Here is a 102,446-nt window from a genome sequence, read left to right as displayed (position 1 = left end):
CCCTGGGTTTAGCACACCTCGGATTCATCAAGGTAGATTAACACAGGTATGGACAAGTTGAAAATTTCCCATGAGCCTCAGTACGTGTCACGTGACCTCGTAACGTAGGTTAAGGGGCCTGTTCGACCACCCTAATCTCAACTTCATGAATGTATTGCTCCATTTAAACATCAAAACACTATAACACATTAACAATGGTAGGTAATAAGATCCTCGGGTACAATTGAATTATCTCCAAAACTTAAATAACGAATTATTACCAAACTGGAGCAACATAACCAATAAATCACCAACCAATCACAATAATGAAAGCATAAAAATGGCGGTCGTTAAGGGGCCACTAGAGAGCCAATCAGAGGCCGGATTTTCAACTTGTCCATGCCTGTGTAAATCTACCTTGGGATTCATGAGGACTTTTCTGTGAGCGTTCTGTATACCCAAATGAACAACTTAAAACAATAGAATCGTGTATCCCAATTTACCCCGCTATTCGCATGATTTTGATCCCCCGCAACTGGACTAGTGTGGAATGATCGATGTGATGAAGAGGGTCTTTATAGACATGCCAAAATCGTAATTCATTTGTTGCACAAGGCTAAGAGGCCTGCAATCGGAGAAACGAAAAGTAGTCGCAGAAAACGAACAACACAAACGCTGTGTGGTTTGGACGTAAAAAGAAGAGAGAAACAAAATAACAAAGAGCACAAAGAGGAGCCTGTCATACCAATACCAAAGCCACGGCAAAAGCTGGGACGACATGATCAGGCACAATCCTTCGCCAGAGTGGTGGGGAAATCGGAGAGAGAGGAATTCCCCCTGCTCGGAAATCGTGACAGGACAGGAAGTACCACTAAGAAATAAACAGAGTGGAGGAACCAAAAGAGGCTCAAACTCCTAAACGCCCAACGGTGGTAGTCTCTATGGGAGGACGCTCTCATGGCGATATTGTGAAAGCGGTGTGAGGTTGCGTCGGTACTCAGAGTGCGAAGATTGTCGATGCCAAAATACTGAAAGGCACAAAAGAGCTACAATATACCAGCTAATAGTCAGCAGTATGGAAGACGCCACCAAGATACGGGACAAACTAACGGAGTCTATGTTCACAGCAACCAGTCGGCAACCGTTAGTGCGTCTGGTGATAGCAGAGATCGATGAAACCCTCGCCGAGCAGGAGATGAAATAGGAGCTTTCGTTGAGCGGACTTGAGATGCGCAATATTCAGTTGTTCCAACCTAATCGATGGGGGAAAAAATTAGTATTCTGTGATGATGCAGATGGAAAGAAGGCAAGAGAGATTTTGAAGAAAGGGCGAGTCAGTATTGGATACATAAGCTGCACGGTCAGATTGTATGTTGGAACAAACACGTACTACCGATGCCATGAGAAAGGACACTACCAGAGAGACTGTAACAGTTCCTACGATTCCAGTAAGTGCTGCAGACGGTGCAAGCAAGAGGGCCACATCGTGGCGAATTGCATGCAGGAAAATAGCCAAGGAAACCTAAACAGCGAAGAGAGGATACAAACGATAGAGATCAATGGATGAACACCGTCTACAGTCTAGCTGCCCCCCCCCCCCCCCCCGGGCAGGCAAACTCGTCAGTTCTTCGGACGGAAGGAACGAAGACCAGGGGACACACATCCGACACCCTGGGTCGGTGCTCCTGCCCGACGAGAAACTACCTACTGGGAGGAGGCCGACAGTCTCTGAGGAGGCTGAGAGAGCCGTGCGCGGAGGGGGGGGGGGGGGGGCACTTACAAGGGCCGTAACCCCTGTGTTATTGAAATGTGAACATCAGGTTGTAATTAATAGATGTGACATCTGTTACACCGTAGAGTATAACTCTGACAAAACGACGGTGTAAGTCGGCAATCGCATGATTCGGAAAACGCGATTTTTCAGGAGAGGGAAAAAACTCTCTACATTCCTCATCTTTGAAGGTAGAGAGGAAACAATTCTTGGAGACGAGACAGTAAGTATAAGATGCTCTAAAAGACTCTATCATCATTTTGAATAATATATGCTCGTCTTTCTGGAGAAATGACCGAAAAACCGAGTTATGTGTTTGTGGAACTAACGTCCAACACTGAATTTCGAGTTACGTGGTTGGCGAATTACTGATTCAAACCTATTCTTTGCCGATGTTGACTGAATATGAAGACTGAATAAGATTCCTCTCACTTTAAAAGTAGCCTAAAGCTCCTTTCAACAAACTTTATTTGGTAGCGAATCTTTCGTATGACACCGGAAAATAATTCGACGGCGTAAGTTGGCAATCTTATTACTCGGTTTACGACGTCGCAGACTTCCTGTCATACTTCATTTTTTAAACGGAAAACTACTCAATGGCAATTCTTTAAAACTGCGGTGAGTTTTCTTCTCTATGAGAAGAAAATTCTGTATAAACTGCAAGAAATGATATCAAATGTGTCGAGGTTCTCCTTTAAAAAAAATAACGTAGAGGCGGAGGTTTTCAGATACCGTGAACGAGATAATTATGATCACATAATTACTAATAATTATTGCTGACTTACGCCGTCGAATTACGAATTAAAATGAAATGAAGATAAAAATAAGCGGACGATTACTCAGTTATCCGTCGGATTAGATGTTAGATGTTAACACAATAACAATGTTTTTTGTTGTTTGACGATTCCGTGACGTACTAACTTTTAATTTTTCCTCCTAAACTGTTCACGAACCTTCCCAAGAGAGCGCGCGTTGTGTAAAAATGCGGCGCGACGGCACGAGTTAGGTATGTGTTATTGGAATTAACACCGAGATATGTGTTTTGAGTTCTACGTTTTTAGGTGATTTCCAGTTTTTTTTCGACTGAAATATTTTGATAGCAGGTAAAGGGCATCTACTACACTTCATTTCTGCAGCTAACTCAAAACCGCCAAAAATCGAGTTATGTGATTGCCGACACACTTACACCGTCGAAACGTCGATTAATTGTTTTGTTCACATTATGAAAAGTTCTATAACAAGGAATGAGTCAAACCCCGGTTCTAGAAACCGGAAAGACAATTCAGCGATTGATTCAATGATTGATGGGCAGAGAGATAACACGACTACTACATCTGACAGAGACTCGGTGGTAAATAAACCATTAACGGGCTCTCTATCGGATAATAGTGACGTTGCCCTCACCGCCGCAAAACGACAGGAATTAGAGTGTTTGCATTTCAAGAAAATTTCGAAATGTAAAAAGTGTTTCTCCCGGCCCAGTCAGCACCGCAATATTTTTAAAACATTTTTAAAACATTTTTGACATTATTTTGTATTTATTTTTAAAACATTGTCAAAATATTTTCAAAATTGCTACATGTTAACTCCATGTACATATTTTAAAAATATTTCCAAGGAAAATTTTAAAAATATTTTCAAGGAAAATTTTAAAAATATTTTCAAGGAAAATTTTAAAAATATTTTCAAAATATTTTATCGAAAATATTTTACCGGAATGTTTACCTATTTGTATACCATGCGCGCTCTATCAATGGTTATTGACACTATTCCCTTCTGTATACTCAGCGCGCTCTGTCAAGTAGATGTGTAACTACAGGCAAATTTCGTCATTTTCGTAGTACTGCAATTTTATTACATTTGAAACATGAAATACACAAGTGCTGAACATTTTAAACCACTTACCTGAATTCCTGCGACGTTTAGGAGCGTAAAACACCCGGACGCCCTCGTGCGGACTGGAACCTGGGCCGCGGGTTTGGTAGCCGAGCACTCTAGCCACTGAGCCACAGAGAGCTCATGGTGGGCCGGGTTAAAATCACGCCTGTTATAGCTAGAGTCCCTTTATACTGAGATTCAAGACAACACCTCTCATGGAGTCACAAACGGGAATAAAGATTACAGAAATTGAACGTTTTTCGTAATCTTTGATCGGCTCATTCTTAAATTCTTTTCTCCGTCCCTTCTTTCATTCCGTTTGTTCCTTGTCGAACCCGAAATTCCTCGGTCCATTCCAGATTATAATCTTTGCAATTGTTGAAAATGTAATCTTTATTCCCGTTTGTGACACTGTGAAGGCCTAAAATCCGGGTAACCAATCAGAAATGGATTCGCATTGTCTTGACTCTCAGTAGGTATAAAGGGACTCTAGTTATAGCATGCGTTGCGTCAGTGCGCGGCTCGTTCCTGTTATTTGTTTTTTTCGATCTCACGTAATAGGTACTTACATTAAATTTACACTAATGTAAATAACACCTCATAATAACTGAAAATAAGGACTTGAAAATATTTTTAAAAAATATTTTTAAAATAATTCAAAAATATATGTTTGTAAATATTTTTAAAAAATACTTTAAAAATATTTTCAAAACTTTTTTATTAATATTTTAAAAATGTTTACAGACAATATTTTTGAATTATTTTCAAAATATTTTTGAGAAAATATTTTCAAAATATTACTCTAAAAAGTTTTGAAATATTTTTGAAAATAGTTGGAAAATATTTTTTAAAAATTATTTACGTGACAATATTATAAAAATATTTTTATGCTTTCATTTTATAAATAATTACATTAAATATTTTTACAATTTTGCTATGTAAATTATTTTTTAAAAGTATTTTCCAATTATTTTCAAAATCTTTTAGCAATGTTATTTAAAACTTTTTCAAAAATATTCTTTAAAACTATTTTAAAAAAGTTGTATCAATATTTTTCAGAGGATATTTTAATAGCAATAATGAAAATATTTTTAAAATGTTTTTAAAATATTGCGGACTGACTGGGGGGAGTCTTATTCAGACATTACAACAATCAGATGCAAACACGAAAGTGACAAGGGCCTACAGAACTGTGTCAGAAGAGGCGCTAGACGTGCGTGCCAGCCAAAATCCCTCCACTGGATTTACTTCTACTCGAACACAAGACCAGATTGACGCAAGACCTGAGGATGGCTGAAGAAATGATGTACGACGCTTGGAAAGATAGATGATATTCGTACACGCGGAGAGCTGAATGGACTCGAAAACTGATTCCTGATCTTGATTTGTGGATGAGGAGCAAGTTTGTAGAAGTAAACTTCACGACACCTCAGTTGCTGACTGGTCATGGTTCTTTTGCGGCTTTTCTTCATCGCTTTAAGATCAAAAACTCTGATCAATGCACCCAATGCAACCAACGTGATTCGGCGGAACACGTGATGTACAACTGTGGCAGATGGGTTTGCAGAAAGGCAAGAATTTGAGGGAGTCATTGGTACTACCCCACCTCCAGAAGAGCTGATGGATGTGTTACTAGAAAACAAAGAAAATTGGCTTGCGTTTGAGCGGTTCGCGTCGCGTCACTAATTACTCATAGTAGCAAAATTTGGCTCGCTAAGGGAGCCAACATTTACTTACTCGCGGAGCGAGTGACTGGGGTTTCAGGGGGCGAGGCCACCGGCTAGCGGCGCAAGCGAGCGTAACAAGCTGAAGCAGCTAGTTATTTTATTACTCTATACAGGGTGTCCCAAAAGTCCCTTCCACCCCCTCTAAAATTTTACCTAATTAATATTTTGAAACGAAACTTTGGGGATGTTCATCGATCAATGTAAGCTACTTTTGGGGCCCCCCAAAATTTTCGGGGCCCCCCGTGGGGAGGGGCTGCGGACCCCAACTTTTTTTTTTCAAATGGCAACCCCTATCTTGTGATACCTCATTCGAAAGAGCATTAAAAACTAAGAATTCTGGCGCAAACCGCAGATCAATATCTTAATTTTTGACCGAGTTATGATAGGTCAAAGGTCAAATTTGACCTATTTTCAAAAAATCATAACTCCGGTTCAAATTATCGTAATGAAAAAAATAAAACGGGAAAATTTATCACATTGTAAGCACTTTTAAGGAAAAATCACAGAAATTACTTCAAACTAATTTTAAGGGGGGTTTCGGACCCCCAAATACGCCAATTCAAGGGTCATTCAATTTTCCCGCGAAATAAGCCAATTTCCCCCAGATTTGCCTCCACATTAGTTCAGTAAGGTCAAAATCAGTTCAACATTACGTTGGCAAGTCCCCAAATTTCGGGAAAAGTTAAAAAAAAAATTTAAACGGTCAAATTTAATCACCTTTAATTTCGTTTTTTTTAACTTTTCCCAAAATTTGGGGACTTGCCAACGTAATGTTGAACTGATTTTGACCTTACTGAACTAATGTGGAGGCAAATCTGGGGGAAATTGGCTTATTTCGCGGGAAAATTGAATGACCCTTGAATTGGCGTATTTGGGGGTCCGAAACCCCCCTTAAAATTAGTTTGAAGTAATTTCTGTGATTTTTCCTTAAAAGTGCTTACAATGTGGTAAATTTTCCCGTTTTATTTTTTTCATTACGATAATTTGAACCGGTGTTATGATTTTTTGAAAATAGGTCAAATTTGACCTTTGACCTATCATAACTCGGTCAAAAATTAAGATATTGATCTGCGGTTTGCGCCAGAATTCTTAGTTTTTAATGCTCTTTCGAATGAGGTATCACAAGATAGGGGTTGCCATTTGAAAAAAAAAAGTTGGGGTCCGCAGCCCCTCCCCACGGGGGGCCCCGAAAATTTTGGGGGGCCCCAAAAGTAGCTTACATCGATCGATGAACATCCCCAAAGTTTCGTTTCAAAATATTAATTAGGTAAAATTTTAGAGGGGGTGGAAGGGACTTTTGGGACACCCTGTATAAAGCTGCCTCACCGGTTCACTCTGCCCCCCCCCCCCCCCCCCCTAGAAAAAAGATTGGCCGAAGCGATTTCCTTTAATCTTCGTACATGCTTAGCAATTGTCGTGAGGAGTTGATCAAAACTATTCCGATTCCAATCCGCTGCCTAGGACGCCCGCAAGAGCGAAAAGTTGTTTCTCCCTATAGTATTGCATTGGAGATACGCGGTTGTTTACGCGCACCGCGCCGAACAGGTTCAATCCTGTCGCGTGACGTCACAGCCTCATACACGAAATTTGAGGTTTTAGGAGGTATTTTTTGAAGGATTTTTGTGAAAATTGGAACCATGGTAGGTATTTTTCAACGGGAAACTCGAATGTTTGGTCAGATTTTCAAAATTCAAGATGACGGCCGTGGCCTAAAAAGCTATCTCGGCTCATGATCCATCGATTTTAGTGAAATTCGGTATTAGAGGTTACATTTCGACGGGAAACTCGAATGTTTGGTCAGATTTTCAAAATTCGAAAATCCAAGATGGCGGCTGTGATCTAAAATGCTATATCGTTTCCTGATATCCATCGATTTTTGTGAAATTCGGTAATAGGGGGTATATTTTGACGGGAAATTACAATTTTAGGTCCGATTTTCAAAATTCAAAAATCCAAGATGGCAAACGTGGTCTATATTGCCATCTCGGCTTCCGATTCCATCGATTTTTGTGAAATTCGGTATTGAGAGGTGTATTTCGACGGGAAACTCGAATTTTTTTGTCAGATTTTCAACATTTCAAAATCAAAGATGCTGGCCCCGCACATAAATGTGGTCCCGGCTCCTGGAACATCAATTTCTGTAAAACTTGGTGGAAAAGAAGATTAAAACAAAGATGTTGTCTTCTCATCAATGTTAAAAACTATGCGGGGCGGTGGCGGCTCGCGGCGCGAGTCGTGTCAGCTCGCAAAGCGAGCTAATCACGACCATAGAGAAAAAAAGGAGGTCTTTGCATCTTGAGGTTTGTTTACCCTATGACGTTGGTCGGTACAACCTGGCCAGCGAAATTCGGAATTCAAAGTATGAAAAACGGACCAAAATGTCCCATTTTTTTGCTTAAATCAACTCATGATATTTTTTTCAAGCACTTTTTATGGAATGACTTTTTTCCATAAATTATATCATTTCCAAGGAAATAGATGATAAACGTCGCTGTACCGACCTAAGTCATCAAAAAAATTCCAAGATGCCCGAAATGCAAACACCTCTTTTTTTTCTCTATGAATCACGACCAAATCACGACTAGTTACTCTATATTAAGTTTTCTTACCGGCTCACTCTGTTAGAGTCCCTTTATACCCAGAGTTAAGACAACTCGATTATCAGCTGACTGGCAGCCGGCCTTGGCTGGCCATGGAGGCCGAAACGAGTGCACCTAAACGAACGATATTGAGGGATAAGGATCAGGAATCCTGCGATGTCTGTCACACAAAAACAACAACATCAACAAATTGATCAATTAAAACGAAAATTAGATTGGTTTGTGAATAATTTCTTAATCTATTTTCATTTTAGACCTATGGAAATAACAATTCACTCTTGATAAACCACAATTAGGTAATATTTTCATTATTCTTGTTCACATTCGAGGTACCGCCATCTTGGTGCACTCGTTTCGGCCTCCATGAGCGAGAATCAATCAGAATTGGATTTTTTTTTAGGCCACTTTCAGCTCAACCAAAAGTGAGTTGTCTTAACTCTGGGTATAAAGGGACTCTACCGATATATAAAATATATTCGATAAAATTTTATTTTTCTGCTGTAGTGATATGCTACAAACGAAAATGTAAAATTGATACTGAAATGTATATAAATATTTCTAAATATTAACCGCTCCAAAATAAAACACCCGTAATAAACTCCCGCTTCACGTGTAACCAGCGGTTATCAATTCAAAATACGAAGGTAAACAACTGTTGAGGTTCCAGGTTTCCGACCTTGAAAGTTTCTGTTATAAGCATGTTATAAGTGAAACATTTTTGAGACACTTCCTTCCTTCAACAGTTGCGCCAACTTCCCTCAACAGTTGCGCCGTGGAGACAAGGCCATAGAGTACCTTTCCTTCTCACTCAAGAGTTAGAGAGAACCCGATCGTCAGTTTAGTTCACTAGACACTCTGTGTCATGAATCGCTAGTGTCGCCGCTACTGGAGTTGGGGGTCTTTATTTATTCTCTTGATGTCTTGTAGCTGCGGCCTGCGGCTGCGGCAAGTTATCAGGTTCAGAGGTTCAGAGTCATACCATACGGTTTTTGGTCACAAAGTCAGCCAGTCAGCAGTCAGTCTCAGTCTCTCAGTCCGACACCAGTGTTGGTGGAAGAAGGGTGCTTATAGTGGAACAGGTAATCCCAGACCGGCTTGCCTACAAATTGCCTTTGAATAGTTCCTCAGTTGACACAGAATAGGTGAGTCTTTTTCGCAAGCTTTTATCTCCGTCAATTACGGTACCCATTATAATACTCAAATCTCCTATTTTTGTGTGAATTACTCTCGTTGTCTCTACTTCTTTGTGCTCTCAAATTATTACCTTCGCAATAGAACTCTCTCCTTTTCTCATAGGACTTTCCTTTCAGTCTTTAAATCAAAATATAATTTTCTGCGATTTCTTCTACGTTCTTTTCAAAGTCCTGACCAATTGAGTGAGAACGTATTTTGTGGCTAAGTAGGTTGATCTTACTACCCATTAGATATCTTGGATCATCTGAGATTTTGATCCAGGTGTCCATGTTTGCCTTATTTTTATCATTCATCTTTTTCACTCTTATTCACATGGTACCCTTGTACTTAGCCGAGAATGGTTCAACCCATTCAAACGCATTGACAATGATTTTAAAGCTTCTTCAGTATTCTTAACTTTTCATGCTTCTTTAATTCTAGTGATAGCAGCATTGCATTTGTTTCCCCTGCATACTCAAGGGCTGCTTTTTTAATGGCCTCTTAATTTACTTCTTGTATCTAAAATTACTCTTATGTATGAAGAGGTTCCTTTTTGAGGAATCAATAAGTTCTCAGGTCTATTACCTTTATCAATTGGTCAGTGACATAAAATTACTGCAGAGTACTTAAGTGGCAGGTGTTCCCAGTGAACCACTTCATGAAAAAATCTGAAAGCATGCTGAAAGTTCGGATAAGCTCTCAAGTTACCAGGCTTACATTGAATACCTTTTCCCCATCTAAACTTATCACAAAATGCCATCAATGCCAATCACTCGCTGGAGCTGAAAGTAAAGTTTCAACAAGACTGCATGAAACATCATTATAATTATGGAGAGCTTTCTTTTTAATGATGGCATGAAGGCAATATATCCCAACTTTTGTTAATTTTGTCATGCTTACCGGGATGAGGTTGAAACACATTTTTAAGATGAGAAGCATGCTTCTCGTCAGGCAGATGTTCCTCTTTATTACCTATTCTTTCCGCCCTAGCGGCGGTAAGGAGGCCGAGAGCGCGAAATAAATTAGTGGCTGACCTCCGCGAGCGCATGCTGCACACCTATAAAAAAACCGCACAGAGATTTATGCAGCGGTTGCGGTGATTACCCGTTACAAAGGAGCGGGAAATAGGATTTTATTTTATAGTGGATGGATTGGTTGCCCAGGTGTTATCGCCTCTTCTCATTGGGAAACTAACTTGCTCTGGTCTTTTGAATGACTGTAGCTTTGCACAGAGTATAGGCATCTCTCTCTAAAGGGCTCAAACTTGAAAAGAACCTCTCAAATTTCTTATTTTGAAAGGTGTCAAGTTAAGCAATTTTGTACAATTTTATTCAGTTTATGATACTCCGTTTTATCCTCAGTGAATTTAATACCTAGCATTTTCCTCTTGGCTTTGCGTTTTTGTGTGATCAAGTAAACCGTCAGAGGAATGAATTTCTACGGAATAGCTTTTATACCTAGAAGTAATAAATACTGCAGGGGTACTAGATCTGGTAGCATTTTGAACTTGCAGGGATAGTCTCTCCAACTCTTTATCTAGAAGTAACTTGTTTTTATTTTTATGGGGTTCTCTAGGTACCTCTATTTCACCATTTAATTTTTCTTGGAACTTGAGCCATTCAGTCCGTACTGAGACGTAACATGGGGCCTTCCAGTCAAAATTAGATGAAAGTAAATATAAGAAGTAATAGGATCGTGCTTTGTTTTCCTTTCAAGTTCACGGCATACAGTTTTATTTAAAAGGGTTTATTGTTATATGCAAAAAATCACTAATGGCTGGTGATTTCGTTTGATAGTGAGGGTAGGAAGTGGGCTTCCCAGGTGCGAATTAAATTAACAGTCTCTTTCGAAGCAGAGCCTTTTTTATATGGACGGTGTAAGTCGGCAATCACATACCTAACTTGATTTTTGGCAGTTTTGAGTTAGCTGCTGAAATGCAATGTAGTAGATGCCCTTTATTTGCTATCAAAATCTTTTAATCGAAAAAAATCTGGAAGTCACCTAAAAACGTAGAACTCAAATCAGCTATTTCGGCGTTAATTGCAATAACACATAACTTGTGTCTCTGCTCAGCATTTCGTACAATGCACGCTCTTCCGGGAAGAGTCGTGAACAGTTTAGGAGGGTGATTTTTCCTGAATTTCTTTTATGGAAAATAATAAAGAATCATGAAAAAAATCTAGTCAAGCTTGAATGTAATATATGCATTCACTTCCCTTGCAACGAATGAATTATTAGCAAAGATACTAAACCACCATAACCTAGAGGTTCTCTTCTCGCACTCAGTGCTTCATTTATTATAAAAGCTCAACAGTTTGCATAGTGAGAACCGTTAAATTTAAGTAAGTTTTTTTTTTCTTTTTTAATAGTGGGCCTAGGTACTTATCACTTTTTGTACGTAATTTTTCTTTTATCTCATGTCATTGAATTATGGAGAAGCATATTTTAATGACATGTATAGAAATTGTCCATACTTTTCCCCAAAAAGTTATCATTGGGAAGGAAAGTCATCAAATTATGCAATGGCAGCAAACAGTCTCCTTGGTTGAGAATAATGAAGTAAGAAAGCACACAAATCGATCCAAACACCGCTAGGTAAACCTATAGTTCCTCCTCTCACAAAGTACCAGGTACCTATCTAAAATGGCAGAATATTAATATTGGCCTCATTCTTAAGATTCGCTAATATTAAAGTTTGTTAAAAGGAACGTTAGGCTACTTTTAAAGTGAGAGGATACTTAATTGGCTGTCAAAACTCAGACAACCAGTCATGCCACCTCTACTAAAGAAGATGGATTGGAGTCCCATTATTTTTCATGGCCGATGGTAAATGACAATCGCTGACAAATGAGAGGGGAGTAACCTTTTGGTACCTAACAGTGTTGCATACGTGCGTGTTTGAAGGCGCTTGCTCACAAAGGAACGCCACTGGAGAAGATTTAATCAAGATTCTATGTATATAACTAGCCGTGATTAGCTCGCTGACATGCCTAGACCCCAGTTATTCGCTTCGCGATGAACTTGCGACTCGCTCCGCGAGCCGCCACCGCCCCTCTTTTTAACATTGATTAGAAGACAACATCTTCGTCTTCATCTTCTTTTTCACAAAGTTTTAAGGAAATTGATGTTCCAGAAGCCGGGACCGCATTATATAGCGCGGCCGCCTTCTTGGATTTTGAAATGATGAACATCTGACCAAAAATTGATCCGTTGAAAAATTCCCCTTGATACCGAATTTCACGAAAATCCGTCGAACTGGAGCCGACTTAGCATTTTAGGCCACGGCCGCCATCTTAGATTTTGAAATTTTGAAAATCCGACCTAAAATTCGAGTTTCCCGTCGAAAAATACCCTCTGCCACCAATTTTCACATAAATCCGTCGATCGGATAAAACCTGAAATTTCGTCTCCAATACCGTGACGTTACGCGACACCATTGAGCCTGTTTGGTGCGGTGCGTGTAAATAACCGCGTAACAACTTTTCGCTCTTGCGGACGTCCTGAGCAGCGTTTTCTAATCTATCAATACCTCATGACACTAGTTAAGCGTGTACCATGTTTAAAAGACATTGCTTCGGCCAATTTTTCTCTAAGGGGGGGGGGGGGGCAGAGTGAGTAGTAACAGCAGCCTTATACACAGGGTTATCCAGAAGTCTTCTACCACCCCTGTAACTGTTTCCTAACTGAGATAGAAAATTGAAACTTTGGCGATGTTCCTCCGTCTAAAGTAGCAACTTTTTGGTCCCCCCTCCCCAAATTTTTGGGGAGCTGCCGGTGCCTCCCTAAGGGGGGCAACCACCTTTTTTTCCAAGTAGCAACCCCCCTGTTGTGACACCTCATTCGAAAAATAATGAAAAAAGAAAATTTTTGGCCTAAACCGCAGGCCAGGATGTTAATTTTTGACAAAATAGCGGCCGATAAAAGTTCAAAATGGCGGAAATTTGGCATCTCCGTTTTTTATTGGTGGATCGGTCTGAAACTCAGAATCCTGAGCTTAGAGCGAGAAGTGGATTTTTAGGGTGCTTATCGTCGTATTTGTATGAGACTTGGTATCCGGGGCACGAAAAGAACGAATCTTTCATTGGATTTTTGAAATTTCGAAAAACTCAAAAATGGCGAAGAAAAAAGGACGGGGAATCCATATCACTGGCCCTACCACCGATTTTTCCTCCGCCATTTTTCAATTATTTAGTATTTAAAAAATCAAATGAATGATTCATTTTTTCGAGCCAAAAATCAGCAGAGTATCGACTTTCGTGCAAATCCATCGGTAAACAGCCGTGATATGGATTTCCCGTCATTTTTTCGCCGCTATTTTAAAGTTTTTCGAAATTTCAAAAATCCAATGAAAGATTCGTTCTTCTCAAGCTGAAATACCCCTGGATACCAAGTCTCATACAAATCCAACGATAAGCAGCCTGAATATCCACTTTCCGCTCTAAGCCGCCATTTTCAAGAGGACTGACTTTTCTGGAAAAATAATGCCAGAGTCGTTTTTCTCGTCCCGAAAAACCCCAGAATTCTGAGTTTCAGACCCATCCGCCAATACAAAACGGAAATGCCAAATTTCCGCCTTTTTGAACTGTTACCGGCCGCCATTTTGTCAAAAATCAACATTCTGACCTGCGGTTTGCGCCAAAAATTGTCTTTTTTATTATCTTTTCAATGAGGTATCACAAAAAGGGGGTTGCTATTTGAAAAAGAAAAGTTAGCCCCCGCCCCCTATAGAGGGGGGGGGGGCCAGCCCCCCAAAATTTTGGGGTGACCAAAAAGTTACTACTTTAGACCGAGGCACATTGCCAAAGTTTCAAACTTCTATCTCAATCAGGAAAAAAGTTACAGAGGTGGTAGGTGACTTTTGGATAGCCCTGTAGAGTAATATCCGAAGGTTTTTTTTGGTCCTCCTCTAGTTTGGACAGTTCGTGCTAATTCGATCTCAGAAACTAAGTACTGGACCGATTTTCCTCGGATTTGTTTCAAATGAAAACTCTTAGCTCTAAATGTGCCAGCACCCCTTGGTTTTTCGATTTGCGCGACCGACGCTGCAAAAGAGGGTTATTCATATAGGCGAAAAATGTACCCAGCCCGGAATGTACGAAACTTTGTAGGCTGATAGTACTAGTTGAGAGAGGCTTATTGCTCAGCTAACCTAAACTGACCATTTGCGACATTTGGTTCACAACATTGCCTAATTTCCGTCGGAATTCGCGTAGAGGCGGGGTTGCCAGTTTTCATGGAAACCGCCACCGCAATCACAAAAAAAAATGTATTACTTATTTAATCACGTTCAGCGTTATTCTGTAGTTGGAATTGTTTATTTATCGAATCGATGGTTTCTGCTATCTCTCTGCAACGGCGGTGGTGCCCGACAGCAACGAGATATCGATATTGTATAGAGATCAAGAGCAATGGATCTCTAGTTGCGGTGTCAACTGCAGGGAACTGTAGCGGCAGTACTGTAGCGGCCAATCACTGCTCACCTCTGGCGACGCTGACCATGCTCGCTCCTGATTGGCCGACTCAGCCTCAACTACGGCTATATACGTCGTGACCACACGGACTCCGATCACTCCGCTCCCGTCAACCACACGGATCACATCTCACGCTCAGCGGACATCTCGCAGCCGGCCGGCTTGCCCCATTCCAACGGCCCTGTTTAGGGCCACCACATTAGAGCACCTCATCTGGTCTTTGGCCATACCATCTTTCCAAATTTATAGCCCAAGTTTCAGTGTGTCTTTCAATGGCAAATGGTTTTCTTGCAGAATGTAAGATTTGAAAAATCCAGAAACAAAAAAAGGGAAAGCGATCCATGTACTGTGAGCTAGAGTGTTGTCTACGTATTGAACTTAAATGATTATTCACACTTTTCACAGACGTTTAGAGCAAACCGTATGTCATAAGCTTTATTTGTTCTCGAGTTGTCATTTTTTTAAGGTGGCATCTTGATGATGCTCCCAAATTTGAAATACTTTTTGGGGACTAGGAAAAAAGTCGGGTTCTTTAAGGAATGTATCACAACATCATTCTAAGTACGGGATTGCTACGCTCAAAACGGGTCATTTCACACTCGTAGCGGACACTCTAGTATACACTGTTAAAAATCGTTGATTCCGTCCGACGGAAAATCCGGAGTGAGAATGAACACGGGAGTGCGGTTCAGCGCGTAGGTGCTGAGACGGGCTGCATGTGAAGTCAAAGCACTCCGCACCGGAGCTGCAGTACGGCCCGGAGTCACGCGCACCTTCTCTCCCTCGCACTAGCGCTATATACTGTCTCTCCTCCCCTTTAAGCCTACCACTCTCAGAATGAAAAGGAAAAATTTAAAGAGAAAAAAATAGAAAAAATAATAGAATAGTGGAAATAATAGAATAGTCGAAATTATGGTATAACAGAGACAAAAGAAAAGAAATAAAATAAAGTAAATCAAATATATGATAAAATGAAGTCAAAGACTAAATTGAAGTAAATAATTAGAGGGAGCAAGGAGATGAAGAAAAAAATAAAATAAGGGAAACAACTAAATGATGTTAAAGAATAGAATGAATTTTAAGAGTAAAGTGAAGTCCAAAAATTATGATGAAGTATTAAAAGAAATCACAGTAAATATAAAACAAAGTAAAGGAATGAGAAGTAAATAATTAAAGAGAAAAAAATGAAGTGCTTGAAAAAATAAAATAGAGTGAAGAAAAAATAGAGACAACAAGGAAATAAAACAAAGTAAAACAATAAAGTATAGTTAAAAAATATAGTAAAGTAAACTAAATACACGACAAATCCAGGTAGATTGAAAATATTTTAGCGGCCCGTTCAAATCGACGTTAAATACCGTTTTTGTGTCACTTTCATGCATCGTTCGCTATAGCTCAATCGGTAGGGTCGTCGGTTAGTGTTAGGTAGGTCCCGGGTTCAATTCCCAATGTAGGTAGAAAATTTCTAACTTTCAATATCGGTTAAATCACGTACCAATGGTTTCATTATTTTTATTTTTCATGGTTTCAAAAATTATTTCCACAATTAACCCCTTTCCACCATCCCCTAGCTGCGAACCCCTAAATTTGCGGCTCCCGCGAATCCGTCCGGCGTCGGAGTGATTTCTATGCGTACGGCACCCAAAATCCGTCCAGCCGATTCTCCGTCGGAGTGACTCCTCGGTCCGGCGAAGTGAGGGCCCGTTCTTACTCGCGCTTGTGCTGAGTCTCACTTCGTTTTTTTTAACAGTGTAGTCCAGGCAAAGAAGGAAAAGAGCCTGCAAAAATCCCGGGTAGCCATGTTTTCATCGATTCCTATGTAATTTTTGACGCTGAACCCGAATTTCAACTTCGCGCCGTTAAATTCGGACCGAAAAGTTGCCAAAGGACCCCGCACACCTCTTATGGGAAGCTGCACCATGATGAATTGCCTTCTGACTTATGTTTATCGATTCTCCTCAAGATGCTAATCAAAAGTTATAATTGCGCCAACTTCCTACGATGCACCGTTTTCGCAAAAACCTAAGAGAAGATTCAATTATTCGGCGATAAAAAGCCAGAAAGATTCCTCATCTCAGTACTCGAGTGAACAAATCAGGGGAACTCCCGCACTGAGCGGCAGTCTTATCTCGGATTCCGCTCGCCGTTTTGCTCGACCATCCGAATCAGATTCTTGAGGAGCATAAGAACAGGAAAGTCTGAACGTCTACCGGGCGAGTGCGGGAGAGAGATAGCCTCTGAGTCGGCAGGTACAGATAAGAAGACGGACACGCGCTACGTTTTTTCCTTATTTACATCGAGCCTGTCCTCAAATGCTTTGTTCTTTTTTATTCATAGTCGCCAAATAATTGATTCTTGTCTTAGGTTTTTTGCGAAAACGGTGCATCGTAGAAAGTTGGCGCAATCATAACTTTTGATCAGCATCTTGAGGAGAATCGAAAAACATAAGTCAGAAGGCAATCGATCGTGGTGCAGCTTCCCATAAGAGGTGTGCGGGGTCCTTTTGGCAAAAATGGCCTAAAATCGGCATTTTTTGCGGATCATGGCCTGTAACTCGCCAAAAATTGATCTGACGACAAATTAGTTATTTTCGGAAATAAAGCTCGTCAAATTTCCTATAATAAGGTTTCTATACATTTTTTGCCTAAGGGCAAAATTCAGCACGCTGGCGGGCGCCAAACTTTGAAAAATGAGCGAAAATTGCGGGGTTTTTTGCGGTTTTTGCTTCACGTCTCCCTTTTTACCCGTCTGCAGAGTGATTTCTGGACAAATTAAGTGAAAATAATGAAACTCACACTGAGTTCCATAAATCGATGTAAAACATAAGGAGCCCAACACATTGCAGTGTTGCCACAATTACCTAAAATTGTTTGTTGGCGGTTTTGAACCATTAATGGGCCTGTTGCAAACTTTTGCTAGAGCAAAAATAAGAGTTGTTTCTTGTAGATAATGCCTCAAAAATCACGATGAGCGCATCGGCAAAGTCTGAAATGCACTCATAACTTCACAATCTGCGTAAGAAATTTGCGTTTTTTTAAGCTTCCCGCTTCAAAAACGATACTACGGCGTAGGTGAACATTTTGTTAGAGGAGTCGCTCCATCGTCGGCGATATTCATCATGGCCGACGCTTGCACGCAGTTCCGCGCGTAATTCAAGGAGAGTTCAAGGTCAATCCATTCGGGCGTGGAAAATATGAACGTTAACACACCGATTGTTATCTGGTCTAATCCAGTTCAGGTGTTATCTCGTCCCATCAAACGTGTTTTGGCGGATTGGCGTCGGCTATGATGATTATTGCCGACGATGGAACGACTCCTCTTACAAAATGTTCACCTGTGCCGTAGTATCGTTTTTGAAGCGGGAAGCTCAAAAAACCGCAAATTTCTTACGCAGATTGTGAAGTTATGAGTGCATTTCAGAGTTTGCCGATGCGCTCATCGTGATTTTTGAGGCATTATCTATAAGAAACAACTCTTAGTTTTGCTCTAGCAAAAGTTTGCAACAGGCCCATTGCCTCATTATCCGTCAATTCGTTTAGTCTCCATTTTTTAAAGCGGGAATAATGAATCGAAATCAGCGGAAAGGAGGATGAAATAATTCTTTGTCACATTTGTTTTTCATCCGAATGAGGTGGAAACACTTCAGAGGGTCGTGCGTCCACTAAAGCTCTATCGTGACACTTGTAGTGCAGTTGCGCCTGGACATCGAGCTCCTTGAAAATTGCATAGATCGAAAAATGCAAAGTATGAAATTAGTTTGGAAATTTATATAAAATAGATTAACTTCATTTTATATAAAAGTAACTTAAATATTAAGGCAGAATACACAAGTATAATTATTAGTACTTGCTTCCACGCCACCCAAGAGGTCCAGTACATGGCGCGTTTTATTTTTGCGTGGTGTCCCCACAACCTGAGACCAAGTTTTTAAAGAAAGATTCGCGAGATAGTAACCCGAAAACGCCGAACGAACGCAAGAGTAGGAGAGACAATATATGCAATGAAATCACGGATTGATCACTCGAGGATGTAGAGAAGCCATAGTTGGTGTCATCAAAACCAAATCATGAAATTACGCAGAGAGATGTACTGGATAAGATTTCAGCGCAATTTGCAGGAATGATAACACAACAGACGACTGAAATACGCCGTGCCAGGATTAAAGATGCAAACAAGCAGCGCAAATAGTATCGGGACATGCATTACCGCTGAACCTGGCTTTCTAAATAGCTTTCATGGGAGCCACGAAAGAGTAATCACTTCCCAGATAACATCGAACGTTTCAGCAACGTGGAAATCAACGTAGACCTTGAAAAATTCGGGGAACGTATACAATTTCTACGTTGTAATCAACATGGAAGAACAGGGGTGCTCCGAAGACTTCTCACTGGCGATGTAACAGGAACGTTGCTCTGAAAACCTAACCTAAAAAGTTAAAATCGCATTTTTGCCGTTTCGCTGTCTACGTTTCCGGTACGTAGAATTCAACGTAGTCCAGAACACGTTGTACTAGAAAAGGCGGCACAGGCAGTACACAGGCCAGGAGCGCCCATTAGGTGACGCTGCATTTCGCGGCGCAGATTACTCAAAAAGTCTACAGCGCATGCGCAGCCCATGTCGGCACCAACCAAGTTCCTGGAATCAGTCTGATCAGGAAAGGTTGCAACTGTTCGAGAGTGTCCACCATTGTTATCTTGATATAGGCGTGCCAAGTGATTTTCGCAGTTTAATGCTATGTGCTTGAAGTGATGCTTACCTACCTCAGTGTTTTACATCCATGAAAGTTCGTTAATGGGCCTGTTGCATGCAAGAGATACAGCCGCGCGAATAGACTTTTTAGAGGTTAAATGACACGAAAAGTACGATGGTCACATTAAAAAAGCCTGAAATACACTCCATACTGCGCAATTTGCGTTGTTAGGAACGCGCTTTTTCAAATTTCCCGCGTCTGGGGGCAGTTTTCTAATCACCGGAAACGAGCAAACGGCGGGCTCGGTGATTTCCGGAAGATGCCGAGTCGTTATTGTTGTTGTTATTTTTTCCTTCAGTTTGTTTACAAACCCAACGTGATCTCTTATAGTGGTCCATGTACGCTTTATGCGGTAACCAAATCGATCAACTTTTAAATATCCAACGCAATCCTTCTACATTTCATTTCACGATATCACGAGCTCCGATTTTTAGGTTATGTTGTCAGTTTTAGTTGACCGGAAATAGCCGCGAGTTGCCGTTAATTGTTTCCGTTAGAAAACTGCCCTCAGACGCGGGAAATTTGAAAAAACGCGTCCCTAACAACGCAAATTGCGCAGTAAGGAGTGTATTTCAGACTTTTTTAATGTGACCATCGTAATTTTCGTGTCATTTAACCTCTAAAAAGTCTATTCGCACAGCTGTATCTCTTGCATGCAACAGGCCCATTATCTGGTTTGCACATACTTGTCTGTTTCTAATTCTGTATTCTCAAGTCAATGTCCGCAATTTTAACCCGTAGACCTCATGTTCTACTCTAAAACTGAAAGTGCTTATTCCTCCTCCAGTACGTACACCTATGTAAATGAAAGTCGTGCCTAAGAAGTGAATGATTGTATTTTAATTAATCGTCATTTATCGCAAATAAGTAGATAATTAACGAAATTTTCTAATCGTAAACACGGTAGGAGGGAAAGAGACGCACAAACTGTGAAAAGCCCAAAAATGAATGCCGCACTATGTTTTGCCAATAAAATGAATTCTAATGTTAACGTAGTCACTGCCAAGTCCCTGCAATGTAGACATTGCAACGTTCCTGCGACGTGGACACTGAAACGTTCCTGTAAACGTTGTCGCTGACAACGTTTACACGGGAACGTTCCGGAAAAGGTACTTAATACATGGACATCCATGCAGGATTACACGTTCCGGTACACGTTGCTTTCCACGTGAAACCGAACAGACTCTATGGACCAATTCTAGAGGTCAATTTGAGCCGTTTTCCCGAATGCGCAATAGGAAGGGCGTAAAAAATTCCCAAAAGTTGCGTTTTCGGCGTGTGATTTGGTCGTGCGGCGCGTGGCAACACTGAAGCAGCCTCTAGTACCGCTTTATCGGCCTGGAGGTTTCAGCGGAATCCGGAGCCCTACTGCACACATACTGGTTCCATGATAGTGATGTCCCGGGTTCGATCCTCGACTTTTTATTTTCCGCATGATCACGTAACATTTTATTCTTAATTCTTCATCCGCATTTATAAATCAAGCAGTTCCGATCACAATCCCCCCCCCCCCCTCATTTTACGTACATTTTCCCCCGATATTTATTCACATTGGCCACATATAATCGTATGAAACTTCATTGATATAAATTAATGAATTAAAAAGCAAAAGAAAACCTTATTTGTTACTACATTATCTTCCAATGTTTTCCTGGAAAAATATGTAATGTGTAAATCAATCGAAGAGCAACCCCAAACCCATGTGCATGCAAGGGTCACCAAGAAACACATTATTTTAGCCCTTTGCTTTTTAATTCATTAATTTATATCAATGAAGTTTCATACGATTATATGTGGCCAATGTGAATAAATATCGGGGGAAAATGTACGTAAAATGAGGGGGGGGGGGGGGATAGTGATCGGAACTGCTTGATTTATAAATGCGGATGAAAAATTAAGAATAAAATGTTACGTGATCATGCGGAAAATAAAAAGTCAGGGATCGAACCCGGGACATCACTATCATGGAACCAGTATGTGTGCAGTAGGGCTCCGGACTCCGCTGAAACCTTCAGGCCGATAAAGCGGTACTAGAGGCTGCTTCAGTGTTGCCACGCGCCGCACGACCAAATCACACGCCGAAAACGCAACTTTTGGGAATTTTTTACGCCCTTCCTATTGCGCATTCGGGAAAACGGCTCAAATTGACCTCTAGAATTGGTCCATAGAGTCTGTAAAAAAAAATTCAGCCCAATCGGAGGCGGCAGGTCCGTAAGTTCCCCTTGTGAGCGGAGCGTCTGATACAGGGTGAGCTAGGAGAGTGGCGTCTCCGAGGCTCCTCTTGCAGGCTTCAAAATCTGCCAACAAGGACGGTGTCGAGTCGATTGGCTTGTTTCCTTTGAGGCCAGAAAGAGAGGCGTTTAGGGAGGCTTGGTAAGCGGCAGCTTTGGGCAGGAAACGTCGGTAGAAATTGACCATGCCTAGAAACCTTCCGAGTCCCTTGGCGTCTTTCGGAGGCGGAAACTCCATCAGGGCAGTGATTCTGTCTGGAAGCGGGCGGATGCCATCAGCGGAAACTTCGATACCGAGGAAAGAGAGAGAGGGTACGCTGAATACACTTTTCTTGGCGTTGTTGAGAGTGCCATACTCAGAGGCGTTGGAATAGGATCCTCAAGTGTACGTCATGTTCAGTTTGTGTGCGGCTATAGATCAGGACATCGTTGAGGTACGCAAATCAAAAGTCGAGACCTTGCAGTACTTCATCGATGAATCCTTGGAATGTTTGGCCTGCGCTCCGTAAGCCGAAGCTCATGTATGGGAACTCGAATAGACCCAACGGTGTTGTGATGGCTGTCTTCGGGATGTCGTCACGGTCGACTGGCATCTGGGTGTAGGCCTTCACTAGATCGATCTTGGAGAACACTTTGCATCCTCCCAGGTTTTGACTGAAGTCGTGGATGTGTCGGACTGGGTATTTGTCGGGGATTGTGCGAGCGTTCAGCGCGCGGTAATCTCTGCACGGATGCCACCCGTCGGGTTTCTTAGGTACCATGTGCAAGGGAGAGGCCCAAAGGCTCTCGGAGCGTCTTGCAGTACCGTCCTTGACCATCGCCTCAAATTCGGCTTTGGCGATGTGAAGTCGATCAGCCAGTAGTCTTTGTGGGCAACAGGATTCTGGAGGGCCGGGGGTCGTCCGAATGTGACGGCAAGTGGAATGCTTGGGTGGGCGGCACCCGATTCCCTCCCGAGATTCTCTCCCGGATCCGATTCCCTCCCGCTAATGACCGCTGCCCAAGTCCGTTTCCGATTCCCTCCCGCTAATGACCTTTAATAAAATGAAGCGGCAACGTCGCATAAATCATTCAACTTACCATTTCCAGAGAGATGCGCTGTTTCCCGTGAGTGTTTCAGGAAAATTAGGGTATATTCACAAAATTATGATGATTTGATGAAAAAAGTGGGCTAGGTCGATAGAAAGTTCCCAAAGTCTATTTCATATGCATGCATAAAACAAAATTTGAGAACCCTCTCTCCCTTCTATGACCCTCTTCATGGCTGCCGGATGTTCACAGAAAAACTAAAAGGTGTGTAGAGAGCCCGATGCGTCACACAAAAAATAAAATCACAGTAGTAAGTCATGTTCATGGGGTTGCCTGGAAACTCCGGATGGACGGGTGAGCTCAGGGAACTCGGCCAGGATTGCGCAGTCTTCGGAGGCGGTGACAGCCGTGACGCTTTCTTGAAAAACTTTTGCAGGTTGGCAGTGTGTTTGAAGGCCTGTGACGTTGTCCACCAGAGTCTTGTTGTGACAGTCAGGAAGCAACTGGAACTTAGAGTCCCTTTATACTGAGAGTCAAGACAATTCGGCTCATGGATGTCACAAACGGGAATAAAGATTACAGAAATTGAACGTTTTTCGTAATCTTTGATTGGCCCATTCTCAAATGCCTTTCTCCGTTCCTCCTCTCATTCCGTTTGTTCCTTGCCGAACCCGTAATTCCCTGGTCCATTCCAGATTATAATCTTTGCAATTGGTGAAAATGTAATCTTTATTCCCGTTTGTGACACTGTGGAGGTCTAAAATACGGGAACCAATCAGAAATGGATTCAAATTGTCTTGACTCTCAGTATAAAGGGACTCTACTGGAACTCAGCAAGGAAGTCAGAACCAATGATCGGAGTCGCCACGTCGGCGATGACTTTCCAATCAAAATCACGGCGTAGACCGAGTTGAAGATTTAGAGGGATGTGACCGTAAGTTCGGATTGTGGATTCGTTTGCTGCAGTAAGTTCATAGCCAGTGTCTTGCAAATTTTGCTGGACGAACCGCCGGGGGTAACAGGAGACGTCTAAGCCGGTATCGACCAGTAATCGCTTCTTGCTGCGAGCGTCAGTGACAAAGAGGCGGTTGGATTCTGGGGAGCAACCAGCGGCCGCCACTCCTGGTTGCCGGTGGAGTTTGTCGGCGTGGACTTGGGTTTGTAACTGCAAGGTTGACGGCATGCACGTGCTTCATCGCCGAACTTGTGATGGAAATAGCATATGCCATCACGACGATCGTTTTCCGAGCGAGAGCGTGACCGTGAGCGGGACAGGTCGCGGTGCAACTTCTTTTGTGTCTCTTCAAGCTGGTCGAGTCTCTCTTTTAGGGCTAGAAGCATCTTCTCGAGTTTGGAAGCTTGACGCCCGGGCGGTACAGTAGCGGCTCAGACAGTTGGAGCCGGGACTATTTCCAGCATTTGGTCGGCAATTTTGGCTAGCTCATCAATGGGCGTGTCTTGCGAGTGGGTCTGCAAGATGGCTTGCGCTTGGCGGGGTCGACGTTGCAGCCAAAGAGTTTTCATCAGCTGTTCGTCTACTTTCGTAGTGCCGGCCAAGGCTTTTAATCTACGCAAAAACTGCGAAGGTGTGCTGTCGCCCAGGTCCGCTTCGCTGAGCAATTGCCGTATTCGATGCGTCTCGGACTTGGACAAGCGCAGTATGAGCTCGGATTTTAATTTGGTATGGTAATTTGGTTTGGCTCGTATGGTGTGTCAGTGGGAGGCGATATAAGTGTATCCTCCACTTCATTGGCGACACGGGTTTCCAATTGAGATGATACGAGAGAGTACAGCATCATCTCGCTTGTGATATTCCATACTGTAAAAATAGACTCGACCCGGGAAAACCAAAGTTGCGGTTTCTTTTGGTTGAAAGGAGGTGGCTCGATGTTTTTCTTTTCACCAGTGTTGGCGGTGGCGGGATGCCTTTTGCCAAGCTCTGCTTGGTACAAACTCATCTCCTCGCGCATAATTTTCATCTGATCGAGAAGGGCAAAATTTTTGTCGTTCACTGCCTTGAGAGCGGGATCAATACTATCGAGATTCTCTCCTCCGGTAGCCATGCTGAGGAGTTTCCAGTTGGTGGAAACTGTAACTTTTAGTGGCAACGAAATGATGATGTGTCCGTGGGTGATATCAGAAGGAAGGTGCGTGTACTGAGTCGGAGGTCACCACTGAGGGTGCTCGAGAACTTGGTGGCCCGAAGAAGGGCCGCTTTAGAGAGAGAAGAGCTGGAGCAGGTCTGAGCGGTGCTGGAACGAGCTGGAGCGCTTGTAGGGTGTCTGCAGGTCTGGAAAACCGGGAAAAATCAGGGAATTTGATCACTGTCTGGAAAACCGGGAAAAGTCAGGGAATTCGATCGAAAACCGGTGAAAGTCAGGGAATTTTCGCAATTCGAACATTTCGCGGCTATTTTTGCTCTTACTGCCGAATTGGCCGAGTAGCGCGCTCGCGTGACTGATAATGTAAACTGCTCTGTTCAACCAGTTTGCAACACGGCCGCTAGGTTCACTAATGTAAGTTCGCTAAGGATTTGAAGGAGCGCATATTGCATCTATGAAACTTGATTCGGAGAGAGTAAGGTACTCCAAGTAGATGCATAAATTACATGTTTTATTTACCCAAATGCATTTCAGCCCATAGGGCCATCTTCAGTGGTATACATAAGGATCACAGACTACAAGCAAGTACAAGTACATGCATAATCTAAGGACATGCTGATGAGAATTAAAAATTACGGGTACTAACTACATTATAGCATACAGGTGGCATTGCCACTCTCTCCGAATTAAGTTCGCTAACTTTAAAGATCGAATCGATCTGCCCTATTTAATTTATTTACTTAATTCATGCCAAATGGCAATATAGACTAAATAGACTTGAATGAAGTTAACTTGCTAACAGCAGAAAATTACAGTTAATAATGATAGGAAACTAAGTGCCCCAGTTTTGAGCAGATGGTTAATCAATGTTTTCAATAAGTTAGGAAATTTAATGAAAGTGCTAGAATTTTAGTTTTTCTTTAACTGAGTAAAGAAATATTTAATGTCAACTGCATTTTGCATGAAATTTTTCTGGTTCTTAAATCAAAATGTTCACAACTGGTGCATCCACCTTGTAGAAATATTATTGGTGGATTATATTCTAACAAGCCAACGCTTGTTGAGTATAAGACAAATTCAATACCGACAATAGGTTCTGGAATCCATTGAATTAATTGACCTTATAAAAAAACAAACAAAAAATGCCGTCATTTCTAATTTACCGCGTATGCGGGCAGTTTTTCTTGGTGGCCGGCTGTATAGTGCATACAGTGTGTTCCAAAAGTTCGCCCCCCCTCCCCTCCCCTCTAACTTTTGAACGGTTCGAGGTTGAAAAATGAAACTTTGGGCATATTCCTATCTCTAAAGGGATCATGGGGGGGGGGTGTCAACATTTTGGTTCCCCCCCAGGGGGGGGGGCGGGGGGCCCTCAACTATTTTTTTTTAAATGACAACCCCTATCTAGTGACACCTCATTCGAAAGAGCACAAAAAACTAAGACTTTCGGCGCAAGCCGCAGATCAATATTTTAATTTTTGACCGAGTTATGATAGGTCAAAGGTCAAATTTGACCTATTTTCAAAAAATCATAACTCCGGTCCAAATTATCGTAAAGAAAAAAAATAACACGTGAAAATTTACCAAATTGTGTTCGCTTTTAAGTAAAAATTGCAGAAATCAACTAAATGCAGAATTCAAACTAATTTTAAGGGGGGAGGGGGGCTCGGACCCCCAAATACGTCAATTCAAAGGTCATTAAATTTTCCCGCGAAATAAGCCAAGTTCCCCTAGATTTGCCGCCACATTACCTCAGTAAGGTCAAAATCAGTTCAACATTACGTTGGCAAGTCCCCAAATTTTGGGAAAAGTTTAAAAAAAACGAATTTTAATGGGTCAAATTTAATCACCTTAAATTTTGTGTTTTTGAACTTTTCCCGAAATTTGGGGACTTGCCAACGTAATGTTGAACTGATTTTGACCCTACTGAGGTAATGTGGAGGGATCTAAGGGAAAATCTAAGGGAATTAGGCTTATTTCACGGGAAAATTGAATGACCTTTGAAATGACGTATTTCCGAACCGCCCCCCCCCCCCTAAAATTAGTTCGAAGTGATTTCTGCAATTTCTACTTAAAAGCAAACACAATTTGGTAAATTTTCATGTTTTATTGTTTTCTTTACGATAATTTGAACCTGGGTTATGATTTTTTGAAACTGTCAAAAATTAAGATGTTCATCTGCGGTTTGCGCCAAAATTCTTAGTTTTTTATGCTCTTTCGAATGAGGTGTCACAAGATATGGGGTGCCATTTGAAAAAACAATAGTTGAGCCCCCCCCCCCCCCCCCCCCCCCGAGGGAGAACCAAAATGTTGACACCCCACCCCCCCACCCCCCCCCCCCCAAAAAAAAATAATTAAAAGATGGTCTCCTTTGAGATAGGAACATAACGAAAGTTTCATTTTTCTATCTCGAACCGTTCAAAAGTTAGGGGTGGGGGCGGCTGGACTTCAGGAACACCCTGTAGAGTCGTAATATAATGAAAGTGAGCTGGACCCATGTTCTGGTCGACGAGTTCCGAGCCCAGTGTGCGTCGAGATTCGGTCACCCTCTCGATACACTTCCGATTATTATAAGACTTTTGGTCCAACTTTTTATTTCCTTAAACTTCTTCGTCAAATTTATGCCGACTGCGGCCGAATGCGAGGTTTTTTTCCAAACTCTATTCTGCTTTCATTCCTCCGAATTTCGCAAATTTTTGGGTTCAGAATGATTCTTTAGGCTCATGCGCAGGGGCTTTTGTCCTTTTTTTTTGCTAAGAAGTCAAAATCTGCTGAGATTTTTGATCTAATCAATGCGATATATCGCATGCCACTTCGACCACGTCACTTCAGCTCGACGAATCACCTTAAGGCGGGGAAAACAAGCTCGGAGGTACCTCATTACTGAGCTTGTCTTCTTGTAATGTTTGTAATTTCTGACAATGTTATCAATCATGCCTGTTTTGGAATGTACATACGTAATGTGCCATCACTCAGAATCTCCGTCTCTTGATGAATGGATCGTTGGCTGTATTTAAGTGAACATCTGACCTCACTGGTCAAAAAGAATGTGACCTTAACCTTAAAACACTGGACGAATGACAGCGTGTGACTATCTCTGTCATAGGACAAGTTTTACTTGGACGAGATTTCGAGGACGAAAAACCATGGACACATTACATGGGACGAACAAATCAATGGATATGAAAATTTGAGCCTCAAGTCCTATAACTGAGTCCTGGTGTGAGAATCTGTAACTTTTGAAGGATTGGTTTGAATGAACTTTCCTCTCCGGCGTTAAACTTGTTCTTTTAAGAGTCTTTGAGTGAGGTGCTACTCGATGGGGGTGGGGGGATGATGATGTCATTTGAAATTTGAAAGTTGCCGTCCTGGGGGCCCCAACTAAGTAAGTCCAAAATCCATAAATCTTCCTCAATAGCTAGCCTCTCGGTGTTATGAGGAACAGTCAACTTTTATCAACTTTAGCAACTTTTTATCTTCGGACAGCAAAGAGATTTACATTTTCCAGTTAGGTACTCTTGACACAACCGGTAATTCCGGCATGAAGACGTATTAAGATCTAGATTTTGAAGCGTTTGAAATTATAATTTAGATACATATTTTAAATCGGAAATTTTGTATGCTATAGTTGCGAAATTCAGTCTCTATGTGTTTTTGACATTTCTCTAATTTCATAATTTTACTGGATTTTACAAGAAAGTCAATCTCATAAGATTCCCAGGTGCCTCTGGGTCATTCCATACATATTGAACCTACCAGCCATGCAACCGCCGGACTCGGATTTAGCTGATTACTGTTTTTCTTGCTCAGACCACCAAATAGGGACCTTCCGCAAAATATTAGGTCCCAAATCGAAAAACTCACTGAGATATGAATGTTTGAAGTTTTAAGATTTTTCAACCAACCGACGCGACGTTTCGAACTTCCAGAAAAGAGCGTGTCATTTTCCCCAAAAAATTCACCCCGAGCCCATTCTCCGTTGGATTGAAGTGAAAATTTGACAAGATACCTATCAATGAAAGTTTGTAAATTTGAGAAGAAAATGCAGAAATGTTCGACTTTACTCATTGATGTGCTGTGGTTGACTGTTCGTTATGATTTTGTCTGATTTTAGCTCTAAAACCTTCCCCTCCTCAAATGTCCATAACTTTTAAGCTACAAGTTATTTTTTGTTCCAATTTTTTTTTAGATGCTCCTAAGAGTATCAAGGAGACGGCCAAAGAACAATTTTGATGGCGTTTTGGATTCTAGTACCTTTTTTTTTTTTTTTTTACTTTTGTCCGAAAAAGGTCTGATAACAGGAAAATAACACCAAAATTATTCCGATATTCGACCATTACCCTGAAAGGTCTACTCAAACATCGCTCAATTTTTGCCTGAGTGGTCCTTGCTGTATGTACAACATGTTCGAAAAATAAAATTTATATTATTTGGGTTTCAACATCTTTTACTTCAAGTTTTGCCCAAAAAAGGTCAGGAAAACTAAATGGGTCTGTTGTGAACTTTTGCTAGAGCAAAGATAAGAGTTGTTACTCTTAGAAAATGTCTCAAAAATCACGATGAGCAGTTCGGCAAAGTCTGTAATGCACTCCTTACTTCACAATTTGCATAAGAAATTTGCATTTTTTCGAGCTGTCCGCTTTAAGAACTATACCGCGGCACAGGGGAACATTTCCTTGGAGGAGTTATTCCATCCAACCCCTGCTCACAGGCGCACTACGCAGTATTCAACATCGCCGATGCCAATCCGCCAAAACACATGTGATGGGACGATTATTCTAACCACCTGATAACAATCGGCGTGTTAGCATTCGCACTTTTCTCGCGTTTATAGATATCCGCCTTGATTGACCTTGTGCTCTCCTCAACTTGCGCGCGGAAGCGTCGGCCATGTTGAGCAGGGATTGAATGGAACGACTTCTCCAAGGAAATGTTCACCTGTGACGGTGTATCCTTTTTGAAGCAGGAGGCTGAAAAAAATGCAAATTTCTTTCGCGGATTTTAAAGTTAGGAGTGAATTTTAGAGTTTGCCGATGCGCTCAGCGTGATTTTTGATACATTATCTATGATGAACAACTATTTTTTTTTTTTTGCTCTAGCAAAAGTTTGCAACAGGCCCATTACGCCAATTATCGACCCTACCTAAGTAGCAACTACCGCAACCAAAAATACACTGCATTCATTCCTCAAGTTAGTGTGCTTCCAATACAATAAGAGTCGTTTGATGCAAAATCTGGGACCCTAATCAACTTCTACCATCACATCTGCGTAAGAATGATGAGTTTTTCCCAGCTTTCCACTTCAAAAAATATACTACGACACAGGTGAACATTTCACAGAGGAATCGTTCGATCCAACCCTTGCGCACTAGAATGCCACGCAGTATTCAACATGGGCAACGCCAACCTGCCAAAACGCACGTGACGAGACAAGACGAAATGGGATTTTGATTTTATCAACTGGCGTGCTCATTTTTACATTTTCGCTGGGTTCATAAGGACCATGATGCCTCCTCACGATTTAAGCGCGGAAGCGTCAGCCCATGTTGAATATTGTGTATCATCCCTTCCGCAAAGGTTGGAAGAAACGATTCCTATTAGGTACGAAATGTTCACGTGTGCCTTAGTGTTGATTTTGTGGCGAGAAGCCTAAAAAAACTCTTAATTCTTACGCAGGTTGTGAGGTAGGAGTGCATTCCTGACTTTCCTGATGCGCTCATTGTGATTTTCACAAGAAACAATTTATACTTTAGCTCTAGCTGAAGTTTGCAGCAGGCTTATTCTATTAATACTAATATTAATTCAATATTCATTTTGTATACTTAAAACAAAGGACGCGCTCCCCCCCCCCCACTCAAACCCTCATGTAACCCACCTCTCACCCCCCTCTTTTAGAATCACGGAAGCGTAAGCCAGGCTTGATCTTGCTCCCCCCCCCCTTCAGTAGGTTACGTAACACGTGAATGTCCCCTAAGATCATTCGGGTGGTTAGTGTCGGTAGCCAAAGGGTAAAAAGTTCCATTTCTCGCGATTCGACAGTTCGCACACGGCTAAATCGCCGAAATAAGCTGGGGAAAAAGCAAGGGGGAAAATTGGTCACCATTTTAGACAATCCCTTCTCAAACTAACAAAATTTCTCACGAAATTGGCAGGGTCTCCGGCGGTCTGTAAAACCTGGACAGTCAGGGAATTTCGCGAGTAGCGTTCAACAGATGTCAGCACAGTTGGAAGAAGAAACTAATCTAAGAGGCCTTGTTTGTTTGAAGGTCAGGGGAGCCTCAAGGAACCCGATAATTTTAAAGCCAGGAAAAAGTAAAGCAGGTCAGGGAAAATTCAGGGAATCGGGAAATGTAACAATCGTGGTAACATTGAATGGGGAATTTTTTGGACCTCCGAACTGTTACCGATGTGCAACAATGAGCGTGGAATGGAAACTCAGATTTGCCTCCTTTCTGACAATGGGAAAGAAGTTAAGGAAAAGAGGATTCCATGCTTGGTGCTCCATACTTCTTGCCAGCATCTGCAATGTTGAATTATTGGTGACTACCAGGAAACCCCCATAATCAGTAATCACAGTGATTAGTGATCAGTTACACGATTTCGTCTGGATTCTTATTTACTTTTTCATAATTGGCGAGTCGCACGCTTTGAAACAAATGCAGAAATTAGTGGTATTAATTAAAGGATTTTTCTTGTAATAGATATTTGCAAAGTATTACATCATTATTTAACGGTCACTGTTTGTTAAAAACCAATAAATATCGGTAAAGTTCATGTGCGCCGGTACTTGCCAAGTGATTATAGCCGCTCACTAGTCTGTGAAGCATACTATTGATAAGTTTATATCATCCTCTCTCATTAAACTTTATTAGTATATATGATTTTCCATAGAGCAGAAAAATCATCGCAAAAATATCTTCAAAGAGCGTTTTCTTAGGAAAAGCGACTTTTCCGGAAAAATGATGGCTGATCGGAAAAATCTGAGATCATATTTGAATTCAACAGATCAAAATACAAAGGAATCGATGTATCACATGGATTGCATTTTGCAAAAAGGAACCACTAGCATTGCAATGTTGCTAAGATTGTGCAACTTCTTTTGTCTTGGAGAAAAAACCCGATTATCCCTTAATAGTTTCTATTTTACTCGCTAAAAACTGTAAATTCAAGACAAAAATTACCATCTAATTACATAGTTTTTCACGATTTCCGCAATTATATTGCAAAAGATGAAGTTGCACAATCTTAGCATCATTGCAATGCTAGTGGTTCCTTTTTGCAAAATGCAATCCACATATCGGAGACATTCATACAATGAATTTTGGATACACTTCGATCTGGCAAAGCTGTTACAAATTTTAAGCTCGGAAAACTCAGCTTTACCGGAATCTGAAGTGTGATAGAAAGAAACCGAGGTCATATTCGGATTTAGCAGCTCAAAATACATAAGTAACACACTACCACGGGTCCAAGAAAATTTATAAAAATAAATTGCATTCACGACTAATATACGTCGGATTTGCTCATTTTCCCGGGAAAAAGTTGCTTTCCCGGAAAACTGAGAGGTAAGCGGGAAAAATTAAGGTAATTTCCGGACTCATCAGTTAAAAAGACATCGGCCTAATTGAATCTCGTAGCTACGACAAATTTTACCTATATTCTGCAGGGGATAACAGTCGGGAAATACCTGAAAATTCCCAAAAATGGTCATTTTTCCGAGTAAAATCGGCTTTTCCGGAAAATTGGAGGGTGTGAAAATTGGAGGGGAAAAACGGAGGTCATATTCGGATTCAGCGCCTCAAAATACGGAAGGTCACTCTAATTTTGCCCGAGAGGCTTATTGAAAAATATGCGTTTTCGATGTTTTAGAACAGTTTACGCACAAATCATGCGAAAACCGCTAATGTCCAGTTTATTGCTGGGAGTTTCGTGATGAAACTTATTTTAAGTACCGCAATTATCCGGAATTTTATTTTTTTAACTTTACGTGAATGATAATCTACCGCTTCAACATCTTTTGAATGAATTTTGAAAATATCAAACGGCTCCAAAACTCGGCGATTTTTACGTATCATGCGAAAACCGCTAATGTTCAGAGTCCTCTCTTTTTAATTACTCCGTCCCAGATAGAAGAGGAGCTGGAAACTGTTAGGGATCCTTTTCTACAATCCTTTCTTGTAATAATCAACTTTTGAACATTTTTTTCCCGCATTCAAAAGGCTTCTAAAGTTTTTTGTAGTTTTCTCAAAATAAGAGAAAATGGACATCAGCGGTTTTCGCGTCAGCCGATTCATTTCTAATGGCCATTCCAAAAAGAGGGTAAAAAACGACGCAAGTGGAGGGCTACGATATTTTTCTCCGAGATATTTTGCGATCAATTTTTAGAATAGGTCTGTTTTCAGAAAGTGTAAGCCGATCGAAAAATCCTAGGGAGCCATATTGTGATTTTGATACCGGAGGGGGGAGGTTGCATGCAAAGTAGCCGAAGGGGCCGGTCTGCGACCTTCAATGATGAGATTTGCTATTTTTCTTGAAAGTTCTGCGATGTTGAATTAAATTCTCAGGATTTTGTAATCAGCGCACATGATTTTTTGAAAACAGGGCTATTTTAAATTTTGGTCGGGAATATCTCGAATGTTTGTTTTGGGTCCGCCAAGCAGTCTGGGGGCGCCGCCTCCGAAATTTTAGTTATGCCCTAAAGCAGTTCCTTTCGTCCGAAGAACGGTGTGAAAATTTCATTTGGCTGAAAGCAACCGATCAAAAGTTAAAGGGCGGGGGGGGGGGGAGCTGAACTTCTACAAGGCCCTGTATGGATCGTATTCGATAGTGGTTCGATGTATTGTTCGGTTGGAACAATAGAACATGCCTTAAACGCCAAAGGATCTAAGTGAGAAAAGCTAAAAATGAGTATACCCCTGTCAATTTCGTTTTTAATTGCCATTGTATGCTTGTAAGAATCAATAACCCGTTCCCACAGGTTACTCAATTGACTTTTGAGGCTATGTATACATGTTAAACCAATCGATATCGATACAATCTCTACTGTTCGATGTATCGAAAACGATTAGCTTGCAGCTGCGTTTTCGTGGCAATGTATTTAACCCCCCCCCCCCCCCCTCAAAAAAAAGGCTCCGTCCGTCCGAAGCAGAGACGCTCTAGATTTTCTCGTGTCTCACAAGAGGGTTGCCCGGCAACGGATGCACGAGTCGGCATTCGCAAAAATCTTACCTAAAATTAATCAGCCATCTTCCAGCGCGAAACGCGGAACTTGTTCCATCTCACTCGCACTCTCTCTCGCACCCGTTGTCCTTAAGAAAAAATTGACACACGCGGACCGCGATATCCTGCGAACCGGCGGGTGGATCGCGAAATCCTCCCATGATATCTATCTACCTATACTGATAATAACTGCCTGTTATAAGTGACGAATTGCGAGAATCTAATCTCAATTTCACGAGAACTACAGGATTTAACCATCGGTTTCCTTTTATAAAATTTAATTTTTTGAAGTTAAAAAAAAAAAAAAAAAAAAAAAAAGCATTAGCGATGATCCAAAATTTTGCAAGTATGACTCATGTGTTTCGGTAAACCATGATAGGAACAGAAAGTCAAAGCGATGTTCTAGTTTTGCTCCGCTGTCAGCACCGCGTCTGCAAGCGCAGTGTGATATAGAGTACCTATATAGCGAGAGTATGGACAGATCGCTTCATGGAGGGCTTAGGGCCCAAAAGTGCAGCCACCCTTCTAACCAACTTCAAACGCACAAAATTTCACTGCCAGTCTGCACATTCCAATTCTAACCAAGATGGCTAAGAATGTACATAAATGAGCGTTCTTCCGCAAAAATGAGTAAATTTATGCAACAAGTAAGTCAAATACGTGCTTTATAGACGATGGTTCGTAACAATTGTATTAGTAAAGCGCTCTGGATAATTGAGATTCATAGGTTGGCTGCATTTCTGGGCCCTAACTTTATTCGCGAAGACATCGGTGAAGGCCTGATGGATTTTCGGAGTTTCACATCTGTCTATACTCTCGCTATACAGGTACTCTAGTGTGATAGGGTGTCTCACGAAGAAAGAGCCACCTTGAATATCTGCCGAACACGTCGGAATTTCGAAAAACGGTAAAAGATGCGTTCGGGGGACACCATTTGGCGTATTTGGCATTTTCCCAAACCGCGAGAGGGGCAGGGGGTGCCCCACCCGTAAGTCGAACTTTTCAAATGGCACCCCTACTTTTTTATCTCAGAAATCAATTTTACGCCAAAAAACAAGCCACCCTGTCCTAACCGAATGTGAATCGGACAATTTTTCAGTGATTGGCAGAGGTTGAAACATTTTTTTCATGCTCTTTTCAGAAATTTCCCACACCCAGTGGAATTGCCGCATCAAACCAAACTCTCCGCCAAAAAAATTCTTAAACATTGCACTTTCGTCAAAAGAAAAGAAACAGCTAAGTAGAAAAACAAATGGATTAGCTTTTTTTCGGGAGGGGGGGGGTGTCAATGAAGTATCAAGGTCCGGTTCAAGTCACTGACATCCCCTCCCTCCCCCCCCCCCCGAGAAATAGCTAATCCATTTGTTTTTCTACTTACCTGTTGCTTCATGGACACGGTTTCTTATGCTCCAGATAAAAGAATAATAATACTTGTCTATAACCTACTACTCCCTCCCGATGAGCGCCCCCCGGAAATGTTCGGTAAAACGAATTTTAATGTCGCAAAGAAGGGCTCCACGTGCTCCAGATTTCGAGTGCAGCAGATTTTTTTTTTCTTTTAAGGAAAGTGCAATGTTTAAGAATTTTTTTGGCGGAGAGTTTGGTTTGATGCGGCAATGGGCCTGTTGCAAACTTTTGCTAGAGCAAAACTAAGAGTTGTTTCTTATAGATAATGCCTCAAAAATCACGATGAGCGCATCGGCAAACTCTGAAATGCACTCATAACTTCACAAACTGCGTAAGAAATTTGCGGTTTTTTGAGCTTCCCGCTTCAAAAACGACACTACGGCACAGGTGAACATTTTGTAAGAGGAGTCGTTCCATTGTCGGCAATAATCATCATAGCCGACGCCAATCCGCCAAAACACGTTTGATGGGACGAGATAACACCTGAACTGGATTAGACCAGATAACAATCGGTGTGTTAACGTTCATATTTTCCACGCCCGAATTGATTGACCTTGAACTCTCCTTGAATTACGCGCGGAACTGCGTGCAAGCGTCGGCCATGATGAATATCGCCGACGATGGAGCGACTCCTCTAACAAAATGTTCACCTATGCCGTAGTATCGTTTTTGAAGCGGGAAGCTTAAAAAAACGCAAATTTCTTACGCAGATTGTGAAGTTATGAGTGCATTTCAGACTTTGCCGATGCGCTCATCGTGATTTTTGAGGCATTATCTATAAGAAACAACTCTTATTTTTGCTCTAGCAAAAGTTTGCAACAGGCCCATTCCATTGGGCGTGAGAAATTTTTGAAAGGAGCATGAAAAAAATGTTTCAACCTCTGCCAAACACTGAAAAATTGTCTGATTTACATTCGTTTGGACAGGGTGGCTTGTTTTTTTTGCGAGAAATTGATTTCTGAAATAAAAAAGTAGGGGTGCTATTTGAAAATTTCTACTTACGGGTGGGGCACCCCCCGCCCCGCGCCCCTCTCGCGGTTTGGGAAAATGTCAAATATGCCAAATGGTGTCCCCCGAACACGTCTTTTACCGTTTTTTGAAATTCCGACGCGTTCGGCAGATATTCAAGGTGGCTCCTTTTTCGTGAGACACCCTGTAGAACGCCTTTAATCTAGCAAGTGCCAATATAGACATTCCCTGTGGTGAAATAGTTGTATCGAGAGCGCCTTCCACGATCGGAGTCAAATATTGATGAAATGCGCGCGAAAACCCCGCTTCTCCTCCGATTGCAACGTTGCACACCGTCTTTATGTTCCATTTTGGTTTATTTATTTTATTTTTGAAGCCAAATAACAGCTTCTCTCAAAATTTTCCGAGAATTTGCATGAACTATTTCAAAACAGAAGATAAAAGTAACAAAAAGTAACCCCAGCCGACGTGAAGACTAAAAGACAACAACTTTTCACTTTCGGACTTAAGCAGTTAATTTTAGCAAAAAAAAAAAAAATTGGCCTCAGGCCAATTTATGCGCGGCGCTTCGCGCCGCGTACCGGCGCTACGCGCCGGCATTTGGGGGGCTTCGCCCCCCCGTCCGCTTAGCGGATTGGTGCGGGGACCGCACGGAACTTTCTCGCTCGAGCCGGCGCTTCGCGCCGGCATAGACACTTTTACTGGAATATTTAGAAAAATACTGCCAATTTTACAAAATCATAAAGTTTGATTGGAATTTTGATCACAGGATAATAGTTATGAAATTTTTATTCAAACCACTGAACTTCATTGTAAATGTCTTCGCGATATGTGATGAATTCATATATTCGGACTCGACTTGTTGATTTTATGAGGCATCTTCAATTAAATATGTAATTGATTAACAAAGTCTCCTGTCAAAGATGGCGATCCGTAAAAATCTTAGCTTTTCTACGATTCATTAGGATCCATTAGATTCATTGACATCATACTTCAGATACGATTTTATATTATAATAATCTCTCCTTAATCACGGTCAAAAGCCATCAAATATCTACTTGAATGGGTAGAATGACTATTCGATGTTCAAATAGTCTTAAAACTAAACGGTTTTCGCTTAGCATCTCCCAAATTTTAAATTTGGCGGGCGAATCTACCTGCTGGAAGGTTCACGACACGCCCGCCAGGAGCGCCATCTCCTTACCGCGTATCCCGTAACTCAAAGCGAAAACAATAGAGAGCGCCATCGACAAACGTCAACCAGAGACAAGTCAACAAACGTCACGTTATAACAATTATAACCTCCTTCATTAACAAGCATTAAATCAGTCATATTTGTGCCAATTATTACATTATATTTGTGCTTAGTACCTCGTAAAAAGGAACCGCAAAAGATGGAATCTGCCGGGATTCTAAATTCATTAACAACAAACATATTAGTTTTTAATAAAGATCTAAGTGTCAGTTCTTGGCGTTAGCTTGATGATTCATAGTACCTTTGTAATGTGAGTATGTATCTAATTAGTTGTCTAATTTTGCTTTGTGATTACCTACGGAGTAATTTTGGAAATAGTATATGATGCATTATATAATGCATTTGAATTCCTAGGTTTCACCTGACTCAAAGCGTTTGCTGCTATTATCTAGAAGCGTTCCGACTCATTTATCAGAGAATTGAGCGTTTCCTATCGGCCCTCTGCAATTATGAGATTAGTCCATGAATCCTTTAGGAACTTAAATTAATGACTCAGATGGTGCTTTTGAGCTAACTTTCAAAGAATTAAAGGCATTTTTTCAAAATCTACAGTCCATGAGCTCTCCGTGTGACCAAAGTGCTCTCCTCGCTATATGACGCGTAACCCTTCAATTTTTAGTTTAGTCCAAAGACCTCATAGGAACTTACATTATTGAACCAGGTGGTGCTCTTATGCCAACTTTCGAAGAAATGAAAGGCATTTTTTTCAAATTTACAGTCTTTGAAAATGAGTTGTTTGTGTGATGTCGCGGAGCAAAGTGCCCTACTTTTGGGCCTCGTAATCCCTTGAATTTGAGTTAGTCCAAAGATCTTTTAGGAACTTAAATTAATGACCCAGGTGATGTGCTTGATGCCCACTTTTAAAGAATTAAAGGCATTTTTCAAAATTTACGGTCCCTCAAAATGAGCTTTCCGTGTGATTTTGCTGAAAATGGACCTTTAACCCAATTTGACCCTAGCCCCCCCAAATTTTAGCATACCCCAAAATCGTTGGACGTGCATAAGGAGACCATAAATATGGTGTTCTGTGAGAATTTTGAATGAAATCGAACAGATAGATTCTGAGATATCGCTGTAGACAGATTTGGGGGACGTCGGACGGACGGACACATTTTTTTCAAGTATGGTTATTTTGACTCCTGGGACCTTAAAACGTCTAGAAATGATGAAATTTCAACTTTTTTTTTTTTTTTTTCTTGGAGGATGACAATACTTCCTCTCTACCCTAGGGGAGCGAGAAAGTAAAAACCAACGAAAACAAAAGGATCCGCGGAGCAAATATCACATGCTTTCGCAGAGGAGACTAACGCACAGACCGATTTTTACATCCCTGAGAGAGTAGCCCGGCAACGGATGCACGAGTCGGAGCTTGAAAAAATCATGGCTCGGCGTTTCCAACATCGCGACGCCGAACTCTTTCCATCTCCCTCGCACTGGGGAAGGTCGTATGACGCTGAGATTCCGCACTGGGATCCATCTCTACCCTGAGGCGCCGGATAAGGGAGGATTTCTTGATCCGCCCGTCGGTTTGCGGGATATCGCGGTCCGCGTGTGTCGATTTTCCCATAAGGACAACGGGTGCGAGAGAGAGTGCGAGTGAGATGGAGCAAGTTCCGCATCTCGTGTTGGAAGACAGCTGATTAATTTTACGTGGGTTCTTCTAGTACGGGCAACGGGTGCGAGAAAGATGGAACGCTTTCAGCGTCCAACGAGTGCGAGGGAGATGGAAGGAGTTCGGCCTCGCGCTTTTGGAAACGTCGTGATTTTGCGAGCTCCGACTCGTGCATCAGTGGCCGGGCTACCCTCTCAGGGCTGTGAAAATCTGTGTATTGGTCTCTTGCGAAAGTACGAGACATTAGCTCCACGGATCATTTTGTTTTCTTTAGTTTTTTTTTTTTTTTTCTTGCAAAAGTTTAGTGAAAAATGTCCTCTGCAGGACGTTAGGAAATGTTCCCGATCTCCAAAATTCCCGACGGCTGGCTTACATTATTGTCAAATTTTAAGGTTGAAGATTTTCAGAGTGCAGAAGAAAGGGGGCATTCATAAAATATCTAACGCTCTGGGGGAGGGGGACCGAAGAGTGCAATACGCCCTTTAGTTCTTACGTATTTACGGATAGAAAGCTACGCCTCAGAAGCTTTACGAGAGGACGGGGGTCGAAAAATCCCTACCATAGCATTAAGTTCCAAAACGCTAACCGTTTGCTGTAGTTTGGCGTTTTTCCCCTCACGGCTCAGTTCCCAATGATGTGCCTCTCAATTTTTTTGAAGTAGGTAATTTGAAAGGGGATTTTCGTATTTGATCTGCGCAAGTTTGCACACAAGGATTTTGTTACGATACTTCTACTTGTAAGCAGTCGTGTCAGTAGCGATGTTTGCAGACGAATAACTCGTCCAATTTTGGGAAGAAAATGAGAAATAAATTGGGGGGGGGGGGTATTTTTTTTTTTCATGGGCAGTTAGCGTGAATCCGCCGAAGTGTTACTTGTTTTCCCTACGTGATATTCTCCTCCGCCTCCCTTTTTTCTTCTTTTCTCCCCAGTCCTTCATTCTCCATACATATCTCCCCCCCCCCCCCCCGGTCAGTTTTTATTCACACGTAAAGACTAAGCCTTTAGTGCGGAAAATGCGACCGAACTGCGATTTTTAGCTCCAAATTGGCTCTACAGAGCATCTATTTATCAAATGTTTGCGGTGGATTTCCTCCGACACCCCCCCCCCCACCTCACACCTCCTGGAAGGAGTCTTCGCACACTCTTGGAAATCCGCGGTTGTTTTGATGGGGGGGGGGGGTGCAAAGTAATAAAATAGGGGAAGGAGCTTGTCAAGTATCTAGGAGAGGAATGACACCACTGCTTCAAGACTCTCATTGTCATTTGAATCATCTTCTATGTTTATTTCTTGTTTCAGATATTGATCGCTCGAAATGTATCTCCAGAAGTGTGTCGATTTACCGCCTCAAAAGAATAAGCCCCTTTCTGCGAAATACATCAGGTGTGTCAAAAGTTTGTTCTCAGCTGTATTCATAGTATTGTCCTGTTACCGTTTATTTTTTTTCACTTCTATTTGCACAGGGTACATTTCTTTTAAACGTAAGATGAATCTTCAGCTGTATTTCCAAAAAAATCCACCACGTCGCGCTGCTAAAATCTTTTCCGAAATTAGTAATTCTTTAAGTATCACAAGAGATCTACTAAATTCCAAGACTCGTGAGTTCTAGCAGCATACGTCTAGAATGTTTTTTAATGATAATTGATATATAAAATATAGCTGTAACATCAAGGCTAAAAATGTACCTGAAATTCGCCTCAGTGTAGAAACGAGCATCACACGTACGTTACATCACTTTAAAATTTTTTTCAGTTGTAGTATTGGTATTTTATTTTCGACTATTATCTACTCTAAGAAAATGCCAAGAAACTTCATGTTCCTTCACTTTCATTTTTGGGCCTATTTCCGCGACCTTAACCATTGGCTCGACCCACAGTGGGACGGCTCGTCGAGCTGTCGCAGAGTAAGTTAACGCAGCGCGCTTGGCGCTAAGTTATGGGGCGCTCATAACGAATCGCAATTTCACGTCCACCATTAAGTACCATAATAGATCAAAAGAGCAAATAGCTTTCATTCTTTTAAAAGGAGCCACAAATGTCATTTGAAAAGTAAGGCACCCCTACCAACTTTGATTTTAAAATGAGGCCTGTTTTGCAGTCGGCCTGCAGTGAGCACTTGCCATTTGCGTGTTTGAATTTTGCGAAATTAAGAATGCCTACATAATTTAAAAATTCTTCGTTACTTATTTAAACAATGTTGCATCAGTGAGAACTTGATTTTTAACCAAGACCGTTAAGTTCCAGCCCACCTCATAAGTTCAAGAGGATAAGTAAAATGAGAAAAGGTGAAAATAGAGCGTTAATCGCAGGAAGTACAGTTACCAGGAAGTTCTTTACCAGTGCAGATAGGATGCCCATGTTTTACCTAATTATTTAAGAAGTTACTTTGGTTGCTACACAGTTTTATTGTACCTCTATTCAACAACATGATTGCTAATGACCAATCTCCTAAAAACTAAATTATTGTTGCAGTTGTTTCGATTTAAAGGTCATGTAAAACTTATGTAGGTGCTGGACCCTTAAACCTTCAAAGACAGGGAAAAAAATTCTTAAAATGAATTTTCAAAAATTCATAATTAAATTTTTTTACAAAGAGATAAGAATATTTTAATTTACAACTTTTACAACAAAAATGCATTAATGCATTAAGTAAGTCAGGGACTTCGCGTAGTCCCTCACCTCTTCCCAGCTAACAACCCCGCCCTGACGGGTGGAACGCCCCTGAGCATTAGGAGAGTTAGTTTCGAGTAGTTAGCGAGCAGTGCGCCTCTTTAGCTCTGCTCGCAGCCACCATTATACATGAGACAGGAACCAAGGGTAGACTATCAGGTCTAAGTGTGCTCATGAAGGTAAACTGCCCAAACTACCCAGATTTTAATATTTTTGTACGAGGGGTATTCAATAAAAACTGTCAGATATTTTAAAAACATTGTACCAACAAAAAAATGTATCAAGCGTTTCACAGTACACAGTAACTTTTGTTGTAAATGCAGTAAAGTCTTTAGAACACTTTCGCTACCACCCTTTTCTAGATTTTTAAGGCTCACTTTTTACACTTTTACCGCTGCAGTCATGGAGTCAAAATGTTGAGTTTTAAAGCAATTTTTGGATAGAGGGTCCAGCGCGATTTCAAGGAACTTAGAGCAAATCTGTTTCAGGAAGTTGCTACAACTTTACCTACAACTTGTTCCTGGAACTAATTCGTCTCAACTGTGCTTGAGTGGATAAAGTCTTATTGCTCTTTGGGCAAGAAGATGAATGAAGTCCCATTTCGGAATTTTTCTTGGAGAGACTCCGTGACTCTTGGTGCAACATATAAGGCTGGCTTTGGGGGGTACCACCGAACCCACCAAGTGCTAGCATTCGTAAGGTTCAGATGATCACGAAATTGTTTAGAATCCCTCTCAACCAATATGTCATGTCGTTTGGCAACATTCCTCACTGTCTTAAACGCATCGATTCACATTAAAACACCATCAGTTTGAATAATATTCTCAATTAAAACTGTAACAGCAGTGCCTTAGGACCATCCTAAAGTTTAGGGCTGTCTTGAAGCCTTTTAATTAACCACCTTTCACGGAACTGTTTGGGTATTACGCCACTCTCATACGTTTGTTTTAACTTTACATTGGTATCATTATTAGTTTTATTAGGTTTTAAAAAAAACTTAAAGCGTAATACTGCTTTAAAAATCTAGCAACAGTGAGGAGTTCCAGAGGGCAAAAGACACACCACTATAAAGTGGGGAGGCGAAACATAAGAGCGTTACCGTCAGTTGGTCTAACATGAGCCGGTTTTTGACTTTGAGGCTTTGCATTTTTGCAGTAAATTTTTTTTTCATGCAATCAATTTTTGTTGTAGATCAGTCCCATATAAAAGAGTAAGAATAGCCCATTGAAAAAATTTTCCAGCAAACTGGGTATTTTTTTTTAAAAAAAATTGAGGTGGCTCATGTTACCTGCAAGGTGGGGTAACATGAGCCACCCTATTGTTTTTAATTTAAAGGCACATGTAAGCCTACTATAGGCTTACATGAGCCTCCCAAAAGTTTTTTTAAAAAAAAAAATTGAGTCACAAAACATTAAAAACCAGGCTAAAAACGTACAAAACTTTAATTTTCCTACAATTTACGTCAAATTTCAGGCAAACAAATACATTTAACATCTAAAACCTTGTATCTAACAGGAAATCATTTAACAATCAATAGCACTAAGTTACTTTAAAGGCACACCGACAAGACAAATGGGACCTAAAGTCAAGAGAGATCAGTCAAAGTTTCTTAAAAAGAATATATATAGTAGTATTTTGGGCTACGTTAGATTCACTTTTATTTATAGTAGTATATATATAAGTATAAAATTAATATTGACTTTAATTTTAATTTTTGGAACTTTTTGGCTTTGTTTTCCCCGCAAAATGGTGTGGACTGAGCACCATTTCTCCACCTTGTTACATACAGTTCGGGCCACTTCTTAGTGTTTTTTTCTTTTTTTTCCTTATATAAGTATATATAGTATACAAGTCTTAAAAAGACGAACAGTAAATATGAAAGATACGTGAAGGAGTTGATTTATTCTCTAAAGGAATGCCAATTTTACTAAGAATGTATCATGAAAACCATTACTGTATAGATTTTTCCTGGAGGACTTGCAAAAATTGGGTGGCTCAAGTTACCTCCAACATTCCAAAATTTTGGTTTTTCCAAAAAAAATCGGTCAAAAACTAAAATGTTCAAAATCCAATGCATGGGCATGAAAGTTGGAGGTATTTGTGAGGTTCGGCGACCGGCGAAATTATTCTGTGATTATCGATAGTCACTTTTCAAGGAGGTTAGTTTCAGAGGTAGAAAAAGGGGCACAAAATTCTAAAAACTAAATAATTTATAAAAATTTCTTATCGATGGAAAAATGTGTCTCTATACCATTGAAATTCCGCCAAGACACGCCACTATCACATCATGTTATTGTTTTCGTTGTTTACTTTCGCGACAGGGCTGCCACAGGCAAGAGAAAAAAAAATCCCCAGACGGCTCATGTTACCCCCGAGCCTCATGTTAGACCAACTGACGGTATTGAGTGTCAAAATTTTGCACTCTTTTTAGCAGTAATGACTTTTTTCATGACCTGTTCATGAAGTTGCGACACTGCAATCTTTGCTTCTATGGAGACCTCCGACAGTCTCTGTTGAGCACCATTCATGTCCAACCCAAGTGTCCTCCCATTGTCTTTCATAGAATAAAATGAAATCACTTAGTGCCATCTCAAGTTTCATGATACGAATTTGTGTGCGTTTTCAGGAGCTTTGCCTTTCCATCGATGAAGGACAGAACACCAATCATCTTAACCAAAGTAATAGATCAGTTATCAAGAGATAAAGAAGCCCTCATTGATAAACATGGAAAGGTGACAATTAAGATGTTACTTTGATTTTTTCACAGTTTTTATCTCTTCTCCCTTGATGTACAGACTAACCGTTTAAAAAATCAATTTCCTTCTTATAATTACTAGCAACACACACTGAAAGAGCAGAAGTGCAGAAAATGTTCGAGCAAGTGCATAAAGATGTGAAGTTGGTAACCTTGAAAAGGACTACGTGCAAAACGGGCCATTTGGGGCTCGGGGCTGATACCTTTGAGACTTGCCCTATTCATTCACCTAACAAAGCCCCATCTTTCCTCAAAGTTTCAAGCTCCCCAAAAATTTTGGGGAGACGCGGCGGGGGGTCAAAGTTAAAAACCGGCAACATTTTCGCGAATTTATTACTCGAAAACCAAGAAGTTTTGGAAAACGCGATTTAAACGAGCGTATTCAGCGTGACGAGAGCTTTCAGAAAATGTATAACATCATAGGGTTTTGTCTACTTCAGCTCGAGTTATCGCCTCCGAAGCGCCGGAACACTCAAGAAAGACCCCTTATTTCTTCACGTGTGGGCCGATTTAAAAAAAAGCCATTTTTTTATTTTGATGAAAAACTGATATGTTGCTCCTAACCCTCTGTAGCCCCTCTAGCTCTTTACCGCATGCTGGGGAAATGTTTTGGTCGCGAGTTATAAGAGCGGAATGGAGCGAAGGTCGGGAAAATCGGCTATTTTAAACTGCGCGCGGCGACGGATCAGGAGACATGTGGCAACAATGCGAGGTCGGCAGAGGAGTGTGATTCGCCGAACTGAGTGGGAGGGGACGTTTTCCCTCCGATCAACGTCGCGCGCGCAGTTTAAAATAGCCGATTTTCCCGACCTTCGCTCCATTCCGCTCTTACAACTCGCGACCAAAACATTTCCGCAGCATGCTGTAAAGAGCTAGAGGGGCTACAGAGAGTCAGGAACAACATATCAGTTTTTCATCAAAATAAAAAAATGGCTCTTTTTTTAAATCGGCCCAAACGTGAAAAAATAAGGGGTCTTTTTTGAGTGTTCCGGCCTTTCGGAGGCGATAACTCGAGCTGAAGTAGACAAAACCCTATGATGTTATACATTTTCTGAAAGCTCTCGTCACGCTGAATACGCTCGTTTAAACCGCGTTTTCCAAAACTTCTTGGTTTTCGAGTAATAAATTCGCGAAAATTTTGCCGGTTTTAAACTTTGACCCCCCGCCGCGTCTCCCCAAAATTTTTGGGGGGCTTGAAACTTTGAGGAAAGATGGGGCTTTGTTAGGTGAATGAATAGGGCAAGTCTCAAAGGTATCGGCCCCGAGCCCCAAATGGCCCGTTTTGCACGTAGTCCTTTGGAAAAGAGAAAACATTTTCAAGTGTCAAAAGTTTTTAAGATTTCAGTTCTCATTCGTAATAAATTAATCGTCTAAAATTTGAGAAAAAGCTGCAATAATTACCCTACAATCTGTTCAAATGTATGGGAGGTTGTTTCACAATTTTCGGACCTGTCCTCATTTTCTTCCATGGAGTGAAAGACGGTGATCAGTTGTGGGGAAGACGCTGCCAACGAGGCAAAGACAATGACAGTTGAAACTTTGCAATTTTTACCACTCCTCAACAATTAACTCTTTTTTCACGTCTTTTCCAAGTATATACTGATTTTAAACTGAAATAGGAAAGTGCCTCCTTTTTAGGACCTTTTTACATTTTAGGTACACTGTATTAAAAAAAAAATTAAATTGTGGGAAGCTAATGCAAATGTAGAATGTTTTTTTATGTGTTTTTAATTTGGATGTATGCCCAGCTGTATGGGGTGACGCTGCAGCCAAAGTTTTACCTAAAGTAGAAACAATGTATTCTTTCTCACTCTTTTCTTATTTATTCTTATGCACGTCTAAAATAGGAAGCCAAGGAAGATATCAAGACTGTTATCAACAAATTATCAAAACTGAAGAATGAAATGACAACCAACAAGTCCTTTACAGACATTACCTCCGACAGACCTGATGCTAAAATCTGGAATGCTGAACTAATCAAGAGAAGTTTTCCTGATGGCACTCCCCCTAATTGGTTTGAAAGTGACTGGTTGTATGCCGAGTGTTACTTTTATAGAAGACTGAAAGAGGCCCTAGAGCAGAGGTAATTTTAAAAGCTGATGGATATTTACCTTAATTGTCAATGAATATATTTAATTCTAATCCCCCCCCCCCCCCGTCTTGATTTTCCTTAAGTTGCAAACGTGTGAGATCAAGGTTGCCACAGTCAGGGAAAATGACGATAACGTCAGGGAAAAACTGATGAATAACCATTCTTTGCTGCTAAGAACGAGTCCGAAATTTCGACCAACTAATGTTGCGTGTTCTGGTTTGGAAGGGGCGATTTTGCGGACGAATTTACGTGTCACCCTGACCACCCCCCCCCACCCCTCCTTGGGCCGAGGAAAAGAAGGAAACAATGGGGAAGGGGGGCGAGAAGAAAAAAAAGTTCTCCATAACATTTACTGACTGGCTACTTTTAGGTTCGATCCCCCCCCCCCCCTTAAACCCCCTCTCAAAATGCGTTTTCTCTTTTTTGGAGGTCAAAAATGAAAAAAGCGCTATAAATTACTCCCATTTACCAATTTTCATTAACATTATTTGATGAACATTACCACAGTGTTAGAAAGACAGTGTTTTTTCTCCAACCACGGGGGGCCGTGGCCCCCAGGGAAAGCGCTTTTGGAAAAAAAAGTTGCACCACGAAAACGTCTTTTTTCACCCTAAGAATCGACTCCTTCAATATTCATACTTAAACCTGGGACACCCTGTATAACCTAAGTTTACCAAACCAAAGGCTGCTCAATACCGCAGTAATAAATACTTGCGTAGTCCATATACTAAAATAAAATTATGCTGGTAGAGGTATTACTCGTCAATTTTTAACTTTCAAATAATGCACTAATTGTAAGCTAAAACTGCTTTAAAATCGATCTGATAGGGCCTATTTTCTTAAAAAATTTCGGGGGGAGGCTCCTTGGACCCCCCTTCCTCTGGAAGATGTCTCCCAGGCCCCCCCCCACTCCGCACCAGCAAATAGGTCCCCCCTCCTCTGACTCACTCTGGATCTGCCACTTCTTCCCTTCAGTCCCTCCCCTTCCTACCGTCTCCTCTGATTCGTGTGTACCCCCTTCACCCTTTTTACACTTAGCAATAATGAAAGGAAATACCTCTCTCTTCCTACCTTCAATAACTCATGCATTTTTATTCAATATTGTCTCCCAACCAAACGCTGTCTGTGAATCATTTTCCCTCTAACTTTCATGAGGATGAAACTGTGTTAAAGCAATTCTAAAAGAGCGACGCCAAGAATGGCACAATTTGGGCCAGCGGGGATTTTTCTGAAACTGGGCCCAAACGATACCTTATGATACCCTAAAACTCTGGTTAAAATTTTAGCTTGAGTATACGCACGGTTTTTGAGAAATGAGGGGGCAAAGTTGCCAAATCGCCATCATTCTCGACAGCATTTCCACAGCAAAAAGACGGGAAAAAGGGACGAAAAAGTTACACCTTCGATGGGTTTCGGCTGTAAATGTTCTTATTGGGCCCCCAAGCATTTAACTGTGTTCAGTTTCAAAAACTTCGGTCGCACAGTGGTCCAAAATGGGGAGAAATCGTCGACAAATCAGGATTCTTTGTCGAATTTTTAAAAATGGAAATAAAATTGTCGGTCTGCTGCAGTTTTCATAGCTAACAATGTTCTTATCGGTCCTCAATGCAAGAAATTGTGTTCAGCTTCACAAATTTACATCGCACAGTGGTCAAAAATGGGGGCATTAGTGGACAAATTAAGATCCTCTGTGAAACTTTTTAAACATGAAGTGAAACTGTTGGTCCCTGTAGAGTTTAGATCCCGGAAAAATTCATGTATCTAATTTTTTTTAATTATTACTGCATGTCAGACCGTATTGTGTATAGAACATTTTTATAGAATAGACTTGGTAGCATTATCTCAATAAAATATGCAAACTTTCAAAAATTTAAAAAAAAGAAGGAAAAATGGAGAGAAAGAATTAAAAAAAAAACATTTAAACAGTCCAAAAAAGAATTTAAATAATTTTTCCGGGCTTTAAACTCTACTGGGGACCAACAGTTTCACTTCATTATTAAAAGTTTCACAGAGGATTTTAATTTGTCCACTAATTCCCTCATTTTTGACCACTGTGCGATGTAAATTTGTGAAGCTGAACACAATTTCTTGCATTGAGGACCGATAAGAACATTGTTAGCCATGAAAACTGCAGCAGACCGACAATTTTATTTCCATTTTTAAAAATTCGACAAAGAATCCTGATTTGTCGACGATTTCTCCCCATTTTGGACCACTGTGCTACCAAAATTTTTGAAACTGAACACAGTTAAATGCTTGGGGGCTCGATGAGAACATTTACAGCAGAAACCCATCGAAAGTGTAACTTTTTCGTCCATTTTTCCCATCTTTTTGCTGTGGAAATGCTGTCCAGAATGATGGTGATTTGGCAACTTTGCCCCCTCATTTCTCAAAAACCGTGCGTATACTCAAGCTAAAATTTTAACCAGAGTTTTAGGGTATCATAAGGTATCGTTTGGGTTCAGTTTCAGAAAAATCCCCGCTGGCCCAAATTGTGCCATAAAACAGTCGTTTTTGGCGTCGCTCTTTGAACTGGGGAAGTGGATTGGTTCATTTTCGCTTTAATTTATGTGTTTGTGCCTTTGTCTCCATGAGGTTTTATATGTGCAAGAGGGCATTGTTTTGGTGTAAAATACAAAGCTTTCCTGGTTTTTAATATTTTGAAAGTGATGAATGATTAGCTCAAACTTCCTTTCTTTTCATTAATTTTGTTCAAAAGACTCAGTTTTACCTACTTTAAGTCTTAAGTGGAAGTGGTAGGACACCCAGCAAATACTTCACAAATTTGCCAGGCATTGCAGAATTTCTACTCTTAGTCTCAGGCAAGCAGAGCCTGATGTCAATGTGAACATTGAGGAAGTAAACCATAAGTAATAAACCAAAACTTCTTTAATAATGGGTCTTTCAAAGATGCAACTTCTTCTAGTTGCTGTTGGTGTAAAGTTGTAAACAAAAAGTTGGGTGGATGCTTATAAGTTATTCACCATAAAACTCATATGTTTTCAAGAAAAGTATTTCAAATTATTTCTTTTTAACCATCCCGCATACCCTCAAATGTCAGGGAAATATTTCAAAATTTGTCAGGGAAATCAGGGAATTTCATTTTCTAAATCCTGTGGCAGCCCTGCAGATGTAAAGATGTATCAATTTTTTGAAGAACATTGGGAAGCAAACATGACGGACTTAACTAATTATTGCAGTGAAATCAAATTTTTCGGCCAGTCAGGTCTGTGACTCATTGGTTAATGAAAAGACAGAGGAGCTGAGAAACCATCAATATGCACCGATCTGGCAAGAAGTAAATATTTAGACTTGAAAAGATGTGAAAAACTGTGTTAAATGAAGGTCAAGTCATAAAGTACCATGAAAACACATGTACAAGCGGGATCGTTATTCCTCGAAAAATAGTTTTCCGTAACCCGCCGTACATGGCTCAATTGACCACAGGAGATTACCCGGGCTCGAAGTCATGTTAGTGAAGAAAGCCTTTCCCCTCATTGATATCGCACCTTCTCGACCGTATCTCTCACATCTTCGTTTCCCCTCATTGCAGCATGCATCAAATTGCGATTATCCGGAATATACGATCACACGTCATAATTAGCTGATCGAATCCGTCGCCCACTTTTACTGATACGGAAGACAAGACTTGTCTCACTGGGTCAACAGTCGGTTAGTTTAATTTCATTTCGAAGAGGACAGAAGATCCATCGCGCTTGGCGCCCTGGCCCTGCTGATATCTAGGCGCCATGCAAGCAGGGGGGGGGGGGGGGGGGGGGCAACCAGCCTTTGTGTTTGAGCTAATTGAAAATTACTTCGATTTTTTGTTTCTTTTTAATATTACTTTCTTTTTAAAAAGTCGAAATATTCAAAACTTGTGTAACACAAGTCGTTTGTTATGGATCACTTCCTTTTATCGAGATTGTCTTGATTATGATACGAAATTAAAAAAATATTAATCATGTTTCAATCGTGTTTAATCTTCATAGTATTTTCTTTTCTTTTATTTAATACTCGCCCCCCCCCCCCCCCCCCCCCCCCGAAAAGAAGGAATATTTGATATAAGGGCATAACTTGATAAGAAAAAGAAACTGTAAATAATGCTTCAGTCGTTTGTGGATGAAATATTTTGCTCTTATGAAAGCTTTCGTGAATAGTACTAAATAATGCTATTGAAGATTTTTATTAAATTTAAATTAAATGTATTTTCTGTCTCAAGCAATGAGTTCCTTCCAATAATGTGATCAATTTATAGAATAAATCAATCAGGAAGAAGAAAACTGCTAAATAAAGATGTAAGTTTTGTATCTTTGAAATTAAAATAATTTATATCATCAGTAGAGGAGTGGAAATGAAACAGCATTTTAAAAAAATCATAGGTCAACAGAAATGTAGAAACAAAGTTTAACAAAAATACATCAATACCAACAAAATAAAAAAGTTGAAGCCCAAGGCCTTTCAAAGCTATAGTCTGGCTCCATATGAGATTTCTATATTTCATTTGACCTAATTGTAAAACAATTTAATAAAAATAAATACAATCTTCTACGCTGTATTTGACACGCCTGTCCTTGAAGACGTATTGAAGAAATCTAAATCCTCAATATTAGTTAACTTTGGTAGAAAGCACCTCGCCAATTGTTAGGAACCAGGAGGAAATAATGAGAGAGCTAGAAAAAATTATTTTTTTCAGGGTCAACGATGGGCCAAACGCCAAATATTCAACAATAAAATCGAGATGTTGTAAAACCAAGTAATACTGAGAATGTTGAGAGGAGGGTGGCATATCTCTTGCCGAAAGAGCTAGGATGACCTTGATTAGCATTTGAAGCACCCAAAAGGAAGGAACTTCATAGGGGTTGGTACCCTATAGCTTATTCGACTTAAATATCTGACACGATTAACTGACTGTTTAAAAAAATAATGAAGATTTGGCGATTAAAAACAATACAACTATTCTTGCAAGATGGATTGCACATGAAAAATGTAAGACGCAATGGCGTGAGTCGTGAACTCGCAATGCCCCGCTCTAGTTTAAGCAACATTACAAATAAGACAAACGGAAACAAACACAACATGGAAATAGAGGGAGGGAAAGGATGCGCGTTAACGACGGCGCAGAGATACAACTATTCGTGCTTGAAGGACGTCCGTGCTGCGTCTGAAAAATTGAAGGCGCGATGACGCGAAGCGTGAGTTCTCAATGCTGTGCTACATGCTGCCAATGAGATGTCGCTCAGATTCGGGAGAAAAGTTAAAAAAGAGGCCCGAACACATCTCTCCTACCTTCGGCTGTGTTCTTCACGTAGTGCTTGCAGCACCATTACGAATGAGACAAACGGAAACAAACACAATACGGAAGTGGAGGGAGGGAAAGGGTGCGCGTTTACGACGGCGCAGAGATACAACTATTCGTGCTTGAAGGACGTCCGTGCTGCGTCTGAAAAATTGAAGGCGCGATGACGCGAAGCGTGAGTTCTCAATGCTGTGCTATGTGCTGCCAATGAGGTGCCAATGAGGTGCCAATGAGGTGCCAATGAGGTGAGGTGCTCAGATTCGGAAGGGAAGTTTAAAAAGTGGCCCGAACACATCTCTCCTACCTGCGGCTGTGTTATATTCACGTAGTGCCTGAAGCACTATTACGAACAGAGACAAGAGACCCTCCACTGGCCTCCTAGCGACAGGTGGAAGCTTTTACTTTCGGGGTTTCAAAAATTCCTTATGGACAATTACTAGGGAGCAACAGTCATCACCCTAGTTTCGGCTGTTGACTTACCTACATGGTCGATGATGAGCTTCGGAGGACGTCATGAGCCAAACAAGTTTCTGAAACGTCGGCCATTTTCGGCTTGTTTGCAAAACGTAACTGCCAACACGTTGTTGAACATCAACCATGTAGGTAAGTCAACAGTTGAGTGCTGAAGTCCCAAAAGTAAAAGCTTCCACAATGGACAAGATACTAGTGGAGGGTCTTTTGTCTCTGATTACGAATGAGAAAAACGGAAACAAACACAATATTGATGTGGAGGGAGGGAGAAGGTGCGCGTTCACGACGGCGCAGAGATACAACTATTCGTACTTGATGGACGTCCGTGCTGCATCTGAAAAATTGAAGGCGCGATGACGTGAAGCGTGAGTGCCCAATGCTCTGCTGTATGCTGCCAATGAGGTGTCGCTCCGATTCGGGAGAAAAGTTAAAAAAGAGGCCCGATTACGTCTTCCTTGTCGTCGGCTGTGTTGATACTCGTTATTTCTTATTTTTTCAGGTTCTTGTCTGATAATTTTTAGGATGGATTTTTAGACCCACGTCTTAAGCTCGTGTAAACCGCAGCACTGACGCGGTTCTCATGGAAATAATGGTGCTTGGATGCTTCGAAAGGCTTTAATTTTTTATGTTTTCTTGAATTTTAGAAGTCTGTCGGTCACTTCAATACGTTCAATTTTACAATTTTTACTCAGTACGATTAATAAACTTTGAACCTGAAAATAGCGTAAACTTGTGCTGCTTTGCCAAACTTTTCTGAACTCCTCTCCAAGAAGGGAATGCTCGTAGGAAACTCAAATCGTGGTAATTGTTACACAAGTTTTGTCAGTCAAGCAGGAGTGAATTTCAGGCTTTGGCAGTAAGCTCAGTGCTAGTTTTGATCAAAATAAGCAACGAATTCATGTAGTAGAAGACCCTATCCAAATTTTTCAGGTTTTTCAATAAAAGTTCAGCATAGAATACTAGGGTATGAAGTTAGTCACATTGAAATTATGAGCATAGAGGCATGAGCTATTACTGTTTCTACTTAAGAGGTCTAATTTCACAATTCCAATTTTTCTCCCAAGTTTTCGGTAATTTAAGAAGACCAATACAATTTCTCTTTCATTGCTTGTTTTCAAAAATACTCATAAAAAATACTTAAATGATAATGATCTGCTTGAGAATTTCACCAAAAGTTTAGTATCACCAAAAATTTCACCAAAAGTATTATCCAAAATAAATATTCCACGCTATCCTGAGAGTCCACCTCTACGTGAAGACAAACTCTCCATGCAAAGATAGGGAGCAAATACATTGACAGGGCTGCCACTTTACTTGGGGACTCTAAAAGCACGAGCAGCAACGAAGGCACGGCAACGCTTAGGGTTGCCGTGCTTTCAGTTACCCTGCTAATATATTTGCTCCCTATCTTTGCATGGAGAGTTTGTCTTTACGTAGACGTGGACTCTCAGGATCATTACAGCCTCAACTTTGAGACCGTTTTTGGAGCTTGGGAGTTGATTTCAGAGAAAATCAGTGGGACCATCGTGTTTCTCGCGGACTTTTACAAAAGAATCAATAGTCGAATCGCAAATTTCTCACACATGCAACACCTCCATTAATCCATCTCCATGTTTGGCGTTAACATTTAGCGTCAAATCTTTGTCACTAACTAAACTATAAAAAAAAGACGGTTAAAATGCCAAAAATATCGGAAAAATAACGATCTGTAGGTGCTGTGCGGGCCGCGTTAAATTTTTTTTTCCAAATCCTTTTGGCGTTTTTTTTAGCACATGGAACCATTTTAAGACCGTGCAACATTTGATTTGATTTAAACAAGTAAGTCTCACCCTTGGGGGAGGGGGGTAGTGGACAGATTTGACCGTTCTACCTTATAGTATTCTTGTAGTTTAGACACTAAAGCATTAAGAAGCGCCCATATTAGCTCAGTAAGTTACATATTTTAGGAATAGTAGGCACTTAAAAGTCACTGATCATAGAAAAACACAGGTCTCCAAAAATGAAAAAAATCTGAACACGGTGGACTTTATGGTAGACTAGATAGTTGACAAGCTTCTATGTAATTTGTATTGCTGAGTTCAAAATTGAACTTAGTTTTTTTGCGTTGACCCATTATCTTCCCACAAAATAGAGTTTCTAAAAAAATGGAGTTTTTTGTGGGGAAATTCAATTTTGATTCAATTTTTTTGAGAAAACGGTGCATAATATTTAAAATCAAGGCCATTTTCGGATTCAGCAGCTAAAGTTACTTCAAATCAGACTTTAATGGCACCCATCCTTTATTGTAATATTTATTTAAAAAATAAAATAGGAGCGAAAATGTTGAGTTACAGCTAAAAAAAATCTAGTCATATGCTATTAATATTTGATAGCTTGGCCTTGGCTGTAGATGACCTACTGCGGGCGCTTAAGCATGAACCTAACTTTTATTTTCAAGGGATCCATTTCTCATCCAATATGTCCACGTTGTGGCTCACTACACCTCTCAACACTGTTACAGTCAGTGGCGTGACGTGCTTTATGATATATCGATTGATCTCCCATATAAATCTATGGAAAAAGATCGATAGACAGGGTGTTTACAGCTCAATTATCGATTCTTTACCATGGCTCCAAATGGAGAAATATCGATAATCGATTAATCACGCCTCGCCACCGATTGCGGTGTGGTGAGGAATGGGGAAAAGATATGGAACCGGAGGGAAGCCTCGAAGGCATACAGCTATCGCCGACTGGCCTGACCGTGGAGACAACGATGAAAGTAGGGGAAAGAGGAAAAGAGCAAGAAAATAAACGTATGGGATTCCCAATCGCTGATAACTGATAAGTCGTGAATGTAGAGTCGGTGCGAGAGCTATTATTCTGTGGCCACTATAGCGGTGCACTAAAGTGTATGGCGGGTTACGGAAAACTATTTTTCGCAGGAATAACGATCCCGCTTGTACTAAACCGATGAGATTTTTACCAATAGATTTTTTAATGGGAAATTGTATAACTTCTAACTGTAGGCTTCAAATACTGTAATGTAGAATTCAACACAGTAAATTTGGGTTTTCAGCAAATCCATTTCTCTACCTTCTATTCAAAAAGGAATGTATTTCTTTATTCATTTTCATCAATAGAGCCTGCTGAATGTCAGAAAAAGCAATAGGGGAAGCACGGTTTCTTTGAACCGCAGTTAAATGAAAAAACCCATTACTGCTGATTTTCTTTCGGACCTTAAAGTAGGATTTAAATACGTTAATTTAAGCCCTGAACAAACAAATTCAGTTGACTTTCTGGAAAATAAAATCGATTTGAAGATTTTTAGCCCTAAATTGGATGAAAATTACTGATTTTGGAGCAGATATCTCTTTAGCAAAATGAGGCAATGTTGTTTTTTTTTATGTTTCAGAGTCGGGGGAGGGTGCAAAAAAGTCTTTAAGCCCTCCCTCCTCCTCAAAAAGAAACACTCTAACCCACTCCACCCCCCCCCCCCCTCAACAGAAAAAGCCTTGCAAATGCGCTCGAATCGATGAGCATATCTCTGGGTCGCACTTTGGGTCCGCTTTGGTATTTTAAGGGAGGTAGAGGGAGACAGGGTTAGAGGGAAACGGTCAGAAACCTCCCTAAAATATACGCCTTTATATCTGTCCCCAATATTCTATTCCCTCTCCGGTGGACCTGCGGTTGCGCAATCTGATTTCGCCCAGTGCCGTAGGTGCGCACATAGTATCTTAAACTCCCAAAATACTACGCTTAAGAGTCTTTCCCAACTTTCTTACCTCTCTTCTTTCTGGTACACTCCCCCTTTCTCTTTGCTTCAGTGTTAACTTTTTCTGTACTAAGAGGTAAAAGTTTGGCCTTTCTAAGCTTGTTTATCCTACTTTACTGCAGACTATTAAAGGAGTAATAAATAATAAGAAATAAATAGAAATAATAATAGAAATAGAAGCTAATTTAAAGAAATATAGAGTTTACTTTATTCAAATATACATAATGAAGCAAATGACGCAGAACAAAGATACGTAAAAAATAACAAGGATCATAAAAAATTGAGCACATTAGAAGCGCAACTGAAGAACAAATACGCAGCTATACTCAGGATAAATTCAAGAAAATATAAAACCCAAGGCTGTAACTATGAAGGCAAAGCCAATACGTTTAAAGCAGTAAAGTATAGGCGGTAAAGCATATATATATAGCATATAATAAGCATAAAAGCAGTAAAGGCAAGTTATCATCTCTGAAAAAGATCTAGATTTTAAGCATATTCTTCGAGAGATTAGTTTGTACTTTAATTTAGCAAAGCCACATTAACATTCTCTGTCAGAATTACACGTGCAACGCATTGTACTCACATACTGCGCGTAACAATTGCGTAACGTACTTAGGATTTTTCTCTGCTACTTAATACGCAAGCGTATACTTGTACTGATACTAAATGACGGAGGGAAAAACACATTTGTTCAAAATCGCATGACGGCTGTATCAGAAATGTTGCTGCTCGTAATGTAAACGGACCCGTGTTTTTTCTTTTTCCAAAACTCTAACTCCTTCCATTGGCACGGTCCATCTAAAATTTCCAATTTTAGGAAAAAATCACGTTTTTTCACCCTAAAAACGGGCCAGCGCCGTTTGATTTCAACATTACATCTTGAAACTGACATATCTCCATGATTTTGATACACCAAGTTCATTTATGACCATTGATATGTTGCCAGAAATACGTAAAGTGTAAAATCTTCAAGTGCTCCCTCATCGCACAATTGCAAAATTTGTGATCCCAATAATTTTGAGATTTTTGATGATTTGATTATTTTTTGGAAGGACGAAGGAGTCACGCTAGAACTTCGAAAATTTGAGATTATAGCCCCCTAACACACTACTTTTGATGTAAATTGAACATTATGCTGTGCAAGACGCGCATGGATTTTTTAAAAATTCGGAAACTTGACCGAAAACGCTGTTTAGGCGCAAATGGGATACATTTCAGCGAGTTGACTGATTTTTTAAAGTTTGAAGAAATTTTTTTATCGTCCTGAAAGCTTAAGATAGTTGACTTCTAATACACTACTTTTGATATAAATTACATATTTGAGCGTACATGACGCGGAGGTATTTTTTTAAAAATTCGGAAATTTGACGGAAAACGCTGTTTTGAAGCAAAGATATATTTCGGAGGAAATTAATTTTTTTTTTTTTTTTTTTTTAAATTTCGGAGAATTATTGCCAGCTTCGTATGAGCTTAAGGTAGTCGACGTCTAACAACATAATTTTAACAGAAAATAATAGTTTTGGTCCCAGAGACAGATGTTTTAGATCCCAATATTTGCTTGCAGTGTGCGTTACGCATTGATTTTCTTAAGCTGATAACTCCTATCAAAACGTGAATTTCCTCCGGTTTTCAATCTTGATGCGGAGGTAAACTTCATTAAATATATCAAATATAGTTATAAGGATTTTCGCGTTTGCTTTATCTTCTCTTTTCCACTCCTTAATGCACTGTTAGCAATTATTGAAGTTTACCAACTAACGAAAAACACTATCGACGAATCTGAGACAATATACATAATGCTGACAACTGAACTGCCTTTTGTGTTTTTTTCGGACCTCACACAATGTACCCAGCACAGCCGATACTAACTAAGAGAGAGGAGTAAAGGCAGCATAGTGAAAAAGTACTGAAAAGACTTGCTCCAAAATCAGACCAGAGGCACAATGTCTACTGTGCGCATAAATAATCGCACTCTCCCTGATTAAATTGTATCTTCCTTTTCTTAATTTTTTCTCCTTTTAACTCAATCGACGAAATTTTATCCTATCCTTGTCATTCATGTCGAATAATGAGAGCAGCAAACTTTGTTCCCGCACTTAACTTAAAAACGCAATATCCGACTTACATATCCTCAGATTAATTTCTTTTTTTTCTTTCTGCAAAGGACGGGAACAAGAAAAAACACGGGTCCGTTTATATTACGAGCGGTCGTCATGTGATTTTGAAAAATAGTGCTTTTTGCCCCTTCCTATCCCACTAAGGGTAAAGCTCATAACTTGTCTTTGCTGCTTTTATGCTTACCGTCACTTTACTGACTTTATATGTATTGCCTCTGCCTTTATGTTTACTGCCTTGGCATTTATATTTTCTTAGGTTTATCCTGTGTATTGCTGCGTATATGTTCTTCAGTTATGCTTCTAATGTGCTTAATTTTTTTTTGGTCCGTGCTTGTTTTGATGTATTCTTTAATAGTAACAAATAATATATAATAATAAATCATGTTATTCAGTGTATCGGCTCCTCTGTTTTTGTTTATCTCATGTGATGCTGTTCAGCCCAGCATGTTCTGATATCAATCCTCATTAGTATTTTTACTAGACCTTGCTTTGTTAGTTACCAAACATTTAAAATGTAACAAGAGTTTTTGAGGTCGAATGTATGAAAAAACATCCCTATTTCCTACGGTGTGCAGTAATTCTGAGATGAAAATTTATAATCATTTATCCAAAACAGTCTATTTCTTACAGAAACGGAATGTATTTTGACTTCCCTCTCATAAGTTTAGGCGTTCGTCTAAAAATTAAGGACTCTGGCTGATGATTCAGTCACTTATTAAAAGTAAGACCATAAATGGTGATGATACTGAGTGATTCATTGAACTTTTCGAATTTCGATCATGTTTATTGCAATACTTGGTTGGAAAGTGCAAACCCTGCTTCCTGTTCTATGTTGTACTCACCAGATTTTTTGTGAACACAAGCTGATTATATTTCTTTACAGCACTTACTTGCAAAATTATGATCCTTTCCTGGAATGCAAAGTGGAATCGTTCGTCAATTCAAAAGGAGCAATAATCGCTCTTGGAGAGCATCTTAACTCAGTCCTCAAGAAGGTTAATACGCTATCTCAAGAAGAAATCCGCAAATTCTTAATTCTCTACCTTAAGGTGAGAATCTTTAATTTCCTTTGAGTCACCTGTCATTTTTTACTATACGAGGGGGTACACCCCTGGCCGCCACGCGGCTCAAATCACTCCCCACCCCCAAAGGCGCCCCCTCGAAGGTTTACTTCGCAGACCTCTCATGGGTATCTCTAAATAGAGTGGGCTCATGTAGGGGCTATATCCTATCTCTAGTCAAAAGCGGTTTTTCAAACTGTGAAAGGAGATGAATTATGAAAAAAAAAATTTTATTCAAACCTTCTCTGCATCAAAAGCACTTTTATATAGGGACAGTAGGTGGGATCTATTTTTGATGGGCTCCCTACTTAGAGTTGTGTTTCATGTATAAATCTTTTGAGCTCCTCGACTCAGGTTGAAATGAATTTCTTCTATGTTTTGTCATCATCATTTCCCTAATTTATGCTGTCATTTACAGGCATCTCTTTGGGGTAATCGATGTGATCTGTCCCTTTCTGGTGGAGATGCAGTTAGTCCGGACAGTAACATTTTAGCTCAAACCGAAAAACTAGATAAGTTCATTTTGGTTGATAAGACTCCTCTTGTTTGGAAGACACTTATGGAAAAGAAAGGCTACAAAATCTTAGGTAATATTTTTTTAAGTCATTTCAGTATGTTCATGATCAGATAATCAATTGTGGTTGCGGCTCTAGCAAATTTTTAAAAAATGTGGTAACTACAGTTTTCTCTGTTTTTCTTTTCCTCTAGTTAAAGCTAAAATAAGTTTGTGCTTTTTATGTTCGGCACTGATTTTATTGAGTTTAATGTTAGCAAAACTGAAAAGTTGACTGTTGGCAGGAATCAGCAAAGTATAGAATTAGACAATGGGTGGCAATTGGAAGCTGCGATGTTTACAAATTTTTAGGAGTTCTTCTGACCCAGGATGGAAAATTGGACTGGGCCATCAAGAACAGAAACATGCAGGTTAGGAGGGCAATCGTCATGTTAAATTGAGTTCTTTGGGACCAAAAGATCTTCAAAAAGAACAAACTAAGGATTTACAATGCGATTGTCAAGAGCATAGTAACCTATGTGTGTGAAATATGGCCTACAAAACAGCGGATCCAGGAGGTTTTAGAGGCAATGGAGATGAACTTCTGGTGTAGACCTGCTGGATAATTCCTAGAAAGGATCGCGTTAGAAACGAAACAGTTTCAGGAGAATGCAGGGATATCATGGATGCCAAATAGACCATTGTGCATGACATTATGACGAAACAACTCATTTGGTATGGTTATGTTCAGAGAATGGCAAGAGACAGGTTGCCGAAGAAGGTCCTTGATTGGGTTCCTCCTAGGAGTAGGCGCAGAGGGCGCCCAATGAGAGGTTGTAGGGATGGGATTGAAGCAGAAATGTCAAGGTGATCAATGCCCGAAGGGTTGTGGTTCGACAGAGGATAGTAGAGGTCAGGTGTTGTAGAGCGCCAGGGAGTGCTATTAAGCGATTATGTGTATGTGTGCTGATTTTATCTTTTCTCTTTTGATCTCTAATATTCTGATTGCTAATGCTCTACTCATAAATATATCTTCAACTTTTCCAGATATTGTCTTAGACAACGCTGGATATGAGCTTTTCACTGATTTGATCCTAGCAGACTATCTGATCTCATCCAAATTAGTCAATAAAATCAGATTTCATGCTAAATCCCAACCATGGTTTGTCTCTGATGTCAACCCCTCTGATTTTGAATTTGTTCTGAATGCTGTCACCAATGATCTCGAAGACAGCACACTAAATGATCTTGGCAAAAAATGGAGATCCTTCTTAAATTCAGGTACATTTCAGCACCTTATTGAAGTAATGTGAAAATCCATGCATCCACTGAACTTTCGTGCGCAGATAATTTTGTCATCCAAAGGCATCACTCAATGGAACATTTTAAAAACGAAAATTAGTAACTGTACTCAAGTCCTCAATCCATGCGTCAGCTCTTTTTTTTCAAGCAGGGATTCTCCTCTCAATGAGTGCTTAGATGATGCATGATGCTCTTTTGTGTGTGTGTTTTTTTATCTTCTTAAGAATGCAGGCAATATCAGCTCTATATCTGTACTAAGGCAGGGCGAACCCACGAACAGTTTGAACTAGTGGCCTAGTTTAAATTCAGTTGAACCTTAAAATTTTCCTCATTTGATTTATTTCTGTTCTCGAGTGGGGACTCCAGATTGCATGTTTTTCAATTCTAAATGTCCAAGTTTCTATTAATTTAATTCTTTGATTTTTAGGTTTGCTTCCAGTAATTAACTAAGGAATTTTTCTTCCAATAAATCTCTGACCCTCCAATTTTGGTATCAAAAATAACTGGAGAAATGCTGATGTGTTTTTTGTACTTATGAGACATATTTTGTTTGCAAACAACGCTTGCAACAGCAGCTGAAACCAAGCAACAATCTTATGTTGTTCGAAGTTGTATTGTGTTGTAGGGGCAGGTTTATTTTTGTGCACAATATTTGGAAACTCCTAAAGCAACATTGCTCTGGAACAAATGCTTAGTGATTGGAGACAAGTTGTTTGTGTATTGTTTTCCCAAACAACCAGGATTAAGGGAGTGGCCACATGGGCTGCGGCTCATGGGGACAAATTTAGGGAGCGGTAAATTTTGCATTTTTTTAAATGTAGGTATAAAAAAATCGGATTCTGAAAAAAAATTACAAAAGAAAAAAGCTTCTTTTGGTGACACAAGAAACAGCACCTTTAATTAGTCGAATTAACAGAGAAACCAAACACGCAATTTGGCATGGAGCGGCGCAGAGAGCAATGATGATGAGGACTTGAAATGAAAAGGAGAAGCCCTCAGCGAGGCGCACGGTGAATCAAGTCAATGAGAGAGGTCGGACAAAATTTGGAAACTTTAAACGCTTATAACTTTGTTTATACAAGAATCTGATGTTCTGCAAATGGTTCCATTGGTTTTCTCGTGAAATTTTCTTCCAGTAGCACCCCTTTAACTTCAAAATGTGATGAAATAAACATCAACATATGCAGATTTTGTCAAAAATTCCTTGTCCGACTTCTCTAATTTACTCAATTCACTGTGCGGCGGCCGGTTTGTAACACATATTAGCACCTACAAGACTGCATGAATACTTCTTGTATTGCGTCAAACGCAGTGCGTTCAGCGGCAGTCGGCGTGAAATGTATAGCGCCTGCAAGACTGTAGGAATCCTTCACACATTGCGCCAAAGACAGTGCGAACAGTGCGGCGCGGCGCGGCGATGGAAGTTAAAATTACTAAATCACATTTAATTTTGTTCTTGCATCATTTTTATGTTCATTTCTTACAAATGGAAGGCCTTGTTTACACAGAGATAGGTTTACGGAACTTACCTTTCACGCAAAGTTCCGTGAACTTTTGCTGGTAGTGCTGACAGGGCTTACGGAAAAAATGTGCCCAACACGAGTAAACGCGTCTGATGCACCCCTCCCTTCCTTTGGCTCGTTCACTTGATGGTTTTTATTGATGTTTCGAAATGAATGAGGAAGGGGCGGCAAGTAGGTAAATCCGGCCCTGTAAACAACGGTAAGAAACATGATTTTTAGTCACACCCTTGAACTTTATATGGCTAATGACCAGATGTGGTGCCCTATGAAGTGGATTCCCGAAGAAGGGCCATTGAAAAGGGGGAGCCGGCTGGCTGCATGACGTCTGCTTGCTAGGTGAGGTGTGATCCGTGTGACTGATGGGAGCAAAGTGAGCTGAGGTGGTGAGCTTAAAACTCATAAAGCCGTGTCTGTAGCTATAAGCTGCGCTGATTGGCAGAGCGGGTAGCTTGCCGCCACAGTCACACTCTCATTCACAGCTCAGAATTAAGAATTAAAAGAAAAAAACAGAAAAAATTTGTTTTTTCAAACAAAATGTGTCTATGGCCAGTTGATAAATCCATCGCGAAGGTGTTTAAACAGTTTATTAAAGCCTCTAATACTTTAAATATTGAGAGAGATCTTAAATATTGAGAGAGATCAAATTGTCAACAATTAGTAGGGAGTGAGAAATAGGGGGAAAGATCAAGGCAAAAATAAAGAGAAAAATAAATGCATTTTCGAAGTCAGTCCCACAAATAATTCCAGTCCTAAATAAAAGTCAGTCCTTTTTAGTCGTGCGGCGAAGCCATATAGACTCTAGTTTTTTTATTATTCTAACAATTAAAAGCTTTATATAATATAGCTTCTAACTTTATAAAAGTAATCAGTTTACTAAAGTTTTAGACTAAATAAAATAAAATTTGATGGCTTGCATCATGTAACTACCCGATTAAATTTCTCTAGAATAGAGATTTAATAAAAGAGGAATAACAAAAGCTTGAATAAAACAGACAAAAAATTCCCAAAGAAATTAGCATAACTGAATTGAAAATATGTAAAACCCACAATCGGTGTATTAATGTGGGTGTTTCTTATAATACTGGCTGTTTCAGGCTGGCTAGGGAGCCGTCGTTGGGATAAAGGGTTATTTAGAATGAGAACAATTCACTTGCAGTGCACATTCATTTAATAAGGGTGCACCAGAGGTTATGAAAAAATCTAAAAAGAGCTCAGCTGATATTATACGTATTAATTTTTGCTCTCACGGCATTGCCCTATTTCAACTCGCCTCCTCAAAAATTAATTCCATTATGAATAGATGCTAACTGGGAACAACATACAGGTCCAACATTTGTTGCAACGGATGAGGGAAACCCAGAAAAACCTCACCAGACCTTATTCTAAAACAAACATCACAAATAGAATTTTCTCGACAAATTTTGACTTGAACTTCAAATTTTGATCTTGCTGAAGTCTGAGTCCCAGTCTCACAATCAGTTTCTTGAATTTGCCAACAGACACAGGTTTTGTTAACAGATCATCCAGTTGATTACCTGTAGGAAAAATATTTTGCATCAATTACTCTTTTAACAATCTGCTCCCTATAATATGATATTTATCATCAATGTGTTTTCTTTGCAATACTATTGCAATCTTAGTGATCCGTCTCTCACTTCAAAATTATTTCAGTATCTCCATTTTAACTTCGTCATGTCGATGGCATTACTGTGCTTATGATAGTTTTTAAGTTAAGTGCTCAGAAGTCAAGATTATCATAGAGTTTCCCTCCATTTTACTTTCACATTCTCTTCTGTTTCAAGCACGCGTCACGTCTAGAGTTTGAGTAAGTTTTGTGGACTATACACCAATCATTTGCTTTTGAGTCGCTTACAAGACTTTTAATTTTCCAGAGTTAACTAAAGTATCAAGTTTAAGAACAATTCTGATTTTATTACCAGATTTATCGGTTTCCTATTCACTATAATTTTCAGATTCATTAGTTTCCTATTGACTAACTTCGGTCACTCGAAATTTTACTACGAATCTCGATATTATGTAATGTATCTTGTGGATATCATGACTCACACAAATTTTCATTTTTCACTTTCCACGCTTTATGTCTGATCAAAAAATCATCTTGGATTATAATCAGTGAGCTAAACACAGCCATAGAGATTCCATCCTCTATTCATCTCCACATGGGTCTCGACAACACCCTGTTTTCTTCACTAGAGAGCTAGACATCCATTCCTCAGTTGACGCTCGTGGTTCCTCATGAAGCTCTGATTTTGACTCACAGTCCGATGCATCAGTTTTTCTTGCATGAGATCTGATTTTGACTCACAGTCAGATGCATCAGTTTTTCTTGCATGAGATCTGATTTTGACTCACAGTCAGATACATCAGTTTTTCATCTCATTCTCTACATCCACAGAGCACTTTAACACAGGTTCTTTGTCTCATCGACAATTACTATACTCCGAGACAAACATTTTCTTCTCTGCATCCCGCACTTTATATCCATTTGTGAAATGCTTCATATAATTGTACTGCAATGAACATTACACAAGCTTTATCTATTACGGCTTTTACTATTCACTTATGATGCCATTTTACTGCTGAGTTGACCTAAACAAAGCGTGATACCTTTCTGGACACAAACTGTTTAGTTTCGTTCCAAATTTAAATTCTATCATAAACACAGTATAGAAGAAGACATGCCCAATTCAAACAAAAAAAAAATGCATTGCTTCTTGCAATGTAATTTTCGCGACGAGATTTGGACGTCACACGTATGCTCTTTCTATCGTTTTCATCTGTTGCCCAATCAGAACAACAACAACAATTCAATTAGGTCAATTTGACAATTAGGTCAATTTCAAATTCCTTGAGCCTTTTAGGTATCTTAACACCCTCATTTAAGTATTATTGCCACAAGATCTTATTGTTCTTGCTTGTATATCCGCATAAAATACTTATTGCAGCGCACAAATCAGGTCTTGTGCATATCATTATGTACATCAAACACCCAATGAGGTTCTGAGAGGGTGCGCCGTTCCCTTCAACTGAATTAAGTTCTACAAACTCTAATTTACTTGGAAGTGGGGTGTCAACGGCACTACAGTCAGCCATATTAAACTTCTTCAAAACTGTAGGTATAAATATAAGCACATTGACTCCAAGTTAAAATCCCGTCGCATCTCTCAACTCTAATTCCCAGAAATTCAGCAAAATTTGCAAACTAAAGTGCATTTAAAAGGAGGTCTAATTTGTCATAATTTCCATCTTTAAAACGTCAAGGATAGGCAAATTTTATACTATTTTTGCAACTCACATAAATTATCATTTCGTGCGATACGTTTTAAATGAGGCCAGTATGCGCACATATTCGACGATCTTTCAACTCGATAGTAAATTTTATTATCTCACTCAGTGTATGGCTCTCACTCTCAAACCTTTTCCTTGTTGGAATAATGACCAGTAGTTTCTCATCAATATTATAATTCTGAAAAGGCTTACCACAAAAGACAACGATACTTCCTGTAAAAATGTTGTCTTCTATTTTGACGAGAATATCTTTCATTCTCAGCTTTCCAAATTTTGGTATTGATAACCAATTTTATGATAATTCAGGGCAGAACCAAACGTCTTCCAAAATAGTTTTGAGACCAGACTCCATGACGCATGTTTATCCAGCCATTTATGTCTTCTCAGTTGTTGTCGTCATTCTCCGTCTTATATTTTTGCATTCACTATCTGGGATCAGCAAACTCAAAAAAAAACGTCGCACATCTAATTTTCTGTTACTAGTTTTACTGGAATGTTCTTCAATCCCAGCACAAGTTGAACTTTTCACTTTCTGTATCGCCAAGCATCGACTGTTTTCTCAATCGCTTATTGCAAGAATTCAAGTGGCGATGATTTACCTTTGAATCATCTAAACATTCACATCCATCACATTTTCTTGATTAACAGAATTTCTGAATTCTAACCTTACAGACACTGCGTTTTTTCCCGTCAAAGGCCTGTATAATATTTTACGGATTTTAGGTCCATTTTAAGAGTACGGGCAAAATGCTTTACACTAGTAAGTATTAGTAAGTATTATAAGAATACACTGGGCCCATAACCCGTTGGGATAAAGAGGATATTTGGAATGAGAACAATTCACTTGCAGTGCACATTCATTTAATTAGGGTGCACCAGAGGTTATGAAAAAATCTAAAAAGAGCTCAGCTGATATTATATGTATTAATTTTTGCTCTCACGGCATTGCCATATTTCAACTGCCGTTATAGCCAGTTAAAGGGCTCCCACTCCTTGGATCTCAGGGCTATCATTCTGTGCTTGCTACGCAACTCGCGCTGTGTGTCGCCTCTTTTGGACTGAAAATTATGAAAAAGAAAAGAATAGGGATAAAGAGCTACTAAGAGAAGATGTTATCAAGAGATAGAAGCAAAAGGGTTATAAAAAGAAAAAGGAACAAAAACGGAAAATGATCAAATGAAAAGAAGAAAGAAGAAAAGAGAAAAAAAGGCAAAAAAAGAAAAAAGGCAACAAAGAGAAAAAAAGAGAGGTGAGGGTGTGTAATAAAGAAGGATAAGAATTGAGAAGAAATAAAGAAATGGAAGAAACAGAAAAAAAGGAAGGAGGTATAACATTAAAAGAGAAAGAAGAAACTAAATGAGTAGGAAATGTGGAGAGATGATAATGATCAAAACACACTAGACACCAATGATGAGTGCGTGTCTTGTTTGTACTATCGACACAGCAATAATAACATTGGAGCTACAGATACACGAACTGAATAGGATAGAACAAGCTCATGCACACATACAAAAAAAGGATGAAGTGAGCATGACAGTGTTGCCAACAGTGGCAGGATTATGTGATTTTACAACACCCCCCCATCTGTCATAAACGGCAAAAAGTAAAATAATTGTACAGGAAAGTTTCATCTTAGAATTTTGAGCAATTCATGAAGACAAGGATTAAGGTTTTTGAGTGGTAGTGGCGTAGACAACAAATCTGCAGGGTTTTCAGTGCCAGGGATATGAAAGGGATTAATCTGTTTTGTTTCAACGTCACGGATAAAATGATGTCTCATGTCCACTGCGATCATGAAATATATGCTCTGTAGCTAATTTTAAAACACCCCCACCATCAGTGAGGAGGTTGATCATTACATTCTCTCAGGAAATTACTTAGTGGAGCTTTAGAGTAAAGCTTTTTTGCTGGCATCAGAAACAGTCATGTATGTATTTGCATGTATTCGGCCTCTGTGCTAGATAAGGCCACAGTTCTTTGTCTCTTACTAGTGCAAGAAATTGGGGCATTGCTGTACGTTAATACATAACCTGTGAAGGATTTGGGGTCCAAAATATTAATGCCCCCATGTAAGTCGCATAGCCGACGATGTTAGTGTGATCAGATTCAAAATCAAGACTAAAATCAATTGTTTCTTTAAGGTAGCGTAATATAATCTTTGCACAATTCCAATGCTTTACTTTGGGATTAAAATTAAATTGCCTTAGACAGCTGATGCTTTGCGCTATATCAGGAAGTGTACATACTATCAGATACATCAGCAATGCACCCATAAGATTTCAAAGTGGAACATCAGCTCCCAAAAAATCTTCTAAATGGTTAATTTTAACAGGCTCATCTAATTGTGATACATTTTGAAAATCATTGCAAGAAATTATGGGTTTGTTATGTATGGAGTGGAAGTACCTTTACAATGCAACATGCCAAACCGTTTCAAAAGTTTCAATACATCGGTTTTTTTTTATTGACTGCAATACAATTTTACCTGAAGTAGCATTTCTGAGAATATTTAATTCACGACAAAATTTAACGGAACCTAAATCTACAGTTTGAATTTCTCCTTTCAATTGAGCATGCAAAGTGGATTTTTCCTATTGATCATTAGAAATAGTGAGGAAGTCATCAACATACATGGTAACTATTGCATTTAGATTTTCATTGATTTTAAGAAATACACATGGTTCATTTACTGATTGAGAATAGCCTTATGAGAGTAAATATTTCTTGGCCTTTTGGTTCCAAACACGAGTCCGCATACAGTGTCCATACAAGTCCCCATACAGGGCGTTCGAAAAGTCCCCTCCTCCCCCCCCCTCTAACTTTACTTGGTTTTTACTTAAGTTTAAGTGAGTTAGAAATTCTAAACTAGGAGGACGTTCCCAGGCCGAAAGGAGCTACTTTTTGTTTCCCCTAGAACTTTCGGGGGGCCCCCTTGGGGGGGGGGGGGGGTAATGGACCTTAACTTTTCATTTTCAAATTGGAAGACCCCCTTTGTGGTATCACGTTCGAAAGAGCATGAAGAAATACAACTTTTCGTGCAAACTCGAAGGCTATATCTCAAACCGTTTCAAAATGGAAGACAGTTAAGTTCAAGATTGCCAAAAATTGAAACCGGTCATTCGTCGATGAATTGCCGCAAAAGTCTGTATCCGCGCGTATTTTGACACAAAAAAGACAAATTTGACGATCCATATTTTAAAAAAACCGAAATTTTCAAAGTAGCGGTCGGTTAAAGTTCGACATGGCCGAAAATTGTCTTTTTTAGAAATCTAATGCTCCGGGCGCCCTCCACAGCTAGCAATGGTGGTGCAGTAGCTTAATTGGAATCGGAGCAATTAGTTGAATCTATTTAATAATGATGAATAAAATGTCTGTAACAATACGTGTTGATAGCAATACGCAATACGGCAGTTAATAAGTCAGGGTCAGTCAAGCCGCAGAGAATAAGATGCCAGGATATCAAGAAGCTGTGAAGCGGAGCAGCCGAGGGATTGCGAGGGAATGTGGGTGGCGAGTGACGAACGACGATGCGACCCTAACCTCCTTCTTTGAGGTTGGTGGGAAGAGAGCGAAATACGAAAGAAAACGGAGATAGCCGAAAGAACGTGGCGGAAGGGGTGGCTGAGACCGTAGAGGGGGGGTAGCTAGGGACGGGCAAGCAAGTAGCGGCCGGACGACCGCTCGAAACAGCTGAACTTTCCTCGTCGATAAAAGTAAGAAAATTTGAGAAAATCGAAAAAACAATTACAGCCTGCAAATCTACAGATCAGAAGCTTTCATTTAAAAAAAAAACCCATGCAAATCGGCCCGGTGGTTCTCTCAAAGTTAATGTCCCAAAATGCGGTCTTTAGTCTGAATAAATGGGAGAAAATTTGAGCCCAGCTAAACTTCATTCGTCGATAGAAGTAAGAAAATTTGAGAAAATCGAAAAAACGATCACAACCTGCAAATCTACAGATCAGAGGCTTTCATTTAAAACACAAATCATGCAAATCGGTCCGGTGGTTCTCTCAAAGTTAACGTCCAAAGATTCGGACCTCCGTTTTAATACATTGGAGAAAATTTGAGAAAATTATAGGAGAAAATTTGAAAAAATCGGAAAACAAATTACAGCCTGCAAATCTACAGCTCAGGGGCTTTCATTTAAAAAAAAGATCAGGAAAATCGGTCTGGTGGTTCTCTCAAAGTTAATGCCCAAAGATTCGGAACTTTGCATTTTAATATATATAGGATTTCAAATTTGTTAATTCCATGCCAAAATACGCTAATGCTCCAAGTTTCAGGTAAATCCGTAGGCAAATAACCGAGATACCAATTTCGGCCATGTATGAGAATACAATCTTTGATGAATTGACAATGCTCTTCAGTGTTTGCCTCTACAAATGTCTAACCCTATCATGATGGAGTCTATCGATATTATACCTCTTCGATGAAGGACAACTCTTTCTTGCCGCTGAACTTGTTGCACAGGCTCCAACTTGCTGGCCGCTCCTCACTGGCAAACTACTCTTGCTTCAAGAAAATGATGGTCGCTCAGAGTTGCCACGATCAGGGAACACCGGAAATCTCAGGGAATTTGAAAAAGATAGGGATAACCTGAAAATGTCAGGGAAAAATTATCAAGTCACCTTTATTTCCCTTCTAAACGGGATTGCCGTTTCGAAAAATAAAGGACTACGTGCAAAACGGGCCATTTGGGGCTCGGGAAGGATACCTTTGAGACTTGCCCTATTCATTCACCTAACAATGCCCCATCTTTTCCCAAAGTTTCAAGCCCCCCAAAAATTTTGGGAAGACGCGGCGGGGGGTCAAAGTTAAAAACCGGCAACATTTTCGCGAATTTATTACTCGAAAACCAAGAAGTTTTGGAAAACGCGGTTTAAACGAGCGTATTCAGCGTGACGAGAGCGTTCAGAAAATGTATAAATCATAGGGTTTTGTCAACTTCAGCTAGAGTTATCGCCTCCGAAGCGCCGAAACACTCAAAAAAGACCCCTTATTTTTTCACATTTGGGCCGATTTAAAAAAAAGCCATTTTTTTATTTTGATGAAAAACTGATATGTTGTTCCTAACCCTCTGTAGCCCCTCTAGCTCTTTACCACATGCTGGGGAAATGTTTTGGTCGGGAGTTATAAGAGCGGAGTGAAGGTCGGGAAAATCGGCTATTTGAAACTGCGCGCGCGGCGTTGATCGGAAGGAAAACGTCCCCTCCCACTCAGTTCGGCGAATCACACTCCTCTGCCGACCTCGCATTGCTGCCACATGTCTCCTGATCCGTCGCCGCGCGTAGTTTAAAATAGCCGATTTTCCCGACCTTCGCTCCTTTCCGCTTTTATAACTCGCGACCAAAACATTTCCCCAGCATGCGGTAAAGAGCTAGAGGGGCTACAGAGAATCAGGAACAACATATATCAGTTTTTTATCAAATTAAAAAAATGGCTTTTTTTTTAAATCATTTCTAAAAGCACATTTTCTGAAAACTCTCGTTACGCTGAATACGCTCGTTTAAACCGCGTTCTCTAAAACTTCTTGGTTTTCGAGTAGTAAATTCGCGAAAATTTTGTCGGTTTTTAACTTTGACCCCCCGCCGCGTCTCCCCAAAATTTTTGGAGGGCTTGAAACTTTGGGAAAAGATGGGGCATTGTTAGGTGAATGAATAGGGCAAGTCTCAAAGGTATCCTTCCCGAGCCCCAAATGGCCCGTTTTGCATGTAGTCCTTTTGTGTGAAAATTCCAAATCATGTCTTTTTAAGCATATGGCATATCCTCAATTGTCCAGGAATTTTACCAAAATGTGACAGAGAAATCAGGGAATTTCATTCTCTAAATTCTGTGGCAACCCTGTCGCTGCCATATGAGAGGCTACTTTACACTCTCACTTGCCGAACCATTATCTTAGATTCTTGCCTCACAATGACGTAATCATCAATGGATCTCAAACCTCCTATTGGCTGCACCCAAGTGTATTTGTGGATGTTGTGATGCTCGAAAAATCTGTTTAACATTTTTTAATCATTTCAACGGCAGCTATCGATGATCCGGATCCACGATCAGCACTTTTCTTGTCGCAGTCGTGGCCCCAATTTGCTTGATTTCCTCATTTAGTTGTTCAAAAAATGGTCTTTTAGCCCCACAGGAGCATCATCATTCATCTCGCACCCTCCCAGCAGTACAATTTTGTACCCGTTGTTTACGCCCGTGTGAGGGGAGCGGAGGGGCTAGAGTCTGCCCGAGAGCGCTCTCAAAAGAGGAGAGCTGGTGGGGACGATTAGCGATCGCGAATGATCGCAACGTCCATAGCGATGGCCCTTGGAGGATGGAAAAGAGGAGGGGGGAGGAAGGTCCCACCGAGATGCTCAGAAGGGCTACCAGCCGAGATACTCAGCCGCGATGAGAGGGAAGGGAGAGGGAGAGAGCTCAGCCGAGATGAGGGAGAAAGAAAGAGCTCAGCCGAGATGAAGAGAGAGAATGAGAGAAATCTCAGCCGAGATGCTCAGCCGAGAGAAGAAAAGAGAGGAAGAGAGAAAATCCCACCGAGATACTCCCAAGGGCTATCAGCCGAGATACTCAGCCGCGTTGAGAAGAAAAGAGAAGAGAGAGAAATCTTCCCAAACGAGAAACTCAGTGGGGTCTAAAGAGAAAGAGAGAGAGAGGTCCCAGCCGAGATGCTCAGCCGGGTAAAAGAGAGAGAGAAGGTAAAAAGAAAGATTCTATGTATTACCGTGCAGCGTGGAGAGAAGACCAGGATCGAAAGCAGAGAGCCTTGATCAGGAGCGCAAGCAGAGGACTTGACTGATCGAAGAGTGATGATCGAGTGATGACCGCACGCCTGGCGGCTGCCTTTTTATAGACGACACGCGTGGACGTGTCGGACGCGGCCGGGAGCCGCGCCGCGGGTCGGACGGACTTACGACCGGTTGGACCGGTCGCCGAGTCGCGGCGGCATGGCTGCCAGGTTTCGCAGGTTGCGTAACATAGCCGCCGGCTAGTTACGTTAATGCCGGAAATTCGTTGCGGCGTTAACACCCGTAATTAGTAATATTCACCTTGATTATGCGTCTTAAATCAGTCACTTTTTCTCTCTCACTCTCATCCTTGCCGGATAGATACAAGCTGTGTTATACCTTGATTCCAGCCGCTCAGGGGTAAAGTTCTCGAACCTTCAAACGCAGATTATGCAAAAACGGTGGCTTGTAGAAAGTTGATGCAATGATGGCTTTTGATCAACACACATAGACGAGGTTAATGCAATAATAAAATTGAAAATCGAACCAAGAACACATTCCCACAAGGAGTGTGCATTGTTCTTTGATTTAATTCATTAAAAAAAATGTTGGTTTGTTAAATCAAACCAGTGTCAATTTATTCTCACAAAAAATCAGGAAAGGACCCCGCACACCTCTTATGGGAAGCTGCACCATGACGGATTGCCTTCTGACTTATGTCATTCGATTCTCCTCAAGATGCTGATGTAAAGTTATAATTGCGCCAACTTTCTACGATGCACCGTTTTCGCAAAAAAAACCCAAGAGAAGATTCAATTATTCGGCGATAAAAAGCCAGAAAGATTCCTCATTTCAGTACTCGAGTGAACTAGAGTACCTATATAGCGAGAGTATGGACAGATCGCTTCATGGAGGGCTTAGGGCCCAAAAGTGCAGCCACCCTTCTAACCAACTTCTAACGCACAAAATTTCACTGCCAGTCTGCTCATTCCAATTCTAACCAAGATGGCTAAGAATATACATAAATGAGCGTTCTTCCGCAAAAATGAGTAAATTTATGCAACAAGTAAGTCAAATACGTGCTTTATAAACGATGCTTCGTAACAATTGTATTAGTAAAGCACTCTGGATAATTGAGATTCATAGGTTGGCTGCATTTCTGGGCCCTAACTTTATTCGCGGAAACATCGGTGAAGGCCTGATGGATTTTCGGAGTTTCACATCTGTCTATACTCCCGCTATACAGGTACTCTAGAGTGAACAAATCAGGGGAACTCCCGCACTGAGCGGCAGTCTTATCTCGGATTCCGCTCGCCGTTTTGCTCGACCATCCGAATCAGATTCTTGAGGAGCATAAGAACAGGAAAGTCTGAACGTCTACCGGGCAAGTGCGGGAGGGAGATAGCCCCTGAGTCGGCAGGTACAGATAAGAAGACGGACACGCGCTACATTTTTTCCTTATTTACATCGGGCCTGTCCTCAAATGCTTTGTTCTTTTTTATTCATAGTCGCCGAATAATTGAACCTTCTCTTAGTTTTTTGCGAAAACGGTGCATCGTAGAAAGTTGGCGCAATTATAACTTTTGATCAGCATCTTGAGGAGAATCGAATGACATAAGTCAGAAGGCAATCCGTCATGGTACAGCTTCCCATAAGAGGTGTGCGGGGTCCTTTCATTTAAAATATCAGGAAAATCCAAAGTAAAATTTTAGTAGCCAAGTTGTTGTTGTCAAATTCATTCCACTTTAAAAAACTTTATTTTTCAGGAATCTGGTCCCTCGAAGCCGAGCCTTTTTGGACATACTTTTATGACTTCGATGCTATGAAAGAGAACGATCCAGAACTCTACGGTAAACTCGGTGAAGCTACGCTGGTTATATTCAAAGGTGACTTGAATTACAGGAAGCTCATGGCGGACATCCATTGGGATCCAACAACCTCCTTCCGAGAGGCACTGCAGAGCTTCCACCCAACCAACCTCCTCTCACTACGAACAGTTAAAGCTGACCTCATTTCTGGCCTAAAACCGGGTGTTGCTGAAAATCTCACCAATATCAAGCCTGATTGGCTTCTCACAGGGGAATATGCCACAATCCAATTTGATCCTTGTGATGATGATGAATGAACCCTGCCCTCTGTTAAAGCCTTCAGTATGATAGGTCAAATCAAGTGTCATAATTTAATTTCTTCATGAAGTCATTGGCCTCCGTAGTTATGAGTGGATGAAGACCAAAGCCTGTATGCTGAACATTGACACATCCATCAAAGACGGACGTGATTGGATGCTTTTTCCATTGGGCTTCTGCTCCAATATTATTTCAAGAAGATTGATTCTGTGCCATTGAAAATATTGAAATGAACATAATTTTTTCATGAACGGTCGTTGAAACTTGATTATAGTCTATGTTATTTACTCAATAAGTGTACAAATTGATTTATCAGAGAGAGGCGTGAATTTACCCTGTATGATAAGCATAAAAAAGTTGTTTCTTGGCATTATTCAATTAAAATCATGAAAAGACACATTTTTTACTACTTTTTAGTTTTTCTGTTCAGTTGTCCTAATTTGGTAATAAATTCTATTGATATTTTTCCAAGTGCTCTTTCATCTAAATTGAGAAAATTTGTAACGTTTTTCAAGGCATTGTCTTTTCCCATTCCATATTTTTCATGTTCCATCCTTAGCATAAATTTTAATGGCACCATAGGTCCACCTATTTATTCTAAGCAAATGAACTTCTTCTGGGAAGTATGCACATTTTGTCACCCCTCTGAAGTAAGGGTGTATCTCAATTTCCACCTGATCCCTGTTGAAAGTATAAATCTTTTCTTTCTGGGGCTCATGCGGAAATCGAGTTACGTCATTACGCCAGAAGAGCGATAATTTGTTGGCAACTTACAACATTAGGCATGATTGCAAGAAAGAATAGATTTGTGTGTTGAAAACGGATCTATCTGCTGATTCAAATGATGAAAACTGAAGTTCTCACAGAGTTCTAAGATTTCGTGTGATATTGAAAAGTGATAAGCATTTATTTTTGTAGTTTTTTATGTCTTATTTGAGAGAATCTAATTTGCCTTCTACATTGTCTTAAACCTAGCCGATCGCTGTAGAAAGATTTTGTTTTAAATTTATTGCCTATTCCTCCTCAAAAATTGGTTCCTATCAAGTTTGAGAATCTCCCAAATTTGGGTTTTGTCCCTTTTCGTACCAAAAACTGTATGTCATTAGCTCCCATGTTTTTAGGTTTTTAAGTCTTCAACTACTGTACTTTTGAAGTTTTAATTTTCGTAATGTACTCTATGATTGTGATTTATACATCCTTTTTGTCTCTGTTAGTCCTTCTTTCAGCCTTTAATCTAAGAGGATGCCCAAAGCCAAGCTTGTCAACTTCATTCTAATGAGACTGGTGATGAAAAATAGCAGAGATACTAGGAAAGTTTTCTCCTTCTGTTCCTCATAGCATGATTTTAAAAATTATTGCTTAGGAAATCTGATTTTTTTTCTAGTTTTTCAGGCCATTAAACATTGAATTAGTTCGTAATGAAGTGATTCCAAGATAATTCTCAGCTCAGCTAAACTTATGTAGATTGCCTGTGTACCTATCTGAACTTGAAAGTAAGAATGTTGTAATCGTCTCTTGCCCTGTAGTCTCAAATCATTGTCTTGGTGTCTGCAAAATTATTCTGAGTGCAATGCCAGACCTTTTGTCTCCTCCTAAAAGTTTGTCAGTATTCTTAAAGCATAATGAGGAAAGTAAGGTTGTTCTGCGATTTTAAAATGTACATAAGGTTCTACCAATTCTCAATTAATAATTCCTCTTTAAGTTCTTTCATAATCAAACATCAATAAAAGTAAATTTATTCAGATATCTTACTTGTCGAAATATCTTTAACCCTCCTTATTCCTTCCCTCTCAAGGGTGGTATAGCTGATAGTTGGGCCGACTATCAGCTGGGGGGACCCCCAACTTAAGAAATGGTTAGAATGATATGAATGTGTTGTAATGTGTGTTCAATCTTTTTTTTTTTCTGAAGAAGAAGAAACTGTTTTAAAGCAGTAAAAAATTCTCTATATGGCGGGGGGGGAGTCAGCTTAAACTGGTGGGCTGGAGGGTAGATCAGGGTGTCTACCAGTCCCTAAAGCCCGGAAAAAGTATGCTTTTCCTTAGGTCCTTCCGTAAGTACTTAAAAAGTACGAAAGTTTCGCGGAAGGTCCGTAATTTTTCGCATTTTGCGCCATACGTTCAGTTCGATCGCCTGATAGCTATGCAATCTCTGTGCGTTGCCCGTCAGACGCATTAGTAAAACAATATCAGCCCGCAAGAGCACGGTTGTGCAGCCATCTGACCTTGAAGTGACCAATGAGCATCCTCGATTTGCTTGGTTTCGCCAATGAGTTGTATCCTGTAACAGAAGGGCAAGTATAGGCAAGTCTGCGTGGAGTTCAGGAATTGCTGCTGTGAAAGTGAAGAGAGCTGTAAGTGCTATCTGTGATGAGCGTCGAGCCGCATTAGAGCATGTGCTATCCGTGGCCCATACAGAAATGCACTTATGGCTCCCTTCGCTATCACGGCAGATTGAAAGGCGATTTAACGGAAACAACCGATTATTTTTAATATTTGAGCAAGTTTTGACCCACATAATTTGGCAAAAACTTAATCCTTGCATTGTACCTCAAGTATTCAGTATAATGTAAGTCAAAGAAGTCTTTCCTATTACAGCAATGTAATACATTTTCTCAAATAAAAATAAAAAAATAAAAAAAACCGATAAAAATTTCAAATTATGCTACAGCTCCAACCACTTCAATAGAATCTCTTTTGGAGAGTGTTTCCTCCTAATCTGCTTAATGTTTATGACATCGTCACCAATGTCAGGTTAAAAATAATTTAAAACAAAAAGGAAGATAGATGGTTATCAGTTTGGTTGTTTTTTTTGAAAGCCTGTACTTATATCGTTTAGTTGCATGTATGTGTTTCAGAAGCCTGTATTTTGTACCTTTTTTGAAGAAAATTTAATGCACAAGTCAAATTCAAATTTTAAGTTATGTAATATTAACTTAACCTAATCAATGTAATTGCTATTGAAGAAGTATGCTACGTCGTGAAAAAGTACTTAAAAAGTACCCAATTTTTCCCCAAGGAGAGGTACTTAATTTTTTCTTCAAGTACTTAGAAAGAACTTATAAAGTACTTAATTTTTTTTTGTGGACCTCAGTAGACATTCTGGTACATGTTTGTGATAAGTGAGGATAAAATCTTAATGTTTTTCAGGATCGGAAGGCAACAGAGAGAAGCACATGATCTGAGGAAAGATAACCGATTTATTCCAGGAATGACAGAAATAGACCATGGACTAAACGACAAGCAAAGTACATGAGACATATAGCCAGAGACAAGCGTCAAGACACAGCATAGTGCCATTAGAGGCCGCACTTACTATCAAACAGGAGAATATGAACTATACAGTGAAGCTAACTCCACATACTGATGTGTAACACACCCCTCGAGAGTAAACACTGAAAAAAAAATTAAGTGAATTATTTAAGACCTGAGCCCTTAGAAAATTTTTCATACTTTACAGAGCCTTCAGGCTTAGTTAGAACGTCTGCAACCATATCCTCCGCTAAAATGTAGTTTACTGTAATGATGTTACACTCAGCTGCATCTCTTAAAAAGTGATATTTGACATTGATGCAGATCAAGATCATTATATAAATCAGAGAATCAATAGACAAAGTTTGGAGAACATTCCAGTTTCCTCTAAAACGGCTAGCCCTACGTAAAAAATTACAGCAGATTCTGAAAGAGCGTTTAAGAACGACGGTCCATCCTTATGAAAAAAGTGGGCCCGGTTAATTCGCCTAGTTCATTGGTATGTTGTAGGTCTAAGCCTACTGATCAAAAGTGTCTATGGAGATTTCCTCCCATCTCGAAGTTGTACCCCCCCCCCCCCCTCATTTTGAGGGCCTTAGTTCCCAATGCAGCATAGGTATAATTGGTAGTTTGACACCCAGGTTCATTAATCGCATTTAAGGTGATTCAACGGACGCCATTTTTTGTGTCAGAGCGACGTGCGATGTATCGCATTGAGTCGTTCTAGAATTTCAGCTACGACTTTTTTTTCGAATTTTGAGATCGCACTTCTCTTGTCATGAGACAAACGAATTCATGTACCAAATTTGACCAAGAAATTGAACGTACGTAATCAAGACAGGAATTTTACTCTAAAAAAACCCTGCCTTTATTGCGTTGAATTTCTTTGTCAAAGGTATAGGAATTCTTTAGTCTCATGAAAAGAGAAGTGCGATCTCAAAATTCGAAAAAAAATAATGACGAGAAGCTGAAATTATGGAACGAATCGTTGCGATCTATGGTACGTCACTCTGACACAAAAAAAGGCGCCTGCCGAATCACCTTAAGATTCTCTAATGGTTGGTTGCGTCTATTCTATATTTTTGTCTTTGGACGACAGACATCGCAGGATTCCTTATCCTTATTTCTCAATATCGTTCGTTTGGGTACACACTTTTGTGACACCATGGCCAGTCCAGGCCAGCTGATAATCGAGATGTCTAAGCTCTGGGTACAAAGGGACTCTTTTGGAACTCGCAGGAATCAATAATGGTTTTCACAAGGAAAAGGAAATCGGGGGAGGGGAGGAGGAAAGGACAGAGGGAGAAGAGAGGGGAAGAGGGGAGACAGATAGACGGACAAAAAGGCATAACAGTGATATCACACTCGGTTTGTCTGTCTTCCTATTCATAATATATCCATATACAGGGTGTCCCAAAAGTCCGTACCTCCCCCCCTTCGTAACTTTTGAACGGTTAGAGATACAAAAACGAAACTTCGGAAATGTTTCTACCTTAAAATGGACCATCTTCTAGGGGGGTCAAAATTTTTGTCCCCCCCCCTCAAGGGGGGCGCGGGGGCCCCCAACTTTTTTTTTTTTTAAATTGCAACCCCTATCTTGTGATACATCATTCGAAAGAGCATAATAAACTAAGAATTTTGGCGCAAACCGCAGATCAATATCTTAATTTTTGACCGAGTTATGACAGGTTAAATTTAACCTATTTTCAAAAAATTATAACTCCGGCTCAAATTATCGTAAAGAAAAAAATAAAACGGGAAAATTTACCAAAAAGTACGCACTTTCAAATTAAAATCCAAGAAATTACTTCAAACTAATTTTAAGGGGGGTTTCGGACCCTTAAATACGTCATTTTAAAGGTCATGCGATTTTCCCGCGAAATGAGCCGATTTCCCCTTACTTTGCGCCAACATTATTTTGGTAAGTTCAAAATTAGTTCAACATTGCGTTTTCAAGTCTCTAAATTTCGGGCAAAGTTCAAAAAGCGAAATTTAAGGTGATTCAATTCAACCATTTGGATTTCGTTTTTTTTTTTAAAACTTTGCCCGAAATTTAGGGACTTGAAAACGCAATGATGAACTAATTATGAACTTACCAAGAAAATGTTGACGCAAAGTAAAGGGGAAATTGGCTCATTTCGCCGGAAAATCGCATGACCTTTAAAATGACGTATTTAGGGGTCCGATACCCCCCTTAAAATTAGTTTGAAGTAATTTCTGTGATTTTTACTTGAAAGTGCGTACTTTTTGGTAAATTTTCCCGTTTTAGTTTTTTCTTTACGATAATTTGAGCCGGATTTATGACTTTTTGAAAATAGGTTAAATTTGACCTATCATAACTCGGTCAAAAATTAAGATATTGATCTGCGGTTTGCGCCAAAATTCTTAGTTTATTATGCTCTTTCGAATAATGTATCACAATCTAGGGGTTGCAATTTGAAAAAAAAAGAAAGTTGGGGGCCCCCGCGCCCCTCTTGAGGGGGGGGGGACAAAAATTTTGACCCCCCCCCCCCTAGGAGATGGTCCCCTTTAAGATAGAAACATTCCCAAAGTTTCGTTTGTGTATCTCTAACCGTTAAAAAGTTACAAGAGGGGGGGGGCGTACGGACTTTTGGGACACCCTGTACATACAGGGTGTCCCAAAAGTCCGTACGCCCCCTGTATGTACAGGGTGTCCCGAAAGTCCGTACCCCCTGTATGTACAGGGTGTCCCAAAAGTTCGTACCCCCTGTATGTACAGGGTGTCCCAAAAGTCCGTACCCCCTGGTAACTTTTGAACGGTTGAAGACAGAAAAACGAAACTTCGGGAATGTTTCTATCTCAAAGAGGACATCTTCTAGGAGGATCAAAATTTTTGTCCCTCCCTCAGGGGGAGGGGGGAGGCGTAAGGGCCCCCAACTTTTTTTTTCAAATAGTAACCCCTATCTTGTGACACATCATTAGAAAGAACATAAGAAATTAAGACTTTTGGCGCAATCCGCAGATCGATATCCTAATTTTTGACCGAGTAATGATTGGTCGAAGGTCAAATTTGACCTATTTCCAAAATATCACAAGTCCGGTTCAAATTATCGTAGAGAAAAAAACAAGACGGGAAAATAAACTAAAATGTAAGCATTTTTAAGTAAAAATCTCAGAAATCACATTTAATTTTAAGGGGGCCCAGATAACATCGGAAGTTTCAAGGACATAGATATCTACATCTACCGTGGAACGTTCCAGAAACGTTCCGATTTCTACGTTGAAATCCACGTTGTCTAATGTATGGTGCGAAAACGTTTCGCTATCGCAACGTTGCCGGGACGTGGAACTCTACGTATAGTCCAAAAATACGTCGCACCAGAAAAGGCGGCACATGCGAGGAGCGCCCGCTAGGTGGCGCTAGGTACATTTCGCGGCTCTGATTGCTCTGAAAGTCTATTGCGCTTGCGCATGCGTAGCCCATGCCGGCACCAACCAAGTTCCTGGAATCAGTCTAATCAGGGGAGGTTGTGACTGTTCGAGTGCGTCCACCTTTGTTATCTTGATCTCGGCGTACCAAAAGATTTTTGCAGTTTAATGTTGGGCGTGAAGAGATGCCTTCCTCAGTGTTTTATATCGACGGTGAAACTACCAAACCACGTATCTCGGTTTGCGACGTCGCAGACTTCCTGTCATACTTTATTTTTTAAACGGAAAACTACGTAACGTCCAGTCTTGAAAATTTCTGTGATTTTTCCTCTTCGTGCGGAGAAAATTCTGTGAAAATTTCATGGAATGATATTGATTTGGTCTACTTCTAAAAAATAAAATGCGAGCGTAGATTTTTAAACACCGCAAACGAGATACGTGGTTTGGTAGTTTCACCGTCGATATATTCATGAAAGGCACGTTAATTATCTGGTTTTCGCTAGCACGTTCCTAATTCTGTATCTCAATTCAATGTCTACAATTTTAACCTCTAGATCTCATGCTCTACTCCAAAACCGAAAGTGCTCTAAGTATTCTCCCTCTAGTAGGTACCTACGTATACCTCAATGAAAGTCGCACTCATGAAGTAAATGGCTGTATTTTGTTTAAGTAGTCATCATTTATCGTAAATAATTGGACTAACGAAATTTTCGAATCCTAAACACGTTGAGAGGGAGAGAAACGCACGAACTGTGAAAAGTCCAATAATAAATGCCGCACTATGTTATGCGAATAAGATGGATTCTAATTTTACTGCAACCTTTGCGCTACACGTTCATGCAATGTAGTCACCGCAACGTACCTGTAGATGTTGTCTGTGCAACGTTTACGCGGGAACGTTCCGGAAACGGTACTTGATACGTGGACACCCACGTAGAATTATACGTTCCGGTACACGTTGCTGTCAATTGGGGGGGGGGGGGGGGGTGTCGGACTCCCAAATACGTCAGTTCAAAGGTCATACGATTTTTCTATGAAATGAGCCACTTTTCCTTTACTTAGACTCAACATTATCTCGGTAAGTTCAAAATAAGTTCAACATTGCGTTTCCAAGTAACCTTTAGTGCAAAGTTAAAAAAAAACAAAAAAAAGAACTTTTATAGGTAAGGTGATTAAATGTAACCGTTTTAATTCCTTTTTTTTAACTTTGCGCAAAATAAACTGAAACGCAAACTTGAAAACGCAATGTTGAACTAATTTTGAACTTACCGTGATAATGTTGAGGCAAAATAAGGGAAAATTAGCTCATTTTGCGGGAAAATTGTATGACCTTTGAACTGACGTATTTGGGGTTCCAAACCCCCCTTAAAATTAGTTTGAAGTGATTTCTGCGATTTTTACTGAAACGTGCTCACAATTTGGTAAATTTTCCCGTTTTAATTTCTTCTCTACGATAATTTGAACCGGAGTTATGATTTTTTGAAAAGAAGTCAAATTTAACCTTTGACCTATCATAAATCGGACAAAAGTTAAAATATTGATCTGCGGTTTGCGCCAAAATTCTTTGTTTCTTATGTTCTTTCAATGAAGTAACACAAGATAGGGGTTACCATTTGAAAATAAAAAAGTTGGGTGCCCCCCGCCTCCAGTGAGGGAGGGACAAACATTTTGCCCCTCCTCGAAGATGGTCCCCTTTGAGATAGAAACATTCCCAAAGTTTCGTTATTCCATCGCTAACCATTCAAAAGTTACCGGGGGGGGGGGGGGGGGGTACGGACTTTTGGGACACCCTGTATATCCGTTTGTCGTAATAGTCCAGGCAAATAAGCCATGAAAGGGGCTGTAGCCTGCAAAAATCCCGGGTAGCAATGTTTTCATCGATTCCTATGTAATGTTTGACGCTGAATCCGAATTTCAACTTTGCGCCATTAAATTCGGACCGGAAAGTTGCCAAATTTGGCAAAAATGGCCTAAAATGTGTAATGTAAGCTTTTCAAAAGTACACCTCGATTTCGAAGAAGAGAAGAAAAAAAAATGAAAATTGCAGTGACTAATCAGGAGATGCATCGGTTCCCGTGTAAAAATCGTTTTTCGCCGTCATTTTTGAGCATTTCCGGCCGGTTTTAATTTCCGTTTATATCCGTGCCCCATCGATGCACGTCAGTAAGTGTTTATTACTCGTAAGTATATACCTTAAGGTTGAAATAGAGAGAGAAAATTGGAAATTGCGGTTGAAATCCATGGAATGCATCGGTTACCGTGTGAAAAATCGTCTTTTTGCATCAATTTCGAGGATTTTCGGTCTGTTTCCGGTTTCCATCAGGCCGTTAATCGGTCGGTAGATGTATGGAAAGCGTTGATAGTCTGATTTTATACATATTCGAGGGTAAAAAAAGAAAAAATATCGATAATTGAAGAGTTTATATCGAAAGATTTGGATTAACATGTAAAAATTCGTCTTTTTTTACCATTTTTTACCTTTTATGGCCTATTTGAATTTTTTTAGGCCTTTAACCGTCCGATAGCCATTTAAAAAAGTATATAAACCAAAAGTATATATCCTAAGATTGAAGTAAAAAAAAAAATCGAAAATCTGAGAGACAGTTTTTTTAGATAATTCAGTTTGAACATTGAATGGCAAAAAAGTCGTAAATTTCAAAAAACCCTAAATTACGGCCATTAGAATAATTTTTAGCTTAATTTCGATGGCATATTTAGAATCTACATGAAAAATTGGTTTAGAAACATTCTTATAAAGTATGATGAGTTGATACCGAGTCTCGCTATGGAGAGTCAAAGAGAGGGAAGTCGAGAAAATGAGAATCGCTAAAACGGGCGTTTTTGAATATCACTAAAATTCACCCCATCTTTATCGGGATATCTCGCGAACGGGGCGTCAGATGGGAAAACCCTTCAAACAAGTTTCTTATAATGACGTAAAGACCCCGTATACCAATTTTCAGCCAAATCGGAGGGGGTCAGGTTCCGAGCCTGGCACAGTTGACGTGGAATGACCCTACACTAATTAGGAAACAGAATTGAGAAAACGGGGACTGAGTTGAGAATTCTGCTTGTTTTGATGGGAGAAATTTGAGGTCCTGTTTTACACCGAAACAAAGCGTGTTCCTTGATTAGGACTAAGTATTATGTTAAATATCTAAAAATAGTTGAATTTTGTTGAAGTTTTCCTTATAATAATGCAGGAACTGAGTTGAGCTGGCTCAGGATGATTTTAACGTTCACACTTAAAAAAGAGTACCTACCTACCTAGAGTACCTATATAGCGAGAGTACGGACAGATCGCTTCATGGAGGGCTTAGGGCCCAAAAGTGCAGCCACCCTTCTAACCAACTTCTAGCGCACAAAATTTCACTGCCAGTCTGCACATTCCAATTTTAACCAAGAAGGCTAAGAATGTACATAAATGAGCGTTCTTCCGCAAAAATGAGTAAATTTATGCAACAAGTAAGTCAAATACGTGCTTTATAAACGATGGTTCGTAACAATTGTATTAGTAAAGCGCTCTGGATAATTGAGATTCATAGGTTGGCTGCATTTCTGGGCCCTAACTTTATTCGCGAAGACATCGGTGAAGGCCTGATGGATTTTCGGAGTTTCACATCTGTCTATACTCTCGCTGTACACACGTACTCTATACCTACCTAAACACGTTCTTGTCAGTTATCACAGCGATTGCACGTATTATCAGGCGAGGCTAAAGGATCATACTGAAACTGAATAACAACAACCGCTTGTTTTTTACAAACAGCGCCCCCGGTGGCTCCCGTATGAAGCAAAAAGTAGGGGATTGAGTTGAGATGAAACCTTTGTGACAAGCCTTCTGCCTCGTCTCACGACGGGAAAATTGTCAGTATTGTCAAAGCGAACTAAAGAAATAAAAAGTAGAAGGTCCATACATTCTAAAAATGTCAACTTTAAGTAGATAGGTTATCTTCCGTTTCCAACACCCTACAGCCCGTTTGAATTGCGGAACATCAGATGTGTGACAGGGACTGAGTTGAGATTTTCTGCTCTTCTCTGCCTGCTAGGAAACAGAGGTTTAGTTCAATGATGTATTCCGAGTACCTAGGTATGAGCGGAGTTCAATCGTCGACATCGGCAGAAGTCGAATTCGAAAAAAGGGCAGTCGTCGACTCGAAGCGAACGGGTCGAATGGTTCCGCGAACTGCCGCGAATGTCATGAACATTCGCCGGGGCGAGTTCGGACGAGTTTGTTATTGTTTCTCATTAAACTAACCCCTTTTGAGGACATTAGTAATAGTGATAGTACATCTACACACCTATTTATTAGTCAAGAATGTCTAATATTTTTCACTGAATAAATTTTCGCATGTCGTCGGATAAATTATTTTTTTGGCAGTGTGTCTGTTTAGTAGTAATTTCTTGCCTAGCCACTGCTGTTCATTGTCGGAACGGTGGGAAGTTAATCGAAGCTGTTCAATCCGGAAGTGTTTTTGAGTCAGTTTAAATTAATTAATTAATTTCTTTTTCAGTCTGAGCCCTAATTGAGTGGACATTCTACGACTTTCGTGTAGGTAGGTGGAAAAATCCACTTTTTGAGGAAAAAGTAGTCTTTCAGCAGTTCATAGATTATCTCCACTCGCTACCACGCCAAAGGAGCATATCATTGCGTCTGATCATTGAAGGTTTCTTGAGAACCAAGTTGATGAAAAATGCAGATGAAACTGTAGCTTTTCTTGTTCTTGAAAAACTTTAATGGCAGATTTTCTTATACAGCGAGGGAAACGTCTCTGCTCCATGGTCATAGTCGCCATGACTGAAGATTTCTTCGATGGTAAAGTTCCTTATCACCTTTAATACGCTTTAATATCACAGGTCTTTACATCTACCTCATTGTAAGTTGCTTTCAAGCCTCTACTTTGACAACTTTATTCTTGATGTGGAAGCCAACGCTTTGTTACCCACAGGAGTTACTTGGAAATAAATACATTCATGTAGGATACCTAGAATTTACTACCGACACGCAGTTTCCTTTGCTTCAATCTGCTTTTGCGCAGTTCCTCATACTGTAACGTGACAAGACTGAGTCATAGAAGGGTGCCTCGGCTCCCTACTAAAGAGAGACAGGGTGCTGAAAACACGAACACAAAAAGATAAGAGGATGAAACACTAAGTATACTTGACTGCAAAAGTGAAAGAGCCGGTTGAGGCCCAGCCTCAAAGAAGTACAACTGGAACTTCTCACACTAGTCCTAATCGGAACATTTTAATTCAAACATGGAAAAAGTTATGACATAGGTACCTATCGAGCATTCTTTTTGCACATCGCGGTAGGACATGATACTTTCAAAGACGAGAAAAATCAAGTTTATTTGCCATGAAATTAAAAAAAAAAATTAGGCATTTTCACCGCGACTTGTTTCTGAAAACACAGAAATGAGACATTGATTTTTACACGCAACTTCATAAGAGTTTTTCACTTTCATTGAAGAAATTTGAAGTTCATTTTATAAATCCTTCCATTTTAAGGGGATGCATAATGAAGGTGACATCACTTAACCACAATCCTATCTACAGTTGCATCATTTCAGATGTTCTTAAATTTTTTACTATTTTGAAGCATAACGGGTCAGTACATGAAGAAAAATTGCATGTAATGCACCGATTCTGAGATGCTATCAATCCATATTCCTTGCACAATGGAAATTTTCTAGGTTCACCATTGATGTGTATGTCTAATCACATTAAAAGATAAAAATAAATAAAAAAAGCCACTTAGCGCCCCAGCTGGGTCTTATTAGAAAAGATATTAAAAAAACTTAAATTCCCTCCAAGTATCAGAATGGAAAAATCCTGAAGACCTTTCTCTTCAAATCATGGTGCAAAATTAAGAGGAGAACGTTTCTCCAAAGTTCATTTTCAATTAAGTCTATTATTGGACATAGCCTTTCTCTGATGAAGAAAAGGAAGACATTAATGGTGACGCTAGGCTTTTATTGCTCATCAGTCGAGGTCAAATTAAAAATCGAGACCTGGTTACTTAGGTATCTACTTTAAGGGTCAGAAACAAAGCATAAATTTAGATTAATTTACAACCATTGATGGAATTTCCTGATCCACTATGGCTCTCGTTCTGCTAAGAGAGCTACTTAAACTTAGAGGTCTTTAGTGTCGTCCTCGGCAAAGACAAGCAGCCTATACATAATGCTCCATTTGCAACAAACGATAAAATGAAAAGCACAATGAAAAGTAAAATAAAATGCACAATGGTGAACTAGGTTCGATTGGTTCGGTGCGTTCGGGCATCGACGTATGACCATTCGCGAATCGACCTCTGACCGTTCGCCACGAATCGACCATTGCCGATGTCGACCTTTGCTACTCGTTCCTAGGTATGTGTCTGACGCAGAAAGTTATTCTGCATCAAAAATAATTTATCTAAACTCTGTTGATTGATATGTGTGCCAGAAAATCCCGTGTGATTGGAATTAGTAGAAATAACAGAGAATGAGTCAGTCGAGTCATTTTTTTCATGGTGTCATTCAAAAGTAGTAAGTGACCGAAGCTTAGGTACGGTTTTTTTCTAATTTTTTTTTGATGACTGCAAACGGGAGAAAAGTTTATTTGAAAGTGCCAAAAATTAGGGTGGCTTAAAACGGCGTTTGAACTGCGCGCTCGTAGGTTTCGAATGTACCTACACGTCACGATCAATATGGCGGCGGAATGCGTAGTGGAAGAATACACGGTGGCGTCGCGTTGGCGTTGGCGGTATGTTTTTGTTGGTTATTGGAGGTTACGTAGGTTACCTACTCTGTTTGAGATTCATACCCATTGTTCCTAATTCTCTAAGCTTTTCAATCAAAATGCGATACAGATGTATCTAGGATATGAAACATTCACACAGAACTTACTTAACCTCAAACGAGAAATCGTGATGTTAACAACGACGGCGTGGCGGTAGTAAGCAGGTCGGCTTCGGCGCCGCCATCTTCCCGTCTATGACGCGTAGATTCGAAAATTTACGGCGGTCGGTTCAAACACGTTTTCGAGGACCCCTAATAAGGAAGCGTTGTATCTCCGCGGAGACAATTTTTCGTGAAATTTTAACGTGCGCATCGTTCTTCTCGTACCGAAAATTGAAAGATTCGACTATTTGCAGGCAAATCCCTCCCGAGCTTAACTGACTCATTCGCCTGTATAATGCTAGCATTACACTCGTGAGTGTGTAACTAGTATAATGCTACTGCTAGGATAATAAGGTTCTCTGTGCACATTACATTTACACTAGTATATGAATCTTTGATGTATACCTAGCATTACACTCATTTTTAACAAGAAAACTCATCACCCTGCTAAAAATGAACATGTTGGTAACATGTTGGTAACATGATGTTACCATGTTGGTATCAGGATGATGTCAACATGGTATCAACATCAACGTGATATCAATTTGGGGTAAAAGACCAACATGATACCAATATGCTAACAATATGGCAAGTCCCAATATGATATAAACATGATATAAAAAAACGTTGTTAACAACACTGCACAAATACCTATGGTAACATGATGATATCAATTTGGACTTTCTTATAATCATGATAAAGAGTTGATGTAAAGAGTAAGTGAGAGAGAGTGTGTAAGAGTTGTTTGGTGTCTGTTGGCCCCATCATGGGAACATACTGATATCTCATTGCACTGAAAAAAAAAGTTCCGTGATTTTTACCGAACCCTTCGGTATACGGTTGTTCGGTGGCACAACCCAAGTAGCATGGATTGCAATTTCATTGCAATGGATTGTGAGTTGATTGCAATTTTTGCTTGTTGCCTATACGTTCATTTGAAGGCGCTTAAAAAGTTGCAATTTTATTGCAATAAGTTTGCAAGAAATGTAGATTATGCTTGTTGCCTAACCTTCTTTTTCGAGGCACTATAAAGACTGCAATTTCGGTGCAATCATGTTGTAACAAATTCACGCCATGTGCCTGGCATCCAATTCTCTAGTTGTTTTAAAGTTTTTTCGACTTAAATGTCTCACCTAACCCATATAGCCCAACATATTTTGAAAATATTGTCACCTTTATCAAAATATTTTCATGGCAATATTGTAATTAAAATATTTTCAAAATATTTTTAAAACATTTTAAAGGAATATTTTGAAAATGTTTACAAAAAATATTTTTAAAATAATTCAAAAATATTGCCTGTAAACATGCATGTTAAAAATATTCCTTAAGAAAGTTTTGAAAATATTTTAAAAATATTTTTTGAAAATATTTTTAAGTTCTCAAGTTAGTATGTGGTGTAATTTACACCGGTGTAAATTTAGTGTGAGTACCTATTACGTGATATCGAAAAAAAAATCAGACAAAAAAAATATGAAAAAAATAAATAACACGAAAAAAATAAATAAATAATAGGCAAAAGAAAGAAGCCTGAGAAAAACGGCGTTAATCAAATCTATGATGAATGTTGAGCCACGCACTGACGCAATGCATGCGATAACAGCCTTAACAGGCGTGATTTCAACCCAACTCATCATCAGCTCCCTGTAGCTCAGTGGAAGAGTGCTCCGCTATGACATCCGCGGGTCGGGTTCAAGCCCACTCAGAGGCGTCCGGTATTTTATGCTGCTAAACGTCGTAGGACATTAGGTAAGCATGGGTTCGAATTATTATAATTTCCCCGGAAAATTTAGGGGTTGAAATTTAAAGGTCGTCAATATTGAAATTTCTTTGCAAAAAAAAAAATTGCAACTTTTTTACAATGAGGGGGTCAGATGTTGTAAAATAATTGCAATTTTCTTGCAAGAAAGTTGAAATCATCTGGAAATTTTATTTCATTTAAATTGCAATTTTTTCGTTGCAAAATGCTACTTGGGAAACCTAAGTATCGGGTTTTTTGAACCAAACGGCATTACGGCGTTTGGAACACGCGACCAACCGAGTTCGGTAAGATTTTACCGAACTTTCAAGGTCACGGAAACCGATCATTCGGTTATTCGCATCCAGAGTTGCTAAAAGAAATTTCATCGAATGAAATTACGTGAAATTTCTTTTTTCCTTATGAAATTTCTTTCAACCAACAAAATGTCAAACATTTTCTCTCAGATTCAAGAAAAAGTAAAATACCTATTTACTTACTGATCTCAAAATCTATCACTTCACAGTTAAAAAATACAGGTACTCTACTTATGTATCAAATATTTCCTATTTAAAAAAAGAAATACGTTAGCGAAGGAAACTGTTAATTCCTGAAAAATCATTTAAAGTGTTTCAAGGATAGTTTAAGATCCCTCCCTCCCTTTTGTACCAAGAAAGAAGGATAAACTATTAGGGGGTACTAGAATTCTTTATAGTCAAGAAATTTGTTTTGCTCCAAATATCGCTAACGTCTTACTTTATCCGTAAAATTTATTTTAGTGTGCAACTGGTACGGCTGTGTGTTCAATCAAAATTTGAGAAAAAAAATTCAAAATTATGTTCCTACTGTTTTACTCGGGTTTAATCCTGAATTCTGAGTGTTAAATGAAATTTTCCTCATGAAATTTCTTTTTATAATCTTTCACGAAATTTTTTGCCTCTCGGAATATTCGGGGAAAGTCGAAAACGTTCGGTTGGCGTTTTATTATTGTATGTGTTGATCCAGAGATATGTTTAGAGACGATATTTTCTTATTCCTGCCTTTGTGGCCTTATTAATTTTTGAAATCCATGTTGATATTTTTTCTGTGAGTAAATTTTCCTTTAGACTTTTTTTTTTATCCATTTTACTCTCAAAACTCATTTGTGCATTGAATAAAATTTCATTTATATCTGCGGCTTAACGTCAAAAGAATGTTGCTCAATTAAGATGGGACCAGGAAGTAATTATAAAAATTATTAAATAATATTACGAATTCATATTATTAATAGGAATGATAAAACATATTATAATTAATATAATATATAATATAAGAAATCATAATATATTATTCGTTTTTCATTAATTTATATTATTTATTTATCTTATTTCGTTTTTAATATTTTCATTTTTAATAACTATTTGTCCGTCCATATTTCATTTAATTTTTTTTCTTGTGTTATTCGTATTCCTCTCTTTCAAAAACTTGATCTAGGTACTCTATATTATTTTCGTATCCTTCATTGTGAAACTGAATGATGTACAGAATTGTAAGAATATCATCGCTTCTAATCATCGAACCAGATCTGGGGACGTTTATTAGTGCTAAATTAGCCACCTACCCCACGCGAGCGTCCGTGGCGGATTGCATGGCAGCGACACTCGGGCGATCACCGAAGTTCAGCAACGTTGGGCGTAATTAGTACTTCGATGGATGACCGCTAGGGAACTCGGGCGCAGGGCAGCTTAATTCTGGTTAACATTGAACGTCGGGTTCTCTCAGCGTCACTTCTCTGGTGACAGTGATGAAAATTTAAGGCTACGAACATGCAGCGCGCCTAAATTTAAGCATTTTGGCATTTTGGAATTTTTTTTTTCAGTGTGTGATATCATATTGGTAACATGTTGATATCATGGTGATAACATGTTGATATCAGGTTCCATTCACCATGTTGCTACCATGTTGGGCCAGACCAACTTGTTACCAAAATGTTCATTTTTAGCAGGGCAATTCGAAGGAAATCCTCGGTTTCTCCAGTTTCGAATTGTCGAGCGTCCACTGTACTACCACACCCATAAAATCTACGTACGTTTCTCACGGAAAAGTCAAATCTGTGGTCGTTTGCTTCATTAACTGAAGTTTCGAACGCGAAAACCGCAAGTAAAAACTGGTGGAAAATGCACCCCCCCCCCCCAATAAAACTGCTCCAATGTCAATTTTAACGGCAAAAATGGAAATATCGTGAAAAACTACAAAGATTAAGTTTAAGTTAAAGTTACCGAGAAGACATATTCCTTCCGCAACAAATCACCTCCAACGTTATTTTGATGCATTTTTCCATTTGTTTCTGAGCAGGATTTGCCCTCCGCTCATCCGAATACCACTTCAAGTCCCAGATAATATCAAAAGAGCTTACCTCTAGCGTGTTATTGTGAAAATGGTAGTGTCACGAGCTTGACCTACACCCAAAATACGACCTTCTCCGAAAATTTTGAGGAAACACGTACTTCCGGGTCAGTTTTTTGTTGAGAAATTCGCTGTTGAGTGCAAGTTGGCTGATGTGCCTGCGCAATTTTTTGCGGAGAATTCAAATCTGTGGTCGTCTGGTTCAATGTGCCTGAGGTTCCGAACTTGAAAATCGCCAAAATCTGCCGAAAATTTCGAAAAAATGGGGAAAAATCCAAATCCCCAAAAATATAATTATTAAATAGGAATTTTTTGTGATGATCCACTCAAGTATTTTGGACAAGAAGCGTTTTTTGGACAGTTCAATAATTTTTCTGGTTTACTTCTTTTTTTGGCTGTGGGTGGGGGAGGGGGGTGTCAAGCTAGGCCTGGAGTTTTAAAGAAGAGAAGTTTGCTTTCGGGTGACTTACCGGAGGGGAAAGGAGGAGGGCACAGCGAACCCGTGGATGGCGTGAGAGCCTCGCGTCTTTCCCACTTTCTTTTAAATAAACCATGACTGTCCCTCCGCCTAGGTATGGATATACCTACCTACCCAGCTAGGTACTGGAGAAATAAACAATCTTCCACTCGTATGCGTTACGCACACTCATCAGTTTAAGTAGAATGGAAAATTCGCTGGTTTAACATCAGTGGCGATAAATGGGTTGACCTTGATGAACTTTGATTTGCGCATCTATATCGTCCCAGAGTGACTTCATTGCGTCTTATTGTCTCAGCTACTTTGAAGCAAAAATGCTGAGCCAAGCCCATAGGAACGTACCGTGGCCGTAGCTCAAAAAAAAAAATGCACGAAGTTGTGCACCGATCAGCAATATCACAATGCGTTTTACTCCACGTCTTAATCGTACAGAATACATAGGTGCCCAGCACCCGAAGTAGCATTTTTCAACGGAAAAATCGCGATATATTGCGATTTTATCGGCGATAAAATCGCTAGGATCTTCCACATCTGAGCGATTATCCTCGATCTTGTTGCAATATAATCGCGATTTTATTCCCCGGCAATTTATCGCGATATATTATCGAAACAAAAATCGCGATATACGGCGATTTAATGTCGATTTTATCGACGAAAATTGATCGGGATTTTATCGAACAAAAATTGCGATGCATAGCGATTTAATCGCCATAAATCGCAATTTTTCATTCGATAATATTACGATAAATTGCCACCGATAAAATCGGTATATATCGCGATCTCTGATACTTGGGACCTACAATTTCTTGATCCTAAAAATTGACCCACACAATTGCATGTCATGCAGCTCAGGTTCGTCATACTCAAGTACCTACTTAGGTGTTCCTACTTCTATTATCTCATATAATTAAGACAATCGGGAAACTGAACACCGGTTGAAACGAAAATCATCAACATTCAGAATGCAGGGCAAGCAGAGGGAGAAGTCCTGAGATCATCATATCAACAGAATCATTAATCACGTCGCTCTCCATATTTAGGCACACGCGCAGGTTTCGAGGTTTTCCTCTTCTCGAGTCGCAATGAGTCAGTTCAGTCATTTTTTTTTATTATGTCATTCGAAAGTGGTGAGTGACCGAAGCTTACAGTTTTTTTCTAATTTTTTTTTTTTTTTTTTTTTGATGACTGCAAACGGGAGAAAAGTTTATTTGAAAGTACCAAAAATTAGGGTGGCCTAAAACGGCGTTTGAACTGCGCGCTCGTAGGTTTCGAATGTACACGTCATGATCAATATGGTGGCGGAATGCGTAGTGGAAGAATACACGGTGGCGTCGCGTTGGCGGTATGTTTTTGTTAGTTAATTGGAGGTTATGTAGGTTACCTACTCTGTTTGAGATTCATACCCATTGTTCCTCCCTGCTAAAAATGAGTGTAATGCTAGCATTACACTCGTGAGTGTATAGCTAGCATAATGTGATTTGCACACAGAATTGCATTATGCTAGCATTACACTAGTTATACACTCTCGAGTATACAATAGCTAGCATTATATCAGCTATGCACTCACGAGTGTAATGCTAGCATTCCACTGGCATTATACTGATTCTACACTCAGGAGTATTATCTTGACACTTCACTAATTATGTGCGCTTTAGAATTATGCCAGCTAGCACATCCCTAAATTACAATGCGCTGCCATCCTTATAAGGTCCTTATAAGGACGGCCCAGCGGGGATGGCGCTGGGCCTAGGCGAGAGGGCGGGGACGCCTTGCGCCCTTATTCCACGGTGAGGCTTTCGCGGTATTCATACCTGTTAACGGTACCATTGCAACTATTTGGGGAGTCAGATTTCTCGGGTATGCCCAAGTATATTGATATGAGGCTGTGAAAAAGAGAGTGCAACTTTTAACCGCTTCTAACTTATCAAATATAAATATTAAAAGACAAGTGAAATCTCTAGAAGTAAATCATAAACACCTTAACAAGTGAGAAGAATAACGAGACAAAAACCATTCATCCGAGGCAGGCTTGGGCCCAGAGAAAACGGAAATCGCACATTGAAGAGTACGGCGCCATCTGGTGGCCGTGACTGGTATACACTCATTACATAGTTATACACTCATTAGTGTAATGCTAGCATTACACTGACACTGAACCAGTCGTACACTCAGCAGTATAAAGCTGAAAAAATTATTGTTTCCGTATCGATGTCATTTGATGTCAATTGTATGCTCATGAAATAATGCAATGATCGTTCGCGCATTACAGAGTGCTATTATAATTTAGATAAGGATTAAAGTTTAGTCCTATATTGAGAGAAATTACGTGTTTTATTGCCATCTGTATATGCACGCTGATGTTTTCTAAATACATGGAATTTTAAATTGTAATTTTTTTTGTTCCCAATGCCTTTTTTCCAATGAGAAAATAAAACAAATAAAACACTTCTTTACTTCATATTTCTGCTAACAATTATATTTAGAGGAAAATGGTAGAGTGTTAGTCTTACTGACAGTTTCTTTAATTTGAGGATTACCTTCATTCTTGCGTAGAAGTCATTTTTCTTAACATCATTGTACAATGAGCCTTTGCTTTTTTAGTTTTATTTTATGCCCATGTTTTTAATGCCTCAGCATTCTCCTGAGCAGTAACAGAAAAATAAAAAAAGTAATTTTAGTGAAAGCACTCATTTTTCCTGAAATTTCAGGATGAACTTAAATTTACAGGTGTCATTGCCGGATTTGAAAAATACCTACATAGGTAATTGACTTCCTCGAGAAATCTAATCAGCGTCATTATCATTGACTTTCTCAATAATTCTGGGAAATTATTATCAATTTTCCATTTTCCTGTACCTATATACTTCATTTCCTTTCGTAGTTTGGAAAATCGCTTTTGGCAACCGATAAGATACAGGGTGTTCGAAAAGTCCCCTCCCCCCTCTAACTTTTGACCTAATTGAGGTAGAGATTTGAAACTTGGAGGGTGTTCCTAGATCAAAGGAAACTACTTTTTGACCCCCCCCCCAAATTTTGGGGGGCCCCGGCCCCCCTTGGGGGGGTTACGGACCCTAACTTTTTTTTCAAATGGGAAGACCCCCTTTGTGATACCTCGTTCGAAAGAGCATAAAAAAAGAAAAATTTTCGCGCAAACCCGAAGTCATTATCTCAAACCGTTTCAAAATGGCGACCGGTCAAAGTTCAAAATGGCCGAAAATTGGCACCTCTGCTATTTGCACATGGATTTGCTTGAAACTCGATATCAGGGGGTATTTTGGCACGAGAAAAACGAATTTGACGTTAGATTTTTAAAAAAAAACCCTAATTTTTCAAAATGGCCGCCGGTTTAGGCTCATAAAGGCCGAAAATTTGACAAACTCGATTTCTTGCCAATGGATTCACCTGAAATTCGGTATCTGGGGGTATTTTGAACCGAGAAGAACGAATTCGACGTTAAATTTTTAAACAAACCCTAATTTTTCAAAATGGCCGCCGATTAAAGTTCAAAACGGTCAACAATTGGCAACCTCGACTTTTTGCCGATGGATTCGCCTGAAACTCGGTGTTTGGGGGTATCTGGGTAGGAGGAAAACGATAAGCTGAGTTTCAAGCGAATCCATCGGCAAAAAGTCGAGGTTGCCAATTGTTGACCGTTTTGAACTTTAATCGGCGGCCATTTTGAAAAATTAGGGTTTGTTTAAAAATCTAACGTCGAATTCGTTCTTCTCGGTTCAAAATACCCCCAGATACCGAATTTCAGGTGAATCCATTGGCAAGAAATCGAGTTTGTCAAATTTTCGGCCTTTTTGAGCCTAAACCGGCGGCCATTTTGAAAAATTAGGGTTTTTTTTAAAAATCTAACGTCAAATTCGTTTTTCTCGTGCCAAAATACCCCTTGATATCGAGTTTCAAGCAAATCCACGTGCAAATAGCAGAGGTGCCAATTTTCGGCCATTTTGAACTTTGACCGGTCGCCATTTTGGAACGGTTTGAGATAATGACTTCGGGTTTGCGCGAAAATTTTTCTTTTTTTATGCTCTTTCGAACGAGGTATCACAAAGGGGGTCTTCCCATTTGAAAAAAAAAGTTAGGGTCCGTAACTCCCCCAAGGGGGGGCCCCCCAAAATTTTGGGGGGTCAAAATGTAGCTTCCTTTGATCTAGGAACACCCTCCAAGTTTCAAATCTCTACCTCAATGAGGTCAAAAGTTAGATGGGGGGGAGGGGACTTTTCTAACACCCTGTATAACTCGTATATGGTTAGCAATATACTGCTGAGTGTAATACTAGTATAATGCTGACCAACTTAATGCTAACATATAATACACATATGGCTAGGATATAATCATTTAGTGTATCACTGACGAACTTATTTCTGACATATAGCTGGTATAGTACCGACATATTGCTAACATTACGTTACTCAGTATTATGCTTGAAAACTTAACACTAGCACATTGCTATCAATATACTAACATTACACTCATTTTTAGCATTTTTTACACTCATTCTCTAAGCTTTTCAATCAAAATGCGATACAGATGTATCTAGGATATGAAACATTCACACAGAACTTACTTAACCTCAAACGAGAAATCGTGATGTTAACAACGACGGCGCGGCGCACAGTGGGACGAAAAGGTGTCAAAACGGGACATTCGCACATTAGACGATAATTTTTCGCCGATCTTCTCAAAACTTGACATTTTCGGTCTTTTTGGGAAAAGTAATCCAATGTTATGTTCAGAATTTGGTTCATTGTGACATCCCGCCAAAAAATCGTGTTTCCAAGTCTCTGTTTTAATCTATTTGATAAACAGATTAGCATGATTATGGTAGAGATTTAACACGCGTGTCGTTTGTTTTTTTTCATTGAAAAAGAAAATGAATTCACTGATCCTGAAATTGAGAAATGCTTCTATTAAGAATAAACACCCCCCCCCCACCATCTTCTTACCTATCGCAAAAACCGCAGCGATATTTGAGTATAGGGGAATGAGTTCATCAATGGGCAGACATTAAAGTGAATCCGAAAATCATAAACGAATAAGTTGCTCTTAAATATTATCATTCTTTGACACAGATGCTGTTTTTTCCCCGTTTTTTTCAAGGATTTTTCTTCTTCCGTTTTTGAGCGTCACTATCTAAAATCCTGATTACACGAAATATGCATCTGACACTCAAAAGTTTCAATCTTGAGATGCCAAGGCAAAATTTCATACTTTAGAAACTCCGAGCTTCTTAGGGGTCTTTTCTGCACTTCTGAAATATCGTTCATAAGAATGAGGATTTATTGCCACTTAATACATTGAAAATTTTCCCATCGAACATGGTGGAATACAAATCATGGGACACTGTCAAACCGTCTTCTTTGGTTAAAATTAAATTTTTAATGTCAGCCTCGATTCTAAGCACCGTTTCCATCACGACATCATCCGATTCTTGTTGTTGTTTGTCCTACAAATTAAAAATAAAAAATCGGTCTACAAAAAAAGACGATATTGATCCGTATCCTAGATGTCAGATGAGCATTGCAGCAAGCTGATAAGCAACGCAGCGGCGGCGCGGCGGCCATACATAGCCCGTTGCACTCAACCTCAACTGTCAATTGGCCTGTGAAAGCGCTCGATTTTAAGCAAACCGCGCTCATGTTTTCCCTTGTAACTTCCAAAGTCGGAAGAAGTCGGATGAAAACTAATATGATTCTGAAAGCTAAGGATACGTAGAATCCCGATTTGCAAACCGTTTCTTGGACAAGTCTGGACATTTTTTAAAACTCTAATTGAAGTTTGAATTTTAGTTTTTTGACTTGTCGATTTTGAATTCACTCTGTGACCCCCAGGAAGTAAAAAGTAATCATCACCAAAGACGTAAACGAATAGTCTATGTTTGTATTCAATTGTTAAAACAAAAAAATTGCATTTAAAATCATCTCGGAAGCTAGAGGAGCAAAATTTGTATACGTGCGCTTTTGCCTCTTTTTTTCATCTTACCGAAACACGCGTTTCTCTACGGCTGTCATTTGAATATTCCTCAATTAAATTGTTAAAATCTTCGTTATTCTGGAGGTTTAGACCCTCCAGGTAACTTCTACACCTTTGGTTCTTGGTTTTAATGATTTTCATTTTTACCGTGAATGTCCCGTTTCTGTAATGGGCTCGTCCCAATGTGCGGCGTGGCGGTAGTAAGCAGGTCGGCTTCGGCGCCGCCATCTTCCCGTCTATGACGCGTAGATTCGAAAATTTACGGCGGTCGGTTCAAACACGTTTTCGAGGACCCCTAATAAGGAAGCGTTATATCTCCGCGGAGACAATTTTTCGTGAAATTTTAACGTGCGCATCGTTCTTCTCGTACCGAAAATTGAAAGATTCGACTATTTGCAAGCAAATCCCTCCCGAGCTTAACTGACTCATTCGCCAGTATAGTGCTAGCATTACCTACACTCGTGAGTGTGTAACTAGTATAATGCTACTGCTAGGATAATAAGGTTCTCTGTGCACATTATATTTACACTAGTATATGAATCTTTGATGTATACCTAGCATTACACTCATTTTTAACAAGGAAACTCATCACCCTGCTAAAAATGAACATGTTGCGACCATATTTTCATTTATATTATGTAGGCCTTATTGGCAACACTATGTTCCCCGTAAAAGAGCCGGTAAAACGATTGCGTCACTCGACATACCTACTTGACATTCAATAGTAAAAAAACAATAATAAAAACTCAACTGATAATCTTTCATTTTATTGGTTTGTTTTAGCGATGAATTGCACTGTTTTCAGAGAGCGGCAAAATTCAACAAACAACACTCAATGGTTAAGGCACCAATCACCAAATTGATGCCAGACTTAAGCTCAGGCTGATCGTGTATTCAGGCCTATTCGCAGAATCATCGGTGAGGGCCTGATCGATTTTGGGAGTTTCACGTCTGTCCATTCTAGACCCTTTATACCCAGAGTTAAGACAACTCGATTATCAGCTGACTGGCAGCCGGCCTTGGCTGGCCGGCCATGGAGGCACAAACGAGTGCACCCTTATGGTGCGTCAAAAAAAATGAAAGTCTGAAATGTTCCGCTCCCCAGGCGGCAATCGATGACGTTTAGTAAAAAAACATGTTTGCCAAAAGGGCCCACTTCAACCATCTTAAATGATGCCAAAGGTCGGTTTTGTGATGAAATTATAATATTTAGGTTTAGACCTCGATTTTGGACAAAAAACTCGATTTTACGCTGAAATCGTGCGTTTACGAGAAAAATGCCAAAGAACTCAAGTTGTAGAGGATGAAAGAGCTTGATGCAAAAACGGCTTTTTTCGCCCCCCTCTGGAAGTTCTTCAGACTTTGTCTATCGATTACTCATACTTGAGCGCTTCTTTTCCCAAATTTTCAGACCCCCAAAAAATTTTGGGGGGGAGCTAGGGGGGGTGGAAGTCAAAACCTGTGAACCTCGATATCTCTTGAACAAAGAAAGATATTGAGGTCCGGTTTGGACGAAAAATCGTTTAAAATTGCATACTTTAAGATTCTAAAGGTCGAAATCCCGATATCACATTTTTAAGTTAACATATGTGCTTTTTTCCAGTTTTTAGGTCAAGAAAATTTCTTTTAAACGAAAAATTTACAAAGATCTCAATTTTTTATTTGAACCAAAACCAGTTTTTTAAATTGTTCGTCTTTTTCCAAATCCAACGAGTGGTCGTATAAGCTAGGAAACCGAACGGTTCCGGAGTTATGATCGATTGAAGTTTCCGCTCAACGCGCGCCGACCGATTTTCGCGCGCAGAAAAGTCGGATTTGACTGTTATTAGATCAGATTGAATGTTCAAACTCAGCAAAATGCTTTATCAGGGACTCTTGAGGGTAGCTGAGTTCAGAAATTACAGATACTTCCAAAAAATTCACGTTTTTAAAATGGCAGCTTCGGACAGGACCACTGAGCGGCCGGTCGGCGCTCAGTGGGCCTCTAAAATAGCGCTGCGGAGCTGCAATTTTAAAAACGTGAATTTTTTGGAAGTATCTGTAATTTCTGAACTCAGCTACCCTCAAGAGTCCCTGATAAAGCATTTTGCTGAGTTTGAACATTCAATCTGATCTAATAACAGTCAAATCCGACTTTTCTGCGCGCGAAAATCGGTCGGCGCGCGTTGAGCGGAAACTTCAATCGATCATAACTCCGGAACCGTTCGGTTCCCCAGCTTATACGACCACTCGTTGGATTTGGAAAAAGACGAACAATTTAAAAAAACTGGTTTTGGTTCAAATAAAAAATTGAGATCTTTGTAAATTTTTCGTTTAAAAGAAATTTTCTTGACCTAAAAACTGGAAAAAAGCACATATGTTAACTTAAAAATGTGATATCGGGATTTCGACCTTTAGAATCTTAAAGTATGCAATTTTAAACGATTTTTCGTCCAAACCGGACCTCAATATCTTTCTTTGTTCAAGAGATATCGAGGTTCACAGGTTTTGACTTCCACCCCCCTAGCTCCCCCCCAAAATTTTTTGGGGGTCTGAAAATTTGGGAAAAGAAGCGCTCAAGTATGAGTAATCGATAGACAAAGTCTGAAGAACTTCCAGAGGGGGGCGAAAAAAGCCGTTTTTGCATCAAGCTCTTTTACTCTAGGATAACGTCTTTGTAAACGATAAAAATCAAAAACTAGAAAAACTCACCTCGGTATTTATTTTTTTTGGCACAGTGGGTCACGAACTGAAAATTGGTCGATAAGACGGCAATGTTGTCGTACAGTGGGTCACGAACTGATAATTGGTGGACACGATTGCTATATTGTCGCACAGTGGGTTACAGACTGATAATTGGTGGACAAGACGGCAACGTTGTCGCATAGTGGGTTATGGAGATTCATCGATCGTCATTCAAGCTTGCCAAGCGTTGCAAGCGTTTGTTGACATTTTTTCACATCAGACATTACATGAGGATTGTTGTTGCAATCTGGCGACATGAAGTCCTTATTCAAATAATCAATGCCTCCAACAATGTAAACTTAAATCCAACCTCCAAAGATTGATAACTCCTCGCTCCCGCCCCTCCCTTCGGAAAATACACTCTTCCCGCGGTGGGGGGCTCGGAGGTGAATCCCCCTCCCCCCCCCCAAATAAAAAAAACCCGGCGCGGAGCGCTGGTTTTTTTTCTTCCAGCGCTCCGTCTTTATTTATATACAAATTTCGTTCGTCAACCGTTAAGTATAGCGACATCCGTAAACAGTTGTGCTGCGCGTTAACGAAGTTGGTATATTCATCAACCAATCAAAGCCCGGTGGCCTGTTTGCGGGACTGTGTTGATGGGTTTCACTCCCTCAACCAGCGGGCTAGCACGTTTTCGTCCCCCGATTCCGTCCTTAATCCGATTTCATCCCGAAGTTAAAAGCCGATTCCGATTCCGCCCCACAAAAATAATTTCTAAAAAGACGCAGCAACGTCGCAGCAGATAAAT

At 39.9% G+C, this 102,446-nt stretch overlaps 1 protein-coding gene and 1 long non-coding RNA gene across 2 annotated transcripts; one reads left to right on the top strand and one right to left on the bottom strand.

The window, feature by feature from the left end:
- Positions 1 to 8,937: 8,937 nt before the first annotated feature.
- On the top strand, positions 8,938 to 76,609 carry LOC109040508 (damage-control phosphatase ARMT1). Its single transcript, XM_019056487.2, has 8 exons — positions 8,938 to 9,097; positions 40,467 to 40,550; positions 44,463 to 44,568; positions 46,439 to 46,674; positions 59,208 to 59,373; positions 59,804 to 59,972; positions 60,926 to 61,159; positions 74,504 to 76,609. Exons 2-8 carry the CDS (start codon positions 40,483 to 40,485, stop codon positions 74,860 to 74,862), a joined length of 1,338 nt encoding a protein of 445 aa, XP_018912032.1. The 5' UTR covers positions 8,938 to 9,097; positions 40,467 to 40,482; the 3' UTR covers positions 74,863 to 76,609.
- A 135-nt stretch (positions 76,610 to 76,744) lies between these two features.
- On the bottom strand, positions 76,745 to 93,315 carry LOC109040509 (uncharacterized). Its single transcript, XR_002009846.2, has 3 exons — positions 92,985 to 93,315; positions 92,525 to 92,756; positions 76,745 to 77,143 (listed from the first exon to the last, which is right to left on the bottom strand). It is a non-coding gene; the product is annotated as an uncharacterized lncRNA (long non-coding RNA).
- Positions 93,316 to 102,446: the final 9,131 nt, after the last annotated feature.

This window comes from Bemisia tabaci, chromosome 1, assembly GCF_918797505.1.
Source record: "Bemisia tabaci chromosome 1, PGI_BMITA_v3".
Lineage (NCBI taxonomy): Eukaryota > Metazoa > Arthropoda > Insecta > Hemiptera > Aleyrodidae > Bemisia > Bemisia tabaci.
Note: the sequence above shows the minus strand (reverse complement) of the source record. Positions and strands in the feature narration are given on the sequence as shown.

Excerpts from the sequence above, each read along its gene's own strand:
- LOC109040508 (XM_019056487.2), top strand. The coding sequence starts at position 40,483 with ATGTATCTCCAGAAGTGTGTCGATTTACCGCCTCAAAAGAATAAGCCC. Across the intron at positions 40,551-44,462 it reads CTTTCTGCGAAATACATCAG|GAGCTTTGCCTTTCCATCGA; the intron begins GTGTGTCAAAAG and ends GTGCGTTTTCAG. Across the intron at positions 46,675-59,207 it reads AAAGAGGCCCTAGAGCAGAG|CACTTACTTGCAAAATTATG; the intron begins GTAATTTTAAAA and ends ATTTCTTTACAG.